The 144,179-nt window shown below is 35.3% G+C and overlaps 1 long non-coding RNA gene across 1 annotated transcript; it reads right to left on the reverse strand.

The window, feature by feature from the left end:
• Positions 1–8,269: 8,269 nt before the first annotated feature.
• LOC128314555 (uncharacterized) lies at positions 8,270–118,300 on the reverse strand. The gene is made up of 3 exons (XR_008296335.1): positions 118,189–118,300; positions 45,056–45,133; positions 8,270–8,358 (listed from the first exon to the last, which is right to left on the reverse strand). It is a non-coding gene; the product is annotated as an uncharacterized LOC128314555 (long non-coding RNA).
• Positions 118,301–144,179: the final 25,879 nt, after the last annotated feature.

Below are 144,179 nucleotides of genomic sequence, written 5' to 3' on the forward strand. Positions count from 1 at the left end.
ATAATTAAGGAGTGCCCTGCTGAGCCAGTCATGGCCTTATCTGCGTTCTCCAATGGATTACGTTCAAATGTAGATTTGTTCCTACCACACTCTCTTCCTCTATGTAAACACACACTCTCTTCCTCTATGTAAACAACAATAATGTACACACCTATATACTTATGGCTTGGAAAGCCCTGAAAATCCCCCAAACAGAGATATTCTAGTTAAAAGTGTTCTGGAAAATACAGGTAAAGACAGGTGACCCAAGCCTAGTGCTCAGCTGAAGTCACTTGCCACGGGCAGTTATTCAGCCTTCCTAACGTGGCTACTGCAGCTTGACATCTAAAATCTTAATTTAAAGCTTAAATGTTCTGCAATATTTTTGCATTAAACATAATTCTAGACACACTTTAACCCTTGAAAATTTAGTGTTCAAATTGAGATGTGCTGTTAGTGTAAAATAAACACCAGATTTTGAAGGCACCTTATGAAAACAAAGAATGTATAATAATGAAAAAAATAGTGAAATAATTCTCATTAATGTGTTTAATATGATCATATATGGAAATGATAATGTTTTGTATATGTTAGGTTGAATATATGTTAGGTTAAATAAAACACATTATTAAAATTAATATCACCCATTTTTTTTTTACTTTTCATCAATGTGGCTAGTATAAAATTTAAATACACATATAATCTTTGCACTATATTTTCACTGGCAGCGTTTCCAAAGGACAAAGTTGACAGAGTTTCCTCTCTTTTGATGTCTGTCCTTACTTTCAGTAAAGTTTACTTTAAACTCCTATCTCTCACCCCATCCTGACCCTTACTTCTCTACATTTTCCTGACTTTGTTCCAGAGACCTGATCATGTAAGAGTAATGACCAAAATCGTGTGATAGCAAAGAGAGACCTTGATCCTACTGCCCCCACCTCCCCCACCAAAAAGGTACATGGAAGTTAATATAGATCAGCCTCATAGCAATGCATCTGTATGTGGAGACAGTGAGGGGTTAAGGCAGAAAGAATATACTTTCTGGACATCATGAATTTTATTTGGAGACATTTCCCAACAAAACACCTTTTTAAATAAGGTTATGACATTAGGTTATTTTACTACCAAATCACATGTTTTAAAAATATCATAGAGTTTTTACTAATTGTTTAAGGGACCTAACTAAATCCTTAGTATTATTTAACTGGGACTATACATTGAATTCTAACAAACCAATTAGTAACAATATTCCAGCATGACTAATAAAACCAATCTGTATTTTAATAATTAATGATCCTTGAAGTACTTTCTTTAAATTTCTTACTTCTAAGTTAAGGTTAGATTTGGACTCTCTTGTTAATATCGAAATTACACTTAAGGAAAGAGTATAACCATCTGGAATTAAATAGTAACTGTCTGAGACAATGTCACATCATTGCATAATATAAAATATTATATAAAATAACCCAACTCATGATTTCCAAATTGTGCTTCATACAGTGCTTTTGGATTCTCCCCAAAATGACAAGCCCCTCGTGAGAAAAGGTCATGGTCTGTATGCATCTGACTCTCAGTTACACCTTAATGAAGAGGTGTAGAGGTGCTCCTCTGTGAAGAGAGAAACAGACCATGGTTGGAAATGTAGGCTTTTAAATCAAATAAATGTGAGTCTATATCCAGGACTTTCCACTTAGTGGATATAAGATCTAAGGCACTTTCCTCATAGGAAAAACATGGATGATAATGTTTACCTCACAGTGTTTTGTGAGTGTTATTTTAGACAACAAATACAAATGTGTATGAAGCACTTAACCCAGCACAGCCAAACATTATCACTTGGTCTAAAGTAACTACCACAGTTCATCTGTTTTATAGATATAGATATTTGATTTCATGCGATTTTAAGAATTCTAAGATGAAATGTTTTGTAACCTCTAATTTGAATCTTCTTTATCTTTATGTTAGATATGATGCTTGAGAAAAATTGCATGCTCAACTTAGAAAGCTTGAAGAGAAACATTAGAATCAGAAAGCATTCTTTCAACTGTGGATGAGTGATAAGACCCGATCAGTCTACAGGCCATGTGGCAGTAGTGTTTGGTCACATTTATTGAGACCACAACCTATCCCACCATTCCTAACCAACACTACCGGTCAACTCAGTGAAACTGCTCCCTCCTTTTTTTTGTCTGCCTCACTTGTTTTTCATTCTGAAAACAGATAACAGGAAAAAAACTATAAATACTATCACAAGTATTAATTCAAGTATTTATACTGGTAAATTCATCTGAGATTTCTAAAAGCAACTTGAGAAACCAGAAGTTTCCTTCACTTACTCACTTGTAAAAATCAGTTTCTTTTTGCTCCCAGGCCATTATCCCATCACTTAATCATCACTCCTGCCCCAATCTTTGAAAATGCTGTGATTGTCACCCGAATACTCCTTTTATTTATGTCCTATTTTTAAAATTTCCTCATTCTTCAAGACCTCTGCAACTTTTTCAAGACAACTTAAATCTTCCATTATCTATAAAGGCTTCTTTAATGTTTAACCTGCTCTCTTCTTTCTATGAATGGTTCTCACAATTTGAGTCAATGCTACCAATATTAAGCCCTTAACTGTTTTCTCCTTGTTTCACCATTATCAATTTGCCTCCCAACTGCGTTCCAAATTCCTTAAAGACACCATTATAAAGTATACTAGATATAAGATAAATGCTTGTCAATTGGTTTCTCAGCACGGCTTCAAGCCAACCTTTAATTTAAGAAACTTTAAGCACTAGTAAAAGACTCTTACACTAATATCTATGGATGTTAAACTAGTGTGTATGCTCTATTTCAAAATCTTAGCATACTCAGACATAAAAATAACAAAAAAACCTTTTCATTTGCTATTATAACCTCCTAGTATCACATGTCTATCTTAAATTTTACCCCAGTTAGTTGCACTCAACCTAAAGATGCACTGGGAAGGCATTTCATCATAAAATATAAAACAGGGGTACATTTTCCAAAAAACCTTTTTGTTCTTTGCAGTTTGTTTTAATCTCAATACACTGACCCACTCATGATGCCAATCAATGTGACAATAGAAATAGTGCTAATAGCTGACTTTGCCACCCTCATTCTTACTTCCTGGTGACTGGCAAAACAATTGTAGATCAATTATTTATATCAACTTACTGACAAGGGATCTTTTGGAGTTCTGGCTTGCCAATTCTCAAGAAACAATAAAAAAATATCCCCAACCCCACCCCCAGATTTTTAGGGAGTTAAGTTCCACTTGCCATCTGCCATTAAGGTACAGCCCTTCTTTTCTGCTTTTGTCTCTACCCCAGGGTGTCATGCTGGACCTGCTGTGCTCCAATGGCCAAGATGCAGAAGACTCCATAAATTTCTGAGGTCCTACTGAGATCAAAGTCAGGACCCTATTTTCTGCAATGTTTGTGATATTCCTGTTGAAATAATTGCATTTATAGTAAAATTAAGTGAATCCCCTCAGGTTTAAGTTATAGTCATTAAAGATGGCGTCTTTGGTTTTGAATAAATCCATAAAAAGGAAAAAGTAACTTCAAAGGGTTTAGAGGAGAAGGAATAAGTGAAGTAATTCTTAGACCTAAGCAGAGTAGAAGAAATCTTTGCTATTTAGCACGGTCTTATCTAGGGACTAAAAACAAACATAAAGGGTAACAAACTTGGCTCATAACTGCCTATTTGGTGAAGTCTGTAAATGTGGCTGGGATGAGGGAGGTGATACCTCTTTATTCTGGACTTACTCTGTTGTACAGTATATTCTCCCCAGTCCTTTTATTAGATAATAAATTCCCTGAATGAAGGACTCTATAGTTTTCATTACACTTTGGAGTTCCTACTATGTGTCAGAAACTATTCCAACTAAATTGTATATCCTATATCAATTTCCACATTTTGGGTTCTCAGTGATATTTTATACTTAAAATATTTCAGTGCAATAGTAGTATCCTCTTGAATATCACTTATTTCATAGTACAGGTACAGGGGTGATGAGAAATCAGATGATTTCAGCAGGGAAAATAAAACAGACCCAATGAAATGATTTGATATCTACTTTTTAATGCCATCTATCCTTTTCTCATAAAACTAGAGGGCAAAAGTTGTTTTTGTTTGTAACATTTCACATTATTTGGATTCTGGATGAGAAAATGAACATTTTATGAATATAATACAACATACCTTCCTTTACTTGTGGAAAATATTTCCACTTTCAGTGCTTTTTATGCCCTTGTCAATGTACTACCTATAAAGCATAGCTATTCACTTAGATATATTATTCTTTGATATCCATAGAGTTTCTGCTTTTATGATCAAAATTGTTTTTTGTCTGAAGAGAGAGAATAAGTAATGCCTTGCTTAAATTGAAAATGAATAACAACTTGTCTAAAGCAACAGGGGTTCAGAGATACTGCTTAAGGAGCATGTCATAATAAAATGTGAATAATTGTGAGAGGTTTCCCAGGAATCAGTGTGCAAGTCTTACTGGTGAACCTGATTCATTTGTAAGTCTTGGGACATCTCAGGTAGGGGTAAGAAAGCATCAGATGTCACAAGTGACGGCTTCAACTAAGATAAGACACCACATAAGGTATTTATAATTATCTAGAGTTCTAACAGTATTTTCATGGGCAAGGAACAAATATGAGATTGAATATTCCCTAAATATCAGACATATTTTCCCCTATATTTTGCTATGCTTTTGTTTCACTATTCAAATTTCCTTCAGAAACTCTACTCAATGTTTAATTGAAGTATCAGATATAATCCTTTTGTCTTCTTATTAGGATAGCTTCCAGAGAGTTCTTTGTGTGAGGAAGTATGACTTTTGTAGTCACTCATAAAGCAATGTGAATTATGTTAATCATCTTGGTTTTCTCTATAGCTAGACCATATCATTTTTCATACAAACTAGGAAAACACTTATAGTCAAAAAGGAGTTATTAATAGTTATTCTAGAATCATAGAACATGGTTGTCCAACTGGGACTATTCAAGGAAAAGTAGGATATATAATTATTTTATCCATAGTTCTGCTGAGCAAAATTCAGTTAAGAAAAGTTTTTACTGGTGAAATGAAACCCAAATAACATTAGAAGGTAAAGTAATTGAGGGACACAGAAGCCCCTTTTTAGAACTAGAAACAAATCTGAGATTTATGACTCTGTAGATGTCCTGAGAAGAAAGGGTTTTGAGAAACAAGGTATGGAGAGGTTAAAACAAAATAAAAGAAAACAAAACAAAACAAACATAAAAAACCCTAAAACAAACAAAAAACAAGAAAGGAACATGGTGAAAAGTTAAAATAAAAGAACCAGGGTGAGATTATAATTGTATGAGATGGCAATAAGGTCAAGGGAAAAAAGGATTATGGTAGTTCTGTCAAACCATAGCAACCCAACCCATGAAGTTCTTAAAGAATATTTTGACAAGGAAAATGTAGCAGCATTTTATCCTTTTCTGAATGTGCCCTTGAAAACCAAATGCAGACCTTCCAGGTAATCTGGACTGAATCACAGTGTGCAAAGTTCTTGTCTAAATTTCTTTCCAAACAAGTTCTTGCAAATAAGTGTAACCAATCCTCTCCACCAGAACACAGGTAAGCAGAGAGAGGGACAATGTGAGCAAAGGAGAGGTCCCCTACCTGCCCACCCATAGTGATGGTGCACAGAAGGGCAGAACCGTCAAGCACACAGCCATCGTAGTGACCACAGTTCTAGCTGCACTACCACACAAGTAAAAGCAGGGAGAGGAGAAACAAGCCTGCCTTGGGTTTACTTACAGTTAAGCAATATGGGAAGAAAACAAAATGTAGAGAACAAGCGCTGGATGAGCATAGTTCCCATGTTCGTTACATTTTAGTACACAGTATCTTCACTATATGATACAAATGAACCTTTTCATTTATTTAGCTAAAGCTAAATTGGAATTTCCTACGTCACTCTATGTTCAGACAGTCAATAATATAATCATTCATAATGAAAGCAGCAGCAAAGTAAGTTACGCAAATCATGATATCTCCATAATTCAACATTTGTCTTGTGCAACTAGTGAGCTAGTAGTATATCACGTTATAAACACATACACATTTAAAACATCTACCTTTATAAACTGGAAAACAGAGGTTTTTGTTCATAAAGTAGTTTTCCAAGGTCAAGAATGTAATAGGTGGTGATACTGGAACTCAAGACACATCATTGACTATAATGGCATATCCTTCCCACATTTCCCAAATGCCATTCTAGATATAACCTATTACTAGAATAGAGTTCAAAATAGCTTGATACCAGAAGTAAGGCATTCTGTTTTCAAATTATTGGATAGCTAATTTAAGCACAGTATGCTTGCACTCTCCAATTTGTCTCTCTGTATCTCTTTGTTTTTCTTTGTGTTTCTCTGTGTGTGTGTGTGTGTGTGTGTGTGTGTGTGTGTGTGTAAAAGGAAGGGTAAGAAATTCCTGTAGTCATTGCCAAGTAAGTAATCATGTTTAATAAAAATACCATGATATGTTTCATTTATCTATAGCCTTTCTCTTTAAAAAAATCAATGTTGTCTCCCTTATATTTGCCAATTATATTTTAATTTTTTTAAATAGATGTAGTTACGACATATTCCTCAAGTGTATGGTAATTTAGCTGCTTGAAACTTCACTATTTATTTCCAATTTTCATAAAGTTTCTTTAAGCCTGGATCACTTGAAAATCTAATTTCTATTACTGGTTGGATTTTGTAATGCAAACGCAATGGAAGACCTGCCATAATATAAGGAATGAGTCTTACAGGAAAAAAAGTTAACTTAGAGAAGTTTAGCTTAAGGCCTCCCTTTTTTCCAATGAAGTAACTGATTGATGTGGTTTTCCCAAGTAAAAGCTCTTTATCTATAAAAAACATTACTATTAAATAATTGTGGTTATGGCCATCTCAAGAACATTACATGATGATATCTAACTATGAGGTTTATTGTGTCCTAGATAAAAGAATAAATAGATAATTTTCTTGAAAGAGGAAAAAAAACATATAAGTCTACAGATGATAGATGATAAAAATTTAGATATATACAATGCTCATATTTCATATTATTTAAGATTCCTGTATTTTACATTCTCTTTATACCCAATTTAGATTTGGGTATAATCTAAAGTTGCCCAATTTAGATAATTCTGAGTCTTTTGATATAAGTTTTAAATGAAAATCACTATAACTTGAACTTTATAGATCTAGAAAACACGATTTATGTTCCTTGTAAAGAGAAATAAAAGCCTTTTTTATTAAGTTGGTCAGGTTCAAAAGTCCTTCTTCTCCCCATTGTGTCTAATGCTGGCCTACCATTAGTCTGTTCAGGAAGGATTGGCAAGCATGGAATTCTTCCCATGGAAGTTTATCACTTGTCATGCTGGACAAGTGTTTGTGCTCTGATGGCCATGGCCAAAGGCCCTGTTGCATTCTGCCATAGCTTTAATTTTATATTACCTTACTGTTTTAACTACCAAAGAAGAAAAATAATGTCACAGCAAGCTTAGAAAACAGATAAGGGAAACTTATTTTTACACCTAAACAAATTTCTTCATTTTTTTCATCCAGCCTTGTTTCATCAACTTACTTTGCACATTTGTGATAATAAAGAATACATTAGTTATGGCCTATGTACTAGCATCTGATCATTGGAAGTAGGAATTGGTACAGGATGTGTCAGCAGTTATCTTTGAACACCTCAATTCCCCCTGATAATGAGTTGACCTTTAGTAAATATATAATCTCTTTCTATGTCCAGGAGACATAACAATCTATTCTCAAGCTATAGGAAATAGACCAATTATTATTCTTTCATTCCCTCTCTGCCTCATCACCACTATGAAAACTTTAACTTACTTACCATGATTTTAATAGAACCTGGTCTGATCTTTAGGACTGAGACCTAAAACCTAGGACATGAATAGTATTTTACTGGTTACAAATATATTTGAACACAAACAGAGTGGGCTTTCTGAAAGCTGCGACATTTAGTACAGATTGTTCTACCATGCATTCCCAGAAAAAAAAATTTTGACCTTCCAAATAGGAGATTACAATGGAAATATCAAACGGGTCCATTGTTCTCTTTTTTTTCATTTGAATATTTTTATTTTACTGACATTAATAGAGCCATAGGGACACACTCCAGTTCTAAAAAGCCAAAAAAATAAATAAATAAATAAATAAATAAATAAATAAATAAATAAATAAATAACATGCAACAAAAGAATGATGCACTTAGGCAGTAGCAATATTCAGACTGGTATTTATTATATTTAATGGAAAAACATCTGGTCTGTATCTTACACAAAAACATATCTTCTTTTCACAAACATGCCTGTGAATAGGGTATAAACAGAAAGCAACGTTTTAGCTTTTATTTTTGATCGATAACTACCTACATTCTATCATCTCCCTGTTACATGGTTAATGTTATTAGGTTGTTATGCTATTTCTTGACTTGCACCCCTTGTATCCTTACCTTTTATTAGCAATCCATTCAATACATACTAATTGCCTCCTGTGTGCTAGGCACCTTTCTACATGTTTGAAGCACAATGGTAAACATAGGACTCTGCATTTATAGACCACTCTTTTGAGTGAGGAAAGGCAAACAATAAACAATACACCCAATTAATATAGATGCTATAAGGAGATGAGTGCTATGGAAAAACACATATAGCAGAGAGTAAGGGGGATCAGGGATGCTGTAGGGAGGAGAGTTTGCAGCATTGAATAGGATGAGTTGGGTAGCTTCTAGGCAGAAAGGACAGACAGAACAAAGGCTCTAAAAGAGGTGTCTGATCTGCTAGGAAACAATAAGCAGAGTGAAGGAGAGAGCGGTATGAGACAAAGTCAGACAGGTCAGGGAGGCTTCCCACATAGGAGCTTATAGACCACAGTGACAACATTACTTTTAATCTCAGAGAACAGGAACACATGTAAAATTGCCAGATTTAGCAAAGAAAAAGGAAGGCACACATTTAAATATCAATTTTGTATAAACAATGAATATATTTTAGTAGAAGTATGTTCTTTGCTATATTGAGGACAAACATATTAAAAATTATCTGAGGGGCACCTGGCTGGCTCAGTTGGTAGAGCATGTGATTCTCGATCTTGGGATTGTAAATTTGTGCCTGATGTTGGATGTAGAGATTACTTAAAAATAAACTCTTAAAATAAATTATCTGAATAATTTTAGTATAAGTATGTTACATACAATATTTGGGACATACTTATTTCTAAAATGTTAATTTGTTATCTGAAATCAAAAAGTAACTGGGTGTTCTGTATTTCATTTGGCAGTCCTAAACAACGTGGGAGTCATAAACAGGAATACGTGGCCTGACATACAAAATGATTGATTTACCTCGAAAATTGTTTTAAATGCTTTATTTAAATAATAGCATACTTAAAATGATCACAGGTACCTAGTGAATGGACTGCAGACACAGGAAGACATGGAGGGTAGCTTTCACAGTGGTCCAGGTGAGAGATCATGGTGCCTGGAACCAGGATGATAGTCAGTGGTAGACAGAAAGTGATGAGAAAAGGTTTTTAAAAAGTAAGAAAAGAAAAGGAAAAAGCAAGACATTTTACTTCTTAAGTGTTAGATAGATGGATGATAGATAGATAGATAGATAGATAGATACAGTTGATATGCGTATGTTTGATTCACTCAGACTAATTGCTATATGATCATTTCTTTAGAATGAAAAATAAAGAAGGGAGGGAGGGAGGGAGGAAGAGAGGGAGGAAAGAGAGGAGAAAGGAAGGAAGCAAGAAGCACCGACTTTTCATTGTAGTTTTCTTTGCAGACTGAATAAGAAAGTAGAAATGCAAACGAGGACAGTGGACTACAAACCAAAACACAAGTTCTTTGTTGCTTGCATGTGTGGGACTTCAGATTAATTACAACTTCTCAGAGCTCTAGTTTTCTCTTTTGTAAGTGTAGATGTACATTTCCACCTTCTTTACCTCACCAGATTGCTGTGAAGACCAGCCGATCCTGGATACATTTGATTGTAATGTGTCATGTAAGTACTAGTTGCTGTAAGTACTGAGGTCACAAGTAAATCATATGGCTAAAACTATATACGTGTGAAACAAAGTAAGATAAAGAAACATCCTGTTTCTAATTTTGAGGGATAAGAACTAAAAAGCATTTATTTCTGGGTAAAAAATTTAAAAACAAAAAATACTAAGAATCCATAATCGTCTTTGGAAAATCATGCACATGTCTCAGTTTTATCTTTCTCCTTTCAAATTCATCTTTCTTCTTTTGACAGAAGCAGGCAAATAGCATATATTAGTACACATTCTTTCAGTGTAATAGGGTTTTCCCCTGAGAAAAGAAAAGTAAACTTCATGAACACTCAATTGCTTGTTATCTCAGAAAATTATTTAGCAACCACAGTGAAATAATCAAAGGGATTAATGAGAAATAAATCAAAGATGCTACAATGGCCTCAAGAAGGACAGGCTTGCCAGTGTGGGAATCCGCATGTGAAATGAAGGGAAGAACTGGAAAAGAAACATAGACAATATCCATCTATTGATCCATCCATCCATTTATTAATAATTACTTCTTGAGCACTTCTTATGTATAAAAGTCTATGATGATGAATGGATAAAGAAATTGTGGTTTATATACACAATGGAATAGTGTGTGGCAATGAGAAAGAATGAAATATGGCCTTTTGTAGCAAAGTGGATGGAACTGGAGAGTGTTATGCTAAGTGAAGTAAGTCATACAGAGAAAGACAGATACCATATGTTTTCACTCTTATGTGCATCCTGAGAAACTTAACAGAAGTCCATGGGGTAGGGGAAGAAAAAAAGAGGTTAGAGAGGGAGGGAACCAAAGCATAAGGGACTCTTAAAAACTGAGAACAAACTGAGGGTTGATGGGGGGTGGGAGGGAAGGGAGGGTGGGTGATGGGTATTGAGGAGGGCACCTTTTGGGATGAGCACTGGATGTTGTATGGAAACCAATTTGACAATAAATTTCATAAAAAAATTCTATGGGATATTCAAAACTAAATAAACTACAACCTACTCTGAAAAGAAATGTGTACCAATAACCAGAATGTGAGGTAGAATGTGATAAGCACTACAAGAGAAATATAAATAACACACTGTAGTACTAGAGAGGAAAAACGAAGACAGGAAGGGTTGGTCAGGAAAGGCTATGGATATGGCAGCAATTGTCAGGTGGTGGCCCAGTTAGAATTCAGGTGGAATAAAGGCATATTTCACTGTGGTTACAATGTAGAGTAAATGGAAGGAATGGAGTAAGCTAAGGTATGCAAGAGAGGTTAATCCAACATTATGGAAAATATTTAGTGTCAGATGAAAGTAGATGGTTTTATACGTTAGCTAAAGTAAGTCATGGAAAGTTTTTGAGCCAACAATATAACCAGAGCCAAGATTAAAAATAATCAATCTGGTAGCATGCATAAGAGGAGCTGGATGCAGGGAGAAAAACTAGAAAACTATTACAATTTTTCCAGTGGAAAGGCTGCAATAAAATATAAAAAAAAATTTGTGAGGTATATGTCAGTTAGGATTGAAAGTAAATGAGTATGATAGGCCATCCAAAATAAGAGTGGCTTATACACGAGGGAAGTTGATCTATTTCTCATTTGAAAGACCATTGGCAGCACGTATAGTTCATAGAGTCTTTAGAGTATTCTAACTGTCTATACCATAAGGTTTCCATCCTCATTTTCCTCAAGATAGTGGCTGAATCTCCACCATCACATCTTCAATACAGGTTTAGACAGGAAAGTACAATGGCAAAGAAGGACCTCCTTCCCTCTTGAGTCCACTCCCTTTAAGCAGCCTAAAACTTCTGCTGACATCTCCTGAGGTGTGAACTTAGTCTTATGGCCACCCTTAGCTGCAGGGATAGCTGGGAAATACAGCCCCGTGGATGCAGGCAGAAACTAAGATTGGGTTTTTAATGTGTATCAGGCTATGTAATTAGTAATTCCTCCCACAAACTGAGACATATATAATTTGACGGCCAATTTAATAGGGAAGGGAGGTTAAATAAAAGCAAGAAAATTAGAAATGTCATCTAAGTTGTAAGACTGAGTGAGCTAATGTCTGTGACTATAAGAAAATAAAATCATTAGAAAGGTTAGTTTGAAGAAGAGAGGATGGGAATTGGATCAGATTAATAGATCCACAAGCATAAAATGATGTTATTTGATGCAGATATTTTAAAACACTGGAATTTATCATATTTTAATTATAACTTAAAGGAATCTGGCATAATGAATATCAGGTGGATATGCTTATTTATTGGAAAGTTGTTACCTGTCTAGTGGGTGTTTTTCTAGGGGGTGGGGAGGTTTCTAGCTCTAAAGTACAATTCAGAAATGCTATGCTATTTTGTAAAATAGTTTTCACCATCTTTTTTGCTTTCCTATCATTACCATTTTTGAAAACACTTAGAAAACTGATGAATTTGACTTTAACCTGATTGCACATTATTAGAATTGTAATCAAAGGACAATGGAGATATTAAATAACTTCATCCATTCATTTAACAAATATTTATGGGCACCTCTCATGTGTCAGGCACTATTATTCTAAGTGCTGAAGATAGGGTAGTGAGTAAAACACACAACGTATTTTCCCTTAGAAGACTGTATTCTAGAAGGATCATGGTAGGAATTTGGAGCAGTTTGACAATCAACAAATATACATACATGAAGAAAGCAGAAAAATGAGCTGAGAAAACAAAGCATAGGAAGCTAGATAGTGAGACAAGATTGATGGGGGACAGAGGGGAGATGAGCCATGTAAACAGCTGGGCAAAAACCCTGCACACAGAGGCAAGAGCAGATGAAAGGTAAAAAGACAGGAAGAAGGAGAAATAGCAGGAGTGAAATCATGTAGTGACTTGTAAAACATGCAGAGGACCTTATTTTATGATGTTTTAAAATTTTTTTACACATTTATTTATTTTTGATGGACAGAGAGAGACAGAACACAGTGGGGGAGGGGCAGAGAGAGAAGGAGGCACAGAATCTGAAGTAAGCTTCAGGCTCTGAGCTGTCAGCACAGGGCCCGATATGGGGGCTTGAACTCACCAACCATGAGATCATGACCTGAGCCGAAGTGGGACGCTTAACCAACTGAGCCACCCAGGTGCCCCTATGATGTTTTAAATGAATCAAGGGAATGAATGGAAAGAGGCATGGACAGAAGGGAAAAAAAAATGGTCAGACAGACTACAGAATCAGATGAAATATTTCAAACTGGTTTGAAAAGATTATTGGTTTGCAGATAATGACTTTGCCTTAGGGAAGAAATCAACTCTTTTAAAATTTGCTTACTTGAAACAACATTATAACTATTCAATTTACTTGCTTTTTTTGGTACTAATTTTTACTAGAGTTGACCAAAAACATCAAATATCAGAACTAAATCTAAAGTGTGTGAATCTGTAATACTTTGAGTAGGCATTGTCTAACATTTCCCTCCCTAGAGGCTGAGCTTGTGATTTCTGTTATCTTCTTAGAGCTATTTTCTACTGAAATGGAACACACAGGTTAAAGTCCTAAACCCACGGTAGGTCTCCATGGTTACAAGAGGACAAGCTGCTTTTGTGTCTCGAAGAGCTGGAATTGTTTTCACCTGAAAACGAATAGCACTCAGGCTATATTTTCACAATGGTATATTCAGTAGTGAATAACACATATTTATTCTAATATAAACAGAAAGCATTTCAATCGCATTAAGGAAGAGATGATGAGTATTAATTAAGGTGGGCACTTATTATTCCAATCCTCACTGACACATGTTCAAGAACATGAACTCAAGAGGTCAACTGTGCAATTGTGAATTCACTGAACGTTACACTCAGAATGAAAATACCTTTCTAGAATTAAAAAAAGAAGTAAGCTTGGGGCAAACGTGTGGCTCAGTCAGGTGAGCATCTGACTCTTGATTTCAGCTCAGATCCCAGGGTCATGGAGTCAAGCCCTGAGTCCAGCTCCGTGCAGAGTGCAGAGCCGGCTTAAGATTCCTTCTTTCTCTCCCTCTGCCACTCTCCCCTGCTCATGCACTCGCGCTCTCTCTCTTTCTCAAATTAAAAAAAAAAAAAAAGGAAGTAAGCTGAAATCAGCCAATAATTAATGGGACACAGTACCTATTTTCCTGAAATTTTATATATTTTATACATAATTTTATATGTATATTTAAAACTTTGTAAATTTTATATATAATCCAACATCATATTGGATTATATATTTTAATTTATATTAATTATATAATTGTATTTTATATATAAATTGTGCATGTATGTATGTGTATTTTCCATGTTTGAATTCTATCCCTTAAATATACTTATGAATTTTCCAAGTATGAAGTTTTACATGTATCCACTTCAAATGAACCTCTTTTCTGTATTCTCAAGATTAAATAATAATGCCTTAATTCAAAAAAGTTTATTTTTCACTACCAAAATATTACAGTAAAATAATTTTGTCAGTTTTGAGGGCAGATACAATTTTGGAAACCCTTCACATTCCTAGTTTGGAATAGGGCTGTTTCATCAATGCTCAGCCTAAGGATAGGCATCTGTGTCTGCAGACAGAGACATACTGGAGCAAGTCAGTGCCTAGAAGTAGGTCGGACCAATAGGTGTTTCTATACGTAAGAAACCAATTAAAAGGACAGGATAATGCATTGAATAATGAATGAATCACAGAATTATAAGACTATAGAAAAAGAACAACATTAAAGTGAAAGAACAGCAGGTGTTGGCTTTCATTTCATAATCTTAAAAAAAGACATTCTGATCATGGATGTAAGATAGTTACTAGGCAGACTGAAAACACAGCACATTTTTTCAATGTTTTTAGGTATATTTACATTTTTTTGAAAAAGACAACAAAATAATAAACAACATTCAGTTTTATGTGTACTTCTGAAAGAAGGAAAAGATATCAGAAATGGAAGCATATGGGTAGATGCGACTTATTCACAGAGTGAGGAGTTTATGGATGATAATTACAGTAGTATGGATCATAATAGAAAATATAGCAGATTATTAAAACTAAACATTTCTAACAATGTGTATAGAGTTCAACACCACAACCAAATGGAATTTATCCAAGGTATAGAAGCCTAATTCAACATTTTAAAATCAATTAAGACAATCCATCACATCAACAGATGGAAAAGCAAAACAAACACAAAACCCACAAAACAAAACAAAACAAAACAAAAAAACATGTCAATAAATGCAGAAGAAGCATTTGACAAAATCTAATACCCATCATGACAAATCCTCTGAGGAAACAAAATAGAGGGAACTTCATCAACTTGATAAAGGTAGTCTATAAAAAACCTACAGTTAATATCGTCCTTAATGGTAAGAAACTAGAAGCTTTCCCATCAGGAATAGGTATAAGGCAAGGATGGCCTCTCTCACAATTTCGTCTCAATATCTTATTGGAAGTCCTTGCTAATGCAACAAGGCAAGAAAATGAAATAACAGGTCTCCAGATTTGGAAGGAATTCTTTTTTTGCAGATGACATGATGGTCTATGTAGAATATCCAAAAGAATTGACCAAAAAAAAAAAATCTGGAATAAGCAATCATAGCAAACAGGATTCAAGGTTAATATATAAAAGTCAATTTTTTTCAATATACCAAAGATGAACAAGTGGAATTTGAAATTAAAAACACAGTTGCATTAGCATTATCACACATTCCACCAAAATGAAACACTTAGGTATAAATCTAACATAATATGTATAAGATCTATATGAGAAAACTACAAAGCTTTGATGAACAAAATCAAAGAAGTAAATAAATGGAGCAATGTTCCCCATTCATGGATAAAAAGACTCAATACTGTCCAGATGTCAATTCTTCCCAACTTGATCTATAGACTCAAAGCAATACCACTCAAAATGCCAACATAGCTAATTTATGGATACTGACAAACTGATTCTAAAGTTTTTATGAAAAAGCAAAAGACAAAAAATAAGCAACAGACTGAAGGAGACTATCAAAGTTGGAGGATTGACACTACCCTACATTAAAACTTAACATAGAGTTATAGTTACCAAGATAGTATGGTATTGGTGAGTGAAATGAAACCAATGAAATAAAATATGAAACATGAAACAAAATAGTACGTCCAGAAATAAACTCCCATAAATACAGTCAACTGATCTTTGACAAATAAGTAAAGGCAATAAAAGGGAGCAAAGATATTCTTTTCAACAACGGTTCTAGAACAACTGAACATGCACATGCAAAATAATAATATTCATAATAATAATCTAGATACAGACATTATACACTTTACAAATATTCAAAATGGATCAGAGACCTACATGGAAAAAGCAAAAATATAAAATTCCTAGAAGATAACATAGGAGAAAAACCTAGATGATGTTGGGTTTAGTGATGCCTTACTAGATACAACACCAAAGACATGATCCATTAATGAAATAATTAATACACTGGGTTTTGTTAAAATTTAAAACTTCTACTCTTTGAAAGACAATACCAACAGACCATAAAACAAGCCACAGACTAGGGCAAAAATACTTGCAAAAGATACATCTGACGAAGCACTGTAATCCAAATATGTTTTGTAATCAAAACATACAAAGAACAATCAAAACAATAAGAAAACAATCCAATTCAAAAATGGACCTTAATAAACATCTCACCAAAGAAGATATGCAGATGACAAATATAATATAAAAAAGAAGCTTCACATCATATGTCATAGGGGAAATGCAAATTAAAACAACAAGATACCACTACAGACTTATTAGAATGGTCAAAATCTGGACACTGACAACACTGAATGTTGACGATTATGTGGAACAACAGGAATTCTTATTCTTTGCTGGTGGGAATGCAAATGGTACACTTTGTTAGACATTTTTATATTTTTAAAATAAGACTAAACATATTTTTGCCACACCATATAATCCAGGAACTGTGTTCTTTGATATTTACCCAAAGAAGTTGAAAACATAGCCACACAAAAACCTGCACACGTTCATAGCCAGTTTACTTATAATTGCCAAACTCAGAAAAACAGGATGTCCTTCAATAGATGAATAAATAAACTGTGGTACAATTTTATTCAGTGCTATAACAACATGAGCTGTCAAGCCATCAAAAGACATGGAGGAATCTTAAACGCATATTTTACCAAGTGAAAGAAGCCAAGCTATAAGGTCTACATGCTATATGATTCCAACTATATGATATTCTGGAAAAGGCAAAACTATGAAGATAATAAAAAGATCAATGGTAGCCAAAGGTGGAGGAGGGAGAGCAATGAATAGGCAGAGCACAGACAAATTTTACATTGAAAATACTCTATATGCTATTATAATAATGAGTATATGTCATACTTTTTCCAAAGCCATAGAATGTACATTACCATGTATAAACCCTTGGGTAAACTATGGACTTTGGGTGATTATGATGTGCTGATATAGGTTCATCCTTGATAAAACACGTACCATTCTGGTATGTGATGTTAGTAATGGGGGAGGCTGTTAATATTGGGGGGACATGGTTATGTGGAAAATCTCTGCACTTTCCTCTCAATTTTGTTGAAACCTAAAACTGATCTTAAAAAATTAAGTCTTAAGAAAAAACTACAGCTAAATAACAGATGTAAAACCTACGTTATCAGTTATAATATTATATGTAAAATGGATTAAATACCATAATTAAAAGGCAGAAATAGGCCAAATGTATTTTTAATTACTCAGCTACATGCTGTCTATAATATATAGTTTTGATTCAAAATGCAAATAGATTGAAATTAAAAGGATATAAAAGCATATACTATGCAAATAGTAACCAAAAAAGAGCTGGAGTACCTATGGTGATATCAAATAGACTTTCAGACCAAACCAAAACTGATATTAGATAAAAGAAAGAATATTTCGTAGTGATAAAAGTTCAATCAAGAGGATGTAACAATTAAAAATATATATATATGCACATACATACATACATACACACACACACCTATGAATAGAGCTACAAAATATATAAAGCAAACCCAGAATTGAAGAGAGAAGCAAATCATTCAACAATTGCTGTTGGATACTATATAACATACTATATTCAATAAGGATAGAACAACTAGGTAGAAGACCAGAAAGAAAATAGAACACTTGACATTAAATCCAACTAAACCTAACAGACATTGATACAACACTCTACCCAATAACAAGGGCACCTGGGTGGCTCAGTTAAGCATCCAACTCTTGATCTCAGCTCAGGTTATGATCTAGAGACTTGTGAGTTCAAGTCTCATGTCAGGCTGTGTGCTAATGACATAGGGCCTTCTTGGGATTCTGTCTCTACCTCTCTCTGCCCCTCCCCTGTTCATGCTTTCCCTCTCTCTCTCTCTCTCTCTCTTTCTGTCTCTCTCTCTCCTCCCTCTCTCTCTCTCTCTCAAAATAAACAAATAAAATAAAAAAGAACACTCTACCCAACAATAACCAAATACACATTATTTTCAATGGCACATAACACAGTCTCTAGGATAGACCATATGTTAGGCATAAAACAAGTCATAATAAATTTAAACGGATATTGGGGCACCTGGGTGACTCAGCACAGAGCCTGCTTCAGATCCTTTGTTTCCCTCTCTCTTTGCCCTTCCTCTGCTCACATGCTGTCTCTCAAATATAAATAAACATTTAAAATAATTAAAAGGATGTAAATCACATAAGTATATGCTCCGACCAAATTTTAAAAAATAAGGTAGGATGGGGATGACTGGGTGGCTCAGTCAGTTAAACATCCGACTCTTGATTTTGGCTCAGATCATGATGTCATGGTTCATGAGATTGAGCCCCACATTGGGTTCTGCACTGGCAACATGGGGTCTGCTTGGGGATTTCTCTCTCTGTCTCAAAAAAATAGACACTTTTAAAAAATAATAACAATAAGAAAGAAATTTGGTAAATTCATAAATATTTAGAAATTAAACACTTTCCTCAATAACTAACTGATCAAATAAGAAGTCACAAGAGAAATAATAAAATACTTGGAGATGAATAAAAATGAAGCAAGAAAACACCATTTTGAAATGTTTGGGATGCAGCTAAAGCAGTGCTTAGCGAAAAATTTATAGCCAAAAATAACTATTTTTTAAAAGGTATAAAAAAACCATAACAATGTACTCTCACCTAGGAAGAGGAGGACAAAATTCAACCCAAAGAAAGCAAATGTAAAGAAATAACAAATGTTACAGTAAACACAAATGAAATAGAAAAGAACACAAATAACCAATGAAACTAAAACTTGGTTTGTCAAAAAGATCAACAAAATTTACTAATCTTTAGTGAGTGTGACTAAGGAAAAGCAAAGATTCAAACTGCTAAACTCAAAAATAAGAGGGTATTACTACCAATCTTATGGAAATAAAAAGTATTAGGAGCCAACAGTATGAAAGTCTGCAGGCTGACAAATCAGATAACCTACATGAAACGGAAATATTTTTGGAAATAAACTACTATAACTTTATTCAGAAATGAAAAATATTAATGGTTCTGTGTTGTAGGGAGTATGGCCGGAGTCGCAAAAGATGATTCCACAAAGTGCAGTTAAGTGAAGGTCCTCATACTCATGGAATGAGGCCCCACTCCAGAATGAAGCTTCTTTTTATTAGGATAATTGTTAAAGACTATGTACATAAAGTCAGCTAAGCAAGTGTGTTAATAAATCTAATGGTTTAGCTTTTCAAGGTTGAATTTCGAGTTAATTGGTTTCTATAACACTTGGAAGAGTCAGGTGTGAAGGAGGATCTGGCCCTGGACAATGTTAATGGCTCTAGGCATTCCTTAGGAGCTGCAGCCCCACTCAGCTGTGTACATATGTCCTAAGGCCTTGCATCTTCTCCAGCCCTTCCCCTCCTTTTTCTTTTCAAATATTTTTTTACTGTTTTATTTATTCTTGAGAGAGACACACACACAGCATGAGTGAGGGAGGGGCAGAGCAAGAAAGGGACACAGAATCCGAAGCAGACTCTGGCTCCGAACTGTCAGCACAGAGCCCAGCGTGGGGCTCGAACTCACGAGCTATGAGATCATGACCTGAGCTGAAGTCAGACACTCAAAAGACTGAGCCACCCAGGTGCCCCTCAGCCCTTCCTCTTTGAAGTCTTTTCCTTTGATGCTTCTCTCCTACATCTCCCACAGTTCTGTAAAAGTAGACAAATTGAACTAATAATCAAAAATCTACCCACAAATAAAAGGCCAAGTTCATATGGCTTCCCTACTATATTCTACCAAACATTTAAGGAATTAACACTAATCTGTCATAAATTCACCCCCCTAAAAAAAACTTGAAAAAGAGTGAATACTTACCCAACTAACTCATTTCATGAGACTAACATTACCAAACCAGGCAAGCACATGGTAAATGAAAGCTTCAGACTAATAGCTATTATGAAATACAAAAATCCTCAACAAATACTACCAAATTTTGAGAGATAGAATACTGTCTCCCTAAAGATGTTCATGTCCTAATCCCTGGGATCTGTATATGTGATTTAGGGGAATTAAGGTAGCGTTGGAATATGGTTATTAATCTGTTGTAGTTAAAAAGGGAGATTATCCTGAATTAGCTGAGTGTGTACAATATAGTCACAAGTGCCTTATCAGCAGAAGGGGAGGAGAAAGAGGAAAAGAGTTAAGAGATATATGAAGATGCCATGATGCTAGCTGTGAAGATGAAGGAAGAGTCCATGAGACAAGGAAGGTAGGCAGCCTCAAAAAGCTGGAAAGGCAAGGAACAGATCCCTCTTCTGCCACAATCACTAGAAGGAATGTAGCATGATCTTAGAACCATAAGACACGTTGCATACTACAGACTTCCACAACTGAAAGACCATAAATTTGTGTTGTTTTAAGCAACTCTTTGTGGTAATTTTTTATAGCATCAGTAGGAAACTAACACACCACACAAATCTAGTGCCATATAAAAGGAATATATAGCATAACCAAGTAGAATTTATCCCAAGAATGCACATTTGAATCAACATAGAAAATCCAATCAAAGCAATGTATCATATGAAGAGAATAAAGGACAATTACCTCAATAAATAAAAACATGTATTTGAATAAAATCTAATACCCTTTCATGACAAAAATAGTAAAACCCTAGGAATACAAAGGAACTTCCTCAACTTGATAAAGGGCAAATAGAAAAAAAAATCCATGGGCAGCATCATAATTAATAGTAAGAAACTGAAGTCTTTCTTCTAAGATCAGGAATAAGACAAGGTATCTCTTTTTACCACTTCTATTCAATATTGTATTGAAGTTTCCACGAAGGTCAATTGTATAAGAAAAAAATAATAAAAGACCTCATAATAGGAGTTAAGATATAAAACTATCTCTATTTGCAAATTACATGATCTTTTATACTAAAGAATCCATAATCAAAGGATTAGGGTTAAAAAACAAGTTGAGAAAGTTTCCAGAGTACATGATTTCAGAATATAAGATTAATGCACAAAAATCAATTGTATTTCTATACCCTAGCAATTAATTTGAAAATAAAATTAAGAAAAATCTATTTTAGGGGCCCCTGGGTGGCTCAGTTGGTTAAACATCTGACTTCAGCTTAGGTTGTGATCTCATGGTTCGTGAATTCAAGCCCCACATTGGGCTCTGTGCTGACAACTCAGAGCCTGGAGCCTGCTTCAGATTCTGTACCTCCGTCTCTCTCTGCCCCTCCTCCACTTGTGCTCTGTCTCTCTCACTCTCTCAAAAATAAAATCAAAACATTAAAAAAATATATTTGAAAAGAAAAATCTATTTTAAAATAGATTCAAAAATATCTCAAAATAAATATAACAAAAAATTTTCAAGACTTGTACACTAAAAATATCATTGAAATAAATTAAAAACCTAAGTAAATGAAAAGACATCCAGTGTTCATGGTTTGGAAGATTTAACATTAATAAGGCAATTATACCCAAATTGATCTACAGATGAAATATAATCCTATCAAAACCCAGTGGCTTTTCATTGCAAAAATTAATAAGAAGATCCTATAATTTATATGGTAATTCAAGAAACTCAAAAGAGCCAAAACAATCTTGAAAAAAAGTTACTAAGATCACACTCCTCTATTTCAACATAATAATCACAAACATGTGGTACATAAGGACAGACCTATAAATCAATGGGATAGAATTGAGAGACCATAAATAAATCCATAGTTATCAGCAATTGACTTTTGACAAGAATGGCAAGACAACTCAATGAAGAAACAAATCTTTAAAATAAATGGTTCTGGGGGCATCTGGGTGGCTCAATCAGTTGTGTGTCTGACTTTGGCTCAGGTCATGATCTCATGATCCGTGGGTTCTAGCCCTGTGTCGGGCTCTGTGATGACGAGCTTAGGGCCTGGAGCCTGCTTCGGATTCTGTGTTACCTCTCTCTCTGTCCCTCCCCTGCTCGTGCTCTGTCTCTCTGTCTCAAAAGTAAACAAACATTAAAAAAATTAAAATAAATGGTTCTGGTACAATATCAAACACCTGTATGAAAGAGCCAAAATTACAGAACTCTTAAAAGAAAAATATGAAATATCTTTCAGGCCTTGGACAATGGTTTCTCAGATATGATGACTAAGCATAAGCAATCAAAGAAAAAAATCTATATAAATTAGACTACCAAAATTATTTTGTATTAATTTTTTAAGTTTATTTATTTTGAGAGAAAGGGAAGGTGCTCAAGCAGGGCAAGGGCAGAGAGAGATAGGGGGAGAGAAAGAATCCCATCCAGGCTCCGTGCTGGCAGTGTGGGTCTAATATCCAGAATATATAAAGAACTATTATAAATCAACAGTAAACATACAAATAACCCAATCAAAAAGTGAACAAAGAATTGAATGTACATTTTTCAAAAAAGATATAAATAGCCAATAAGTACATGAAAAGATGGTTGACATCAGTAGTCATTAGAGAAATGCAAATCAAACCCCCAAGATGATAATACCTCAAACCTACTAATATGATTATATTAAAAACACATGGAAGAATATACCTGGAAACTAATAAGTGTTGATGAGGATGTAGAGAAATTAGAACCTTCAAATAGTCCTGATCAAATTGTAACAAGGTGTAGGTGCTTTAAGAAACAGTTCCTCAAAAAAAAAAAAAAAAATAATCACACAGAGTTACCCAACAATTCCATTCCTAGGTATATCCCTAAGTGAATTGAAATGATATATCCATAAAAATTTTTGTATATGAATATGCATATCAAAATTCTTCATAACAGCCAAAAGTGAGAAAAAAAAATGTCCATCAGCTAATGATTGGATAGACAAATGTGATATATCCTTACAATGAAATATTATTGAACCATAAAGTATTGATTCATACTACCACCTGAATGAACCCTGAAAAAATTATGCTAAGTGAAAGACACCAGACACAAAAAGCCACATACTGTACAATTCTATTTATGTGAAATACCCACAATATGCAAATCCATAGAGACAGAGTAGATCAGTGATTGCCAGGGGTTATGAGAAGAGGAAAATGTAGAGTAACATCTAATGGCTATGAAGTTTCTTATTAAGGTCATTAAGTATTTTGGAGTTAGATACCAGGGATGATTAGACAACTTTGTGACTATATTAAAAAGCACTGAATTTTACATTTTAGAAACATATTATGTAAATTATCTCTCACTGAAAAAAATAATCAGTGGGAGGAGAAGTCTAATTACTACTGACATAACTGTTCTTTCTCATATAATCAGAACATTTTTTAGCTAAGTTGTGCTGGCTAGATTAAATTTCTTTCATTCTTTACACATTTTAAACCAAAATAGACTTACTACCTAGTTCTAATGTTTTTAGTATGGATTTTGATTTTCTTTCCTCCAGAAGAAAAATAGAAATATTCTGCAATACAAATCCCTCTATCTGAGCCAAAATCTACCTTATCTTTTCTATACCAATTTCCATGTTTAAATAATCTCAAACAGAATTTTAAGAATGTTCTATCAAGTTGACATTTTCCTTTAAAATGAGTTTTAAACGAATAAGAAATGTGAAATTTAATTTGTTTAACACAAGACAAATGTAGGTGATTAGCAAACATCCCCAAATACTGTAGGCTCTACATTTAAACGCAGTAACAAGATATACCCTACTTTTCTAACAATAGTATTCAAATACATCAACAAAAAAGTGCTACTAACAAAATGTGAAATAAAAGATAAACCATAAAAGATTAAATGTCAATTCTGTATTTGTTATAATGGACCAAAAACTTGAGCTAATTTTAAATTGCATTACTTAAAAGTATGCATATATATTTACATTGTATTTAAATTGATATGAATCTTGATAATCTGCATAGAGCATCTGTAAATATTCTTTTTAATATGAACTTTTAAAAAACATATTAGTGGGACGCCTGGGTGGCTCAGTCGGTTGGGCGTCCGACTTCAGCTCAGGTCACGATCTTGCCTGAGTTCGAGCCCCGTGTCGGGCTCTGGGCTGATGGCTCAGAGCCTGGAACCTGCTTCCGACTCTGTGTCTCCCTCTCTCTCTGCCCCTCCCCCGTTCATGCTCTGTCTCTCTCTGTCTCAAAAATAAATAAACGTTAAAAAAATAAAAAAAAACATATTAGTTATATGTAATCTACCTTTGCTTTATACTTTCAAAATAAATTTCTTTAAATCAGCAGAATTTTGTTATAACTATTAAGAAGTCAGTGCTCATAATTAATTTCCTAAATCTACTGACTAATATTACCTTTATGGCTACCTCTGAAACATAACAAGGTCAAAACATGCAAGCATTTAACTTTCAAAACACAAAAATACATTTATTTGGCATGGGAGCCATGTGAATTTTACTGTTTTTTAGCTTGTCACTATAATCACTGAGAGTCTAATGCCAACAGGAAATGGATACAATCAAATAAAAAGAGCCTATAATCAGTATTAAATCAGGGCTCCTATTTCAAGACTAGAACAGAAATTATACAAGATGAGCTGAATACCTTATAGGGCCAGAAAGTAAGGAAGTGCTCAAACACACACACACACACACACAAACACACACACACACACACACACACACACACACACACACACCCCTTGCCCCTCACACACAATGATGAGGATAAGTTAAGATATCAAAGGGACACAGAAACTAAATGAAAAAGCTCCAAATGGCCAAAGATGGAACAATCTGTACAAAATACATTAAAATGGTAATTTTATTATAATCCAAAGTATTAAAAAAATCTGTGAGTCCAGCTAATATAAGTAAATTCCTGCATACATATATAAATGGGAAAAAATGGTCAAACCTCTAGTGCAGAAGTTCAAGTAATTTATGTACATGCTCTGATTGAAGAAAGTGGAGCGTAATTCCTCACTCCTTAGTGTGGGCCCCAAAACTGAATAAAGTATGGATTTTAGTTATAATGATATATCAATATTGGTTTATTGTGACAAATGTAGCATACTATTGTCAGATGTTATGTTAACAATAGAAGAAACTGGGTGTTGAACATATGGGAATTCTGTAATGTCTTCACAACTTTTCTACATATCTAAAGCTAATTTAAAATAAAGAATTTATATTTTAAAAAGATAGTCTGTGTAGGTTGGTATTAACTCAAGAAGTTCAGAATAGGGGTGTCCAGGTGGTTCAGTCAGTTAAGCGTCCAACTTCCTCTCAGGTCATGATCTCACGGTTCATGGGTTCAAGCCCTGCATCGGGTTCTGTGCTGACAGCTCAGAGCCTGGAGCCTGTTTCAGATTCTGTGTCTCCCTCTCTCTCTGCCCCTCCCCTGCACGTGCTCTCTCTCTCTCATAAATAAACATTTAAAAAAATTAAAAAAAAGAAAAGAAGACTATAACATCTTTCTCTCATCACTCACAGAGTAAATGACATCTTTCAAGTTATCTGCAAGTGGGTGATGGGTTTTTTTAAATATACTAGAGGGGAAAAATGAGAATTATTCAGACAAGAACCAGAAGAAAAAAATTCTAAGAAAATGAAGATGAAGGTAATAGAAAGAATAATTCAACGAGTTGTTCCAAACAAGAAACACTTCAGGATCAAACACTGTATATTATGATACAGTTTTCATATCTTTAACATTATAAGCTAGTACATTGGAAACTCTGTACTCTATACTTCATAGAAAATTCAATGGGTTTTCAAAGGCATTTTTTATTTGACATTTTCTCCTGATTCATTGAGTTTGAACTTTATCCCTCCTTGACTCTTTCCTCATCAGATTTAGACCAGTGACTCAAAATTTAGCATTCATGCAATTTTCTAGAAATAGGACTTAGATGGGGAGAATGTAGCTTCTTTAAAATTAAGCTTGAAACCTGCTCCCACCACTGATTTTGACTGTGCTGATCCTTGGTGTAATCGTGCTGGAAGATGGTCATGCTGTCTTCAGAGTTCTCCTGACAATCAGGAGTTTATTAAAATCTCCATGAAATTATTTGTCTTATCTCAAGAAAATTTAGTTCTGCTTTCCTGGAAATGGAGAAATAATGAGTAATGGGCTGATATTAACCCCTTAAAGCACAATATCTGTATTGTATTTTTATTTAATTTGATGAAACACTGAAGACAATGAGAAAGACATTTGAGAGAAGGAATTAGTCTTCCTTTTTAAATATATCATCAAGGGTCTCAAAATATAGCTATATAGCTCTTACTCTAAAAAAAAGATTCAATTATACAAGATGAATAAGTTCTAGAGATCTGCTATACAACATTGAGCCTATAGTTAACAATACTGTATTGTGCACTTAAAAATCTGTTAAAAGGGTGCATCTCATTGTTAAGTGTTCTTATCAAAATAAAATAAAATCCTAAATGGGTCTTAAAAAACATTCACCACTAAAATAATCTTGACTCTTTGGGCCTAAAGTAGAAATCTGATAAGGAAGAGTATATAGAATTGGAAGTTACATAAATCTAGAAATTATATACTGTACAATATTGGGTAAGCTACTTAAACTCTTTGAGCTTCCATTTTCTTACATTTAATATGGAAATACTTGTACTTAAAGCATAGAGTTGTTAGGGCTGTTCACTGAGATATGTGGAAAGCATTGTCAGGCACAGAATACAATAGACCCACTTACTTATTCACTTATTATATTTAGAATAACCCTCATAAGTTAAAATCTGTTAAAATGTAAAGTGGCATGAATAAAGACACTTAAAAATGACCATGTCCATTGCATTTCACAGATGTTGATACCAGATTTCAAAGAAGTTAAATAGTGTGCCCTAGGACATAGATTTTGTTGGTGTTGATTTTAGGCCACAAGAAGAAACATAGATAGCCAGGCCAGTGAAATGTACCCTACAGCATATCACCTGGGAATAATGTTTCTGACTATTTTAAAATAACCAAAGGTCCTTCTTAAACTGAAAGATCAGTTTCAGTTTCACATTTCTGGTCAGTATAACTACTTAAATAACTTCTCAGGAAGATGAATACAGAAGGCAAGGAAGCTACCTATTTATGTCTATTTTTAGAATGGCAGATTTCCTTTCTAGTTAACTGCTGTATTATAAGATTTTGTTCTCTTTTTTTTCCATTTTAAAATATCTTGGAAATGCAAATTGACATGTAAGTTCTCTTAAGTTTTACCCAAAAGGTAGGAGGTATAGCTAATCCTTACTAAAGCTGGTGAATATTCATTTTCTCTATCCAGGATATTATAGTGAATCCAACTTGCTGAAATCCCCTTAGGATATGGTCATGATTATATTATTTAGCTGATTCAATAAACAGGAAGAACAATTGCTAAGCTCTCCAGGGAACTGGTGGGGAAAATTATCCCGCAGATGGCACTAGCAATTATTTACTTCACTTGAAATTTCTTCCACTTTTGGACAGAATACTTTTTAATATAATAAATATAAAGATATCTGAAGATTTGGACATTACCTACAAAGACAATTAAATAAATTTCAGCAATTGTGACAACGTTTTTAACCCACCTTGATTCAAATGTCAGCAGAAACTTCCCTTTATCTCCACAGGAGTTTCTTTTCCTATAATAACTGACCAAAGACCATAAGAGATGCATATATTAAACTACTAAAAGAGAGTGGGATAAAGGGTTTCAGACAAAAATGTTATACCAACTCTAGGGCAAGTAGCTGAATACAGAAGTGAACCAGACTTATGAGCTGTGGTCTTATCTAAACCCTCTGCCTTTGGGATCTAGTTCAATCATATGACTTTATTTTTTTAGTCCTATGACTTTAAATATCATATTGTCAGCATACTAATGACTCTCCAATTTGCATCTCCTATCCTAGCCTTTTCACTGAGTTCCAGACTTATACATCAAACTGCCAACCCAATCTCATTTGAATATTTGATATTTCAAAATGAACCTGAAAAGCCAAAAAGGAGCAGTCAAGAGAGTTCTGGGTTTTCTGAAAACAAAACAAAACAAAACATACACACACAGACACACAACACACACACACACACACACACACACACACACACACACACACACACAAAGCCACAACAATAACAACAGCAAACATCTATCCTTCCATAAGTCTTTCTCATCTCAGTAAATAGCTCCATCATCTACTCAGTTAAACCAAAATCCTGGCATGTATTTTTGAGCCCTCTCTTTCTCTCATACCCTATATGCAATTTATTTTCTAATCTGTTCTAATTTTAAAATATATTCCTAATCCATCACTTTGTATCTTCTCTACTGGTATACTCCAGTCCAAGCTATCACCACTGTTGACCTGGACTCATACAACAGTCTTTATATCCACTTTCCTCTTTTAAAATGTTTGCAAAATAGCCAAATGAGGGGCGCCTGAGTGGCTCAGTCGGTTGAGCTTCCGACTTGGGCTCAGGTCATGATCTCACAGCTGGTGAGTTCGAGCTCGCATCGGGCTCTGTGCTGACAGTTCGGCGCCTGGAGCCTGCTTCAGATTCTTTGTCTCCCTCTCTCTCTCTGCCCCTAACCGACTCGCATTCTGTCTCTCTCTCAAAAATAAATAAGCATTAAAAAATTTTTTTAATAGCCAAATGATCCTTAGATTTGGCAAATGATCCTTAGATTTGGTATTTTCCTGTTTAGAAGCCTCCCATGGCTTCATCTCATGGGTAGAACAAAGTCTAATTCTGATAAGAAGGCTGATAAGAGGCCAGTGCCAGTCTCTACTGCCTTATCTCCACAATACTGGCCTTCCTTTTTTTTTTTTAATTTTTAATGTTTATTTTTGAGAGATAGAGAGAGAGCACAAGCAGGGGAGGGGCAGAGATAGCCAAACACAATCTGAAGCAGGCTCCAGGCTCTGATCTGTCAGCACAGATCCCAACATGGGGCTCGAACTCATGAACCATGAGATCATGACCTGAGCTGAAGTCGGATGCTTAACCGACTGAGCCACCCCTGTGCCCCTGCAGTACTGGCCTTCTGTTAAGGAACCTTTGCACTTTCTGCTTCATCCACCCGCATAGCTCTACCCTTAACTCACAATTCTGGCTGCTTTGCATCATTTATGTCTTGGCTTAAATGCTACTTCCAGAGAGTGATTTATAGAATTAACGTCTAACTCTAAATGGAAGCTGAGAAAAAGAAAAAAAAAAGACTAGTGCCTAAGAAGGGAAATGTAAGTTTCCTGGAAGTTCCTCCTCCCCTACTGATGGGTAGAGAAAAAGCGGTTGTAGTAAATTCTGTTGAAGTGTGTCGTTTCTGCTCTTCAAATTCCTTTCAGTGGAAGCTCCTCTAACCCCTTGGCCTTATTCCCAGTGGAATTCAGCTTTGCTGAATCCTCCCTGCTACACATTTTATAGAGATTGCCTCTGCCTTGGAACTGAGTAGGTAAATCTGCCCACATCCCATTAGCTGCAGATATAAGCTATATCTTAATATCTACTTCTTCCCTAGAAAGGGTTCTATTTTGGTCTATATTTGCCTTATTCCAGTTTATATATTTTTTAACTACTTCAATATTCAAGTGGAGAAGAGGAATGGCATCACTCAGACCCTCTTAAACTCCAAAAAAAGCATGTGCTCTTCTAGCACAGATAACTAGAATGTACTATATCTGATTGTGAGCTACAGTCTGAAATAAAGCCTTGGTCTGAGCTGGAACTGAGAACTTCTCGAAAAGCTCTTCTGGGGTGTTTGGGTGGCTCAGTCGATTGAACATCCAACTTCGGCTCAGGTCATGATCTTACAGTTTGTGAGTTCAAGCCCCACATCAGGCTCACTGCTGTCATCAGAGAGCCCACTTGGGATCCTCGGTTCCCCTCTCTCTCTGCCCCTCTCTCACTCGTGCTGTCTCAAAAATAAATAAAACATTTTTTTAAAAAAGGAAAAGTAAAGGTCTTCTACTTTATGGTTATAGGAGTTAATAATGGCCACTTAAAGAGTATTATATATGACTGCAACTTACAGCATATAGGAGGGTTCAGTAATTATTTGTTGAAGTAATGAACAAATGATGTGCTTTCTTTCCCTCTGGTGGCACAAGGTATATGATTCAACACCAGAGTCACACAGTCTATTTGCCCCCAGAGATACAAGCACAGGAGGAAAGCATCCATATCCACATGCAGGAAGAGCATCCAAGGTGAAAAGGATGAAAGACTAATAATAACTGCTCCACCAGACAAAATTTTCACACAATAATGGCAGATGGATTCTTTCAGGAACAGAAACAGTACTTATAGCTGAGTAAGTAAGAGGATATACACAGCAAACCAGCAGTGAAGAAGTATATGAAGACATGGGGAAAATGGCAATTTGAGAGAGATCACCAGGAAATGAAAGATTTATTATTAGTACATCTTCCAAGTCTGGAGAAATACTTCTCCAAATAGCATCCTTTTATGTCACCACACCTGTTGGGTTATATTTTACTAATTCCCCCCTTTTTCCTGGCCTCCCTGAGATTGGAAGTAAAAATTACCCAGTAGTCTAAGAAATCTTTTCTTGAAATTTTATTTAAACTGCACACAATTAGTGAGTCTAAAAAAGGAGAAAATTAAAAGAACTGAAAGGGATTATTCATATTTTTATCCAACTATTTAACTAGCTTCTTGTGTTAAGCAATGATTCCATAAAAGTGGCAAACTCTTACTTTGTTAATTTCCATAAGGACTTTAAAAATTCTCATGACTCTTTCCTGAGCAAAAACTCTAGCGTCTCAGGAGAAGCTTCCAATTCACCTCTGTTTGGCATCACATTATCATGGTTTGTTATCACAGTAGTCAGGATTATCTCTTTGAAGATCAATTTCCTTGTGAGCAATCAGACCAAGGGTAGTCAATCTAATTCAGTCAGCTTAATGACCCAGATAACGGGAATAGTGCTGGTAATTTTGGTGATTAAAATGACACATATAATTCAATTGTGCAAAATTGACATGGCTCAGTGCTTGACTATGAAGTGAACACACATATAAGAACAAAAACCCCTCTGAGTCTGATCAAAGCACTTTAGCAGATCTAGTCCATAGCTGCCCCCTCTTGCCATTGTATCATATGCCAAGGGTCTATCACTTTCACAGCTCTGCTGGACTAATAAATAGAATTTTCCATATTCCTTACATAGCCTTATCTTAGTGAAAAAATACATGTCACCCTACCTCAATCATATAGAGTTTAGAGGTAGAGTTCCAACAATAATATGACTAAAGTAGTCAAAATCACTTATCACTCTAATGGAAAAAGTTCCCTTTGTTTTCAAAATAAACATAATGCCATATGATCTGCAATTTTGGAGAGTATTTTAGAAAAAGGAAATCTGGAACACCTGTTGTTGTCAAGGCTCAGGAAAACTGCCAGTAGCATTTTAAATGGTGCCTTTACCTGTTTCACACAACAGCTGAGTGTCACCATCTGGGCCAGGCTGAAATTTCCATGAGTTCAGCCAAATTGTCATAATAGCTCCCTTTTGCTGGTCCTTCAAACAATGGGCTGATTGGGAAAACTACATTTGACAACAGATCGCCGTCTCAAAATGCATGAAGTCCAAGTGTCATAAAATGATGGAAAGAGTATTAGGCTTACACTGTATAATCATTTCTAGTATAGCACTGTATTAGAATTGGGGATTAAACCAACAGAGCATGTTTGTTTAGAATAGTGATAATTGCCGGGTGCACAGCAGTATAAAACCATTTCTCAAAAAGGAACATTTCATTTTCCTAATGGAAAACTAAGTAAATAAACATGTTGTGAATATTTCTGCAAGTCAGACAATGGAACACTTCAAAGCAAAAACAACATATACTCTCAGATCATAAACTTTTTCTACGACGTGCTTTAGACCATGCAAATGAAATTTAATTGCACTAAAACCATTTTACCCTTAGAGACTGTGGAGATTTTAACTTCAAAATTATTGATTTAAATGAAAACAAAAATCAGAAAACTGACCTATAAAATAGAAAACAGTTTTTAATAAGGTGTAATTTATAGTGAAATGCCAAGATCTAAACTTAGTATCTGCATGCATTTCACAAGTGCATGCATCTATGCATACCACATAGATACTAAAATAAAAATATTTCCATGAACCCATGAAGCTTCCTGCTCATACTGTTCTTAATCTCCACACCACTTAGACTACTACTCTTCCAATTTCTTACACTAGGTTTCTCTATTATAAAATTCATGTATATGGAATTGTTGGGAAGAAAAAAAATTCTCTACCTTTCATGATTCTTTTGGCCCATCTAAGAAATTGGCATGAAGAAAACATTAACAGAAGAAAATCAAATTTAATTACATACATAAGAAAATCCACATTAACTAGAGAAATTCCAAAGACAGTAAAGCAAAATAGGGTACATATGTCATTTTTAACTAAGGAGAAAGGGTAGGAGCCTGGACTCCAAAAGGAAGGAAAGCAACTCATAGAAAGATGAAAGAGTATTGGGCACCTGGGTGGCTCAGCCAGTTAAATGTCCAACTTCAACTCAGGTCATGATCTCCAGGTTTGTGAGTTTGAGCCCCAGACTTGGCTCTCTGCTTTCAGCACAGCAGCCTACTTTGGATTCTCTGTCTCCCTCTCTCTGTGTCCCTTCCCCACTTGGGCATGATCTCTTCTCTCTCTCTCTCTCTCTCTCTCTCTCTCTCTCTCTCTCTCTCTCTCTCTCTCTTTAAAAATAAATAAACTTTAACACAAAAAGAAAAAAGAGTAAATGGTAAGCAAATGTTTGCTGGGTCATACAGAAACAATGGGACATAGACAGGAATTTTATGCTAAGTGAAATAAGTCAGGGAAAGACAAATACCATATGACTTCACTCATACGTGGAATCTAAGAAAAATATACAAATGAGCAAAGGAAGAGAAATCAAAAACAGACTTAATTATAAAGAACAAACTAATGGTGACCAGAGGGGAGGAGAGTGTGGGGTGGGGGATGGGTTAATTAGGAGATAGGATTAAGAGCTTCACTTGTCAGGGCACCTGGGTGGCTCAGTCAGTTTAGTGACTCTTGATTTTGGCTCAGGTCATGATCTCAGGGTGAGACTAGCCCTGTGTCAGGCTCTGTACTGACAGTGAGGAGTCTGCTTGGGATTTTCTCTCCCCCTCACTCTCTGTCCCCCACTCATTCCAGTGCACATGCACTCTCACTCTCTCTGAAAATAAATAAATATATATATATTTTTAAATCAACCTAAAATAATTTAAAGGCCAAAAAACACACATTTTGGGGTGGCAAATTTTGCTCCCTACAGAATTAGGCAGGTTGTACTTTTCTTTGTCTACATTTACTATTTTTAAGTTGTATATATGTCATTGTATGTGTAAGTATTATTTCATTATATAAATATAACACATTAAATTTACATATTTTTCTGGTTGAAAGGCATTTAGGTTATATCCAATTTTTGTCTATTTTCAGTAAAACTGCTATGAACATTACTGATAAGTGTTTTTATGCATATATATATATATATATATATATATATATATATATATGATTTTCTTGGGTAAATACCTAGTAGGGAATTTCTGGGTGATAGCAGAGATTTATATTTAACTTTATAAGCAAATGCAAAACTTTCTCAAAATGGCTGCACCATTTTACACTCCCACTAGCAGTGTATGAAATTCCTGGTTGTTCTACATTCTCACCAGCATTTAATTATATCAGTCTTTTTAATTTTAACCATTCATATCAAATCTCATGTAGCTTAATTAGCATTTCCTAAATAACTGCTATTGGTGAGAACTTATTCATATGCTTATTTGCCCTGTGTATATCTTCCTTTCTGAAATGTCTTTTTAAATTTTTGGCCTTTTTTTATATGAGGTTTGTCTTATCAAATTGTAATAGTAGTTTACATATTTTGAACACAATCCTTTGTCAGATATATACATTGCAAATATTTTCTTTCAGCCAGCTGCTTACCTATTTATTTTTCATGGGTACCTTTGATGAGATATTTTGATAAAATCTTATTTGTAGTCTTTTATGTGATTTTTGATTCCTAAAGAATATTTATCTATTCCAAGATCAGGAAACTATTTTTTTCCTAAAAACTTCATACAGTTTGCTTTTAAACAACACAGGTTTGAATTGTGTGGGTTGACTTATACTCCAGTTTTTTTGAGACAGTATAACACTGTAAATGTATTTGCATTTCGTTATGATTGTCTTAACTTTGATTTTTTTTTCTAGCTTACTTTAAGAATATACTATATAATATCTTTGACATACAAAATATGTGTTAATCAAGGGTTTACAACATCAGTAAGGCTTCTGATTAACAGATGTTATTAGTAGTTAAACTTTTGGGGTATTCAAAAATTATACTGATTTTGACTACATGGAAGGATCAGTACCCCAACTCCTGTATTGTTCAAGAGTCAGCTGTAATTAGAGCTTTTAATCATAGTCATATGATTTATTTTGAATTAACTTCTATGTATGGTACAACGTAGGGTTTGAGGGGTTTTTGGTCCTTCCTTACTTCATGTTTGATAGAATCCATCTAGGCCTGAAGGTTTCTCTGGGGAAATTTTAAGTTATTAATATGATTAACTTTACAAATATGAAACTATTTTAATTTTTTAATTATTTTTATTTCAATATTATTTGTTCATATCATCTGAATTGCCAAATTATTGGCATAAATGGTTCATAATAATCCTTAAGTATTTTTCAACTTTAGGATCTCAGTTTTGCACCCTTTTTTATTTCTAGTATTTGTCTTTTGTGCAGTCTTTTTTTCTTAACCACTTAAACAGGAATTTATCAATTTTATTGATGTTTCCAGAAAAATTATTTCAAATGTCATTGATTTTTCTCAATTGTTTCTTTGTCTAGTTCAGTGATCTCTATCTTTACTATTATTTTATTTTCCTTAGTTTTTATTTTGTTCTTCTTTCTCTAGCTTCTTGAAGTAGAAACTCAGATGACTGAACCACCCAAGCACCCCAGATTATTTTATAAATACCCATTTAGAGGGTCCTATACTCCTACTGATCTTTTTGGCCATATATTTATCAGTAAAGTTAAAATGTATCTCTTGTAACTCATTATCACTTTTAATCAAATCAAACATCTATATCTTTAAACATTTAATCTGTTTACATTTATTATAATTTATTTGATTTCATTTAGTTCTACTATGTTGCTGTTTGCTTTTGATTTGTCCAATATGTTTTCTTCCTTCCTTACTTTCTTTAATCAAACAAATATTTTTTTGCCATAGCATTTTGTTGCCACTATTTCTCATCACCCCCTATTCACTCCATTATAGGATCTGCTGCCCTAAATAATACATAGTGTCCAAACACATGATACTTGGTACCGGATACATAAAATTGGCAAGATTTTTTTTTTTTTAGTCACATTCACTCACAGCCTCAGGGAAGGTAACTACAGCCAGTCATGCAGTGCTACAGGGATTGCATGCAGTTGCATAGCAGCATGGGCTGTGAGAGGCAGGCTTTGTAGTGACAAGAATGTGGGTGACCCTTGGACCTTATGGGAAGATATACTTAGCTTGTTTGAATAATTTTGTGAAAGGGAAGAGAAAAACATACTAGGTTGAAGACCTGCTAAGTTGCAAGGGGTCCAGCTGATGGAGGAACCACCTAGGCAGGGAGATGTTTCTGGGTGGGAGGCATTTTTAGTGAGAGCAGGAGAACTCAAGACTAGGCCTCTGGGGCCTTGTGATACTCAAAGATGTCAAGGAAGTCCATCAAGAATTAATATTATGCCACTTTACATACAATTTAATAACCCTATAATTGTATAGCTCATTTACCACTCTCTTATATACTGTGCTAATTTAAGCATTAATTTTTTGTCTACATGTATTATGAACTTCATAATGCAGTATTACTTTGTTACGCATCTTTATCCTGCACTGGCTTCCATTCCATAGCAACTATTGGTTCCCATGATTTGTCTCTAAGAGTCACTGCATGATTAGGGCAAGCAAAAATTGTGACCCACAATTTTAGTTCTTTACTTTGTATGATGCACTGAAGGTGCTGTGAGGTCATGGTTTTATAGTGCCTGGAGCTTACTCCAATTTGGAGTAGGATTTCTTTAAGAAAAAGAATACAAAATTTTAAATACACTGTCAGGTATGGGTGTGAATATCTATCTAGAGAAAAGAAATCACTGCAAATCATGTTAACAAATCGTCAAATAACAAAATTATCACACACACACACACAAAAGCAGAAAATGTTTAGACACTCTGAATATAGATCAATGATTTTGCTATAATTTGCTTTAGAAAGAACATGACTGAAATTTGGTTTTATTTTATTCTATTCTACTTTATTTTATTTTGTATTTTAGCTTTACAAGTTGCAATTGATACTTTTATTAAGGTTTTTCAGGTTGTAGTCACATTTTGGAAAAATATCATAAATGTTTTAATATGAGGTATAATATTTCTCAGCATTTTAGATTTTCTTAGGTAGTGACATATGCAATCAAAATAGCAAGAAATTTAAATTTTTCTAATGTTTTTTCTAACACATGATTTACTCCCTATGTTTAAATGCATAAACAAATAATAAAAGAGTCCATTCATTACTGCTATTCAAAGTTTATCTCTCTTCCAACTAAATTGCTGGCCTTGGCATTATATGAGCATTTGTAACAACTTGTTTCTGGGGTCAGAACAATTTCTAACAGTTTCATTCCTTGATTTTCTAATCCTTTACTGGATTTGACTAACTTTTACTTAATTCCCTTAAAATTCTTTACCTAAAAAATGTAAATACAAAAGAACTTCTATATATATCCATATCAGAAGCCTATACTTTCTTTCATTTCTTTTTCAAAATTGTTCTAAAAATGTAGCTTGTATTTTAAAGTATACTATCTGAGCTTTATCAAATTTTTCAACATGGAAGACTCAGTCGGTTAAGCATCTGAATTTGGCTCAGGTTATGATCCGTGGTTTGTGAGTTCGAGCACTGAATCAGGTTCTGCACTGACAGAGTCCCTCTCTCTCTCTCTCTCTCTCAAATAAATAAACATTAATTTTTTTTCACTAAATTGTTTGCATTTCATTGATGTGTATTTCATTGATGTATAGGCTGCATCTACCATGTATTTGAAAATATATTTCAGTCTTTAAAGTGTTGTAGCAATGTTTCAAGATTTGAACTGTTTTTAGAATAGGTAGATTATCTAGATTATCTCATTAAACTTATCTTTAAAGAAGGAGTAGGCATGTGTGTAAAATACTTCAAGTGCAAAAGAAAATCTATTATTATAAAATACTAAAACTTGTCAATAACCTCAAGGACTTTGAATGCAGTCTTCTTCTCTGATGAGGACAAGGTAATAGAACACATTAGACATATGCTGCCTACTTGATAATGTTCATAAAAAGTGTACAGCTTTGTCATCACCTTGTAGTCATGTGACTGACCACAACTATTGCTGAAGGACGTTTACAATCATTCCAAACACATTTCATTTGTTGAAATAAAATGCTAACAGATAATTTTCAGTTGGCAAGGAAGTTTAAAATTGCTCACAGGGTTTTGTATTATAATACTAGTGCACAATAGTTACCAACTAATTAGTCACCGTTCATCATATCCAACAAGAACCTACAATAATAGAATACTGTCTAGTGACTGATTTGTTAGATTTACTGCTTCATTTTATCCATGTTTTATAATAATTTTTGTCTAATTCTTCACAAACTATTTTGGATAAATAAGTCACTTTTATTTTCTTACCTTGGAATTTTTTAAGTGTTTGTACAAACTATTGATCATGATCATACTTTTTTCCATTACTTCAAAAATGTTTTTTGAAACAATCCTATTTATAATTGCACCAAAAAATAATAAGATACCTAGGAATAAACCTAATCAAAGAGGTATAAGACCTGTACTCTGAAAACTATAAAACACTGATGAAAGAAACTAAAGATGACACAAAGAAATGGAAAGAGAGTCCATGATCATGGATTAGAAAAACAAATATTGCTAAAACGTGTATACTACCCAAATCAATCTACACATTTAATGCAATCTCTATCAAAATAAACATTTTTCACAGAACTAGAACACACAATCCTAAAATTTGCACGGCACCACGAAAGACCCTGAATAGCCAAAGCAATCTGGAAAAAGTAAAGTAAACCTGGATGAATTACAATTTCAGACTTTAAGTTATATTACAAAGTTGTAGTAATCAAGACATTATGGTACTGGCACAAAAATAGACACATAGATCAATGGAACAGAATAGATAACCCAGAAATTACCTCACATCTACATGATCAATTAATCTCTGACAAACGAGGAAGGAATATCCACTGGGAAAAAGACAGTCTTGTCAGCAAATAATGTTGGGAAAACTTAACACCAACATGCAAAAGAATGAAACTGGACCACACCATACAGAAAAAATAAATTCAAAATGGATTAAAAACCTAAATGTGAGAGCTGAAACCATAGAAATCCTGAAAGGAAACACAAGCAGAAACTTCTCTGACATTAGTCATAGCCACTTTTTTTCCAGATAGGCCTCCTGAGGCAAGGGAAACAAAAGCAAAAGTAAACTACTGGGACTATATCAAAATGAAAAGCTTCTGCATAGCAAAGGAAACCATAAACAAAACTGAAAGCCAACCTATGGAATGGGAGAACATATTTGCAAATGACATACCTGATAAAGGGTTAATATCCAAATTACATAACTCATACAACTCAACACCAAAAAATACTATCTCAATCCTCGTTTGCTCCTTTTTCCTGAACTTCTGCCTAAGTAAGGGTATTTAGATCGACGCCTCTATAGTTAATTCCTGGGTAGGTTACCTCTTCATGTGGGTAGTACTCTACCTCCTTAATTTGAAGAAATTTCTCAAAGTTTCTCACTAATAAATATTCCTGTTCTACCTCTCTAATTCCCAATTGCCTTCTCCCTTATAGTCTCTTAGTTCTTTGGGAAAGGGAGTGAGGAAGAAGTAATTATTGGTTAGATGCCTCAATACCATTTTACTCAGCATCTATCAAAAGAATATACTAAACTTAAAGATGCAGTCATTGGGATTTAATTATGAGGAAAAATAAGAAATCACAAATAACATGAAGCCTGTTTTGTTGAATTTTATATGTTTCTAAATGTTAACTGAAATGTCAATTTTTCAAAATAAGATTACGTGTGTGGGTATCACTGCCAGATATTAAAATATCTTACAATGCTAAGATATTAAGATAAGTTGAGACTACTAAAAAAATTGCAAGAAAAAAAAAACCCAGGTACAGTTCTTATATATGTCATAATTTAGCATTCTTCACAATCACTCTTCAAATGAGGGGAGAAAGAAAATTGTATTCAACAAATAGTGTTTGCATATGACACTAACTAACTGAGGAAAATAGTTTGAGCTCTATATTAACATATCCAATCAAAAGTTAAATTAAAATGATAATTACAAAGAAATTAGCTTAGATCAAGTGAGTATTTACTGTTTTCATATTTGTTAGGATTAACCAACCAAAAAACCAAAAATAGAAATATAGGAAAGGGTTAAATTTTGATTACACAAAGGTGAAAATCATTTTATGTTAACAATATATGAGACAAAATTTAAAGTGAAGTTAAAAACTGGGGAAGATTAACAGTCTATAACAGACAAGTTATTATTTTTAACACAGAATTGATATGAGTCAATGGGAAACAGAAGTATAGTTTAATGGGAAAAATGTAAGAAATTTCATAGGAATAAAAGCAAGTTCCAATTATAAGACAAAAGGACTATTGTGCCTTTTGTTACTAGTCATAGGGAAAAAAAGGTTTAAGAGAGGTTATTCTTTTTGCATTTAAATTTGGTAAATTATTTCATGTCCTCATTTCTTCTATGAATATTTTTGGAGTGTCTGCTATGCACTGGACACTACTAAGTACTGAAATAGTTAAAAATAAAGTTTGCAGGACCTTTGTGGTTCCAATGAAATGCTCTATTAGACTCCAAATAAGAATTTAAATTGATACATTTCTGGAAGGCAATATGGAAATATCTTCAATATTTATATATGATTCAATTCAGCAATTATGTATGTGGGAAAAAACAATTTAGAATATTGCACAACTATATGCACACATCAATGTTTTTCTCAGTTTTGTGTACAATACCTAATGAATTAGTAATGATTAAGAATAGAGAATTAAGAGATGCCTGAGTGGCTCAGTTGGTTAAGTGTCTGACTCTTGATTTCACCTTAGGTCATGATCTCACGGTTGGTGGGATCAAATCCTGAGTGGGGCTTCTGCAGTGAGCATGGACCCTGCCTGGGATTCTCTCTCTCCCTCTTTCTCTGCCCCTCCTTCTCTCTCTTTCTCTCTCTCTCTCTCTTTCTCTCTCTCTCCCTCTCTCTCTCCCTCACACACACACACTCTCTAATTCTCTCGCTCGTTCTCTCTCTCTCAAAATAAATAAACATTTTTTTTAATGTCAAGGAATCATTGGGAGAAACTGGTAGAAGGAACATAGAAGCTCACTGTACTATCTTCACAGTGTCCCGTGAATTTATAATTATTTCAAAATAAAAAGTGAAAACAGTACAGCAAAATATACAAAATCAAAGATAGTTTTTATCAAAGACTATACCTTTGCTTTTCAGCCCCCTCTCCCATTCATCTCCCATGACCAAAGGTAACCACTGTTATGGTTTTGGTGTTCATCTTTCTAGACCTCTTAAAGCAATTTAAAATAAATAGAGATAGATAGACCAGATCACAAAAGTGATCTAGTTATTGCTGTATGCTGAATATGATGTCTCGTCAAAATTCTTAAGTTAAAACCCAATCCCCAATGTGGCTGTATTTGGAGATGGAAACTGTGAGTGGTGGAAAAGTCATGAGGGCAGAGCTTTCATGAATGGAATTAGTGCTCTCCTAAAAGAGAGAAAAGAGAGATCCCCTGCCCCCTTCCACTATGTGACAACACAGTGAGAAAATGGCCATCTATGAATCATGAACTTGGCTTTCACTAGACACAACTGCAGGTGTTTTGATCATGGACTTCCCAGCCTCTTGCACTGTGAGAAATAAATTATTGTTGTTTATAAGCTACCCAGTCTGTGGTATTTTGTTATACAGCCTGGAGATAGAAAAAAAATGGAAAAAAAAAATGATACTAGGCTTAGATTGCTTTTACTTCAGTTTACTATAAACCAGAAAACAAATATGCAAAGACATATGTGGAGATCAAGGATATAAGACAGCAAGTAAATACAGTCTCCTGATACATTCCAGACCCATCTGATGGCAACACTCCTGGAGACCTAAAATTGCCTCACAGTTTGGAATTTAGTTTTCAATGCAGACTCTTAGAAGTGATGATCCACTGATTGAAGCACAGAAAAGAGATATTTTGGGAATCCAACAGTGTAGGCTAGAAGCAGCCATGCCAGCATGTGTGGATCTTCCACCAGTTCTAATAGGAGAGGAAATTCCTTCTGGACCACAATTACACAGGTCATTTTTCTCTTTTGTATTTCATCACTGGATCTTTATCATGTTTTTGTTTACCAAACCATAATAAATACACAGTGTTCTTTGTATGTTCAATTTTTTTTACATAAATTACAAAATTACATCTTCCTGTAATGAGTATTTAAAAGTTGCTTTGATTTTTAACTCAAAATATATGTTAAAGAAATCACAACATTAATACCTATAGGTCTAGTTCGTTCCCTTTAAGTGTTGTGTAGAATTTCAAGGTAGATATATTCCTATCACTTAGTCATTTCCTACAAAAGGATTTTTAATTCATATCCAACAATCTTGATTTGCAATTAATGTTGCAATAAAAAAAGTCTGTATATAGTTTCTTTTTTTCCTCCTTTCCTTTGTTTGTCAAGGATATATATTTAGAAGGGAAATTACCTACTTGAGGTCAGTGCAATTTTTGTTTCAAATAATATTGGCAAATTGCTTTCTACAATGCCTATTTAAATTTACATTCCCTTTTTAGTGTGTGAGAAGCCCTTTTCCCCACAAGTCCACAAAAGACTGCCTTTATCAACTGTTTACACTTTTCTAAGATTAAGGGAATTCTTGTTTTAATCTGCATTTCCCTAATTATCTTCTGTTGTTTGCTTCCTTATGTTTAAAGTTTATTTAGATTTTAGTTTTTTATGATATGAGGTATGAATTAATTTTATATTATTAATGTTTATTTTTTAAATTTATTTTGAGACAGAGAAATAGAGCATGAACAGGGGAGGGGCAGAGAAAGAGGGAATCAGAATCCAAAGCAAGTTCTGTGCTGTCAGAGCACAGCCCAATGTAGGGCTCAATCCCACAAATTGTAAGATCCTGACCTGAGCCAAAATCAAGAGTCTGAGTCTCAACCAACTAAGCCGCCCAGGTGCCCCAAGAAGGCTATTATTATAACATAAAAATATAATAGGATAGGGGTGCCTGGGTGGCCCGGTTGGTAAAGCATCTGACTCTTGATTTTGTCTCAGATCAGGATCTCACAGTTTATGAGTTCAAGCCCTGCTTCAGGCTCTGCACTGACAGTATGGAGCCTGCTTAGAATCCTCTCTCTCACTCTCTCTGTCCCTCCCTTGCTCATGCTCTCTCTCTCTCTCTCTCTCTCACAATAAATAAACTTTAAAAAAATAATATCATTCTTGACATTTATTGAATTGTTTTCTTTCCCATTAGTTTTGGTATTTTTCCTTTATGTGTGTGTATGAATGTGTGTGTATGTGTGTGTCCTACTTGAGCTTAATGAATAAATTATGAAAATATAAATAAAATTATGAGTACAAAAATATATACAAAATATATACACATACACATATATACATATACTTATATCTGGACTTTTTATTCTGTTATTTACTCACTCATAAGCCAAGATTCCATACTATTAATTTCCACAGCTTTACAATCTACTGTTATGTGGTAGAATAAATCACTCTTCTTTGCTCTTTATAAAGTTTCTTTCATTGCTAGTCTTATGCTTCAATATTAATTTTTTAAACTGTTTGTTGACCCTTATAACAATCATAACTGAAACTACCACTTAGATGCATTTAGGGAGAATCAGCATCTTGATCTTGACAATGTTGAGCTTTCCCTTTTGTAAACATAGTAAAGATTTCCATTTATTCAGGTCTTTTTGTGTGCCCTTTACTAACATCTGAAAACTTTCTCCATAATAGTATACTAAAACTGCTAGGATTTTTACGCCACCCATTTGCTGAATTTTGAGGGTTGCTGAAGTTTGAGGGTTGCAACATTTCATCCTGGGTATAATTGAAACAATCATTGCAGAGTGGGAAATCGAAAAAACATTAGCTTGACAAATGACATCTCACATACACAGATATGTCCTGGCTATTAACAGGATTAGATGAGAATAAAGTGAAGGGTTCCTGGGTGACTCAGTCCATTATGCGTCAGACTTCCTCTCATGGTTTGTTAGTTCAAACCCTGCACTGGGTTGTCTGCTGTCAGTGCAGAGCCTACTTGGGATCCTCTGTATTCTCTCTCTGCTCCTCCCCTATTCTCTCTCTCTCAAAAATAAACAGACATTAAAAAAAAGATGGGAATAAAGTGAGAGAATCTAAGTTAACACATGTAGAAGAGTCTTGAAGCATGATGTAAAAGTGGGCTATTCTTAATCTTGTTATGTGAGAGGCATTATTATGCCATGCTTGAGGGAAAAATGGCCTAGGTTAAGTTCTGGCTCCACCACTGACAGCTGAGGGATTTTGGAAGTTCACTGAACTTCTCCACATTTCAGTTCCTTCATATATAATAGGGGTAATAATAATAGTACAAATGTCTAAGGCATAGAGTATTACATGAGTTAACAGGTAAAGAATTTAAAACATCATCTGTTGCATTGAAAATATTAATATTCGTTAGCCGGAAATCTATTTGTAGCCTCTAGAGCAGAGTCTTACATATAATAGAAACTTAAAATGTTTAACTGAAATTCAGTTGGGGTGGGATACTAATACCCAGTTTAATTTCAAGGGAACCAGTAATATTCCCATATAGCCTTTCTTTTTTTTTTTAAGTTTTAATTTTTATTTATTTTGAGAGAGAGATAGAGAGCAAGCAGGGGAGGGGCAGAGAGAGGGAGAGACAAAATCTCAAGCAGGCTTCACATTGTCAAGGCAGAGCCTGACACCAGGCTCCATCTCAAGAACCGTGAGATCAGAACCTGAGCCCAAAATCAAGAGTCCCATGCTTATTCAATTGAGCCACCCAGATGCCCCGCCCATATTGCCTTTCTTATTGAAGATAAATGCATTTTTCCTATAATATAGAGTATAAACTCATTCTAACAACTATTTGTTTATACCTCCATCACATAATTCAATATGGAACCATTATCATATTGCCTCAATCTACATCCGCCACCCTGACCCTTCGTCAAATCAATTCATAAATATCTTTTGTTCTATCTCCAAAATATATGCACAAGATGTCTATTTCACTCTGAACTGCTATCCCACTCCTCTCACCTGGTCAGTGAAATGGGCTCCTGTATCATTTCACCAGGTCCATTCAATCCATTTTCCACACAGTAGGCCAAATTGTTTCTGAAAAATAAAAAGTAGCTCAAATCACTCTTTGTCTTAAATTTTTTCAGTGACATGCCCTCAGATTCTAAATGAAAACAAGATTATTTACCATATACTAAAAGACTTTTCATGCTGGAGTCTTGTCTACTCTCAAATTTTAAATCATTTATAGACAGAGGAAAGAACAAATGCAAAATCTCTGAAGCAGAAACTTTGCTCAGCCTCATTCACATTCTAGTCAACATGTGTTTCCCTACATCTTTAAATAGTGAGACCCTTATCTCATTAGATTCAGCTAAAAAAATAAAACAACAAAACAACAACAACAAAAAAAAACTTTCGAGACCATCCTTAATTGAATACTCTACTGAAAGCAATTTTCCAATACTTACACCAATTGATCTCTGTCATTTATTCTACTCTATTTTAAGCATAACCCTCATTACCTGAAATTACCACATTTCTTATTTGTCTGCTCCATCCCACTAAATCCTACAATCCAAAATTAGAATCACACTAAAATTATAGCAAGGACCTTTTTATCTTGTTCACCATTGTGCCTCCAGCATCTTGAAAACTATCTGGCACATAGTATATATCCAGTAAATATTTGTTGAATAATATATGAACATAGTTTTGATATTAAATAAGAAGCTTCTACCTCATTCTCCTCATTCAACAGATGTAAATTCTATGGGTATAACCTCAATATCTGGAATTTATTGGTTTTTGTCAGTATTTACTTTATAACAGATTTCTCACAACACGGGAAGATACTTTCTCACTGTATGTTTATAGGCTCCATCTGTCTTATAGGGATTTATTTCCAGTAGTGAAAACTGATTTAAGGTCCTAGAAGTGCTAGCTATAACTAAGCCACCTCCTAAAGTTTCTAGATTCATTTCCTATACAAAATCTTTCCATACTTGTATTGCCCAAAGTGCTGGATATGGTTATTCTGATTTCTTTTCTCCCCTGACTCATAAAAATACTTCTATATAAGTAAAAACAGATTTATGTTAAATACCATCTTTATTTGATTGCATATCTTCATATTACTATATAATTACAAAACTCTCAAAGTTAGGTATAAATAGAAAAAAAATTCACAGATAAATGAATGAGTGAATGATTAAGGTAAATTTGCCTCTATGAAAGTAAGCAAACATGATTCAAGAAGTGCTTCACTCTTTGGGTGTTCTGCAAAGGCAAGGAAGTTAAAAAATTAAAATCAAGGTCACAGGTGGCAAACCATTCTGAGAATATTAATGAGCATTTATGCTCTGAGACCTACATTAACAAAAGAAGGGCTAGCTAGTCAGGTAATTAATGCTTGCAACTATTTATTTGTTTTTCCTTATTTGTTTCCTTAACCTAATTTCCACTTTCATCTATGCACACATTCACTTAGGCAACAGAACTTATTGCAGGTCTGCTATAACCCAGATTCTGGGTTGGATGTTCAGGATATAATGGTATACAAAATCAGGGGCACACAGGTGGCTCAGTTGGTTGAGCGTCTGATTCTTGATTTCAGCTCAGACCTTGATCCCAGGGTTGTGGGATCGAGCCCCATGTCAGGCTCTTGGCTTATGATTCTCTTTCCCTCTCCCTTTGTCCCTCTAGCCTACTTGCACACTCTCTAAGAATTAAAAAAAAAAACTTGTTAAAAAATAATAGTAATGGTATATAAAATCAGACAGGTTCCCTACATCTGTGGATCTTGGAGTTCAACCCACAAACTCAATAATTTCTGACTTCCTGCCTCTCCACTTCCCTTTTCTTTGGTGATAGGTAAAATTTCAAAGCATAAATGAGCTTATTTTGAAGCGTAAACTCTCTATAATCAACATGAAAAGAAACAATGCATAATCGGGAAGAAGAGGAAAGTAAGTTTTGAGTTACCCAAGTACAAATATCTCCCCTCTTTATTACTTATCTCTGTTCCATGATGTTCTGATAAAGCCCTTTGAAACTATGAAATTTCTAGCCTCTCAAATACTAATACTACATTTACTTAAATAATATTACATTTACTGAAACTCTACTGAACGCAATTTCCCAATACCTACCCCAATTGATCTCTGTCATTTATTCTACTCTCTTTTAAGATTATTTGTGCAAATCATCCAACAATCCAGAAGTAGGTCCTTTAGAAGTCAATGATGGACTATATTGCATCACTGTGTGCTTTGTACTCTTCCTTCTCTACACACTTTTTCATTCAACTTCTCTGTCATCCTTTTTTGAGTATGGCTACTACAGTTGGGTTTCTCTGCCTAGCTGCAGCTTCAGAGTCACCTATGGCTTACAAAATTTGTACAAGACTTGACTTTCACAGCACTTTTTACTCCAAGGAAGGGAGAAATTGTGATAAAATGGGGGGAGGGATCTATGAACACTTTATTCTCACATGCACCTTTATTTGTATTTCCATAATCCTTATTTGTTCACTTTTCCTGTTTTTATATACTAATAAGCATCCCAGACAACACTTCATTCATTATGATATCCAGAACCTAAAATAGAATAGGTCCGGCATGTAAAATATGCATTAAATCACATTTTATATTTTATTTTATTTTATTTTTCAACGTTTATTTATTTTTGGGACAGAGAGAGACAGAGCATGAACGGGGGAGGGGCAGAGAGAGAGGGAGACACAGAATCGGAAACAGGCTCCAGGCTCTGAGCCATCAGCCCAGAGCCCGACGCGGGGCTCGAACTCACGGACCGCGAGATCGTGACCTGGCTGAAGTCGGACGCTTAACCGACTGCGCCACCCAGGCGCCCCACACATTTTATATTTTAAAAGCCAATAATTTTGTTAATATGTAGAGTCTCAGAATCCTTAGAGAAAATTACACTATACATATATTTTAAGACAATGCTGTCCTGGAAAGCAATATCCAATCAATTAAAGCTACCTGAATTCTTAAAAATCTATATAGATAACTTAAAAGATATAAAGGACAAAAGGAATGGTATAATGGATCACCATATACTCCTCAGCCAGCATCAATATTTGTCAAGTCAGGGCTAATCTTGTTTCATCTATACTGGCGCCAAACTCCACCCTCCAATATTATTTTGAAACAAATCTGAGATATATTATTTCATCAGTAAATGTTCAGTATGTAATGTTCAGTAATTAAATTATATTTAATTAAATAATTCATATAATTAATTATATAATATAATTAAAATCATTAAAAGTAATTTCTTTGTTATCATCAAATATACAGTCCACAACTGTTTCTTGTAGGTTTGTTTAATTGGGATCCAAAAAAAAGCATACATTACAACTACTAAATATCTCAATCTTCTTTTAATCTAGGTCTCTGTCTTATTTTTCCTTACATTTTTATCTTTGTGGTTGAGGAATTCATGTCATTTGTTCTATGGCATTTCCCACAATGTTTGTTTTACTGATTATGCTCTTGAAAACTGTTTAACACGACCCTCATTCATCTGATTCTCCAGTAATGTGATAGTTCCAGAGGCTAAATGAGAGTGTAGTCTATTCAAGAATTTTTTCCCATCATTCTATAAGTAACTAAAAACAAACAAACAAACAAAAAAACAAAACAAAACAAAAAAAACCCTGGAAACAAATCAAATATCCATCATAGGGAATTAGTTGAATAAATTATTTATATCCACAAAGTGCAGTAATGTGTAGTTGAAAAAGAAATGAGGAATTCCTCTAAACATTGCTACGTGGTGATCTCTTTATATATATTGTTACATAAAAGAGCAAAATACAAATGCATGCAATGTGCTGCAATTGATCTTAAATTGTAAGGATACAATTGAAGAACAATGTGTGTGCCTGTTAGTATTAAAAAATGCAAATGAATAAGCCATAACATTTGTTTAAAATGTTTACATATAATGAGAGAAAGAGAATAGGGTAGAGTGAATGTGAAGACAGGAGCTACCTTTCTTTGAATAAACATTGTTTTACAAATTTTCTGTAAGAACAATGTAAATATTCCACCTAATCATAAAACAAAATGAAATTGAATGAAGCAGTCTCTGAAAACCAAGAATAATACAAAACAAGTGAACTTGTATAAACAGTTAGTGGCATAAAGTATAAAGAGAAAAACTATTCCAATTAATTTTAAGATATGGTAATTTAATTGTATATCTTTAGTGGGATATACCCTTCGGTAGGAACTGAAACAATTGGAAAAATAAACTTGAGCTGCTTTTAGTAATTATATATTTGGTGGTAACATTGGTATTGTACTCTGTGAATGCTGTTGGTGTAGGGTGGGAAAAAGCAAATAGAATTTATATTCATAACACTAAAAACACAGTCTTTTGTGGGGCGCTTGGGTGGCTCAGTGGGTTAAGTGTCTGACTTCCGCTCAGGTCATGAACTCCTTCATGAGCTGGAGCCCAGCTGTGCTGATAGCTCAGAGCCTGGAGCCTGCTTAGGATTCAGTGTCTCTGTCTCTCTCTGCCCCTTCCCTCTTCGTGCTCTGGTCTCTCTCTCAAAATAAAATAAATGTTAAAACATTTTTTTAAAAAAACACAGTATTTTGTCTTAGAAGAAATTAGATACACTTTAAATGAGTAGGTCGAATAAAAATCCTCTTATCCTAAATCAGAAATCAGATTTATATATTATAAAGCAGAAGATACATGTATATGTATACAAATACACACCACATATGTGTGTTTACTGAAAATGCCTAGAAACATGGCCACTCAGTCACAATGAGTATGAGTATACAGATTTTTACCATTAAGTATGATTTCTTACTAAAATTTAGAACTGAATTTCCTAGGAGAAATGGCATCTGATAAAGATATACACTAAATTAGACTGGCATATCTTGTCATACCAGAAATTGAGGAAGCCATCAAAGACTATTAGGGTCTAGCAAAGGACCCACTGTCCAGACAGAAACATTTGGGGACCAATAATAAATGCAATGAGTTAAAACACATTAAATATATCTAATTACATTAGTTCATGACGGTATTAAAAAAAATACTTAGTAGTCAAATTCAAAAGATGTTAGGAAACCAAATCAGTATTGTGAAAACTAGAAAATGAAGTGAAACAATCATTTATCCTGCCTTTCCCCCGGAAAGAATACATAAGGATAATCAAAATTTGATGAGGGCAAGTTTCTGTTCATAAAAGTAATCCAACTAATAAATGAAGAAGGAATGATATAATTAGAATTCCATGATTTTGCAGTGCCTGATGAATTAACAAATCAAGGCATTGATCACTTGCTGCTAACATCATTAAGAGAAGAATGTGGCATTATGTGCCCTCTGATGGAAGTTCCCAAGGCCATCTATGAAGCAGTCTTGCCAAAATAAAAAAAAAAGGAACCCTTAGCTATTTGATTTTTAAAATTTTTTAAGAATGTTTATTCATGTTTGAGAGACAGAGGGAGACAGAGCATGAGCGGGGGAGGAGTAGAGAGAGAGAGAGAGAGAATGCAAAGCAAGCTCCACACTCTAAGCGGTCACCACAGAGCCCTACACGGGGATTGAACTAAAGAACAGTGAGATCATGACTTGAGTCAACTGATCATGACCTCAGTCAACCGACTTAACCACTCAAGCACCCCAAATCTTAACCATGTGAAAATTTCTAATGACAATATTCAAAGCAGCTCAAACTTTATTAACATCTTTAGGTCCTCATGTATATATATATATATATATATATATATATATGTATATATATATATATACACATATATATGTATATATATGTATATATATATACATATATATATATACATATATATATTAGGGATATGACAATATCTGGCAACTTGTTGGGCCTCAAAGAAAACTGAATAACTAAATAAATTTATTGAAGATATTCACTTGGATTTGGAAAGGTGTTGAAAATGCTCTCTCAAAACTCTGTTAAAAAATATTCATAAAAATTTGTTTTCTAATGAATATTGAACACATGATAATTAAGAGGAGAAAGACAAAGCCAATATTATTTAAGCATATAGCCTTTTTTCAAGATAAGACATCTTTCTTATATAAAAGAAATAGTAAGCTGTTACAATGCCTGTGATTCACTATTTAATTCAGCTTTGCCAGCTTCTCTCAAAAATAATCTAAATGAAAGGCATTTCCAAAGGGAATTTTTGCAGGTCAAGGTCCGAAAGTCAGCATGGGCCACATAACCCCATGCAGAGGAGAATGAATGTGCTGGGGAGGTGACAAGTTCTTTGTTCACAGGGGAAGAAAAAAAGCCGTGTCATGCATATCCTTGCAAAAGCCATCCTGCTGGGCAGTAGCTTGCAATGATAACTCTCTTTGTCCACCCTCTTGGACACATATGGCTCTGATACACATAATGCCATTTCTATGCAGTCTGTTGTATTGATTTTTTTGTGATGATGTTACAAACTATGCCTCAGGCATTTTCTAAAAGGCTATCCAAAGTATACAGTCGTGCGTACGCGGGTGCGCGCACGTGCACGCACACACACACACACACACACACTTGTGTACACACACTTAGATTTACTCCCTCCCATTTTATATGTAAGAAGCCAATGTCTAAACCAGCTTTGTTAAGTTTGAAGCCAAAGCAAAAATATGATTCTACTTGTACAAAAGAGGCATATTTAAGAAAGGAATGATTGTGCTAACAATATATTGCTTTTAAGTAAAATTTATTAAAGTGTTATTAATCTAATGCTTAATTGCTGAACGATATTACCAGACATTTGTATGATATAATTGCCTTACCATTAACTCAATAGTTTATGTGTTAAGGAACATATAACATGCCAACAACTAAATTTACATCTTAGGGAAAATTACTTAGCCTCTCTAAACTTCCATTTTATCTGGGGAATCCAAGAAAATTGAAAGAAATTATTTCCAAGATACTTTCAATTCTAGAAGGTTCTGAGTATATGATGACCTTTTAACATGCTATTTCCAATACCGCAGGCAATGCTTACCTGTGCAATGTGTCTAATTTTGTCTTTATTCATATGCATATTTAAGATCCTGATTATAGGGGCACCTGGGCGGCTCAGTCAGTTAAGCTCTTGATTTCAGCTCAGGTCATGGTCTTCCAGTTGTGAGATCAAGCCCCATGTTTGGCTCCATGCTGGGTATGGAGCCTGCTTGAGATTCTCTCTCTCCCTCTCTTTCTCTCTGCCTCTTCCTTGTTTGTGCACACTCTCTCTCAAAAAATAAAATAAAATAAAATAATAAAATAAAATAAAATATCACAATTACAAACATGTTTTTAACATGTTTCTGCACAAAGACCATGCCTACCATTACTCATAGCATTAAAAAAAAAATCAGAAAACACAGATCCTTCCCTGAAAGTTCATAGAAGGGTGGTTATGCAGATAAAAGTAGATAATATTCAATGTTCTAATGCAGTATTGCTACCACACTGGTAAAGATAAAATATTCTGTCACATCAGGAAAAAATTCATGTGAATGGTGACATTTCATCTGAATCTTTAAAGATGGAACATTCTGGTAGAATGCCTCCTATGTTTCCAAATAAGTGTCATAGTTCCCTAAGAGTGAGTACTGTATCTTATTAGTTTTTATTTCCCAATGTTGTTTCTTATTCTAAGATAAAATGTTTTTGCATTCAGTTGAGAACAGAGAAATTCTAAATCATAGAACAATATCTGAAAGAGGCTAAAATAATAGAACAATCTCCAGATGCTAAGAATAAAATATTTTAAACCCTCAAAAGAGGTTACTATAGCTTGAAATAATTTCTCAAATTTCAAGAACCTCTCAACTTAAGCTGAAAATATCACTGGTAGCCAGTTCTGGTAATAAATCATCTTGTTAATCAGTATATTTTTGCTACTTAATTATAGCCTAATTAATTTCTTTAACAATGATTAAGTCTATTTCTTATCTGATTCTTTATGGATACAGAAGAAAACAAACAAAAACAAAAACTGGCCACCCTATGGATGACAATGTTTTATACAAACAGAATAACAATAAATCTTAAAATGAATATATTGTTGGATATGGATGTAAGGCACAATCTCAAGAATACCAGAAATATATAAAATTTGTTTTTTCTATAACATATCTTAATTTCTAAAGTGAGCTCCTATTCTCCTTATATTTAGAACCTGAAATTGCTACTTTTGTAGTTAAAATACATTAAATGTTTTAACTAATAAAAACTTATTCATATAGAGTTTTCTTTCAATCTGATCTTTTCTCCACTCTTCTTCCTTCCAAACTCTGAGAGAAATAAATAAATAAATAAATAAATAAATAAATAAATAAATAAATAAATAAATAAAACAGCAAGCTTGTCACAGCTCAATAGCCAGAGAGAATAGTTGCTTTAAAAAGTATTCCAAAACACTTGGGGCGCCTGGGTGGCGCAGTCGGTTAAGCATCCGACTTCAGCCAGGTCACGATCTCGCCGTCCGTGAGTTTGAGCCCCGCGTCAGGCTCTGGGCTGATGGCTGGGAGCCTGGAGCCTGTTTCCGATTCTGTGTCTCCCTCTCTCTCTGCCCCTCCCCCGTTCATGCTCTGTCTCTCTCTGTCCCAAAAATAAATAAACGTTGAAAAAAAAAAAGTATTTCAAAACACTTAAAAAGCAGGGGTCCCCAAATCGACAATAAATAGTCTGCAAATTTTGAAAGTGTTTCAGTCATTTTTCCCAATTACTACCACCATATGATACTCAGCTATTCACAGTGTGAGGTAAGATTGAAAGTGTCTTTATTATTCCAGAGGGCCTGGAGATATCATATGGCACAGGAGACCATAACTGAGCAGCAGCAGTTGAAGCCAGACCTCATCCCCAAGGAGATTTTTACCAGACAATGTGAGCATGACTGTAAGCTAGAAGCCACGGGAAAGGGCAGACGGTGCTGTACCACCAGGCCCACCTTTGTACCCCACTGGCCAGTGGACCCTGTTCTTCCTGTGTTGTGTTGTGAGGTTCTTGCTGCATTAACAATGGGCAATTTACTTTCAGTTTTTCTCCTACCTTAGTCTTTCTTTAGTGGGAAAAAAACAAATCTTCTTTGAAACTATGGGCTTGAGAGTACTAAGTGACCCTCCCAAGGAGTGACTGTAACTGAGTATCACATATGCAACCAGAGGCAACAAACCCCAGGAAGAATCAAAGTCAGTAATACCTACAATTTCACAGAGCCTTTGTGAGAGGGTTGATGATTAAATGAATAGAAGGGCTATTATTTCTATTATTGATAGAGCTGCTAAGGGTCATGTCCATTAAGCAGGTGCAAAAGAGAAAGGGGAAAAAAGTTCCATTAGGCTTAGAATTTAATTCATGGTTGTAATTTTGGCCATATGTTGATTTAATATCATATAATAACATATAAATGAATGTTTAAACAATTTATTTTATTTCTGTTATTCATATACATCTTCAAATATAGATTTTTTAAGCATAAGACAGAGAAAGTTTCTGATTCACTGCAAATTTATTTCCTAATGTGTTGGATTATTTCTTTGCATGTTTGAGACATGCTCAAGTTTATGCTCATAATATATATGTGTATATATATGTATATATACACGTGTATATATGTATATATACACGTGTATATATGTATATATACACGTGTATATATGTATATATACACGTGTATATATGTATATATACACGTGTATATATGTATATATACATATATACATATATATATATATATATATATGCACATACATATATACACACACACCTTGGAATAGACTGGCAGTTACAACTTCATAAAAGTGAAGCATTTTAATATTTAATAGCACAATCCATTTAATGGGACCTAAGATAGGCCTGTTTATCGATGCATTCTTTTTAGGAAACCAAAAGGTAGTAAGTAAGCTTCATAAGATGTACACATCCATACCTATGCTATTTCTTGATGACTGAACTAACCTCAACAGTGGTTCTCAAACTTTAGCACACTTCAGAGTCATTTGGAGGGCTTGTGAAAACACAGATTCCTGGGCCTTACCTCCAATTAACTAGGTCTGTGGGACACTTGATAATCTGTATTTCAACAAATGCCTGGTGTTGCTAATGCTAATGGTCCAGGGGCCACACTTCTGAGATGCATTTAATTAGATAACAGGAAATATGTTGGTCGAAATCTCTATACAGAAATAATTAAATGTAGAGAGTCTTGATAAACCTTGGCATAGGATGAGATAAAGAAACTCATCTGAACAAAGTGTAGCCTCAGAGGGAGCTAATGTTAATTTTTTTTAAATAAATAGATATGATTTAACTGATGTAGGAGGTTTAGAAAATAGAACTGGTGAGTTGCTATCAATATGGTAATGTAGCATCAGCTATGTGTGACAGTAGCTGAAATACAATCAGAATAGGTACCATATCAGTGCACTGTGTCAAACCAGACATAGTTGGAAGCTTACCACATATAATTTGATGGTGTAAAATAAGGAAATGTCATTATTATGAGCAAACAGTCTGTATATAATACTCTGAAAATGTTGAATTTCAATGCACATTCCAGTTTTCACATAGGTTACATGAGATCATAACTACCACACTGATTCCAACCTGATGTCTCCATATCCAGTTAGGTTTCCTGCTCTAGCCTCCCAACTGGTCCCCTGCTTATGTGCTGCCCACACGCCCTTCTGCCTATTCTCACTTCCACAGCCAGGATGAGTTGGTTGTTTTGTTTTGTTTTGTTTTGTTTTATGTAAGATCAAGCCACTCTTCTTAAATTCCTCTACTTCATTCAGGGCACTAGTTACCTGAGGCTGTTGGCTGCTACCCAAACTGGGTAACTTGATACAACAAAGGTTATTCTGTCACAATCCTAGAGGCTAAAAGTCTGAAATCAAGTAATCAGGAGGGGCATTCTTTCTCTAAAGTCTCCAGGGGAAGATCATTCTTTGTTTCATCCTAGCTGTGGTGACACACCAATCTCTGGTGTTCTAGGTCAGGCAACCGCATCATTCCAAACTCTGCCTCCATCTTTACATGGCTTTCTTTACTGTGTGTCTCTGCCCAAATTTCCCTCTTTATAAGGACATTAGTTATTAGATTAGCACCCATCTTCTCCAATCTACTGTGACCTTAGCTTAACATGATTATATTTATAAAGATCCTATTTCCAGATTAAGTCATATACATAGGCAGTGGGGTTACCACCTTAATTTATTTGGTGGCAGTGGAGGAGAGGAGGCACAATTCAACCGGAAACACAATTTTCAAAGTAAATCCAAAGTCCTTACAATGGCATACAAGTCTCAATCTTTTGTTCTTCTAAGTGTTATCTACAGACCAATAGTAACAGCATCACCTGAATGGAAGTTTGTATGGAATGTAAACTCTCTATGCATCTTAAATCAGAATCTTCATTTTAATATGCCACCCAGGTGATTTACATGCAAATTAAAATTTGAGAAGTACTACCCCTCAAAATGACCTACATACTTTTCTGTTCTCATCATCAACTACTCTCCCCCACATCTCTCCATTACTGTGCTTCATTCATAATGGTCTTTTAGTTGTTTCTGAAATGTCTAGACAACTCCTCCAGATGTTCCCATAAATTATTCCTTCACCCGCTTCAGATCTTTATGCAAATACCACCTCGGTGTAACTTTGCCGAGATACTCTAAGTGAATACCTTCATCAACTCTATCCCTCTTTCTTTCTTTATTTTTTACCATAGAATTTCTAATCATTTTACTTACTTTGCTTACTATTTCTTCTATCAACTCAAATATAAGGCCCTTGGGCACAAGAATATGAGCTGTTATGTACACTTTAGGTTCCCAGAATAGTCCAGGACACTCAATAGAGGCCACTCGATAAATATGTGTCAAATAAATTGGCCCAGAAGTTCCTTAATTTATTTGCCCATAAATATTATTTACCTCTTGTTATTTGAAATCAACTGTATTCTATGCTTCATGTAATGCTTTTAAAAAAGATATAGAAGACTATATATATATATATATATTATAATTATATAATTATATATATGTATATACGTCTATAAATTAGAAGGTAAAAAATTATAATTTACCAAAACATTTGTGAATCAGTTTGTTCTTATGCTTCACCAACTCTTACAGTAAAGCATACTTTAGCCCTAGTATATACTGTGAGAATAAAGGTTCTTGGTTATCCTAAATGTATTCCTTTGGAGCTTCACAGGATGTTCCCTTGTTCTATGATACAGAAACATGGTGAACAAGGTACATGAGCATCATATCATGTCTTTCTGATAGTCTATTCCTTTACATTTTCTTTCCACTTTAATCTTTTCAAAATGCAGATTCCTAATTTCTTTAGTTGGCCCCAATACAACATATTCCCTATGCTAATACTTTACATCTCCAGGACTTATTTCATAAATAAAAGTTTGTACCTCTTAATCCTCTTTATCTATTTTACCTGTGCCCTCACCTACCTGCCCTTTGGCAATCACCAGTTTTTTCTCTATATTTAAGAGTCTATTTTTTAAATTTCTATTTCCTTTGCTTGCTTTTTAGATCCCACATATTAGTGCAATCATATGGTATTTGTCTTTCTCTGTCTGACTTATTTCACTTAGCATAATACCCTCTAGGTCCATCCATGTTTGTTTTAAATATCAACATCTCATTCTTTTCTATGGCTGAGTAATTAATATTTGTGTGTGTGTATCACATATTCTTTTAACTAGAATCTCACAAATAAAGTTTTCCAAGCATGGCAAAGAAGAAAGAATGTTTGACACCATCCCTCTTCACTTTCCATCGAAGAATGGTGTTCCATTAGCTTTGTGCTTAATTTTTTTTTTCCTAGAAAAGAAAATGGAGTCTCTACTCTCAAAAAATGTACAGTCTAATTGAGAAGATATGACTTCAGAGTAGGACGTTTCTTCGTTTCAATTTTGATTATCTTACCTTTAGATATTTGAAAAGACAAAAATGCTGAATTCTTTTGGACTACAATCAGTTATGACTAAAAAATAGAATAAATGTATATTAGTTAAAAATTTCCTACTGAATAAATGTTTAAAATGAGTATTAATATAAATTAATATAATAGTAGTATAGCATTATAGTGTAATATAAATAAATAAAATAGCATAAATATAATTGGTATAAATTAATATAAATTAAATAAATTAGTATACATTTTAAAAAGCAACTAAGCCAATAAAGTTTGGGTCCCTGCCTCTACTGATTAGATGAGTAAAAAAAAAAAATAAATGAGAATTAATTCCTTATTGGTGACATAGTAATTTGTGACAGTATTGGCTTGGAAGAACCTAAGTAGAAGCTAAATGATTTAAGAAGACTAAGACCTTTTCAAGGTATAGAGAATATCCTCCTTGTTCAGAAAATGCTTTGAGATATGGCTATCCATTTCTTCTCTCTTTTTGAACAAGTTTCCCATTTGAGACTTTAAAAACCAAATGTCACAGAAAGAACTAGGCAACCCAGTTTTTAAGCTTCAACTTTATGCTCTAAACAGTATTTGGCACATACACATGCTATCTGATTTAATCATAGCAATGCTATAAAATATAAATCATACTATGATCTCAATTTTACAGATGAGAAAACCTAGTTGAATAATAGTATGCTCAAATTCATACAACTAAAAATGAAGAAAGCATCAATTTGATTTCAGGACTTTTCACTTTTTTTCTCTTCTTATGCTTTTTACTTTAAAATAGCTTGACTAATAAGAAGTTGAAAAAATAGTAAAGACAATTACCATGTTATCTTCAACTAGCTTCCCCCAATAATCATAATACTCACATATTCATAACACATTGTCAAAACCAGGAAACTGACATTGGTACAATACTCTTAAGTCAGGTTCAAACTCTATTCAGATTTCAAAGATTTTTACATTTACATCAATGTGTCTCACATGTGTGTGTGTGTGTGTGTGTGGTATATTATGGTTCTATGGAGTATAAATTCATGTAACCATCACTGCAATCAGTATATAAACTTTTCTATCACCACAAAGAAAGCACCACATATTCTCATATTATCCCTTAATAGTCAACCCTAGTCCTGGGTAACCACTGATCTGTTCTGCATATAGAATTCTTACCTATAATTCAGGATTTTCGGAAACCAAAGCCCATGAGATTGTTAAATGACTGGGAATTTTTTTTCCTGAAGTATTATTTGCATTCTTTGCTGGTTTGCGTTCTTCATAAATGGTATACTGTGCACATATTCAAATGTGCATATACGTGTACAGGCGAGCTAAAGACTGAGTATGGATATAAATGTGCACAAAAGTGAAAAATATTATATACTATCATTGATATAACCTTATTTACAATTCTCTTACAAAACTAGTGGTAGTTTATATTTTATTGAAAATATCTGAATTACTGTCATTACTAGATGGAACTGTTTATAATTTTATACATATGCCTGAATTTCACACTCTGTTTTATAGCTTTAAATGGTGTTAAAGGGGCATTTTTACATTTAAACATATCTAACTGAAGGAAAAGGTACAAGTCATATCATAAATAAAATATAATCCAGGACTGTTGTTTTTCCATTTTGAACATCACCCACCATTAGTCTTTAATAATACACAGACTCTGTGTAAAATAATGATTTTCAAGAGGCAGAAAAAGAGAAAGATACATTCTAAGCAGAGTTTTAAAAAGTCACAGTCTTTTTCGTTATTCTCTTTTTTGTCCCGATCCCAGGTACTCTCCGCCACTCTGTGATGCACTTCTCTGTGATACAACATCCCAGCAGGGCACAGTCAGGGTGCCTCCAACTGCTCCTCCCTAGAGATGGTAGTAGATCTGCCTGGCTTCCTATCAAATTTGCAAGTCCTCTTTAGTCCTTGAAGGGCAATGCATAATGCATTCCATACTAATTATCTGATGAGGGTCACTAGATTAATATTTTATCACACCAGGTAAAGTATCCTTAGACCTAATAATACAAAAATTCCCAATTATGTTACTCCTTTGTATTAAATTCTGGGGATGGTTTGAAGACTATGTCACAGAATGTAAATGTTAAGGACAGAAAATGGCACTTGTTCCCAATTTTAATTGAACTGTCCCTAAGACCACACTGCCACTCATCATTCCAGAGTGCTTTTCAGGTTAAAAAAACACATGCATTTATTAAAATAGAACCTTGCTATAACTCTATGTGACATGCAGAACCAATGTTATATTCATAGTTTACAGATGAAGCAGTTAGGTTCAGTAGTATTAAAAGATTTGTCCCAGGTCACTGGTTTATTAAATAACAGACTAAGATCAGAACCAAGTTATTCTTGTATAAGACTGTAAAGAAAAGTGCTCAACCAATTGAATTTTAAAATTTTCTTACAATCCCAATAACTATAATTGACCATCCCATAATTTCTTTAGTAACAATCTGATATGACTAGACGGATGTGACAAAATCAACACTGTTTATTGATTATATCTGATAATATTTGGGGATTTTTTTAATGTTTGCTTGTTTTACCATTTTGCTACTTCAAGTTTTATCATGATAAAAAATACACTGATTTATGAGTTCTCTTGATATGCTCATTAAATGAAATACAGCATCTTCTTCCATGTTATTAACTAAAGAAACACTTTTTTAATAATTATCTTTATTACTATATAAATATGTCCTTTCTAGGCACTGGGATTACAAGAGTGAGCAAAATACTGCCCCTATTCTCATGGCATTTATGTTATAGTGGAAGGAGGCAATGTATAAATACACACATAATTTGAGAATATCTGTGTAATATATCTGTCAGCAATAAGTACCAGGAAAAGAAATAAAGCTAGGCAAAAGGATAGAGAGTGATGGGAGATGGCCCATTTTAAGTGGAACGGTCCATGAAGACCTCTCTGAGGTGGTGACATTTAAACAGAGACCAGAATGACATGAGAAACTAAATATGTGAATATCTGAATAAGATCTTTCAGGCTTAAGCAACAATAAACAAACAAAAATTAAAGTGGAAGCTAATGTTTGGTATGTTTAAGGAAGAACAAAAAGGCCAATCAAGTAGGATCAGACTAAATGAATGGAAAAGAGAGAGAAAATGAAGAAAGAGAAATAGCTGAGTCTCATGTTGTACTTATCTGTGTCATTGTGGGTGTTAGAATTTTTCTCTAATGTGATGAGAATCAATTAGAAGAGCTGTGTGTGTTGAGAGGACAAGTAAGTTGGGAGATAATTCAGACATTTTAAAGTTGTAAAGGGTTTCCCCATTATTTGAGTAGAGAATTGTATTCATTTTCCAGTGTGACCAAAACAAAGTTCCACAGACTGGGTAGCTGAAAAAACAGAAATTGCATTTTTTTACAGTTCTGTAAGCTAGATGTCCAAGATCAAGGTGTCTGCATGGTATGTTTCTACTGAGGTTCTCTCCACATCTCATTGGCTGTCTTCTCCTTGTGTCATCACATCATCTTACTTCTGTACGTTTGGTGACCAAATTTTCTTTTCCTATGAGGACATCAGTCAGGTTGAGTTAGGACCCACCCAAATCACCTCATTTTAACTTAATCACTTCTTTAAAGACCCTATCTCTAAATATAGTCATATTTTGAGGTACTACAGGTCAGAGCTCCAAGATAAGAATTTTTGGAGAACACCACTCAACCCATAACAGGAATAAAATGCAATGCAGCAAGGGTGAAAACAGGGAGGTCATTTAGAAGGCTATTGCATTATTCAAAAGTAAAATGATACTACTTGGATTTTTTGAGATCATAATTCTTATGAATTAGTCATTATATAAATTATATAAAGAACAGAATTAAGGGGCTCACCAAGATTATTTCATGAAATCCCTCTAACAACCTTTTAGGCCTGCTACTGTTTCCCCTATGTTGGCTGTATAAAGTCCCCTGTGTGCCCTCATAAAGTCACACAGCTAGCAATTCAGGAGCTAGTATTCAAATGTAGATGTGTCTGATTTCAAAGATCATAGTCTATCCTCTCTAGAATGCTTCATAAAAGTTGATTTATGAATTTAATAATATATGTATAGAAATTATCTTAATTGGAAGGTCTTTGAGCATAGAATTAAGAGAGTGGCAGATTACATATATTTTCCTAAAGAGATAATGTGTATTTACCTTGCTTTTGTACAGAACACATATTAGTTGTAAGTAGCCTTGAATGGAGGCTTTTTGTTCAATAGTCATTTATTTAGTCTCTATTACTTATTGGGTTCCATAATAAATTCTGTGAGGAGTCAGGAGAAATGGCTCTTTGCTTTGAAGGAATCTCCTATCATGTTGAGAAGAAAGATAATATGCACATAAAATATGGTATTTTCTGGGTATCCTTGACAAATAGTGCCAGAGGAATTCAAAAGAGGAAAATTACTCCAGACTTTGGAAGAGCAAAAATGGATGAGGCTTAACCTCCAAGAATCTGTAAAAATCCAATCAATAAATGCAATGTTTAAGAAGTTCAAATTACAAAAGTAGACAATCTTATTGGGGCACCTGGTTTTCTCAGTCGGTTAACCATCCAACTCCTTATTTAGGCTCAGATCATGATATCATGGTCTCGTGACTTAGCCCCACATGGACTCTGCACTGACAGCATGGAGTCTGCTTAAGATTCTCCCCCCTCTCTCTGCTCCTCCCCTTCTCTCTCTCTCTCTCTCTCAAAATAAAAAAAACTTAAAAAAAAAGTAGACAATCTTATTTTTTTTTCTGTTCAGATAAGGAAACATCTTTTGTGAAGTCCTGTGTAAAAAATTTACCCGAGAAATGTTTAGGCAATAAGGATTGTTGCAAAGAGCATCCTGTGTTTTGCCTACCTAGCAGTTCTCATATTTCTATTTTGTTGTTGCTGATGTTGTTGAACACCTGCATCACTGTTAATTGGCAAGCATCATGAAAGCAGGACAGCTCATATATGTTTTCATTCTCTTTTTACTTCTCCAGCACACTGAAAATATTGCGGGCAAGAAGTGAGTAGATAGGGTTCAAAGACAAAAAGTAGCAAGAATCGTAACCAAATAAGACATTTGTACAAAATATAAGAAGGGGGTAATTTTTTCAAGCCACCTAAAATGAAAATATGGGCTGATACTGTACATACTATTTTTTAAACTTTTTGTTTTGTTTTGTGGCTTAACCAAAAATGATGAATGACTTCCCATATTAATAAATAGCACTGAAATTAAAGCATCATCATAATCACTCCATAAATACTTTATTATGTGATTCTATCATAATTCATTTGATGAATTCCCTATTGTTGAACATTTAGGTTCTGATTATTTCTTTTTACAAGAAATGCTACATTATTCATTTTTGTATGCCTTTTTAAGATATATAATCTCTCAGTCAAAAGACATGAATAAGTTTAGGGTCTTTGGGAAATACTGCCAGAATTCTTTCCAGAAAGTATACAGTAAAACATCCTTGCATTTCAGGAAACAAGGATAAGTTCTATATTCTGAGACTTCCTCCACTTTCTGGTTTGCAGGATTTTTGTTGTTGTTTGGTTGGTTTGGGTTTTGTTTTTACTTTTTAATAGGTTGCAGTATTATTTAGTATTCAGTGGTCATAGATATTTGAAGAATAATTTCTCTCTTTGAAAGTATTCCTTCAACATCTACAAACAAATACCAGTGTGTTCTCTCTCTGCAGGAAAATATAAAGCACAGGGAAATTAAATGCTGCACAAATTCTGAAACTATGAAAATGTAACAATAGAGAAAACAAGTACAAAGTTTTTAAGCTATCCAATGACTTTAGCAGCTGGTGGATCCTACCATGCCTATTTTTGCACAGAATGAAAAAGACACAGCAGGTTCCTTAGGAACATCAAACTGAGAAAATTGACTACAGCTTTAATAGCCTTAAAAGAATTTTTTGGCAGAATGAATAAGTATGCATAATTGTGAAAAATACCCCAATCTGTAGAAAAAAATAGATATAAAAAGAGGCTAAACAAGAATGTTGCTGCCTGTTCTTTCCACAACAATCTTCCACCTGTCCTTGACTGCAGGATTTAGGGAACCAAGATCTAGAGCTATAAAATAGGAAGTTGGAGAGTTTAGGATGGAGGAGTCTAGGGCTGTGTAAAAACTACGAAGGACTTAGACCCAGAAAAACTTGAGTGACATACAATTATGGGTGGGCTGTGAAGTCTGAAAGCCTGGTCTCAAATCCCAACTCAGCTACTTACTTATTCTGTGTCCAATAGCAAATAATGCCTCTCCTCTCTGGTTTCCACATTCTAAAGAGAATATCACATGATTGCCTAGTTTACTTAGTGCCTGGCTCATATGGCCTTTTAATTAACCATTATTTTATAATATAACTCGATGTGTAAACTTAGGCAAGTCACTTCACTTTTTGTCTCAATTCCTCGAACTAGAAAATGAATCACTTAGACAATGTGATATCACATAGATTTGAAGGTCTATGAGGATAACAACAACAAAAGGCACTGGATGCTACTATCAGAGTTAGTTTGGGAATGAATGGAAGCCAGCAAAGTGAATATAAATGAAGAACTAATGCAAAGTAGGGGGAAAAGGGAGAGAAGAGAAATTAGAAAAAGTTGTCTTTATAAATAGAGGACATTTCATCTCTACATTTATCGCTTCATACTATCATTACATAAAAATTATAGATATATTGTGTAAGAATAAGCTATTACAAAATAATCATTTGTTCATTGCAACAATGGTTGTTTTCCCCCAACTTTCTTTCTTCCAGTATAAACAGTTCTAATAGATGTCATTTCCAAACATTTAACTGTTCTCATGGCTCTTTTCTCTTAGGTACAGAATACTGTAATTTCATAAAAGAATTTTGTCCACCCTAAGTACAAAACTATGATTCACTTGAAATTTAACAAATGGCTCTGTATTGCCGACTTTTAGACAAATTATAATTTCAATTTCAAATAAATATTTAACTTTGAGTTTTAGTTTCAAGGAATCCCTGAAAAGCACATTTTTTTTTTTGCGTATGTTACATAGGCATGCTCTTGGGAGATGATTCATAGCATTCGGAATATTCTCTAGAGCAACTAAAAATGTTAAGAATCATTGACAGACCGAATTATTTCTTGCAAACGTGACCATAGTTATTTACTATCATCAGAGACTGTCCAGTGCCTATCAGAGTACAACCTAAATAAATATTATGGAATCAATTAATAAACTAAATAAATGACTGTGTAATATTACTTGGCAATGAGGTCTTTCTTGATCATCCTGTATAAACTAAATCCCCAGATTCCCCATACTCTATTTTTCTCCAAAGCACTCAGTCATCTGAGATATATATGTCTAGATATAGATATAGATATAGATATAGATAGATATATATAGATAGATAGATAGATAGAGAGAGAGAATATAATAAATACACACATATATATGCCATATGATATACTATACACACACACACATACGCACACATACATATGCCATCTCTCATACCATATAGTATACACTCAATAAAATTTTGATCTATATGGATATTTAATCAAGTAATTCACTTGACCTTGATTTCTTCTTCAAATTACAAGATTTGGAAGTTGGAATTTCCCTTTTACACATCCATTTCCTTTTAACCTTTATTTTTAATGTCTGTCAGCTACAAACTTAATGAATATACTCTCTGTCCAGGTCAATAATGAAAATCTTTCAGCAGAACTGGGGTAAAGGTCTATCATGCAACTTCTAGTTTGATCTTGATACGTATAATAGATTCTTTGATATCAAAAATCTCTAATTTTTTTTTAAACAGACTCGAGGGGCACCTGGGTGGCTTAGTCAGTTAATCGTCCTACTTTGGTTCAGGTCATGATCTCATGGCTTGTGAGTTCGAGCCCCACATTGGGCTCCGTGCTGACAGCTCAGAGGCTAGAGCCTGCTTTGGATTCTGTCTCCCTCTCTCTCTGCCCTTCCCCTGTTCACTCTCTCTCTCTCTCTCTCAAAAATAAATGAAAATTATTTTTTTAATAATAAAATTTTTAAAATGGTGATGAAAAATTAATGAGAATATGTGTGTGAATTTATGAGCTCCAGTTATTATTTTCTATTATACTGTACACATTTGGACTTGGAAAATCAACATTTTATTATTCAACTAGAGTACAACAAAAACCACAATACTTAAAATTCCAAAAATGTAATTTGCCAATATTTAGATCATATTTATTGCTTTCCCCATTAAAAATTAAATTAAGATATAAAACATTATATATTGTGATTACCCAACATAATTACTGGATATAGAAACTAATAAAAAATACAGAGGATCTTATAATATTCAGCTTACTTCAAGTCTTACATTCAAACAATTGACTAGATAATTCATCAAATATGTACATCAATTTCTCCTCTGTAATGACATTATGGTAATAGTTTACATGCATAATAGCTTATGCTTAATCTTATAAAATATACTTTACTCTTTAAATTTTTTTTAATGTTTAGACAGCATGAGCAGGAGAGGGGCAGAGAGAGAAGGGGAGACACAAAATCTGAAGCAGTCTCCAGGCTCTGAGCTGAAAGCACAGAGCCCAATGCGGGGCTCGAACTCATGAACCGTGAGATCATAACCTGAGCCAAAGTGGGATGCTTAACTGACTGAGCCACCCAGGCATCCCATATAAAGTATACGTTAATATCCTAATTTTAGGGATGAAAAAACTAAAACAGAGTAAATTAACTTGCTCAAAGTGACAGTTCCTGCTGAAGTAGAGAGTCAAACCTGTGTCTGTAAGAAATTGAAGTCCATGTTTAACCATGAGGCTCTTCTACCCTCTAGTTTTTTCTTGCTGTTTGCTACTTGGGGCTTTTGTTTCTTGCCTTCAAGTAACTTCCATTCAGGCAACATCAATTTGACTTAGGCTCTATTCCTGGGTTCTACCTTCCCTCTAGAAACAAGTCTAAAGTTTCTCAACAGTCTGGCCATGGAACATTCCTGGTACAGATGTTCTTAAATTAAAAAGTATATATATGTATTCCCACAATTTACTCGTCTTTTACTCAGCAATTCATAATTCAGGCATCATACAATCTAGCAGATAAAAAGGAGATCTGAAGAAGTGTACAAGAGATTTTTATAGACCAAGATGAGTAGGAACAAGGAGGTTATACTGGGCATTTGCTGATTGGTTAAAGCAAGGTAAATTTCCTTCTATGAAGCAAAGGGAAATCTTGGAGCCAGCTGAGCAGGCAATCCCTGATTGGTTGACCCAGGCCTCTCCTTTCTGGTAGAGGAGAGCACAGAAACTTAGTTAAGTTTTGGTTTCACTTAGCATGAGGGACTCCATCTTGAACCTAATCTGGTTACTTAACACCTATGACATGGCTTTGTCTCTCTATAACAATGACTCTTTTCAAGAAAAATATCTGTTACTCTAGGATAGCATTGGATGAAACTTCTACAATGGACACTATATTAGCAGCTAGCACCTGCCATAACAAAATACCACAGATTGAACAAGTTGAGAACAGAAATTTATTTCCTCACAGTTCTTAGAGGTTAAAGTCTAAAATCAGGTGCCAACATGGTTGGGTTCTGGTAAGAGCTCTGTTCTTGGCTTGTAGATGGTCAGGCTGCCTTCTCCCAGTGTCCACACATTGTAGAGACAGAGCAACCTCTCTGGTATCTCTTCTGATAAGGATCCTCTCAGATCAAGATCCCAGCCCTACAACCTCATTTAACCTTGACTATTTCCAGAAGGTCCCTATCTCCAAATACATGGGGGTTTAGAGCTTTAACATATGAATTTTGGAGGGACACAATTCTGTCTACAGAAGATAGACATTTATTTATTCTTTATGACAATTAGTGTCAGTTTTTCACTACATTTTCATTCGTTTCCAGGTCAAACTTTCCAATGTAAGGAATGCTAGTAATTCTTAATGAAAAACAAATAGAACTACCGGTATTGATAAAGGTAGCACCATCTGCTCTAAAGGATAAAACTTTGTAGTTGCCAATCTAAAATCTTAAATGGTCCACAGTGATTCCCACATTCTGTTATTCATACTCTTAAATACTGTCCACCCACACTGCATCAGGGTTCATCTGCCATACAGCATGTGGCAAATTGATGGTGTATCACTTCTGAGAACAGATTATAAAAGACCATGGCTTCCTCCTTCCATTTAAAATTTTTCAGTCTCTCTCTCTGCCTGTCTCTCTCTCCTTCCTTTCCTCCCTCCTGCCTCTTTCTATTATTATTCTTATGGAACTCAGCGAGCATATAAAGAAGCTATTCAAGTAGCCTATGGAGGGGCCATGTGAGAAACAGAAGACTCCAGCAAACAGCCAGTAAGAAACTGAGGCCTGCCAAAACCATGTATGTGAGAGCTCAGAAGTAGATTCTCTAGCTCTAGCTGAGTCTTGAAATGACTGCAGCCCCAGGTGATAACTTGATTTCAATTTCATGAGGTCTAGCATTAGCACCACTCAGCTAAGCTGCTCCCAAATTCTTACCTTTAGAAACTATGTGACGAAAAATGTTTGCTTTGAACTGCTAAGTTGTGGGATAATTTTTTAATGCAGAAAGAGATAACTCGTATCACCACAAACTCTCCAATTCTCAAAATAGGAGCTTATTGTACACTTACGAGATATCCTAAACAGATGTTATTAATAAGCAGGTACCTCTTTCTTCCAAGTGCTGATTTAGTGATGAAGCAGGTTCTACCTGGTGGATCGACCATCTCCAGGTCCATTCAGTTCATTTGTATGAGGTGAGTGCAAAGGTAAAGACATGGAGGACTGCAAGTGGCACGTTTGTGATGTGCCAAACCGTATTGCATATCACTTCCTCCCAAATTCCATTAGCTAAAACTGAGACACAGGGCCTCACCTAAAAAAGATGGTCACAAAGAAATAAGCCTATCTGTGTATCCAGTAAGAAGAAATACTGGCTTACATGATCAACAGGCAATCTCCCATAAAACCGTGGCTCTGACATTGGCCTCTCTGTTGAAGCCCAGACCTGCGTATCAAACTGCCTGCTTATTGGACAAGTCCACTTGGAATACAGTCTCTCAACCTCTATGTTATTAACATTTGGAAGCAAATAATTCTTTTCCAAGGGGATATCCTGTACATCACAGGACTTTTAGCAGCCCCTAATCACCAGATAGCTGCCACTAACCCTAAGCCCCCAGTTGGGACTAACAAAAATGTCTACAGACATTGACAAATGATGCCTGGGAGTGAAAATGATCAGTTTAATGTTCAGAGATATTGTTGAAACTTTCTAACAATAAACTTATCATCTCTAACAACACACTCACTTTTCCTTCTGATCTCCCTAATCCAGGAGATGGCAGAAAATCAACCTAGTGTTTCAACACCAAACGGATATTTATGCTTGATTCTGTTGTCTCTCTCAAGCCTGGTATGAAAACAATCATGAAATTCTTCCAGTTCTTCTTTAATATGTCTCAAATTATTGCTATTCTTTTCATTATCAATTCCAATATACTAGCCCATAACTCTGCTTATTAAAGGTCTTCAGACTAATCTTCCTGCCTTTGTTCTCCTCTTTCTCTAACCCCAATAATCAATTATCAGAGAAAACGTCTTTAAAATGAAAACCTAGGGAGGGTATTGGAAGATGGAGGTGTAGGAGAATGCTGGGCTCACCTCATCCTGCAGATCTTAGATTAGATCTGACCCACATCTGCATAAATAACCCAGAAAAATGCCAGAAGACTAGCAGAACAGACTCTCTGGAGCCAAGCATAGCAAGAGTCCCATGGAAGAGGGTAGGAAGGGCAGAGAGGCAGTGCGTGCTACATGGACTGGCGGGAGGGAGCCAGGGCTGTGGAGGGGCAGCCTGCCCAACAAGGCAGAGTCCCTGAAGTCTGGCTTGCAAAGGTGTTGGCGCTGGATTCCGTGAGTTCTGACAGCGAGCGGACTTAACTTCTAGAATGTTAAAAGTCAACAGCTCTGCTCTCAGAGAGCGGGGAGGGCAAGAGGACACTAGGAGGGAGAGTTGTTGAGCCCTGGAAGACAGAGCTCAGCTTGGCAGGGAAACAAAGGGGCTGGCAAGCACCATCTCCCTCTCCCATCCCCCAGCCGAAATTCCACAGGGAACCCGTTCCCTTCATTGAACTTGCTTGCACTGCGCAAAACACCCAACACTGTGCTTCTGTGGATCCATCCCTCCGATGGGTCAGCCTCCCTCCTGGTGCTTCAGGGCCCCTCCTGCAGGGGACCACCACCTGCAAAGGGAGCTAAGCCTGCCCCTCCCACCCCTGTGCACCTTGCAGATCCACCCATGCTAATACACCAGATCCCATCAAAGCAGCACCACAAGCCTGGCAGTGAGCAAGTAGCCAGGCAGGGGCCACACCACTCCACCATGAGTCCCGCCCCTGGGAGAGGGGAAGATAAGGTACACACCAGTCTGACTGTGGCCCCAGTGGTGGGCTTGGGGCTGACATCTGGTCTGACTGCGGCCCCGCCCACAAGGTACTCCGGACAGCATAGGGGAAATGCCCTGCAATTTGGAACCACCACAGGGACTACCCAAAATGACAAAACGGAAGAATTCTACTCAAAAGAAACTCCAGGAAGTACCACAGCTAACCAATTGATCAAAAACGATTTAAGCAATATAACGGAACAAGAATTTAGAATAGTAGTCATAAAATTAATCTCTGGGCTTGAGAAAGCATACAGGACAGCAGAGAATCTATTGGTACAGAGATCAAGGGACTAAGAAATAGTCATGAGGACCTAAAAATTGCTATAAATGAGGTGCAAAGTAAAATGTAGGCAGCCATAGCACGGATTGAAGAGGCAGAGGAGAGAATAGGTGAAGTAGAAGATAAAATTATGGAAAAATAGGAAGCTGAGAAAAAAAGAGATAAAAAAGTCCAGGAGTATGAAGGGAGAATTAGAGAACAAAGTGATGTAATCAAATGGAACAATATCCATATCAAAGGAATTCCAGAAGATGAAAAGAGAGAGAAAGGGGCTGAAGGTGTACTTGAACAAATCATAGCTGAGAATTTCCCTGATCTGAGGAAGGAAACAGGCATTGAAATCCAAGAGGCACAGAGAATTCCCTTCAGACATCACTTGAATCGATCTTCTGCATGACGTATCATAGTGAAACTGGCAAAATACAAGGATAAAGAGAAAATTCTGAAAGCAGCTAGGGATAAACAGGCTCTAACCTACAAACGGAGGCCCATAAAAGTAGTGGCAGACCTATCTACTGAAACCTGGCAGGCCAGAAAGGAATGGCAGGAAATCTTCAATGTGATGAACAAAAAAAATATGCAGCTGAGAATCCTTTATCCAGCATGTCTGTCATTCAAATAGAAGGAGAGATAAAGATTTTCTCAAACAAACAAAAACTGAAGGAATTCATCACCACTAAACCAGCCCTAAAAGAGATCCTAAGGGGGACTCTGTGAGTGAAATGTTGCAAGGACCACAAAGGACCAGAGACACCACTACAAGCATGAAACCTACAGACATCACAATGACTCTCAACCCATATCTTTCTATAATACCACTGAATGTAAATGGACTAAATGCACCAACCAAAAGACATAGGGTATCAGAATGGATAAAAAAACAAGACCCATCTATTTTCTGTCTACAAGAGACTCATTTTAGACCTGAGGACACCTTCAGATTGAAAGTGAGGGGATGGAGAACAATTTATCATGCTACTGGAAGTCAAAAGAGAGCTGGAGTAGCCATACTTATATCAGACAAACTAGACTTTAAATTAAAGGCTGTAACAAGAGATGAAGAAGGGCATTATGTAATAATTACAGGGTCATTCCATCAGGAAGAGCTAACAATTATATATGTCTATGTGCCGAATACAGGAGCCCCCAAATATATAAAACAATTAAGCACAAACATAAGCAACCTTATTGATAAGAATGTGGTAATTGCAGGGGACTGTAATACCCCACTTACAACAATGGATAGATCATCTAGACACACAGTCAATAAAGAAACAAGGGCCCTGAATGACACATCAGATCAGATGGACTGACAGATACATTTAGAACTCTGCATCCCAAAGCAACAGAATATACTTTCTTCTCGAGTGCACATGGAACATTCTCCAAGATAGATCACATACTGGGTCACAAAACAGCCCTTCATAAGTATAAAAGAATTGAGATCATACCATGCACACTTTCAGACCACAATGCTATGAAATCAACTAGTGCTTGAAATCAACCACAGAAAAACGTCTGGAAAACCTCCAAAAGCATGGAGGTTAAATAACACCCTACTGAAGAATGAATGGGTCAGCCAGGCAATTAGAGAAGAAATTAAAAAAATATATATGGAAACAAACAAAAATGAAAATACAACAATCCAAACACTTTGGGATGCAGCAAAGGCAGTACTCAGAGGAAAATACATTGCAATCCAGGCCTATCTCCAGAAACAAGAAAAATCCAAAATGCAAAATCTAACAGCACAACTAAAGGAACTAGAAGCAGAACAGCAAAGAAACTCCAAAACCAACAGAAGAAGAGAAATAATAAAGATCAGAACAGAAATAAACAATATAGAATCTGAAAAAAGTGTGGAGCAGATCAATGAAACCAAGAGTTGGTTTTTTGAAAAAAATAAACAAAATTGATAAACCTCTAGCCAGGCTTCTCAAACAGATAAAACCATGAATGAAAATGGAATTATTACAACCAATCCCTCAGAAATACAAGCAATTATCAGGGAATACTATGAAAAATTATATAGCAACAAACTGGACAACCTGGAAGAAATGGACAAATTCGTAAGCACCCACACAATTCTGAAACTCAAACAGGAAGAAATAGAAAACTTGAACAGACCCATAACCAGTGAAGAAATTGAATCAGTTATCAAAAATCTCCCAACAAATAAGAGTCCAGGACCAGATGGCTTCCCAGAGGAGTTCTACCAGACGTTTAAAGCAGAGATAATACCTATCCTTCTCAAGCTGTTCCAAAAAATAGAAAGGGAAGGAAAAATTCCAGATGCATTCTATGAAGCCAGCATTACTTTGATTCCCAAACCAGACAGAGACCCAGCAAATAAAGAGAACTACAGGCCAATATCCCTGATGAATATGGATGAAAAAATTCTCAACAAGATACTAGCAAATTGAATTCAACAGCATATAAAAAGAATTATTCACTATGATCAAGTGGGATTCATTCCTGGGCTACAGGTCTGGTTCAACATTCACAAACCAACCAATGTGATACATCACATTAATAAAAGAAGAGAAAAGAACCATATGATCCTGTCAATTGATGCAGAAAAGGCCTTTGACAAAATCCAGCACCCTTTCTTAATAAAAACCCTTGAGAAAGTCAGGATAGAAGGAACATACTTAAACATCATAAAAGTCATTTATGAAAAGCCCACAGCTAATTCTTCCTCAGTAGGGAAAACCTGAGAGCTTTCCCCTGAGATCAGGAACACCACAGAGATGTCCACTCTCACTATTGTTGTTTAACATAGTATTGGAAGTTCTAGCATCAGCAATCGGACAACAAAAGGAAATCAAAGGCATCAAAATTGGCAAAGATGAAGCCAAGCTTTCACTTTTTGCAGATGACATGATATTATATAAGGAAAATCTGATAGACTCCACCAAAGTCTGCTAGAACTGATACATGAATTAGCAAAGTCGCAGGATACAAAATCAATGTACAGAAATCAGCTGCATTCTTATACACTAATAATGTAGCAACAGAAAGACAAATAAAGACACTGATCCCATTCACAATTGCACCAAGAAGCATAAAATACCTAGGAATAAACCTAACCAAAGATGTAAAAGATCTGTATGCTGAAAACTATAGAAAGCTTATAAAGGAAATTGAAGAAGATACAAAGAAATGGAAAAACATTCCGTGCTCATGGATTGGAAGAATAAATATTGTTAAAATGTCAATACTACCCAAAGCAATGTACACATTCAATGCAATCCCAATCAAAATTGCACCAGCATTCTTCTTGAAGCTAGAACAAGCAATCCTAAAATTTGTATGGAATCACAAAAGACCCCAAGTAGCCAAAGTAATGTTGAAAACGAAAACCAAAGCAAGAGGCATCACAATCCCAGACTTTAGCCTCTACTACAAAGCTGTAATCATCAAGACAGCATGATATTGGCACAAAAACAGACACATAGACAAATGGCACAGAATAGAGACTCCAGAATTGGACCCACAAACGTATGGCCAACTAATCTTTGACAAAGCAGGAAAGAACATGCAATGGAAAAAAGACAGTCTCTTTAACAAATGGTGCTGGGAGAACTGGACAGCAACATGCAGAAGGATGAAAGTAGACCACTTTCTTAAACCATTCCCAAAAATAAACTTAAAATGGATAAAGGACCTGAATGTGAGACAGGAAACCATCAAAACCCTAGAGGAGAAAGCAGGAAAAAACCTCTCTGACTTCAGCCGCAGAAATTTCTTACTTGACACATCTCCAAAGGCAAGGGAATTAAAAGCAAAAAGGAACTATTGGGACCTCATGAAGATAAAAAGCTTCTTCCCTGCAAAGGAAACAATCAATAAAACTAAAAGGCAACCAACGGAATGGGAAAAGATATTTGCAAATGACATATCGGACAAAGGGCTAATATCCAAAATCTATAAAGAGCTCACCAAACTCCACAGCAAAAAACAAATAATCCAGTGAAGAAATGGGCAGAAAACATGAATAGACACTTCTCTAAAGAAGACATCCGGATGGTCAACAGGCACATGAAAAGATGCTCAACATCACTCTTCATCAGGGAAATACAAATCAAAACCACATTGAGATACCACCTCACACCAGTCAGAGTGGCTAAAATGAAGAAATCAGGAGACTATAGATGCTGGAGAGGATGTGGAGAAACGAGAACCCTCTTGCACTGTTGGTGGGAATGCAAACTGGTGCAGCCACTCTGGAAAACAGTGTGGAGGTTCCTCAAAAAATTAAAAATAGATCTACCTTATGACCCAGCAATAGCACTGCTAGGAATTTACCCAAGGGATACAGGAATACTGATGCATAGGGGCACTTGTACCCCAATGTTTATAGCAGCACTTTCAACAAGAGCCAAATTATGGAAAGAGCCTAAATGTCCATCAACTGATGAATGGATAAAGAAGTTGTGGTTTATATACACAAATGGAATACTATGTGGCAATGAGAAAGAATGAAATACGGCCTTTTGTAGCAACATGGATGGAATTGGAGTGTTATGCTAAGTGAAATAAGTCATACAGAGAAAGACAGAGACCATACGTTTTCACTCCTATGTGGATCCTGAGAAACTTAACAAAAGACCATGGGGGAGGGGAAGGAAAAAAAAAGTTAGAGAGGGAGGGAGCCAAAACATAAGAGACTCTTAAAAACTGAGAATAAACTGAGAGTTGATGGGTGTGGGGGAGAGGGGAAAGTGGGTGATGGGCATTGAGGAGGGCACCTGTTGGGATGAGCACTGGGTGTTGTATGGAAACCAGTTTGACAATAAATTTCATATTAAAAAATCAAAAAACCTAGGGTAGCTTTACAATAAATGATTTAAAACTTCAGCAATTTTAATTTCATTTTCTGCCAAAATCCCACCCAGGAAAACACACACACACACACACACACACACACACACACACACACACGAAAATGTAGGGGAAAGTAATATTTGATGAAATAAATGAACTAAAATCACAAATCATATAATATGAATAACTGCCAAAGATAGTAAAGTTTATAAAATATAAACTTATAAAGTATAGGGCTCTTACATTCCTATAAGACAAAGTTTTCAGGGAAAAGATTATTCTAAAGTAAGAGAAGCTGCCTAGTAGGCTCTAAATTTATTCCACCTGGGGGCGCCTGGGTAGTTAAGCTCCTGACTTCAGCTCAGGTCATGATCTCACAGTTTGTGGGTTCAAGCCCTGCATAGGGCTCTGTGCTAACAGTTTAGAGCCTATACCCTGCTTCAGATTCTCTCTTTCTCTCTCTCTCTCTCTCTCTCTCTCTCTCTCTCTCTCTCTCTCTCTCTCTCTCCCCCTCTCTCCCCCTCCCTCTCTCTCTCTCTCTATTTCTGCCTCTCCCCTGCTCGCACTCTGCCTCTCTTTCAAAAATAAATAAATAATTTGAAAAAATTTTAGTCAGTAAATAATAAATAAATAAATAAATAAATAAATAAATAAATAAATAAATGTATTCAACCTGGAACTTGGAGTTAATGAGAGAAAGTTAATGATGAGGGAGCCTAAGGCAAGCTGACAGGCAGCAAACATCTCCCCTCCACACCCCTGCCCCAGGTGGGATATGTGTGATACTCCTAGGGCACTCCTGGCTGCCCAGGAACTAAGAAAAGGGTAAAAACAAATGGTTAACTGATAGGGATCATAGTCTTCAGGACCTAAGTTTCCATCACCCTTCTATCGTGATGTAGGAAACAAAGGCAGAAGGAAATGGCAGAATAAAACTAAATTTCCTTATAACCTGCAGCCCATTGGCAAATACTTGAGGCAGGCAGAATAAAACGTTTCTCCAGGAACTCCTTACTGTCTTAATGTTAATGCTTTGCTAGACTGAAAAACAACCTTAGCTTGACAATAGCTAGGCCTCCAGGATCCTTTGAGTCTTCTTTAGCATGTAAAAATCTCACTAGAAACTTCTCCTGGACTTTCCCTCCCTCAACCCTATAGTATATAAACAGTCTCTCCTCTTGGTCCCAGGGTAGCTCTTTCTGCCCACTGGGTCCTGTCCTCCTGCTACACCACAGACGTCTTCAAGAATTCTTTCTTGGTCATTGGCTCTGGACCCCACGAACCTCACTGTCACCCCCCAAAAATCTCATCAGTTAACAAGCTAATGATAGAATTCTATTTTTCAAGAGACAAATAGGGGCACCTGGGTGGCTCAGTTGGTTAAGCGTCAGACTTTGGCTCAGGCCCTGATCTCATGGTTCAGAGGTTCAAGCCCCACATCAGGCTCTGTGCTGACAAGCTCGTAGCCTGGAGCCTGCTTCAGATTCTGTGTCCCATCTCTCTCTGCCCCTCTCCCACTTGCACTCTATATCTCTCTAAAATAAATGTTAAAAAATTTAAAAAGAGACAAAATATTAGATGTACAAACCACATCTCTTTACAGGTGGGCCACAGGAAAAGCTGGAGACATTTCTATCATTACCCAGTTTTATATTACTGAATGTTCCGGGTAAACTGTCATTATACTCTAAAGGGATGGTCATTATTTTTCCCCTTCCTACAAAGTTACAAACAGGACCTCAGGAAGAACAGGGGCTGCCTCTAGAAGTCTCCCTGTTTTGGGTTCCCAGACCCAATTCCACTGTATGGGAGGGAATGGTTCCACCCACATCAACAAGCAATGCTCTGGGCACCAGCTGCGTGTCCTACAATTCAAATCAGTTCTGACACTATCCACCTGGAGATGCCATTCGATTCCACAGGTTAAGGGCTCAGTTGTACCAGGCTGCCTTCTTACCCTTACTTCAGATGCCAGTCATAATTCCTTTTGACCAACTGGCTATAAATCAGAGGCTCACACAACCCTCTCCTTTGAGTTCAATTAATTTGCTAGGGCGGTTCACAAAACTCAAAAACATTTTATTTACTGATCACTGGTTTATTGTAAAAGGATATAACTCAGGAATAGCCAAATGAAAGAGATGCAAGGTACTAGAAAAGTACACAGAGATTCTCTCAGGAATGCCACTCTCTAAGCACCTCCACAAGTTCACAAACCCAAAAGTTCTGGAACCCCTGTTCTTTTGGGTTTATATGAGGCTTCATTATGTGAGCATGATTAATTAAATCATTGGCCATTGGAGATAGATTCAACCTTTAGTTCCTCTCCCACACAGGATACCTGAAGGTGGGACTGAAAGTTCCAAGCCTCTGAACTAGTGGTTGGTTCCCCTGGCACCAATGCATCCTTAGGAGCAGTCCAAAGTCAGCTGATTAACATGGCAAAAGACACCCTTAGGGTTTTCTCCACTTAGGAAATTCCAAGAGTTTTAGGGGCTGGGCACTGGACAAGAGGAGGACAAAGACCAAATGTATATTTGGTCCCTGAACTAAGTTTAATATCATGGCATGGCAGAAAGACTGCACTGATTTTAAAAATTTGCAGTTAGACTATCCTTGGCCAGCAGGTTATCTTTGTGTCAGAAAGAGGAACAATTCTAAGTCAAAACAAGCTCTGTACTTCCCAATTTTTGTCATCTAAAGAGAAAGATATACCAGGAGAGAGATGAAAAAGAAAGGGAAAAAAAAGCAATACCCTATATAGCTTCATTCTGAACCAGTCGGACTTTCAACTAACGGAGCTGAATCAAGTCAAAAAGGGCCAAGTATTGATGAACAGGTTACCATAGATCACAGAAGGAAGCTCAAGCTGTCTGTGAAAACTGTTCATTCTCCAGGCATATCTTACATTATTTATAGAAGAATAAATTATCTGATCCCAGAAGGACAACCTCAATTCAAATACAAGCAGTAATTTAGAAACATCTTTGTAAAATTACCCTACTAAAAAGAGAAAAATCGCAAATGAAAGGCAGCTGAGGACATTGAGAAAAAAAATTGTATGTAACTAATGAACATTGTGACTATTATTTTTTAAACTAAAACACGACATGGAAGAAAACAGGACATTTATAAAAATAATAACTTAAGGTTAATCTGCAAGATATCAACAAAGAAATTATACAACAAAAAGAGTTAACAGTGAGTTAGTTATTAAGCAAGAAAAAAAAGTTTGGAGTAGGAGAACTCATAAAAATAAAGGTAAAACATGTATTTATAGATATTCTGGATTTACATGTGGCCTTTACAGAATGATGGTCTCACTTTTTCCATGTCTAGTGATTGTCACCAAGAGAACATCCCAAGACAACAAGCTGAAGCTGCATGGTCTTTTTTAACCCACTCTTCACAGTTACACAACATCATTTCCATTGCATACTACTGGTTAAGAGCAATATAGAAGTTTGCCCAGATTCAAGGGGAGCAGACATAGATGGCAAGTTAGAAAGGTCAGATTGTAGAAAAGCATGTGGGATGAAAGACTGTCCTTGGAAAATACAATCTGCAAGTGCAAGATACACAGAGGCCACCTAGAATTAAGTTTTTCCATACACAGATCTCCATCAGTTAAGTTTTACAAAGAGAGAGAAAAGTAATCCTTAAAACAAGTCACGTTAGGGGCGTCTGGGTGGCTCAGTCGGTTAAGCTGCCGACTTCGGCTCAGGTCACGATCTCGCAGTCCGTGAGTTCGAGCCCTGCGTCGGGCTCTGTGCTGACAGCTCAGAGCCTGGAGCCTGTTTCAGATTCTGTGTCTCCCTCTCTCTCTGACCCTCCCCTGTTCATGCTCTGTCTCTCCCTGTCTCAAAAATAAATAAAACGTTAAAAAATTAAAAAAAAAAGTCATGTTAGTGGAGATCAGCTAGAAAAGCTTCTACTACAAATTCATCACTCCATTTTTCAGAACAAAGAAAATTCAAAGAAAAATATTTAAAATTAGTAAGTTGAGTAAAAGAGGTATAAGATTTCCTTTAAGATATAAATATACTACCATCAGTAGAGCTAGAAAGAGTAAGATCAGACAGTAAAAGTTAAGGAATAATAATATTAATATAATCAGATGGTTAATATTGGGGAAGCTGGAAGGAAATAAGAGCACACACATTACCTTATTCTAGAATGTGAAGTCAACAGATCATCTCTAAAATAACTACATTAAAATCAATTATTCTCCATACCACACAAACTATGTAAGAAAATTCCCTGAAATACTGAAATGAAATATAATACTTCTTTTAATTTTTTTTACATTTTTATTTATTTTTGAGAGACAGGGCACAAGTGGGGGAGGGGCAGAGAGAGAATGAGACACAGAATCCGAAGCAGGCTCCAGTCTCTGAGCTGTCAGCACAGAGCCTGATGAGGGGCTCAAACTCACAAACTGTGAGATCATGACCTGAGCCAAAGTTGGACATTTAACTGACTGAGCCACCCAAGTGCCTCGAAATATCACACTTCTATCTGTAGTTGTCTGTATCTAAAATATGAGATAAGTTTATTTTTCATGCATTTAATATAAATTGAGACAAGTCCTTGAAACCGGTAGAGTAACCTCCCTCTAGGTGCTCAGCTGCCTTGATGATAACACTTTCCTGGGAGCAAAGGAGAACCTTAGCTTAACATTATCCCAACCTCAAGGATCCTGTAAGTCTACTTCTTTTACCTCAACTGCCCCAAGATATACGCTGGCAATCATACTCCAAGCTTATGACTTCCAGATATACATCTGAGGGGTCTCATGACAGGTTTTATTAAATGGTAATAAATGGCATTTCCCTAGCAACAGCTAGCCCCTCAAGGTCTTGGAAACCTTGGTTCCAAAATTAGAGACTTCCTCTCTCCCTGCCCCCCTCCCAACCTGAGGGTATATGAGATACTGGTCAAGACCCCAGGGAAGCTCTTCCTGCCCAAGGGTCCCATCACCATGCTTTAATAAAAATCACCTTTCTGCACCAAAGACATATTCAAGAATTCTTTCTTGGCTGTTGGCTCCAGACCTCACAAACCCTCCATCACCCTAAAACTTCATCATAAATATTGAGAATTTCACATATAAGAAGTGTAAAACAGTTTTTATATGTATTTAGACAGTTTCCTATCTTTTTTTCTTACTAATAATGGACATGATCAAAAAGTTTGAGGATTACTGATAAATAGCTATGAAGAAATCACTTGAAGATTATAAAACTTTACATAAAAAGCAAACATATGCATATGCATATACACCAGGTCAAAAAGAACAAAGCCATTTCTTAAAGGCACAAAATAAAGAGAAAGTAAAAGAAAAACAATCCATAGGCATAAGTAGAACCTTTCTTGTCATATCAAGAGGTAAAAAAATTCTCTAAAAATGACTCAAAACAAAACCCAGTATAAACTATACTACAAAAAAGTTTGAAATGAGAACCAAGGCTTAGTTACCAAGTAAGACTGAATTCATACTAAATATCAGTATATTGATTATTTTAGTGGCCACTTTATAATTTTAAATAATTTAAGCCACACAAAAATATGCCATAAACCTTTATGCATCAAAAATACAAGCATGAAAATTTATAAATCTAAACTGCAAAAAATACTAAATATAAAAAATACTAATAATGAACCATTCAAAAATACTGTGAATCAACTATTACTGAAAACATTGTCAAAAAATTTACAAAATATCTAAAGCATTAAATGCTTAAGAAATATAAGCATAGAAAATTTCTGCATAGACAGTTTTAATCAGAGGATAATATAATTAAGTAATTTACAAACAAAGAATAAAAATAAAATGAGTTAAGTAAATTCCAAACTTGGAGAAAAACATTGCTAAATAAGCCAAGGGAAAGCAGAACAAAAGAATCAGTGGATCATAAAGGAGAAATTAATATTCTTTAGATTGTAAAAAAAGTAAACAAATCCAAGGACTGATTTTTATGAGAAAAAAATCAACAAAGTAAGTACAATTAAACTAGAGTTGAATAAATGAGCATCAGAAAAACTAATCATGAAAAAAATGTTAAAATTCATAAAGCATGGAAAAGTCAGATATAAATCAATTTTAAAATCAATTATTTAAATTAACCACCATTATAAAATTTGAAAATATGAAATTATTATTTTCCAGTTAATATGAATTAACTAAGGTTACCTGACATTAAGAAACAATTCTCAAGTTCTATACTAGAGAATCTAGAAATTTGAGAATATCAAGTAGCTCTCCCTTAAGCAAGCTCCAGTCTTAAATAGTTGCATAGTTTCCTTGTACTTTGAAGAAAGAGAAAATATTATTTCTCTCTAAATTGATTCAGAACATAAAGAGAAGTCAGCCCACCAATCAATTATGGTATCAGCATAATACCGATCCCAGCCTGACAAAGGTTACACTCTGAAAAATAAGCAGGCTAATTTCATGATTAAAAAATAAATATTAAGGGCGCCTGGGTGGCTTAGCCGGTTAAGTGTCTGACTTTGGCTCAGTTCATGATCTAGTGGTTTGTGGGTTCCAGCCCCACATCCAGCTCTGTGCTGTTAGCTCAGAGCCTGGAGCCTGTTTCAGAATCTGTGTCTCCCTCTCTCTCTGCCCCTCCCTCACTTATGTTCTCTCTCTCTCTCTCTCTCTCTCTCTCTCTCTCTCTCTCTCTCTCAAAAATAAACATTAAAAAAATTAAAATATATATATATTAAAAATCTGAAATAAAATTTGAGCAAATTGACTCAATACATAAAATAGGAAGGCAAATAGTTCAGTGTTAGGAATCCATTAATAGAACTTGCAATGTTTGGTTAAAAAATGAAAACCATACATTGATCTCCTTAGTTACCTTAGACATGGCGGTTATATGTACAATAATAAGGGAATGATTACAGACATTATTATAAAGCCATAGAGGGAAAGGTCTGCAGTTTTGAAAAAGATTAAGCTGAGGTTGGAGGTATTCCAAATGTTGCATTATATGCTGTTAAGTAGTTTGAGGACGGGAGCTTGGTACAGAAGAACATGTGTAGTACAATTACTAGTAATACCAAACATTTATTCTAAACAGCAATTCCTGAAAAGAGAAATAATCCCTTCACATGGAAAATTAGAGTACGTAAAAATAAAATACTTACGTGCAGGAAAAAAAATTACTATTCAGTTAAAAGAAAAAAAAATCTGTGGAAAAATTTTATAACACATGATACAAAAAAAAAGTTTGATATATATATATATATACATATATATATATATATATATATATATATATATATATATATATATATGAGTTCTTTCAAGCACTAAGAAAAAGTTGAAAGTATTCAATTTTTTAAAATGGTCAGGGTACATAAAGAGTGGTCACAGAAAAAAAAATATGGTTTATAATCTGATGAAGAGGTGCACAACCTTGCTCAAAATAAAAATACGGAAAGACAAAAGAAGTCAGAATATTAGAGTTTAAATTCTTGACAATACACAAAATTAGTGAGGGTGTAAAACATTCAGTAGTTGAATAAAATTGATACAAGCTCTTGAAAGAGCAAATGAAAAAAAAAGGCATTCAAAATTAAATATACAAACACTTTTAAAGTTTCATTTCTAGTAACACAGTTTACAGAGAAACCAACATATGTGTGTGGAGGCGTGTTACTAGAAATACCTACCCAAAGTGGCCTTTGCTGACTGCACCAAAACTTGGTTCACCATCCCTACTGTTAATTGTTCGATGTCTCCCTTGGCCTTCCTTTATTAAGGGATTCAGTTCTCTGTGTCACATTTAACAGATTCTCTCACCATCTTTCCTTCTACTTTCAACTTACTTGAAGGCAAGAATTGTTTCTAAGTAATTGCACATCCTTTTGTAGTGTCTAGCAAAAATTAAGTGCTTAAAGAATAACGTGGGTAAGAAATTAAGAAAATGTGTTACTAAGTCACTGGTAAGGAAACCTTATGTGCCACTTTTAATATCAAAAAAATTCTCACACTCTCACCTGGCTCTATTTTGGAATAAATACTACGCAGATGCTGCATTTCAATTTCTGCATTTCTTCATTTCTTTCTTTTTGTTCTTCGCACATCTCTAGTGAGAAAACAGCTCTAAAATGCTAGCAAGTATTGGGCTTGTCCTACACAGAAATAACAACACTGGAAACAACACTCTCCTTGCTTCTTACTCCTAGTTGTTGTAATTTAATAGGTGCCCTTTCTCCAAATTTCCATGTTACTTGACATTATGTAAGATTTCTGATTACTAAAAACCAAGGAAGAGGTGATAGTACAGAGGGCTATCTTCCACAAGGGAGATTAAAGAGAAAGTTTGGCAGGGTCCCCTCCCTAAGAAGGAAAAAAACAAAAACAAAAACAAAAACAACCTCAAGGCAACCTGGCTACGTGCTTACATGACAACATCCCTCATGATCTTGTAACATGAGACCACTTAGCCTGCATGTTTGTTACCATATATGGGAGACAAAGAAATAGAAAATGTATAAAAATTCATGCCACGTGGCATTTGGGGCTCAGTTCTTTGGGTACGAACCCAACTGAGCAGTGCTGGCAGGAATAAAGTTGCTTCCTGGAAAGAAAAGTCTGGGTGTCGTGACTCTGTGAGAATCCTGCTACCAAAATGCTCAGGAAGTGATTGCCTGAGGACAGAAGAAGCAGGAGGCAGGCTTCAGGTGTGGGAACGTGACAGAATGAGACACCTGGGTGCACTCAGTAATGGTACTGAGTAATAGGAATTTGGGGAATAGATACACATGTAAATCTGGAGATGGACACAAACTGTAGGAAGTTAATGGAAGAGTGAAAGTGCCGAAATTAGTGATAGTGATAATTATTAGGATGGAATGTCAGGTAGACCTAGCACTTTTGTTTTTGTTTTTGTTTTTGTTTTCCTTCTTAGGGAGGGGACCCTGCCAAACTTTCTCTTTAATCTCCCTTGTGGAAGATAGCCCTCTGTACTATCACCTCTTCCTTGGTTTTTAGTAATCAGAAATCTTACATAATGTCAAGTAACATGGAAATTTGGAGAAAGGGCACCTATTAAATTACAACAACTAGGAGTAAGAAGCAAGGAGAGTGTTGTTTCCAGTGTTGTTATTTCTGTGTAGGACAAGCCCAATACTTTCTAACATTTTATAATCATACATATCTGATTAAAAGGTTACTTAATCAGGAAGAAAATATATTCTCCCCCATTCTTGGCCAAAAGCTTCAGTTTATATAATGGTTTTGTTCACTTGGTCCTTATGGTTATCACAGCTAATTGCTTGAGCATCTCACGGATCTTCTTTGAATCTCTGTGAGACACCAGCTCTTTTGAGCTGTAAACTTTAGGCCATTTGTTTTTGAAAGTGCTCAATGCAGAATGCATTGGTGGTGGTATAGTATACTTCGAAATATAAAGCATAAGACGAGGTACATAAACAACACAGTATCTAAAACACCTCTTTCTATTTTGTTGTTATTACCTGCACTACCCAAAGCCTTGGGAGGAAGAAACTTAGAAAGTTATTAAAATAGGTCAGCTTTATAACACTCACGAATGTCTCTATGAATCAGGCTTACTAGTGAACAATCTGGTTTTCTTAGATTGACGGTATCTTGTGCCAATAAAATCTCCCCAAATATCCAGGCCAAAGCTCCTAGTCTTCTGTTAAACTTCCCATGACTCATAAAAAGTCATGGTTATGTTAAAAGGAGCAAGAGATTGCATTATCACTAATATATGTAAGACAAAGTTTAGATGATGTATTTTGAGGCTAACCATAAAGGCCTTAATATTCCCCTCAGCTTGACTTAACTTTAGACCAGTTTCTTCCTGACCATATATAGGTCTCTGACATCCTTTCTTATAGAATTTACTCTAGACAAATTATAATTGTGGAGGTGCCTGGGTGGCTCAGTCAGTTGAGTGTCCAGCTCTTGATTTCAGCTCAGTCATGATCCCAGGATTGCGAGATCAAGCTCCCTCAGTATGGAGCCTGCTTAGGATTCTCTCTCTCTCTCTCTCTCTCTCTCTCTCTGTCTCTCTCTGTCTCTCTCTCTCTCTCTCCCTCTGCCTTTGCCACTCTCCCAGCTCATGCTTTCTCTCAAAAAAAAGTTACAATTGTGAATTATTTCTCTGTCCCTTTGAAAAAAAAGTATGCAAATTTTTTTCTCTCCTCTTGCTAGTTTTAAGATCCAGAGAATATCTTTAGCAAGTACCTGGGACCCATCTCTTTGAAATGTAAACGTCAGAGGAGATAGTACCCTTACCTTGGTCTCTGTGGAAGGGTAGGGGCAAACTTCCATGGTGGCAAGTAGGGAACACAGATGGCCTAATCAAAGAAAAACATTTGTGAAGTCAGGAATAACTAATTGGGCTGGATATATCCCATTGATCAACCTCTAGCCTAAAGTCCTCCAATACTTCTTCCACTAGCTCACCCCAGTACTTAAAGAACACCCCACCTTTTTTTTGAGGGGAGTTGGTTTGTCTCTCTCTCCTATTGAATATGGCTATGTGAATGATACAGTTTTTGCCAAGTGTTGGTAATATTTCAAAATTATTTTATACTTCCAAAAAATTCGGAGTTTATAAGTGATTCATTCATCCAGCTTGTGGTAGCCAGAAATAACTAATGGCATGACTCTGTAGATAGCATAAGATATCTAGAGCAACTGCTATGTAAAGAGATGGAGTAAGATACTATGGAAACATGGACCATGAAGATTTTGTATATCAACAGATGTCTAAAAATAAGAATAAAAATATCAGCGAAAATCAGAAAGCTGCTTTAGTTCTGACTTGTAAAGAGTATGATATTTAAAATTAGAATTTAGACTACTTGGCAGCAATTTGTAAACTAATATGCTGTATCTTATAGAAGAAAAATGCTCTGAAATATAGAAAAGAATAAGATTAACAAAATAAAAATTTGAACTACAATCTTATCACTATTAATTTAAAAATGGAGAAGCCTTGACATTTAGAATGGGGTCCCTCTACCTAGTCCCTTTTGCTTTTTAACTGTTTGATGCAATTTTTAGTATATATTCATTTTATTACTTAACATTTTGAAAATCAAGTAAATATATTTTCTTGTTTCTTTCTCTGTTTTAGATTTTTTTTTCTAATTTCAGTGTAGTTAACATACACTGTTATATTAATTTCAGGTATACAATATAATGATTCAGCAGTTCTATACATTATGCAGTGCTCATCAAGATAAGTGTACTCTTAATTCTCTTCACATATTTCACCTATCCCCCACCCATCTCCCCGCTGATAACTCTCTGTTCTCTATAGTTGAGTGTGTACATAAACACTTCTTTTTAACTTTGTGCATTGTTTTTTAATTCCACAAATGAGTGATATCATATGGTATTTGTCTTTCTCTGACTGGCTTATTTTGCTTAGCATTATACTCTCTAGATCCATCTACGTTGTTGCAAATGGCAAGATTTCATTCTTTTTATGGCTGAATAATATCCCATTTATATCACTTCTTCTTTATTCACTCATCTATCAATGGACATTTGGACAGTTTCCATAGTTTGGCTATTGGAAATAATGTTACAATAAACATAGAGGTACATACATATATGCTTTTGAATTAGTGTTTTCATACTATTTGTGTAAATACCCACTAGCGCAATGACTGCATAATAGGGTAGTTCAATTTTTGAATTTTTGAGGAGACTCCATACTGCCTACCACAATGGTGGTACCAGTTTTCAGTCGCACCAATGGTGTACAAGTCTTCCTTTTTCTCCACATCCTCACCGACACTTGTTTCTTGTGTTTTTGATTTTAGCCATTCTGACAGGTGTGAGGTGATATCTCATTGTGATTTTGATTTCCATTTCCCTTGCTAGTAAGTGATGAGCATATTCTCATGTGCCTATTGGCCATATGCATGCCTTCTTTGGAAAAATGTTCATTTCTTCTGCCCATTTTAAAATGGGATTATTCTTTTTTTTAGGTGTTGAGTTGTATAAATTCTTTATGTATTTTGGATACTAATCCTTTATCAGATATGTGATTTGCAGGTATCCTCTCACATTCAGTAGGTTGTCTTTTAGTTTTGTTGGTTGTTTCTTTTGCTATGCAGAAGCTCTTTATTTTAATGTAGTTCCAAAATTTTATTTTTATTTCCCTTGCCTCAGGAGAATATCTAGAAGGATATTGCTATGACCAATGTCAAAGAAATTACTAGTTGTGCTCTCTGTTAGGATTTTTATGATTTCAGGTCTCACATTTAGGTCTTTAATCCATTTTGAGTTTCATTTTTTGTATGATGAAGGAAAGTGGTCCAGTTTCATTCTTTTGCAAGTTGCTATCCAGTTTTCCCAATACCATTTGTTGAAGAGATTGTATTTTTCCCATTGCATACTCTTGCTGCCTTTGTCAAAGATTAATTGCCTATTTAATTGTGCGTTTATTTCTGGGCTTTCTATTCTGTTCCAATGATCTATGTGTCCATTTTTTTTACAAGTACCATACTGTTTTTTCCTAGGTATTTCATAATTTTTGGAGCAAGTGTAAATGGGATTGTTTTCTCATTTTTTCTTTCTTCTGCTTCATTATTAATGTATATAAATGCAATAAATTTACATTGAAACCAGGAGCTCATTCTTTGAAAAGATTAATTAATAACCCCCTGGCCAGATTCATCCAAAAAAAGAAAGAAAAACTCAAGTAAGCACAAATGAAAGAGTAGAAATAACTGATACCACAGAAATACAAATGATTGCAAGAGAATATAATGAAAAATTATATGCCAACAAATTGGACAACCTAGAAGAAATGGATAAATTTCTAAAAAAAAATATATATATATATAACCTACCAAAACTGAAGTTAAAGAAATAGAAAATTTGAACAGACTGATTATCAGCAATGACAGTGAATCAGTAATCAAAAAACTCCTAACAAACAAAAGTCTAGGACCAGACAGCTTCACAGTGGAATTCTACCACATATTTAATATGGAATAAGCACTTACTTGTATCCTAAATCCTAGCCTCCTTGATGGAAACAAAAGCCTGACTAATAGTTACAGTAAACCATTCTTCATGTGCTGAAATATTTGTGATGTGTTTCATAACTTTAAGCACCAAACAACATTTCCTCCCACAAAATACAAGAAAATATCTAGCATATAAAGCCTGAAGATTAAAGAAAAGCTAAAAAAAATCGTCATGTACATGAAGAAAAAAAATCAGTTTTTTCTTTCAAATAATACATGTTTTTTTTTATATAACATATCTTTCCTCATTAAAAATTTTTATAGCTGTTACTATATGATATTATTTTGGCTTTCATACCACACAATGCTCAAATTAAATTTCAAATTCTTTCAAGAACTTTATGAATCATGGACCTTTTGGTTTGTTTATTCCAGTTGGCAATTTTAATGTAATTCAAGCACTAGCTAGGACACAGCAGAAACTATTTTGAACGCTTTTAGAAAGGATTTTCTCCATGTTTAAGCAGGGTCAGTCAGACCATTTGAAGATAAATATATACAGAGGTGTGTGGGTATACCTCTCCAAATAGCCTGCAACATCTGTTCAAATAACACATTTTTCACTTTCATTACTCCAGTCACACACTCTAATTGTGTGTTACAGATGCTGCAAGTTTTTTAGTAACACTATTCTGCTAGCTTGTTTGAAAGTATCACTGTATAATGCATTGCTACTCTGAATTCCTTTTTTTAAATATGAAATTTATTGTGAAATTGGTTTCCATACAACACCCAGTGCTCATCCCAACAGGTGCCCTCAATACCCAACACCCACCTTCCCCTCCCTCCCACCCCCCATCAACCCTCTGATTGTTCTCAGTTTTTAAGAGTCTCTTATGGTTTGGCTATCTCCTTCTGTAACTTTTTTTTCCTTCCCCTCCCCCATAGTCTCCTGTTAAGTTTCTCAGGATCCTACTCTGAATTCTTAATGTTTGCTTTGGTGTAAAAGGCATGGTTACCAGAATGTCTCCTGCTTGGTATCTTATTTTATTGAAGAGAAGTTTTAAAATCAACTGGACAATACTTACAAATAACATATTACATAATCTTGAAAGAACACACTTATATTTTACCTGAATGAAATAATCTTTTCAAGTTTACATACATCTATATTTTATGTATGTCCCATTGTTTTTTCTTTCCCATTATTTACCAAACCAAGAATTTATGCAAAATGCCTTTCCACTTGAATACCTTTACATTATGATGATATTATATCTGAGAAAATCCACTACATTATGTCTTGATAAATGTGATGTTTTAATTACCTTGGGTCTTGTGAATACATTAATAAAAGACAAACTGTCTAAAGCATCTGTATTTACTCACAACAATTGTTATTCTAACTCAGGTGCTTGCTCTGATCTCAGTCACTGAAGATAATAAAAAGTCAGTGTCATTACAATAGGATAATTGGGCAAGTTGATGAGATGTTTAATTGGGCATAGCCAAGCTGATGTGGACAGGTGTGAAAGATGGAAAAAGTGAAATTCAGGAGAGAGGGCGTGGTAGTACAGAATGAGGATTGCTGAGAACCAATTCTTGAAGACAAGATGAGAAGAATCAATATCATGGGCAGCTGATTTGTTTGTGGAAGGACAGATGGATGTAGAAAGAAGAAAGTACAGAATTCAGCTCCAAAAGGCTGTCAGAAGCAAGCACTGTCAGAGTTCTAGAAAACTGGGCTGTAATTCACCACAGGATTCTAGACTCCAAGCCAAACCCAAATTGTATAAAGTAGACCTCAGACTTTTTCATGTTGATTTGGCAAAAGTGGTATAAAAACAAGTGAGGAGACATTGTAACACTTAGTACTTAAAGAGATCTAGGGCTTACTCTGTAATTACCAGCTCAATAACAACACAATGAAATCCGACCTCAGTTGAAAGGCTCAAGCGATTTTCCAGTTGTGTCGAAAAGCTGGCTGAAACCATCAGGAGAGTCATAAAATGTGTATAAGTTCCTCCCAACTCAATCATCAGGAATTGAAATTGAGTATGTCAAGAGTAATTGTTGGAAACTGGCAAATGCTACAAATCAAAACTTTCTTTTCCCAAACTACCTATTGTTAATCATTTACCAATATGCCATGTTATTTATGAATGTTTAACTCTCCCTGTTAGAATTAGCTCAAGACCCAGCATTTATAATGAGTCTATCTGTGATTTCTATGGTGAGGGGCTGAAATGAGAGATGCAATTTTTATTTTCCTTTACTTGTGTTTTGTCTCACCAAAATCGACAAAGAAATCCACAAAATAATCACTTGAGTGTCACATGTGTAATAAAAACAAAGCAGTTACAGAACAATTAGAAAAATAATTTAAATCTTGTTGGGCACCTGGGTGGCTCAGTTGGTTGAGCATCCGACTTCAGCTCAGGTCATGATCTCACAGTTCCTGAGTTCTAGTCCTGCATCGGGCTCTGTGCTGACAGCTCAGAGCCTGGAACCTGCTTCAGATTCTGTGTCTCCCTCTCTCTCTGCCCCTCCCCTGCTTGTACTCTCTCTCTCTCTCTCTCTCTATCTCTCTCTCTCAAAAATAAATAAACATTAAAAAATTTTTAAAAAATGGAATTTAAATCTTGTTTTTGTTACTGTTTGGTAAAAATAGCATGTATCTTGTTAAATTACCAGACGGTTTGTTTAGAAATGTAATCAAGGTAATTTCATTTACTGCATCTTAAAGATCAACAATTCAGGAGCCAAATCATGTTTTTCTTAAAAAAATACATTTGAAGAAAACATGTAGTTAATAATTTTAACCTACTATTTCTAAATGTTGTCAATGAAAAGTATTCTACTAAATTATCTGATACTAATTTTTTTTAATGTTTATTTATTTTTGAGACAGAGAGAGACAGAGCATGAACAGGGGAGGGTCAGAGAGAGAGGGAGACACAGAATCTGAAACAGGCTCCAGGCTCTGAGCTGTCAGCACAGAGCCCGAAGCAGGGCTCGAACTCACGGACTGTGAGATCATGACCTGAGCCAAAGTCGGATGCTTAACCAACTGAACCACCCAGACACCCCAGATTCTCTGATATTAAAAACAAACAAACAAACAAAAGATGTGTATGGTCAAATATATTTGGGAAATAGAATGTATATTGTTTTAAATATTGGTGCAGTTATAGACAATCTCAAAATCTCAAAACACAGATACAAAAACAAGTGGATTTTCTTCTAATGTCAGTTCATTGCTAGGTAGCTATAGCTCTCCTCCATGTCTTCATCATTCAGATACTTTGGATTAGAGAGCAATCCCTATATGGGACACACTGGGCTGGTGACAGAGTAAAAAGAGAAACAGATGATGTGTCTTAAACTTTTGTTCATAAATAGTGCGTGTCCACTGACTTTTCACCAAAACCAGGTCAATGCAGTGGGAATCAAAGTCCTCTTAAAGGACGCATACATAATTGGAACAATAACACTATCTAATTCATGTACTACACTATTTTCTCGTCTTTGGTATTCACATGCTTTGTTGATGTTTTAAAGCCTTTAAAATCAACTTCCAATTCTAGTCGAGGTAAGCTGCCATTTATCAGACGTTGCCACTGTTTCTAATACATAATTATGATTCTAGATCATTATTATATGCATACAGGGTTAGAATTTCCATATATACATAAATAATCATGTTGCCCATCTCATTCACAAGAGATGATTTCTTTTCTTTCCATTAGGGAAAAAAAGAGAAACCTTTTCAAGGAAACCTGAAGTCAGCTAGTCCTACCAGGCCTCACTTCACTGTGACATTTAATTGATAGCCCCAAATCTATTTCCTGTAGACTTTTTCTGGCCCCATAAAGCTTGAGTTACACTGCTCTGTGCTTCTTTGGTTTTGATGCATTTTCCCATTGTTCCCCTCTCAAAAAATTTTCCCCTGACTACGTTAGTACTTGTCTCACAATAACAAAAAGCCTCTATCTTTAACTTATTGACCGATATCCTTTCTGCCTCCTCTTCACTCATTGTACTTGTAGACACTTCTCCTTGAGGTTGTCTGTTCACACTTCTTGCTATTCCCTCCTGCTAAGCAGCCCAATGTCAAGTATCATAAGGGATCAAGGTTGGGAAAATTATATCCAGACTCCTTGCCAATAAGGTTCTGGTTTAGACTCCACTAATGAGAAATATTTATACAAGATTTGGAAGCTAGAAGAGCAATTGGATTCAGATGACTGGATAGGAAACATATCCAGTGGAACTGGTATTTCCTTCTGTTAAATTTCTAATTCAGGTCTGCAGGCAGGGACAATTATTAGCAGTGGTTTCTTCAGTTTTTTCCCTGTAGTAATTTCTTGAATGAACAGAATAGCATACCTATTTTTCTAAGCCTCTGTCTGTATGAAACCCCTTACTGGAAATATCTAGAGTGTCCTTCTTTCCCTGGAGGGCTGCTGATAGAGAAAATATGACTCCCCTTATAAAACTTCCCTAGTAAGGACTGTCTTCTCATTCTCTCATATTCCACTTTTTTTTTTCAGAGCCCAGAAGAAGGGAAACTTTAAGATAGTAATTCACTTCATGGCTCATTTGGACCATGACTGCTTCATCTTCCACCATTCCTCTTCTGCATTTATTTTATTTACCTTCTTATCCCTCCAATTTATTCATCAAAGACCTTGGCTTCTACCTTAATGTTTTCCTTTTTACTCCAGTACCTACCATCATCTTCACTGAACTTAATGACCAGGTGACAGAGTTATCTGACTTTTGAGCCTTTGATTTTCTGTTTTTCCAGAATTCCAATTATCGCATGCACGCTCCATTCTCCCAATCACTATGATCTCAACATGCTGGAATATGTTACCACCTCCCAACTCTTCTGCTTCTGAAATCTTAAAGAGCTTGCTCTGCTCAAAACACCATATTTATCTAGCTTATGCTTTTAGCACCACTCTATTTCCATCAAAATTTAGCTCTAAATCAAAGGATTCATGATTTCACTGGCTAATCCAGGTAATGAACACAGTAATGAAAAAACAGTCATCCATACTACTAGTCAGTCATTTAGGCTACTGAAATGTCACAATTGTCAACATTAACCCAGGACAGCACATTTTCTTCCTACCCTTAGTATTTTTCTGGTATTTTCTTCCATCTCTTCTTCACTCTTGCCTTTATTAACTGATATATAATAGCTAAGTTGATATGTTCTCCCAAACTGACATCTAACAAACCCTGGCCTCTGAATTCCAAAGCTGTTGAACTCCACTATCATTTCTAAGCACATCATAGGAAATAGTTCCACTTTATTTACACAGAAATCTGATGACACTCAATTCTTTATTTTAATTCCAAGTAGATATCCTAGGATTTTAGCCAGTTTCTGCAAATAAATAGCAGAGGGACAATTTTAAATGCCTCTCAACTTTACTTTCCTCTCCTATACAGTGAAAATGATGTTAGGGTTAGGTGGGGTTTTTTATGATGATGATTATGATGATGATGATGATGATCTATAGCCACCTCTGGGTTTATTTTAATCAATTATTATTTATTGTGTACCAAGACTATGATTGTAGCACAAATATTTTATAGTAATTATGTTACATTATCAGCAATTCTTTATTGTACAATTCAATAGCAGAAAAATATAAATCAATGAAATATGCCAGAGTTTTTTGTAGATGGAAGAAAAATACTTTTGTGCTATTCACTGGACTCAAAGAGTGTAGTTTCCTTTCATGCACAAATTTTTAAGTTACAGGAAAAATATGAGGCATCCCTTCACCAGAAATCTCCAAAGACCCACTTGCCCAAGTTTCTTTGGTATAAAAACACAAGATATTTCCTCCTGGTCCCATGGGCTTATCTTTTCTATAATTTCTTTGAATTCCTTCAACATAACCCAGACCCCCAGTCCTGCTTTCTATTTATCTCATATTTCTTTCTTTTTTCTTTTAAAAAATTAATGTTTATTTTTTTTTGAGAGAGACAGAAAGAGAGCAAGTGGGGGAGGGGCAGAGAGAGAGGGAGACAGAGAATCCCAAGCAGACTCCGTGCTGTCTGCACAGAGCCCATTGTGGGGCTCAAACTCACAGGTTGTAAGATCATAATATGAGTGAAAACCAAGAGTGCTTAACTGAATTAAACACCCAGGTGCTCCTATCTTATATTTCTTTCTAGTGGATAACCCCCTCCTATATTATTTGAAACTTTCAGCAGAGAGAAATATAAATCCATAACTACTCTCTGTTATACCATTCTACTTAATATTTATTATCCTAGTGATTACTTTTTCTTTTACCCTTTTTTTAGGGTATGAACATATTCATGGATTTTGTTCTTTTCCTGATATTCTTGTAGTATTCTTGACAGCTTAAAGCAATTGCAAACTTACAGTCCACAATTCATTTGAGATTCACACCTGATTAGTTAAATGTAACAAGAATCATTTGCTGAGAAAATGGCAGGACTCGAAAAGACAAAAAATCTTTGCTAAGAATTTTACAGTGGCTCCCAGCCATGCGTAGTAGCACCTCGCCCCCTCCAGACCATGCTCCACATAGCAGACATTTGAATATGTATGGATTCATAGTTGGTTATGACTAGGACTGGGACAGAGAGCTACTTACTGGCATTTAGTGTTTGGAAGACAGGGATGCTAAGCTTCCTAAAATGTTAAACACAGTCCTGCAAAATTGAGAATCACTTTTCTCAAAAATGTCACTTTGAAGACTAATGCCAAATATTCGTAGCAATGGCCGAAGAAGTTAGGAAATTTAAGCCAATGAATAATGGGCAGGATTGAATTGCTTTACTAGTTCTCTATGACTAGATCTTATGTAATTTCATTACCTGTTTGAAGTGTGGTGAATTTTTCCAACATCAAACTCTTTGGGGTATATTCAAGCATGTTTGTAAAAACTCAGAATTCCAAGAATTCTTCCACTTAGATAACAAACCAAAACAACTGATATTTCTTAAATCCCTGTCTACCCTTATTGCAAATAATTTATAGTTGGCTATAAATCCATATAACACTAGCCACAATTATGTCTCAGTGATCTTGTCAGCTGTTGTCATCCAAAACTCTAAATGCTGACACATCTCTGGTTACTAATTTTCAAGTGGTGTTTTATTATTTAAAGGGAGTTAATATATTCATGGGTAATAAAGGTGCTTGAGATAAGACATTTCATCTGACCAAATGAATGCACATGTCAATGAGTGTTTGAACCTGGAACAGATGCCTGGAGACTGCAGGAATGACAAGACAGACAGTTTCTATGGCAACCATGTCGATGCTCTATGTAGAAGGGTCCACATTTCAAAGATAATGTTAATTCTGCTTAGGACCAGTAAGTCAATGATATTAACCACATTTTTGTCTCTCTTCAGCTAATTGCTTTGTGGCTTGCATTAATCATAGGTCTGTCAGTAAATATAATTACTTTGCATTAAGACCATAACTTAATTAGAATTTGAGAAGGATTAAAATGCAACAATAGGTTTACAAACTTGTGACTGAGGTGTCTCAAATGGGGACGTTGAGATCAAACCTTGGAAGGGAGTATAAAGAGAGCTAATGTAACCCTCAGGGTCTTCTCTCTGAACCCTGGCCAGCCAAGGGAGAGTCAATCATAAAGACTCTTCATATTTTTCTCCAGGCTGGATGTTATTAATATTGATAATATGGCAATTTTCTGAACAGTTAAAGCTGGAATTTGCATTTAATTAAAAGTATAAAACTGAATAAGGTTGCTCTCTATCAAGTTTGGGAGCAAACTCTGCTACAAGTAGGTAAGAGACGAGTTATGAATACCAGTCATTCATTTGGGTATTTGGCAAGTTTTTCCTCTATGCCCTTATAGAAAATGGGTGTTGAGATAAAGGCAAAAAATCAGCCACCAAACTCTACTAATTTATAGCACACCCAAATATCCTTCACTTACTCTGATCATTTTCTTCAATATGTAATTCAATTCCACAGTTTATAATAAACAGATCTGGTTTGACTTGGTTTATAACCTATTTAAAGTAGTTCTTTCAGCAATTTGTAATAATAAATATGTCAAGTTTCTCTAGGCTCTTGCATGCCTTTTCATAAAGTTAAGCATAGGATTTATTAAACCTTTTACTGAAGGGAAAGGGTGGGAAGAGGCAAAATACTCTATCTGCAGCCAGCAAGCTCTGTGTTTAAGCAAGCCTTTTAGTAAGTAACTATATATTTATTGGCCACATCCTCTGCAACTAACACAATGCCAAGAATATTGTAAACAATTCAGGTACTTGTCCTAATGGAACTTACAGACTGAAAAGTCAGTATTCAGAACCCTTCACTTTTATAGTAATAGTAACTCTATAAAAATAAAAACAGATACTTTAGCTTTTTCACTAGTACTGGGAAAACTAATATGAAAAATGCCTATAAAACTTTCCATAGACTAGTACTCAGAATCTAGAATCTATGATAATATTATGGCTGAAGTACAAATATGAATAAAGAAACCATAATCCTCTGTGGTTGAAAGAATCATAGTGGTGTCAGGAGGCCCCTGTGGGCCATTTATGGGTAAACAAAGGACTGCTTCTCTGGCTGAGAACATCTCAATACAATGCCTTTCTTGCCTTTTCTCAGGTACTTAGGAACATAACCTGTCCCATCCTCCTGATATCAATATCACTCTTTAGAACAGGAATTCTTTTCTTTAGCTTTCCTTTTTCTGCTTCTCTACACAGGGTCATACTTGTTGCTAAAAGTTGTATTGCTATTTGTCACAAGGAAATAAAAGATAACAATAATAAACATCAAGTAATTCACACAGCTTAAGAAACATTACTAAATTCTTATAGAAAGAATCCCAAGTGAACAGTTGGTTTTTTTTGTTCTTGTTTTGTTTTGTTTTGTTTTTTAATTTCCTTGCCATGATAGTTACAGAAAGCCTTTTTTGATTTCTATGTTCTACTTTTCTTCTTGGGTGAGCAGAAGGAGGGTGTTTCCTCTCCTCCTCCACCATCGTAGTGTTTCTGATCTTGTCCTGAATTTAACATACAAACTGAAATCAAAACAAGCTTTAATTGTCCCTGTTGCTTCAGCTGGACAATTTTATGACACGTTCAGGATTGAACACTCATTCCTCTATGCATGTAATTTACATAACCATATAAATTAGATTTCACAATTTTATGGTAAAATCCAAATTTCAAAATGGTACAATACAAAGTTGACCTATTGGAAATAGTATCATCATTATCACCAGACAATAGAGTTGTTCCACAATATTTTGCATGTTTATTAATTTACCAAATTTGAGCAGCTGGGACAGAAATTTGTCTATTATCTGAAAAAGATATTAAGAGATAGCTAGATGAGAACAGCTAGAATGCCTAGAGGGCATATAAGTAAAAACAAAACACACATACACACATAAAAATTGGGGTAGGAGCTTGCTACAGATAGAGTGATCCAATTAGTTAGGTGGAGTCAATCATTTAGAGGATAAAGCCACTAATATTGGCTAGTTTCAATAAAAGGCTAAATGGCAGATCTAGCAGATGAGTGACAAGGTGACTAATAAGGTGTCTAAGATGATAACAAAGACCAGGCAAAGAACACTTAGCACATTCTAATTGCATAGCAAGACTCTAGTTAAAGAATGGTCATGAGAAACAGAACATTGGTTGTATAATGGGTAGTTGATGACAGGGACTGCAAAGTGGGAGAAACTAGATGATCATTCATAGAAGAAATTGGTGAGAATAAAGAAAAGACATAATTTATAAAGGTCTGGGATTGCAAAAAAAAAAAATGAGTGGGTGGAAATATAAGAAATCAAAGGACTTTAGTTAAAGTGCCTTCCCACAACATACATATTAATTACCAAAAAATTGACAAATTTTATGAAGCAATTAGCAGATGCTAATTTAACCAAGTAACCAACATTCACATTAGCATTAAGACAAATTAGCATAATATGTATAGTACAAAATAACTAACCTGTATCTTAAAAAATGTCAGGGAAAAGGAGGAACCAAAAAAAATTATATGAGATTAAAGGAGACTAAAGAGATATGACTGATGGAAACAATGCATGATCCAGGACTTTCTTTTGCTCTAAAGACTGTAATTGAGACAATTGGAAAAGTCTGAAATGCTATTATTTTTCTATGATAATCATGGTTTTTATTTTTTGCCTCAATTATGCAAGATGATGCACATGTTTTAAGAACACACTGAAGATTTAGGGGTCAAGAGCATCATGTATGCAACTTAGTCTCAATTTATACAAAAATAAGGTATTTAGAGAGAGAAGATTGGAGCAAACATAGTAAAATGTAAAAATTTGGATGCTCTGCATATAAAGAATTCCTTTGTACTATTACAGAATTTTTTTGTAAGTCTGAAAATATGTCACAGTAGGAATTTTTAAAAGATATACAAGGCAAGTTTTCAAAGCAGGTACTCACTCATAGGGAGGTAAAACAAAATTTTACTTACTCAAACTAGAAAGAAAGTCAAGTCTTGAGAACAAAGATTTTTTTTTACTGATAGAAACACAACTAGAATTCAGTTAAGCAAACACCACCACCACCAACAACAACAAAAGCTTTGGAGGGATACTAGAAAAAAAAAACCACGGAATCAATGGAAAGGCTGCAGAAACCAGGGATGTTCTGGTAATCTTAGGACCTAAACCCAGCAAATGTTTCTATAAATTCATTTCTCAAACCCTCAGCATATCTCTGAGCATCTGCCACTTATCTAAGACAACTTTCTCCTTTCATTATATGTATTTATTCCAGGGACAGACACTGATTTAGTTGCTATTAGTCACTCAGTGGACCAATCACTTTAGATGGGAAAATAAGCATCACAGTTTATAATCTATGTCACATATCCAACCATGGGGGTTGGCGTACTGGGGGTACAACCGCTATGCAGTACTGCGATTGGTAGCTCCACAAATCATATAGCTACATTGGGTAAAGGAACAGTTTCCTAAAAGTTGGGAGCGAGGTATACATAGTGTTACAACAAGCATTATGGTTTCAGTGAGAATTTATTCCAACCCCACATTTGAGAGTGGGCCCTAATTTTTTCAACCTAATGTATCAGATAGCATGCCTTGAAAAAAAAAAAACAAAAAACCAAAATGTGGTAAGGACTAACAGGTCATACAATCAAAACAAATATGATAAAATGGAAATGCTTCTGAGGCTCTGAGAATTCTGAGAATACTCTCCTCCATTGAACTCAAACCTGAAAGATCATAATTGGAGCTGCTGCTGTTGTCTTGCCACCACATCTAGCCCAAGAGTAAAACCCATGCACTGATGAGAGGTGACCATGAGAGGAAGAAAAACTGGATCTTTATGAAGTTTGACTTCAAAGAGACTACACTTGAAGTCAATTCTACTAAAGTTTTTACTTGGAAGAGCCAATAAACTTCTTTGCTTATATCCATTTGGATTTGGTTTTCTGTCACTTGTGTCAGAAATATCCTGATACAAGTATAGTGTTGACAAAAGAAGAGGGGAAGACAGAAACAAATGCTTGGCACTCCCTCCCAACACACACACACACACACACACACACACACACACACACACACACATATCAATGAAGCATTTTTATCACTAGAAGTGAAAAACAAGATCAAGTCAAAATCAAAAGTAAGCTTATCCTGATGGTGAATCAATGTAACTTAATCATTCTTTGGATCCACTTGACAGATCAAGATTGATCTTAATATCTGGGTTGGGGCCATTTTTATAAGTGAGGAGAAGAAAGCAGATGGACTTTGAGAACAGGGAACCAAACATGGGACAGCAATAATTTCCACTTGCTACCTGAATAATTACTGTGGTCCTAAATTTATATGAACCAAATAAACTTATGTAGAAGACTCTCACTAGATGTATTTTTTTCTCAACCTATTAGCACCCATAAATTAGTACAAGAATTCAAATCAGGTCTCAAGGAGCATACTGAGAGATAAAGTTCAAAATTTATCTTCCTTTCCATCATCTTAATACCATCCAAATTAATGATTTAAATAGTTACCAGATATTGGTCATTCACTGATTTTGAAGTGTAAAAATAAAATATTTGGGACACCTAACTATGTAAAGCAATTATTAATTAAACTAAAGGGAGAAATAGCAATACAATAATAGTTGGGAACTTTAATACCCCACTTATATCATTGGATAGTTCATTGAAACAGAAAATCAATAAGGAAACATTGTCCTTAAATGACACGTTAGACCAGGTGACTTAAAAGATACCCATAGAACATTCAATCCAAAAGTAATGAATACACATTCTTTTCAAGTGCACATAGAACACTCCAGGAGAGATAATATGTTAGGCAATAAAACAAGTCTTAACAAATTTAAGAAAACTGAAATCATATCCTCTTTTACACACACAATGATATGATATGAAACTAGAAATCAATCACAAAATAAACACTGGAAAATTTTTAAAAAATAAGTGGAGATTAAATATCATGTATCTGAACAACCAGTCAACAAAGAAATCAAAAGAGAAAATATACCTGGACACAAATGAAAATACAGCATACTAAAATTTATGGAATGCAGCAATGGCAGATCTAAAAGGGAAGTTCATAGTGATAAATGCCTACCCTCAAGAAATAAGAAAAATCTCAAAAAAATAACCTAACTTCACACCTCAAGAAACTAGAACAAGAGGAACAAATCCCACAGTTAACAGCAGAAAATAACAAAGATCAGAACAGAAATAAATGAAATAAAGACTCAAAAGATAATAGAAAAGATATTCCATATGAGAAAGCTGAAAGCTTTTTCTCTAATTCAGGAACAAGACAAGGACACCCATTCTCCCCATTTTATTCAACATAGAACTGCAAATCTCAGTCAGAACAATTTAGGCAAGAAAAAGAAACAAATGTCCAAATTGGAAACGAAAAAATAAAACTGTTCCTATTTGCAGATGATGTGACACTATATATATAAAAAAAAAGATTCCACCAAAAAAAATCTTAGAATACATGAGTTCATTAAATCTGCAGAATACAAAAGCAATATACAGAAATCCCATTTTCAATTACATCAAAAGAATAAAATATGTAGGAATAAATTTAATCATGGGGGGGGGTAACAAACCCATACACTAAAAACTAAGATACTGGTAAAAGAAATCGAAGATGACACAAATAAATGGAATGAAGATGACACAAATAAATGCTTATGGACTGGAAGAATATCGTTAAAGTGTGCACACTACCCAAGGCAATCTAATGATTCAGTGAAATCCCTATCAAAATCCCAATGTCATTTTTCACAGAAATACAAAAACAATCCTAAAATTTGTTTGGAACCATGAAGGACCCTGAATAGCCAATGCAATCTTAAGAAAGAGGAACGAAGCTGGAGGCATCGTGCTTCCTAATTTAAAACTATATTATAAGGCTGTAGTAATCAAACAGTATGGTATCAACACAAAAATAAACACATAGATAAACAGAACAGGATAGCCTAAAAATAAACCCACACACATATATGGTCAATTATTTATGACAGAAGAGCCAAGAATATATGATAGAGAAAGGACAGTCTCTTCAATATATGGTGCTGGGAAAACTAGACCACCATATGCAAAAGAATGAAAATTGGACCACTATCTTACACCATGCCCCAAAATTAACTCAAAATGAATTGCAGGTTTGAAAATAAGACATGAAACCATTAAACTCCTAGGAGAAAACATAAGCAGTAAGCCGCTTGACATGGGTCTTGGCAATAACTTTTTAGATTTGTTACCAAAAGCAAAGGCCACAACAGCGAAAATAAACAAGCGGGACTACATCAAACCAGAAAGCCTATGCACAGTCTAGGAAACCGCCAAAAAAATGAAAGCGCAACCTATGGAATGGAATAATTGCAAATCATACATCTGATAAGGGGCAACTATCCAAAATGTATAAAAATTCATACAACTCAATAGCCAAAAACAAAGTTAATTAAAAAATGGTCAGATAAATTGAATAGACATTTGTCCAAAGAAGATACATATGACCAGTAGGCACAAGAAAAGATGCTCAGCATCACTAATCATCAGGGAAATGCAAAGCAAAACCAAAAAAAGTATTACCTCACACCTGTTAGAATGGCTATTATCAAAAGGAGAAGAAATAATGAGTTCTGGTGAGGATATGGAGAGAAAGAAACTCGTGTGCAATGTTGGTCTAGCCACTATAGAAAACCATATGGAGTTTCCTCAAAAATTAAAAGTTGAACAGATGATCCAGAAATTCAAATTCTGGGTACTTATCCAAAGAAAATGAAAACACTAACTCAAAAAGATATATGCATTCCCAATGTTCATTGCACCTTTATTTATAATCATGAAGATATGGGAACAATGTAAACATCCATTGACAATGAATAAAGAAAATGTGGTGCGCGCGCGCGCGCACACACACACACACACACACACGTAGGAATATTATTCATCCATTAAAAAGACTGAAATTTTACCATTTGTGACAATATGGCTGGACTTGGAGGGTATTATAATAAGTGAAATAAGACAGATAAGTACAAATATAATATGATTTCACCAAAGGTTGAATCTAAAACTGACAAAAACAAGCTCATAAATATAGAGAACAGATTGGTTGTTGCCAGAGGTGGGGTGGAAAGTGGGCAAAATGGGTGAAGGGAGTCGAAAGGTGAAAACTTTCAATTATAAAATAAATGTCATGGGGATGTAATGTACAGCATGGTGACTATTATCAATACTGTATTGCATGTTTGAAAGTTGCTAAAAAGTAAATCCAAAAAGTTCTTATCACAAGAAAAGAAAAATCTGTATGTATGATGACAGATAGTGACTAGACTTAACTGTAGTGATGATATCACACTATATACAAACGCCAAATCATTATGTTGTACACTTAAAACTAATATAATGATGTCAATTATACTTCAATAAAAAAAAAGATCTTAAGACAGACATTTTTAAAAATTTTTTTTAACATTTTTATTTATTTTTGACACAGAGAGAGAGCATGAACGGGGGAGGGGCAGAGAGAGATGGAGACACAGAATGGGAAGCAGGCTCCAGGCTCTGAGCCATCAGCCCAGAGCCCGACGCGGGGTTTGAACTCACAGACCGCAAGATCGTGACCTGAGCCGAAATCGGACGCTCAACCGACTGAACCACCCAGGAGCCCCAAGACCGACATTTTTAAAATAATAACTGATTTATTTCATCGCTCTAAGCTGGTTGCTTAATATCTCTATTTCTACTTCTATCTGCAAACAATGTTAATTATACTTTCCTAACTCCCATAAGAGCTATGATAATTATGTTGGTAAAGCACTTGGGTTTCCATGGGTAAGGGGGATGGTGTAAGGGCAATGTATCATCATCATTATTATCATTGCCCTGAGCAGCTGCTCATTAATGACTGCATTTGAGTAAAAACCCATGAAAGGTTTAATTGATACGAGACAGAAGTTGGTCAACCTTAGCCATATTCACTGCCAAGTTTAAGTCCAAAGAGAAAAACTTCTCTCTAATCATATCATCTCAAATGTCATCAAAAAAAGGAATATAGTGGTTTTACAGTGTTTTAACAATTCCACATTCATTCATTTAATAAACAGATATTCAATGTCTGTTGTGTGCCAGGCACTGTTCTGGATGCTGAGCAAACAGTGAAGAAAAAAAAAAGCCTTTGTAGAACTTACATTCTAGAGTTTAAAATTTGCTATTGCTTTTCTTCTGATCCAAATCCTATTTATCTTCTAAGTTCTTTAACAAGCACTCTGCCTCTAATGTCATGTTTTACAGTGCATCCCAAACCATTTGTATTTTTCCTTCTGTTGGAAAATATGTCCTAAATATTTATTTTTCTGCATAGTGGATTTCTGCCCACTATGTAAAACTTTCATGTTTGCATGCTATTTTTACCCCTAAATGCATTAAATCTTTCCAATTGTGTAAGGCACCTAGCCCAAAAGTGAATTAATAGTGCACTCATAAATAATTTCCTAATTAAACATGTAATACCTATTAATATATCTTTCATTTACTAACTAGTAAATGAAGAGTCATCTAATTCAGTGGGAGTTTAGAAATGATCCCCAACACATAGATCTAATTTGGTACATGGCTGAGCAAGACCAGGGTTTGACAAAAAGGTCAAATTTAGAAAAAAAATATATTTCCTGGCTCTGCTCATTTACTGTCCACCTGTTATTACAGGATTTCCCACTTTAAGCAAGACATTCCCTGCCAAAATCACGGCAGTCATCCTGCAGTGTATTTTCTGGATATCATGACCATGTCAATTAGCAACCACAGGGCATTCAAGAATTATTTGTTCTACTTTAGCCCTTTTTAATACTGTCAGCTGCTGAGGCCCTGTCTCCAAAGCTACATGAAGACATTTCATTTCTTCCTAAGTTGAGCTATTTTTTTTTCTCCTAAGCACTCTCAGTGCTACTTCTGCTGGGCAGCTCTGTAGAAGCATACTCCAGAGACATCAACAACAAAGAAATGTATAACTCTATTCAATATTAGGTTTTCACACTCAGGTTGTGTGTTCAATAAAAAGAGGGAAAAAAAGAATGGATATTTCCTTTAAGAACATCAAGGAAATACTGATTTGAATTCCTTAGTCTTAAGAACTTTTTAAGTAAAATATCTCCATCAGTTTCTGGATCTCTTGGTTGATTCCCACCCACCCACCCACCCACCCCCCTTTTTTTTTCCTTCTCTCCTAATCCCTCTCTCTGTTCTCTACATGAGACTCTAGTGGCTAGATGAGAAACAGATCTGATAAATAAACACCATAATGTGAATAGACTCAATTGGGACCTCTAAACATGTGTTATAAGTCTAAGCTTATCTAATTATTTTAAGGTAGAACCATCTTATCAAAAGCTGCTCCACACAAATAGTTTTCTTGCATCATTCTCATTATCTAACCTGAAGTGAGCACATTTTAGTCTTAGGCTGAATGGGTCACAGACCTTAACACAATGACTTTTCTGTCCCTTATTTAGGGTCAATGGACCATAAAAGTACAAATCAAATAGTCGCTCTATCATCACTTCACTACATTGATTTTTCAAATATTTGAAGGCTGTGAAAAAGAAAGTAAATTTTAAAATTTAAATCTGTGCCTTTAATTAATGGAAACTATAAAAATGTCAGTTTAAACTAGTTGCATACTAACTAAAAAGGAAGTTGAGATTAAAATTATGTAAATTAGAAATAATGGTGGGTTTTGGGTGAAGATAGTTGACATTAAAGGCATAAATGGCCAGTTACTGCTCTTGTCAATTAAATTATCATATCCCCAAATTCTACCTATAAACTTTCTGAAAGCACTGTCCTTAGGGACAGCTGCAAAATGAGAATCTAATGCCACTCAATACCCTTATTGTGGTACTCTGTTAAACACTGCAACTACAAACGTTATAGTCTTGGGATGTAAACAAACTTCTACTCTCTCCATCAAGTTTCACATTCCTTCCTTTCTCACATATGAATCTTGATGTCTTGCCACATTCCTAACAGTTTACATGGAGAAAAGAAGTCAAGAATAAAGAAGAAGCAGGATGACTACTTTTGAACTCAGCAATGCCAACTTCTTGGACATACGAGTTCAATTCTCTGTACATTTTCTTATCTGTGGAATGGAATAATCATCTCCAGAGTTGTGAGTAATGAAGTAATGAAGTAATGAATAATGAAGATGCTAATGTAAAATGCTTTAAAAAATGGAAGATAAATACTAAGCACCAAGTAAATATTATTTATCATGATGATGATTATCAACATCACCACCATCATATCTTCATTATTACACATCAGGCTCTGACCCCCTCTGTACATGCATAGATGAATGAAGAAAAAGAAAGGCCCACTCTGAATATCTTTGCCTACTCAGCCACATCAAGCAAAAGTGAGAAACCAGATCTCCCACTTGGGTATGGTATCTACACCAATGTGGCCCATCAACGGTTAGGAACTTAAACTGACCAAACATATGCCCTTCTTTATTTTTTTTTTAAAATTTTTAACATGTATTTATTTATTTTGAGAGGGAGAGTGTGCAGGGAGGGGCAGAGAGAGAGAGGGAGAGAGAGAATTCCATGCTGGCTCTGCACTGTCAACACAGGACCCAACATGGGGCTCAAACTTACGAACCATAAGATCAAAACCTGAGCTGAAATCAAGATTTGGATGCTTACCCCACTGAGCCACCCAGGCACCCCTGTCCTTCTCCTTTAAGGAAAATACACAACCTAGTTAAGCTGAGGGGTGTCTGAGTATGAAGAGGGACTAGGGAATAACCCTTGTCCATAAATGAGAGCTGTCAAATAATGACATGGGATGCCTTGAAAATATCGAATCAGAAATTGGAAAGGCAACTAAAACAGATATGCCTGAAGTGGTAGGTCACTGAATTTAATGTTCTTAAGCGGACAAGCTGGAGAGGCAGGACATACAGAGAGTGGAGGGTTAGGGCTAGGTACAAGTGAGGAGAGGAAATGGCAAGGCTGTGCTCAGGAATGAAACTTCAGTGTGAGAGTCACATACATCTTTGTATATGGGCAGGAGCTTAGGTGTGTCAGATGATGCACGCCCTGTTTCCTCTGAGTGTCTATATGTATATACATTCATAGTGTGTGTGTCTGTGCTATAAGGAATAAGAATACAGAGGGGCACTGGGTGGCTCAGTACAGTTAAGCGTCTGACTCTTGATTTCAACTCAGGTCTTGATCTCACGGTTTGTGCGTTCAATCCCCACATACGGCTCCATGCTGACAATGTCTGTTTGAGATTCTCTCTGTCTCTCTCTTGTCTCTCTCTCTCTCTCGTTGCCCCTTCCCCATTCTCTCTCTCCCTCTGTCTCTTTCCCTCTCTCCCCAAATCAATAAACTTAAAAAAAGGAATAAGAATATAGAGAAAAGGGTCTGATATGTCTAATGATAGATATTCAACACAGGCACTGACTAAACATTTGCTGGTCAACCTACAAATTGTTATTTTTAGCAATAAACTTTCAGGCTTTCAAAAGGCCTTAATATTTCACAATCATTGTCATATTTCATTGCTAAGCATTTAGGACACTATTCCAAGGACTAAACTGATCATATCTGCACTACTGTTAGTCACCCACAAGATTGTACAGCCCAGTAGAAAATAAACTAAATAGTTTTTATGAATCAAAACAGAAAAGTTCAGATTCCTCTGTCTTTACAGAGTTGCATCTCTGAGATGGGAATGGCTGCTCTACAGACTCTTGTAGACTGAAACCATTTGCATCACTGCTCATATGAATAACGAGGCCCAAGAAATTAAAACAAGTTTACTGTTCTGGTCCAGCCCTGCAACCAGTGTTCCCAGTGAAGCAAAATCAGATTAATCACCTAACATCCCTTTGAAGAACACTCAAAGTAACTGTGCCTAAGGCAATGTTCTAGCAGGATCATGGTGGGACATCCAAATTCTGTGTCCTTCCAGACAAGGCAAAACAGACTATTCAAGTAATAAAAGAACCCATCGCCAAAGAGCAGACTTCTCTGAAATGGGCTACAAGTAACAAAAAAATGAGCCATTTTATTTTCTTTGCATTGGACTGCTCTTATTTTTCATTCCAGTCTCTTTGGGATTGTGATATTCCTTTGTGAAGTCCCTTTGGAATTTTCACTTGGAAAAGTGATTACATGATGTGTGTATGTATGTATTCCTAGGGCAGTCATAACCCATTTAGTGATTCTTTTTTTTTTTTTTTTGAGAGAGAGAGAACACAAGCAAGACGGAGAAGCAAAGTGAGTGAGTGAGAGAGAGAGAGAGAGAGAGAGAGAATCTTAAGAAGGATCCATACTCAGTGTGAGCCCAATGTGGGGCTCAATCCCATGACCCTGGGAACATGACCTGAGCAGAAATCAAGAGTCAGACACTCAACCAACTGAACCACCCAGGTGCTCCTAGTGACTTACACTTTTTAATGTGTATTTTAGAGAGAGAGAGAGAGAGAGAGAGAGAGAGAGAATGTGTGTGAGCAGGGAAGGGGGAGGGGAGAGAGAGAGAAAGACACAGAATCTGAAGCAAGCTCCAGGCTCAGAGCTGTCAGCACAGAGTCTGACGCAGGGCTTAAACTAGAGAATCAGGATGTCATGACCTGAGCCGAAGTCAAACACTCAACTAACTGAGCCACCCAGGTGCCCATAGTGACATATTTTGAAAGACAATAATTTTCTTTTACTGTTTAACAGGAGGATGCCCTTTTCTTTGGTTTCTGACCTCTGCCTTGCTAAGTGAAATGTGACGTTTGGTCACATTGAGAAAGAACTATTTGTCATTATATTTTTGGGTAGCAGTTATATAGCAGTACTTAATTAATAGGCTAAGAATTAATTAATTAACTTAAATCAATTAACTTAATTAACTTAATTAATTAAATTAATTAATATTAAGTATTTTTCTTAATACTCCATATTTTTTTAACAAAGGTGTTTGGAAATAAGACCTAAGAAAAAAATATTCACAATATTTATCCCAGGATATATATATATATTTTTTTTAATTTTAGAAAGAGAGAGCATGAGTGGGGGAGAGGGGCAGAGGAAGAGAGAGAAAGAATCTCAAGCAGGCTCCATGCCCAGCACAGAGTCTGACATAGGGCTGAATCCCACAACCCTGGGATCATGACCTGAGTGGAAATCAAGAGTCAGATGCTCAACCTACTGAACCACCTAGGTATCCTTCCAGGATATAAAATATTTAATTATGAAGAGTATCACCAAGAACTGATATCTAGTAGGACAATAGAAACAAACTATATGATATTATCACAATCTATGGCTAAAGATTATTTTCTTCTAGTATACAATGTCAAAAACCTTTGATTTTCAACCTGCTGCTTATTGAGACAACTTAATACCCCCTACTTGATCTAGTGGAGACTTCTCTCTGCTTCAAAAATGTGCATTACATTTTTTAAGTAAAATTAAAATAAGTTTCTTTAAAAGATCTTTAAAGAATTTGAAAATATCTTCAGGGAAAGAGACAATTTGGAAGACAGGGATGCTACTCAGTTTCAAAAAAGAAAAAAAAAGGACAAGAAAAGGCAAAATGTGTTTTTTTCCCCCTCAAGCTTGCCACTTTTTTCAATGTTCACTCTTTTCTCTTACTTTCAGTAACTGGACTACCATCTTTTACCTCTTAGAGAAACAGATAATAACAATTATTTTAGCTACTTAGCTATTCTTTCTTATAAGGCTTTAACTCACATAAAATAATGTGCTTTTTATAATGATTTTAAAGGTCAAAAACTAAGACTAAAACAAACAAATTTAGAAGATCACATGTTTTGATTATCCCCTCATAATTTTTAGACAATTGCCAAGACAATTTAACATACAAATTGCATGTGGACACTCAGATTATTCCTCGTATTCTGCAACTGGATAAAGGCCAGTTCATGGTAATTAGCCTTCCATGCAGATATGTTTACCACCCAACCAGATTATGGAATTAGTTTTATATATTTTGTTATAATCCTAGTTGTAGGTAATATGGTTTAGTATATGTAACAGGTGAGTGGTGGTAACCATGATAGAAAACTGCAAGATAAAAATAGCTCAAAGTGGAATAAATAAAATCTTGAATAAATACAACTACAGTCCATATAATTGTTGAGTGTCATAAAAGGTCACAACAGGAACCCATAGAGGTGTTTATAGAAGAGACACTTAAAATCTATGATAATCTAGTTTTCCTATACTTTATTTTCTAACGTACCAACTTCAGGATTTTGTCACATCTAAGAGAACTTACTAAATATGTATTAAATCAAAGGATTTCTTTTTCTAGAGTAAGTTTAGCTTTCAAAAGGAATTATTAAATTGATACCTTAAATGGAAAACATTATCATGAACCATAAACACAAAGTAAAGTAAATACAGTAAATATTAAGCAATGGTATTATTTTTTTCCACTTTATTTACTTAAGTCAAGGTCCATCACTAATAATTACACTCATATTATATTGTGTTGACTTCACATTATAAAATTTGAGACATGTTTTTATTGTATTATATTGATTCTTAACTGTTAACCACTAGATAATCCTGAGCAAATTTCTCAATCCTTAGAACTGCTTCTGAAACTTGCTTGGTTATATCTAAGTACTCACCATTAACCATTTCTCCTTCTGTAAAGCGATAGTGCAGGTTCCCTACTGATGAACTATGGACTAAATGTTTATGTCTCTCCCCAAATTCATATGTTGAAGCCCTAATCTGGATGAGGTTCCCATGATGTGATTAATACATGTATAAGAAGCAACAGAGATCTGATTTTGTTTTTTAAGTAGAGTCTGTAGACAGGATACTGTCAGAAAACCAAAACAGCTACCCTTTATTTTTCCCAAAGGATCTCCTTCATCTTATTTAAGATTTATTTAGGCAAATATGTACCTGCCTCAAATAAGCAGGTCAACTTTTAATTATTAGAGGGGCACATTATTCCCACCCACACTAATGTTGCTATATGAAAATCTATTCTATCCACCAGGGAATGGACATATTTTTCAAAGGAAATCTTTATAAAAAGTATCTATGCAACTGTGGCACCTATCTTTTACTGAAGAAAAATTCAGAAGATATAACAATTCTATCTTTTTTTGGGTATGCGTGGAAGAAAATGCAAGCAATGATTCTCAACTAATACCCTATTACAACATTCACTTATTGAAAATGACACAGTAAACACTTTCTATATGTCAGGAAGTACACTACAGGCAGAGGTCAGGTTATTGATACACAACGTTAAATGTAAGTGATGTTTTACCACGCAGAGCAATGGAAGGATTCAATTGTCGTTTGTGGAAAATAGGGTATGTCACTTTTGTTTCATCTAAAGAGCCCATGTGTTATGTTTAAAAATAAATAAATAAAATGCATCATTGGCAAACCCTTCGGCACTGCTAACTCTGGGAAAAAAAAGTAAAAGAAAAAGCAGCAGCTAAAAGAAATGGAGCATAAAGTGAAGAAAGATCTTTGGAAATTTCAGTTCACAAAAAGTTTTCATGGTATGTAATTTATTCATGGCTCCTGCTGGATTTAGTTAATAGCATCTGCCTATTTTCTTGGTTGTGGTAGTCATCTCCTAAAATGTCTCAGTTCATATCCCAAGACAGGAGACCTTGCTGCGCAACTACAAAGTTATCCCTCCAAAACAAAATTCTGTTCACCGAGCGGCTATGAAACAGGCAGGCAGATGTGTCTGAGGCTAGCAAACTTCAGGGACTGCTTTTCTATTGCTGAAATTCACTAGGCTCTTGAGATTCATTGCAGTGTTCCTCATCTACTCAATTTCTTTCATTTTAAGTCTTTGTTTATTTAGAATACATGTGAAAAGGAAAGCCAGAACAATTATTTGATTGCTATATAAAGAGAGAAAAAGCTTCACACAATGTATAATAGGAAAAATTCAACACCCACTTAGAGTTTGTGAACTTATTATATATTAAGTGTTTAAAACAGTATATACTGTAATGATGCTGAGGCACTTTGGAAACATTATATCTATACTAACTATATAAATACTTTATTTGTATAACATTTTTGAAGGGTTTCCAGGGTCATGATTTTATTTAGTCCTTGCAGCAACCCTAGTGAAACAACTCAAGTTCTTACTGAATTTGCAGTAAGAGGTATTTTTATTCATAATTTTTAGTAGAAATAATAAAATCTCAGTAATATACTTAGTTGGTAGGTAGTGAGCCTTAACTGAACCCAAGTTGCTTAAATTCAGTCTTGTCTTCTATTACATTACAAACTGGACTCTTCTTGCAACATGATATAACCATGAGCAAAAACTGGAGAAGGTGGGTGAGCCACGTCATCTAGAAGTCTCTCATTAACTGATCTCAGGTATGTCAATTGTGTCCACTGTGTAGATGATCTATGAGCGAGCAGGGCCACTCAGATAGGAAATGGGAGCCCTAGCTATAAAGTAGTAGAAAGCTACCTGACACAATCTTGAAGGTTCTGTGTAAAGTGAGCAAACATCATTGACGCCACATGGTGCCTATAGAAACCATGTCCTAGATCACTCAATAAGAGTTCTGAACAAAATATGCTCACTCATCCCAAATGAGAACCATCGTTGGAATTTATTATTGAATATGGTTACCAAAGATAAATCACTCAGAGCAGACTGTGCACAGAATGTTTAGAAGACCAAAGGTTAAAAAAAAATACTAAGGAGCAGTGCAGGAAGCATCTGCCCCATCACACACGATACCTAGAGAGCACCTGTCTGTAGTCAGTAGGAAGGTGTCTTCCTCACTCATAGAAGGCCTGGGCATCAAAAACAGACATGTAGGGACAGATGGGCCAACTCAATAGGCTTTTAAGGATGGTTATAGTCTTGGGGTCCAATACTCAGGATTAGATTATAAAGTAGGAACTGGGGAGAACCGAGACTTTTATCGAATTAAAAAAAATTGGCTTAGTAACTACCTAGCTCTAGGAGTTTATTTCTTTAGGCTTTAAACCAATTCAGAAATCTTCTAACTACAGCTCTTTTTATGGTTGCAACAATACTCACATTACATTCACAACTTTAGTGGCTTGACTCTTATTTTAGAATAAAAATGTACAATTGCTTAAATGTCAACGTTGGTATCTATATTAGAGGAAAAGGACTCCAAAATATATAGTGACTCAATCATAATGTAAGTTTAGTTTTTTCTCACATTAACCAACCAAAAAGTGTTCCTGGTCAACATTCTTTTTACCCATTAATTCGGGCTCCTTCCATTTAAAACTTCTGTTTTCTCCAGGGCCCCACTAATGTTTGCATTTAACCAGTGAAGAGGAAAGAAAGTAAAGAGAAGGCATATTAGTTTCATAGAAGTCTTGAGCTGGAAATGCATACATCTCTTCTACTCATAATCTTATAGCTAGAAGCTAGTCACATGGCCACACCTCACAATAAATGAGATTGGGAAATATTACCTGTGTTCCCAGTGAGAGACAAAGACTGTGGATTTAGGTACATATGTAGAAATTTTTGCCAAAGTATTTTTTTACAGTTACACATATGGATGGCCAGTGATCTCTAAAAGTTGTAGTAGCAATGACGAAAGGTTGGAGTACGTCTAAAACAAGGGATACCCAAACAAGCTTGAAGTGTAATATAGTTAAGTACCAACCAATTCAACAGAGCTAAGCAGTATGCTAATGCCTAAAAAACAGCCATAGCCTGAACTTTTATTTATTCTAATATATAAATATTTGTCCCTGTTCCCTTGTATGCTGTTTCAACATTTACAGATAGAAACATTTATGGATAAATTTTCTCCCAGTCACATACATGACACCTTTCTTTAATGTGATATAAGGAATAAAGACATCACAGCTTGGATAGTGGAAAGATGTACATCTAGAAATTAACTAGAACTATGCAGTTTTCCAGAATTAATAGACCGACACTGATGTCATAATTTGTCAAGGGTCAAAAATAAAGGAAGATTTAAATGACACCCATCAAGGACACACATCTCCAAATGGCAGGCAGGGTAGTGAGGTGGAGAAGGAAAGCTACATGTTCAGGACAGTTCCTCTTATCATCTATAATAATTCTGTACCCATTGAGGTTGATATGGTGTTTGGATGGAGCTAAATGTGAGGTTGTTAAAGTAAGTAGGATTTAATCTCTATAAAATTACAACTTTGAAGTAAATTTGATTTGCATTTGACATTGTCATGATATTAGCAAACATCTGAAGGTCAGTAACATTTACTAAAATTCTGCAAGGCAACTGATCTTGATCTTTTCAAGGGCTTCAAAGCTGGAAACGGCAACAGTATCAATAAGATATAAAATTTCAAAAATCCAGGGGTGAAATGCATGTGGTTTAAGCAGAGAATGGAAAATCAGGGGGTAAGAGCCTGCTGAGAATGTCAGCCTCCCATTGCAATTACACACATTTGATCACTGGTCTCTAGGATGTACATCTCTCCAGTCAGGAAGGCTAGCCCAATACTCATAGCCAGAGAAACAACCCATCCCAAATTTAGAAATCTCACTTTCAACACAAAAAAGGGTATGAAAGAGATTGGGTCATTAACAATACCAAGTTCTTTATATGTACCCCATTTCCTATTAAGGCTATACCCCTATTAAGACTATGATAAACAACATAAAGGTAAGTTATTTTCATTTTAACATTCCCCTACTTCATCTTCAAATATAAAGCATATATGTTAAAAGTAAGAAATTTGGGAGCACCTGAGTGGCTCAATCAATTAAGCATATAACTCTTCATTTTGGCTCAGGTCATGATTTCACAGTTCATGAGATCAAGCCCCATGTTGGGCTCTGTGCTGACAGCACAGAGCCTGTTTGGGTTTGTCTCCCTCTCTGCCCCTCCCTCTTTCACACACTCTCAAAAATAAACTTTTTTTTTAAGTAAGAAATTTTATGTCTGTTGCAGGGCATTAGACAATATAACTAGGGTGGTGGACAGGGGTGATTGGACATTATATCATTCCTGGAAAACAGAGACACCTTGAGGTGTTCTCTTTGAACCATTTGAGTTAGATTCAATAGTTAAGTTTATCAGTGTGAGTTATTTTTTTCAGATTTATCTCACCTTAATTTTTGTGTAGACTTTTCTAGACAGTTTTAGAGAAATTGGACTTTTGCCTGGGTTACTCTCAGAAAATGTTTATATATATATATATATATATATATATATATATATATATATATATATATATAATACATATATATTATATAATATATAATATATATAATATATAATATATATAATATATAATACATATATATTATAGATATAATATATAACATATATATATAGGAGTATATGGAGTATACTGGAGTATATGGGCTCAAACAGTTATGTAATTGGAATCTAGATCATTTCATTCTAAAATATTCAAAAGAGGGGCACGTGGGTGGTTCAACTCATGATCCCAGGGTTCTCAAATTGAGCCCCATGTCAGGATCTGTGCTGAGCGTGGAGCCTGATGAAGATTCTCCTCCTCCTGGGGGGCCTGGGTGGTTCAGTCTGTTGCGTGTCTGATTTTGGTTCAAGTCATGATCTCACAGTTCACAGGTTCAAGCCCCACATTGGGTCTGTGCTGACAGCTCAGAGCCTGGAGCCTGCTTCAGATTCTGTCTCTGTCTCTTTCTGCCCCTCCCCCACTCATGCTCTGTCTCTGTCTCTCAAAAATAAACATTAAAAAATATTTAATAAAAGATTCTCCCTTTCTCTCAAAAATAAAAAAAAATAAGTAAATACATACATAGAAAATAAAATAAAAGAATAAAAGAGGCAAAGTATCAATCTAATAAAATTGGATTTAACAACACAACTGAACTTTTGCTATATTTAAAAAAGTAATATTAAAAAACATTCTGCTTTTTTCAAAATATTTCTCTAATTTTTCTTTAATTTTTATTTTTACTTTCCTAGAATATCTACTCATATGTAAAGCAGGTAAGTGAAAATCCCAAGATTTTGACATTACAGAATTGTAATATTTTAATAAAATTCATTGCTGCAAAACAATTGAGATTTCTACATTCTTTAGTAAACAGTGAGCTTAATATTCTGAAATGTCATTTTCATTCTTCATGTTTTAGGGCATTAAGTGTATACAGAGCTGTGTTGTGTGAGTTTGATGGACATTACAGATAATCGCATTATGGACAATATCTTCAGCCTTTTTATTTACATTATGTAAAACAAATATTATAATTTTTTTATCTACTTTTTGTAGCATAATTCTAGACCAAAGCAATAAAAATGTTACTTGCTTTTTGATTATTTAATCTTCTCTAAAATCCTTAGGCTATATGAAGAGAAGTATAAATTATTTAAATGTAAGTAAGGAGAATTTGTTAACTAAAATATAAATTCAAGATGGTAAAATAGCAGGCCTTGTAAGCAGATATTGACTGATAAATTAAAAAAATACAAAATGTCAATATGTTAAAAACTTGGCTTAAATAGAAGCTGAAAAAACAAACAAAAAACCTTGGTTTTAAATTTTAAGTCAATTTCCATTTGGCTTAAATAGCATTTTATTGGTGAAAAATAAACTCTTGACTCTTAGAGATATTTTTATCATGTAGTAAAAACATCAGTGCTTGAATAAAAGCTTGCATTAATACTGTAACATTTTTCTTCTTGACTTTCAACTCATTGGAGCATGAACATCTTTTTGGCTATATAATTGGGTTTTTGTATGAAAAACAAAGTTTTTGAACTGGCACTAGCGTACAAATTTAATTAAAGACACAGTTCCTGTAATGATCAGAACATCTGTGTCATGGCCAAATAGTTCTTACTGCTTACATTTCTAAGACCTTTATTGAGAATCGACATAAGCTTCATTTAGCTCCTGATATTGGACAGCTCTTTGCAATTTCTAAATCTACTGAAGCAATTTGGTGACTGCCTACACAGAGTCCATGTAAAGTTAATTATAACAAGTAACTAGAAATTTTAAAAGTCTATTTTAACAAGTTAGAGATAATGAAAATAAATTCAAGGCAGAGAAAATTTAGTTAAAATAAACTTCTTTAGAGAAGCTGTACATACTTAAAACCCAATGTCCCTTAAAATTATTACTGGAGACCCATAAGGTTTTATATTAAGATTATTTCTTCCTTCTTTCACCTTTATAATAGAAGAGGGAGAGAGAGAGAAGAAAAAGGTGTTAACATGTGAATATAGACAAGAACATCTATTTGATAAATGAAACACATTCCTATACTCCCACAAAAAAAATTAAGTAACGGTTAAACTTCTTTGGGGGGAAAAATGTAATGTAGGATTTTGCTTTGGAGGAGAAAAAAAAAGGTGTGTTTAGAGGAGGGACATAGAAAGACAGTCACCAAACGTCTAAGGAGAGAAATCAGCTAAAGAACCAGGTATAATCTTATATACTCCGTATTTTGAAGTTTTTGCAATGCCTGTAAATTCTGCTTTCAGTTTTAAAATGATACTTTCAATAGATAGTAGATAAAAGCAGATATCTTTAGAAATAATAAAACCTAAAAAGGCAGTCATTAAATGGGTAACTGAGAAAGTGTAAGGACATATAAGTATGACACATGTCTATCAACATCACTGAGCCATGACCTAAACAACTGGAGTGTAAAATACTTGGCCAAGCGCTAAAACACAAGTCAAGTGTCCTCACAGCAACTATGGAAGAGGGAACAAAGCATAAAATAATATTTATCCATCTAGAACTATCCAATTCATAGAGACACCATAGAAAATAATTCGGTAAACAACCTGAAATAAAAGAACTTGAAAATCCAAAACCTACTTCTGAAAATATTGACACCATGTGTCTTTTTTTCTCCCACTGTAGTATAAATTTTATGAGGGCACAAATTCCTATCTGCTTTCTTCTTTGACATATTCTTAGCCCAGAAAAGAGTGCCTGGTACTAAGAAGATGAACAAATGAATGAATGAACAAATGAATGAATTGGATACATGTGGCACAAAAAGCTCATTTGTCCTTACGGTGGCCAGGATGAAGTATTTCTCTATCTGTTCTTGATCTGATGCCATGACCAAAGAACTTTCCATCAGTGAGCCTTTCTCCCGAGCAAAAAGTGGTATTTATGGTCACTGGAAAGTTATATCCTCCATCACTACTTATATAGTTGTCATATTATTCAATTACTGAATAATTCAAAATATGTCCTTTCTAACCCCAGGGAAGCATCCCGGGTGTTGGTATTTGACCACTCTCCGCACATCAGCAAAGCCAAGATTTCTAAGCTAGAACCTCACTGAGGAGGAAGAGCTATGATAATCAGAGAATTTAAAGAACTCATGTGAACTGATTATTGTGGAAAACCCTGCAATTTGTTTATTTCACATTCTGTATCCAAATGAAATACGATAAACATACTATAAGTACTATAAATAGGCAAAGGTCTTGCAAGTCCTCAAATACACCAGGTTCACCTTGCCTCAAGGCTCCACATTTACTGTTTCCCCAGCCTGGAATACTTTGCCGTGCCCCCAGAGTTTCAATAGTTCACATCCTTGCTTTCTCCAAATGATAATCCTGTTAAGTCTTGTTCCAATTTCACCTGCTCATTGAAGATTTCCCTTGACATCCTCCTTATTAAAGAAACACCACATACTCTCTCCCTATTCAAATTGCCCTGTCATATTTTTCTCCACAGGTATAATCACCATATAATATATTTTATATTTTCATTATTTATTTTGCTTATTGTCTACCTCCCCCACTAGAACATTGTTTTCATGAGGGCTGGGATTCTTGTCTACTTTGTACTTTGCCGTATCCCTAGTATCTAGAGCAATACCTAGCACAGAGCAAGCACTCAGCAATATTACTGAATGAATGAATGAGTGAATGAATAAGGGTTGTCCCATAAGATCCTGATTGTCCTAAAATACAATAACTGCATCCCTTGTCTAGATTTGTAAAGACAAGCCCAAAGCCCTGGACTACAGAAAGACCTACTAAAGTTACTGTCACTTTGTGAAGCATCTCTGGGATGCCAGTGGCCTTATGTGAATGTTTCTCATTTTCTTAACTGTATCAAATTATATGGTACTTAACTGGTTCCTACATGTTTCAGTTGCTTTTATTATTTTTAAATTTTTTATGTTTATTTATTTTTGAGAGAGAGGCACATAGTGAGTGGGGAAAGGCCAGAGAGGGACGGAAACACAGAATCTTAAGTAGGCTCCAGGTTCTGAGCTGTCAGCACAGAGCCCAACGTGGGGCTCGAACTCATGAACTGCAAGATCATGACCTGAGCCAAAGTCAGAGGCTTAACCAACTGAGCTATGCAGGCGGCCCCTGTTTAAGTTGCTTTTAAAATGTTAGTTTACTGTTAGTCTTGATAAGTAATGAGAATATGGGTACATTTCTTAATGTTGTGAATACCTATTTCCATATATGTAAAATGTGATATAGGAAGTGTTTTTGAAGCTCAAATAATATAGACAAAAATATATCAGAATTACCATAAAATGTATCATTTGATATAGTTATTTTAACACATTTATTGGAGTGAATTTTCATAAATTCTATTCAAATAGTTCTCACATGCAATCTTCCATTCATTCAATAAGTATTTATTGCATACTTGCTACATATCAAAATATCCTAGGGATAGAGCACTGAAGAAAATGAATATTCCATGACCTTTTAAGGTTTACATTCTAGTGTGTATATATGGGAAATGAGGAGACAGACAAGAAGAAAACATCTACCATATGTATTTGTTTTCTATTGCTGCTATAACAAATGATCACAAATGTAGTGGCTGAAAACAACACCAATTCATTACCTTATCATTCTTATGGTTAAAATTTCAACACTGATCTCCCAAGGCTAAGACCAAGGTGTTAGCTGAGCTTCATTCCTTTCTAGAAGTTCTAGGAATCAGTTTCCTTGTCTTTCCCTACTTCTAGAACCTTCTCACATGGAACCCTTCCTCAATCTTCAAAGCCAACAATGTTCTGATCATCTTTTCATAGTCCTATCTCCTTCTGACTACAGCAAAGAAAGGTTCTCTTTGCTCTTAAGGACCCATGGTATTAGACAGTGTTTACTCAATCCAACATAATCTCAACTCAAGGTCCTTAATGTAATCACATCAGCAAAGTCCCTTTTGCCATGTAAGGTAACATGTCCACAGATTGTGAGGATTAGGACATGGACATCTCTAGGGACATGATTCCACCAACCTCACCTCATCAGCAAATGAAGAGGGCTATGAAGAAAAATAAAGCAAAGTGAAAGTAGCTTGAGAACAATGGGGCCATATTGTTTTGTTTTGTTTTGTCTTTCCTCTCTCTGTCTCTCTCATGGGATCATCTGAAGTGCCAGACTAGCACTTTTGATTTATTTTAAATTTATTTTAAATATAACAGAAAACATGATAAAACTTTATCAAAATCTCAAGTATAGACTTGTGGCAATCAGTGCCTATAGCTCCATCACCTACCTTTAGCTAAAACCTGTACCTTTTCCTGTAGACTCGCCACGGTGACCATTCTACAATGGAACTCCAACACACTTTTGTCATCTTCAGGTCATCACCACCTTTTCATCACAAAGCAGTCTCCTGCACACTTAGGGAGCAATCTGCTGTGGTGGCCACCTGTCAGAAAAACAAAGTCTCTGCAATACTTACCGGCCATTTATTCAGATCTTCTTCAAAACACAGCAACAAACCCTTTCCAAATCAGCATGAGGCATTGGAAAAACTCCTTAATTACTGTTGCTAGACATTACCATGTTTCTCCCTTTTTCCTTCATTGTTTGCTCTCTTATTTAGAATATTGTCATGTGTCTTTGGTTTCTAATGATCTTTCACCCCTTAACCCAAGCACTCTACAGTTTTGCTCTCTAATATAGTAAACCTGTTTTACACTATTAATAGCTAGAGTTATATCACATATGACTGGTCACCATTAGGGAATTAGGAGGTATCACCAATGTAATTCCCAAGATAGCTGAAGCTTAATTCCTCATGTACCTAATGTTTTTAATCAATAATTTAATTTAAAAAGTATAAAATGCAGTACATATTTTCTGTAAATAGAAAATATTGAAAATACTTACCTTTGTCTTGAATTAAGAACATTATTGCAGCCATTAATTACCACATTATGCTGTAATGGAATGGGGTTTCCCCCCCTTCTCTATAGTTTAACTTATTTGCTGATAGGTTATTACCTACCTGAGTTTTATAATCTGATTTCTAATCTGGCATCTGAATGAATATACAAATGTATCAAATAGTTTGAAAGCCCCAAGAAAATAAACAGAAAAACAGCCTTAGAGCTCTCATACATAGTGTATGAACTTGAATGTACCTAGCTTTCTACTGTGAAAAGTGGAGTTTTATTATTTCATATTAGTTTTCTTATTAAAATGTAGCTTCCTAGCTTCTACATTTACTCCTCTTGCAGCATTAACCTGAACTGATTATTTTGTTATTGGAATGCATACTATGTGAATAAATGAACTCACCCACACTGCTGCTTTCCTACAGGGATACAAAAATAGTCTGCCCAGAAGAAAAGCTCCCTCTACCAAAAATGGAGTTAGTGGTCATGGGGTGGAGGGACTAAGGAATTGGCAGATTTGGGAAAGAACTGAAGAGCACAGACCATGTGATAAGGACCAGTATGGAAAAACTAAACTGAATTTAACTGATCCTAAATTCTAAATGTTTGGATCAGTCTCCCTAAATTGTTTAATCATTTCAAGATCAATTACAGAAATAATGGCAATTTAGAAGTTAAATTTAAAAAAAATTTCAAAGGAAAAATGGCAACTGACATGAAACTTCCTTCAAACCTTTGCAATACAATGTGCCAAGTTGGCAACATGATTTACAACGTGTTAAGTGAGCTGTGGGATGTTGAAGTTCTGTAAACTACTCCGTCTAGGTGTTGTCTTATCCCTGGCCCATCTACCACTTAGCCCCACTTTCTGGAATGCTTCTTACTTCCCTTTACTCAATAGCCAGCATAAGCCCCACTCGTGTTTGCCGTAGCGTATTTTTTCTAAGAAACCTCACTGATTCATCACCCTGCTCTTATCACAGTATGATTGTCTAGCCATTTGTCTGTATTCCCTTCTGGAATGTGAGCTCCATAAGGGCAGGCATAGTATCGTTTCTTTGTTGTTATAGAATGAATAAGCAGTCACTCAGCAACTGGCACCCACTAAATTCTCAAACATAGTTTTTGACAAAATGAACAGTGTGATAAATGTCTATTTTCTTACTCAAAATTGGACTTGGCCTTAAGATGAGCTACAGACCTCTCAGCAAGAAAAGGAGATTTTTTGAAAGCTATGGAATCTGTTTTGAGAAGTCTCTCTGACCATGTTTCCAAGATTTTTATTCCTATCATAATTTCCAATGTCAAGAAAAATTTTGAGACTTTGAAATGAGTAAAACATGAGCTTTTTTTTTATCATCTTTGAGCTACTTTATAGATTTTTATATATTTTATATACAAAAAATACATATTTATAGAATTTTATATATTAAATATATATAATATATAAAAACATATAAAATATATTTACATATTTTAGTTGAGCTATCTAAATAATTTTTTAATGCATTCAACATTCCTGATGGCCTAGAATGTGTGTGTTATTTAAGTTCCTTTGAACTGAGGGTCTGGTTCAAGATAGCAATGTAGGAAGACCTTGAACTCATCTCCTCCATAGACACATCAGATTTTACCTATTTATAGAACAATTCCTCCCAAAGAACTGAGGGCTAACTGAACAGCTACCAAACAACCAAAGATGGAGAAGACTGCAAGAACAGCAATACACAGACACAGTAACAAGAGAACCCCCAATCCTCAATGCTGAGAATGGAAGGGATGGTAGTGAGGGACCGGGAATGGATCCTTCTCTCCTTGGGCACAGAAAAAAAAGCCATGGTTTAAAAGAGCAACTAGCATGGGGCACCTGGGTGGCTCAGTGAGTTAAGCTTCCGACTTTGGCTCGGGTCATAATCTCCCAGTTCCTGAGTTTGAGCCCCGCGTCGGGATCTGTGCTGACAGCTAGGAGTCTGGAGCCTGCTTCGGATTCTGTCTCCCTCTTTCTCTGCCCCTCCCCCACTCATTCTCTCCCTCCCTCCCTCCCTCCCTCTCTCTCTCAAAAATAAACATTAATTTTTTTTATTGCCTTAAAAAATAAATAAATAAATAAATAAATGCGAGTGGCATATAAAAAAGACAACACTAGTAACTGCCAGGCATTAGAGGAGCTGTGGGAAAGTTCTCCAGGTCAGAGGGACTGGAGAATTATGTGGTTTACTTTCCTACCCCACCTTAAAAAGCCTAGGTTGCCGCAGGGTCTGGACACTATGTAATGGGTGAGTCCTGTCATCTTAGTGAGCTCATGACTTCAGTGAGCTCATGTGCACAAGCCCACGCCAGCCTTACTTGTGCTGGGGCACAGAAAAAGAAGCCAGGATTTAAAAGGGCCAAGGAGCTGTAGGAACATTCTCTCCCATCCACTGAAAAACCCAAATAGGAACGGGGTCTAGGTGCCATAAGGGGCAGGTTCTAACGCCACAATTAGTGGGTTGCAGTATCATAACTGGTGGGTAAGACAGTTACAGAAAGCTTGCAACCTCAGCAAGGCCAGGGTCCCCAATGCCACCAGGCCTCTCCGTACTGGGACACGGAAGTAAAGCTACAGTTTAAAAGGGATGGGAAACTGCTGAACACTCTGCCCCTCTTCACCTTAAAAGTCCAAATGGGAAGAGGGTCTGGACACTTAAGGGGCAGGTCCAGTAGTCGTAACTGGTGAGTCCAGTGATCACAGGGAGCTTACAACCTCATCAAGCCCAGTAGCCTCAAGCATGGTGGGGCACAGAAAAAACAAAAACAAAAACAAAAACAAAAAATAATGGTTTAAAATGGCTGAAAAACTGCAGAGTTTTCTCTCCACCCTCCACCTTAAAAGCCCAGAAGGGAGCAGAGTCGGTTCACAGTGAACATGTGACCTCAGCAAGCCCCAGATCCATAAGCCCATCTCAGCAACAATATGGTACTAGGGCATGGAAAACAAGCCATGGTTTTGTGGGTTTCTTTTGCTTTTATTTTTATTACTTTTTAAAAAGTAAATTCTTATATTCCACTTAGTTAACGTGCAGTGTAGTATTAGTTTCAGGTGTACAATATAGTGATTTAATACTTCCATACAATACCTGATGCTCATCACAAGTGCACTGCGAGCCTGTAACTTGGTTCCCCCCCTCTTTTTTTCATTTGCTCATTTGTTTTGTTTCTTAAATTCCACATATGAGTGAAATCCTATGCTGTTTGTCTTTCTCTGACTAACTTATTTTGCTTGGCGTTATACTCTCTAGCTCCAAACATGTCATTGTAAAAGGCAAGATTTCATTCTTTATAGCTGAGTAATATTCCATCATTATACACACACACACACACACACACACACACACACACACATCACCTTTTCTTTATCTATTCATCAGTGAATGGACACTAGGGCCTTTCCATAATTTGGCTAATGTAGATAGTGCTGCTGTAAACATCAGGGTGCACGTATCCCTTTAAAATAGTACTTTTGTATTCTTTGGGTAAATACATAATAGTGCAATTGTTGCATCATAGGGTGGTTCTATTTTTAACTTTCTGAGGAACCTCCATGCTGTTTTCTACAGTAGCTGCAACAGTTTACATTGCCACCAACAGTGTAAGAGGGTTCCACTTTTTCTACATCCTTGTCAATACCTGTTGCTTTTTGTGGTCTTGATTTTAGCAATTCTGACAGGTGTAAGGTGATATCACATTGTAGTTTTGATTTGTATTTCCCTAATCAGGGATGTTGAACATCTTTTCATGTGTTTGTTGGCCATCTGTATGTCTTCTTTGGAAAAATGTCTTCTGCCCATTTTTTAAATTGAATTATTCATTATTCAAGTGTTGAGTTTTATAAGTTCCTTATATATTTTGGATACTAACCCTTTCTCAGATATGTCATTTGCAAATATCTTCTCCCATTCTGTAGCTTGCCTTTCAGTTTTGCTGATTGTTTCCTTTGTTGTGCAAAAGCTTTTTATCTTGATGAGGTCCCAATAGGTCATTTTTGCTCTTGTCTCTCTAACCTCAGGAGACATAGAAAGAAGTTGCTACAGTAGGTGTCAGAGAGGTTACTGCTGACTTTCTCCAGGATATTTATGGTTTCAGGTCTCACATTTAGGTCTTTAACCCATTTTGAATTTATTTTTGTGAATGGTGTAAGAAAGTCGGCCAGTTTATTCTTCTGCATGTTGCAGTCCAATTTTCCCAACACCATTTGTTGTAGAGACTGTCTTTTTCTCATTGGATATTCTTTCCTGATTTGTCAAAGATGAATAGTTCATATAGTTGTTTGTTCATTTCTGGGTTTTCTATCCTATTCTATTAATCTGTATGTCTACTTTTGTGCCAGTACCACATCGTTTGATCACTACAGTTTTGTAATATAACTTGAAGTCCAGAATTATGATGTGTCCAGCTTAGTTTTGCTTTTTCAATATTGCTATGGCTATTTGGGGTCTTTTGTGGTTCACAGAAATTTAAGGATTGCTTGCTCTATCTCCGTGAAAAGTGCTGGTGGTATTGTAATAGTGATTGCATTAAATGTGTATATTATTTGGGTTGGTATAGATATTTTAGCAATATTTGTTCCAGTCCATGAGCAAGGAATATTTTTTCCATTTCTTTGTCTCATTTCTTTCATCAGTTTCTTTCATCAGTGATTTATAGTTTTTGGAGTATAGGCCTTTCACCTCTTTGGTTAGGTTTATTCCTAGGTAATTTTATTATTTTTGGAGCAATTTTAAATAGGATTTATTCCTTGATTTCTCTTTCTGCTGTTTCATTATTGGTATATAGACATACATATTTCTGGACATTGATTTTGTCCCCTGAGACTTTACTGAATTCATTTTTCAGTTCTAGCAATTTTTGGTGAAGTCTTTTGGGTTTTCTATACAGAGTATCATGTCATCTGCAAATAGTGAAAGTTTTACTTCTTGCTGATTCAGATGGCTTTTACTTCTTTTTGTCTCATTGTTGCAGCTGAGACTTCTAGTACTATGTTAAATAATAATATTTGGTATTTCCTTCATTTTCTACTTTTTAGAATACTTTGAGAAGAATGTATATTAACTCTTCTTTAAATGTTTGGTAGAATTTGTCTGTGAAGCCATCTGACCCTGGACTCTTGTTTGTTGGGACTTTTTTGATTACTGATTCAATTTCTTTGTGGTTATTGGCCTGTTCAAGTTTTCCATTTCTTCTTGTTTCAGTTTTGGTGTTTATATGTTTCCAGGAATTTGCCCATTTCTTCCAGATTGTCCAATTTGTTGGCATATAGCTTTTCATAATATTCTCTTATAATTGTATTTCTGTGGTGTTGGTTCTTATTTCTGCTCTCTCATTTGTGATTTCATTTATTTGGATCCTTTGTCTTTTCTTTTTGATAAGTTTGGCTAGAGGTTTATTGATTTTATTAATTTTTTCAAAGAACAAACTCCTGGGTTCATTGATCTGTTTTAGTGTGTGGTTTTGTTTGTTTGTTGCTGTTGTTTTAGTTTCTGTATATTTAATTCTGCTCTAATATTTATATTGGGTTTACTTTTAGTTTGTTGTTTTTTTCCTGGCTTCTTTAGGTGTAAGGTTAAAGATTAGGTTGTTTGATATTTTTCCTGCTTCTTGAGTAGGTCTGTATTGCTATATGCATCCCTCTTAGGACTGCTTTTGCAACGTCCTGAAGGTTTTTTACCATAATATTTTCATTTTCATTGGCTTCCATGTTTTTTTTCCATATCTTCTTTGATTTCCTGATTGGCCCACTTATTGTTTAGTAGCATATAGTTTAACCTCCATATATTTGTGACTTTTCCAGATTTCTTCTTGTGGTTGACTTCTAGTTTCATAGTTTTGTGGTCAGAAAAGGTACATGGTAGGATTTTAATCTTTTTGTATTTGTTGAGGCCTGTTTTGTGACCTAGTATGTGATCTATTCTGGAGAATGTTCTATGTGTACTTGTGAAGAATGTGTATTCTTCTGTTTAGGATGCAATGTTCTGAATATATCTGTTAAGTCCATCTGTTCCACTATGTCATTCAAAGCCATTGTTTCCTTAGTGATTTTTCTGTTTAGAGGATCTCTCCATTGATGTAAGAGCAGTGTTGAAGTCCCCTACTATTATTGTGTTATTATCAGTTAGTTCCTTTATGTATGTTAATTGTTTTAGATATTTGACTGCTCACATGTTGGGTGCATAAATATTTACAATTGTTAGATCTTCTTGTTGGATTCCCCCCTTTATGATTATGTAATTTCCTTCATCTCTTGTTAGAGTCTTTGTTTGAAAGTCTAGTTTGTCCAATATACGTATTGCTACTCCAGCTTTCTTCTGACATCCATTTGCATGAAAAAAATATTTCTCTACCTCCTCACTTTCAATTTACAGGTGACTTTAGATCTAAAATGAGACTCTTGTAGGCAGCATATAGATGGGTCTGTTTTTTTAATCCATTCTGACACTCAATGTCTTTTGGCTGGAACATTTAGTCCATTTATATCTGAAGTAATTATTGACAGATACATATTCACTGCCATATTATCACTTGTTTTGTTGTTGTTTCTGGATATCTTCTTTGATACTTTCCTTCTAAGGTCAAGAACAGGACAAGAGGCCCACAAGAGGGCCTCTCTCAAGAGGCCCTATGTTTTTATTCAACATAGGACTGGAAGTCCTAGCCACAGCAATAAGACAAGAAAAAGTTATGAGAGGCAACCATACTGGCAAAGAAGTTTAATTGTAATTATTTGCAGATAACAAGATACTATACATAGAAAAATCCTCAAGACTCAAAAAACTGTTAGAGGTGATAAATTCAGTAACATTGAAAGAGACAAAATTAATACTCAGAAATAAGTAGCAATTCTTATACTAACAACCAAATTGCAGAAAGAGAATTTTAAAAACAATACCACTTACAACTTCACCAAAAAGAATAAAATATCTAGGAATAAATTTAACCAAATAGGTGAAAGACCTATACTCTGAAAACTATAAGACACTGATGAAAGAAACTGAAGATTACCCAAAGAAATGGAAAGATATTCTATACTCATGGAATGGAGAAATTAATATTGTAAAAATGCCCATATTACCCGAGCAAATACAGATTCAATGCAATCCCTATCAAAATACCAATAGCATTTTTCACAAATCTAGAATACTAAAATTTATATGGAATCACAGAAGACCCTGGAGGTCTCACAATTCCATATTTCAAGGTATACTACAAAGTCATAGTAATCAAAATAACATGGTATTGACACAAAAATAGACACATGAATCAATGAAAACAGAATACAAACCCAGAAATAAACCCATATTTATAGGGTCAATTAATCTATAACAAAGGAAGCAAGAATATACAATGGAAGAAAAGAAAGTATTTTCAATAAATGATGTTGGGAAAATCGGACAGCTATATGTAAAAAAAAATGAAATTGGACTACTTTCTAATCTGATACATAAAAATAAAGTCAAAATAGATTAAAGACCTAAACATGAGACCTGAAACCATAAAAATCCTAGAAGAGAACATAGGCAGTAATGTCTCTGACATTGGCCATAGCAATATTTCTGGGTATTTTTCCTAAGGCAAGGGAAACAAAAGCAATAATAAACTATTAGGATTATATCAAAATAAAAACCTTTTGTGAAACAAAGGAAATAATCAAGAAAACAAAAAGAGAACCTACTGGATGAGAGGAGATATTTGCAAATGATGTCTGAGAAAAAGTTTATATCCAAAATAATAAAGAACTTATACAAGTCAACACCAAAGGGGTACCTGGGAGGCTCAGTCAGGTAAGTGACTGATTCTTGATTTCAGCCCAGGTCATGATCTCACAGTCATGAGATTAAGCCCCACATTGGGCTCCACACTGAATGTGCAGCCTGCTTAAGATTCTCTCTCTCACTCTGCCTCTGCCCCTTTCCCACTCACACTCACTCTCAAAAAAAAAAATTAAGTTTAAATTTTAATTAATTAATTAATAAGAAAACACTACAAAAAACAGATAATCTGACCAATAAATGGGAAGAGGAACTGATTAGACATTTTTCCAATGAAGACATGCAGATTGCCAACAAACACATGCAAAAATGCTCAACATGACTCATCATCAGGGAAATGCAAATCAAAGCCACAATGAGATGTCACCTCACACCTGTCAGAATGGCTAAAATCAAGAGGATATGAAACAAGTGCTGGTGAGGATGTAGAGAAAAAGGAACTCTCATGAACTGCTGGTGGGAATGTACATTGGTGCAGCCATCGTGGAAGTTCCTCAAAAAATTAAAAATATAAATATCATAAGATCTAATAGTTCCACTATTGGATATTTACCCAGGGAAAATGAAAACACTAACTTGAAAAGACATATGTATCCCTATGTTTATTACCACATTATTTACAAGAGCCAACACATGGAAGTAATCCTAGTGTCCATCAATAACAAAAATATAAAGAAGATGTAGTGTGTATGTATATACATATATACACACACACACAATAGACTATAACACACCCATGAAAAGGATGAGATGGTGACATTTGAGACAACATGAATGGACCTAAAGGGTCTAGGTGAAATAAGTCAGACAAAGAAAGATAAATACCATATGATCCCACTCATAAATAGAATCATAAATAAATACACAGAATCAGAACTATAAATACAGAAAAGTGATGGTTTCCAGAGGGGACAGAGATGGGGGGTTGGGCAAAATGAGTGAAGGGAAGAGGGAGATACAGGCTTTCAGTTATGAAATAAGTAAGTCATGGGAATAAAAAGAAGAGTCTAAGGAATAGTCAATGACACTGTAATGCAATATAACAAGACAGATGATAGCTACATTTGTGAACATAATGTATAAACATGTATAATTATATAAATCGGTAAGTTTTACACCTGAAACTAATGTAATATTATGTGACAGTGACAACACACATGCACACACACACACACACACACACACAGAAAAAAAATCCTTTGAATTACTAAGTCTGTAATTAATAAACTTGACATACTTATTTTATATTTATATGAGCTTGATGATTTTATTATTTAAAAACTTATCCCCTCTTTTCCTCAAAGATTTATAATAAAACTTCCATATTTTCTGACTGGAAGTTTTTATATACAAACTGCAATAACCATTTTGATGGTTTTGATGGTTCTCTTTTAAAATCGTCTTTTAACATCTGTAAAGAAATAAACTTTTAACTCTTTAAGACAATCTAATCAACTTCAACCAACTCATAGGCCAAAAAATTATAAATGTATCATAAAACAACTTTTTATGGGTGTCACATAATGCTGATAAAAAAGAAAACAAGACAAAAATAAACAAAATACAACCATGAAACTGACAAGACAAGCCTCTCCTATCATTCTCGGCTTATTCCTCATAGCAGTGATATAATCACCTTCCTTAACAGACACCACCAGGTGAGGCACACGTTTCTTAGTGACAAAAATGGTATTTAATGTTTCATCTTTTAATGTTTATTTATTTTGAGAGAGAGAGAGAGAGAGACAAAGGATGAGCACAGGAGGGACAGAGAGAGAGGGAGAGAGAGAATCCTAAGCAGGCTCCTCACTCATGATGATGAGATCACAACCTGCACCAAAATCAAGAATTGGATGCTTAACCAACTGATCCACCCAGGCGCCCCTAATGTTTCATTTTTAAAATGAACATTAATAACACAGTTTCATAAAAATAAATGAAAGTGAAGATGTATGGCAACATCAGTTTACAACTTCCTTCTGTTTAATATTACTGCATATTTTAAATTGAAGAGTGTTTTACTCATCATCATGAAATGTTTAATTTATATGAAACTTCATTGAAAAGAGTACCTCTGGGGAAGCAACAATTTATTCTGGGCTATGTACACATATTTTGAATAAAGTATTCAGTTCACAGAGGACTTTGTTGCAAGCATAATTCACAATTGAGCTTAAAATGATCCAGCTCTATTCTAAATAAATAAATTACATACACTTCTCAGGTAACACAAATGGAATTATTCCCAGCCCCTGATTGATCTCCAATCCCTATCAATTCTATTATCATATATTATTTGAATACACTTTCCAACTGATTTCAACTGGTCACTTCCTATTCAAGAACCTCCTTGTCCTTGCCCAGATCACAGCGGTAATCTCTGATCTGGCCTCCCTAGCTGTCTGTTCATCATGCTTTGCAATCCAGCCGGGGAGAGATCACTTCATTTGACTCAGCAGTTTCTACATTTTCTTGTTATTCCTGACCTTTTTTTTTTTCTCTGCCATTAGAAAACACAATTTGGCCATGTTAATACTGTATTTAAAATGTTAAAGTGACCGCTCCCATCACTATGCCCAACTTACCTTATATCCTACATATTCTGTTTACATGGGTCTATTTGCAGCTCTCTCAAGTTTTCATAAACTCTGTATTTACTCTGCAACACCTCACATTCTTTCCTGTTCTGAGTAATTCCAACTCAACTTCTTTGTGAAATCTCCCATGATAACTGTCTGATATAGATCCATTTTCTGACTTTCCAAAGAGGTGTATGTATATGTGGCCCCTCACTATTTCATAAACTTGAAGAACTAGGGTTGGGTTTATTTCTAATATTCTGATCCATTTACCTGGATACTACTAACAAAATAACAACTTAAAAATTCTTATGAATGTGCTTTTAGTAAATGTGAACTTTTTAGGCAGCAAAATTAAAGTCTCCAGTTGTGGCCATCCAAACACAAGAACGCTGAATAAACACTTTAGGGTGTTTTGGGGAAATAAACACAAACAATGTCAGAAGTAGAAAATGGGGAAAATAGTGGTCCTATTCTTGCAAACATTTTATTATCCTAGGTGGAAATTTGGGGAAATTATGCCAAATCACTAAAATTGTATTATATCCAAGAAATATTTAATTCTTACCATCTATCAGATATTCAGGGTTCAAGGATCATTAAGATACCTCCCTGTAATTTTCCTTCAAAAATACTAAATTGAACCATGTGAAACTGCCATTTTAGCAAGTTAAAAATACTTGAGGGCTGACAATTTCATGTGGTTCATCAAGCCAATATTACAGAAAATAGGTTCAGAACTTAAAATATCAGAAGTAGAATGAGTCTAGTCCTTGAATAGAATAAGAAGAGCATTAAGAACAGAGAAAAGGAAAAACAATCCTAACTTAGGGTGGGAATTGGGAAAAGCCACAAATAAGCAGAAGGACTCAAGTTAGATCATGAAGCATTGGCACCATTTCAACATGAAAATTTTGGAAAAGGCATTTCAGTTACAGGGTACATTTGAACTCTTCTTTTTTTAAATGAAAACTGGCAAGTCTCACTAAGGCTGTTGTGGATGAGAGAATGGAAATATATTTAAAATAGCATAACTAAAGAAAGCTGTATCATTTACCATACAGCCTCACAAAAAGTCAAAGAAAAAAAGTACACCTGGGTCTGATGGGAACTGGAACTATGAATTGAAATAGAGGCTTCTCTCTCCACATCTTGTGTATCTATTGTTCCAGTTTAACCATATCCTGGGTTCAAATCCCAGCTTAACATCTCTATAGCTGTGTGATCTGAGTAAGGTAAGCCATTTACTTTCTTTCTGTCTCTCTTTCCTCATCTTAAAAATACGGGGAGGAGGCGTGGGTTAGCTGGTTAAGCATCGACTCTTCATTTCAGCTCAGGTCATGATCTAGGGGTTCGTGAGTTTGAGCCCCAGTGTTGGGCTCTGTGCTGAAGCCTGCTTGGGATTCTCTCTCTGTCCCTCCCTTGCTTGTGCGCTCTCTCTCTCTCTCTCTCTCTCTCTCTCTCTCAAAATAAATAAACATGAAATAAATATTTTTAAAAAGTATTGCAGATGATTGTAACTTTGGGACTAGTTTAGGATGGCTTATGAAGTGTGTAAAAATGAGTACACAAATTAATGCCCAATTCTGACTATAACTATACTGGTAAGGAATTTCGATTTCATCCCAAAGGTAATAGGGAAGCTTCAAAGACTTTAAGTGTTTTAAGAAGACAACTTTTAAAGAATGTGGAGATAGAAATAAATGGTGCAGAGATAGAAGGATATGACTAGGAAGAACACAGGATATGAATCTAATGTGTGATTTGACCACACAGTCTGCATAGGTAAGTCAGAAATCATGGGGGAACCAAGTTCTATCACTTCATTTCTGTATAAACATGGGTTACCCATAAGTAAGTCTCAAAGATATTCCTCATCTCTAAAAGGTTATGTGTCCACTTCACCTGGGTTACTATAAAGATCAAATTGGACCACATCAATAAGAAACCTATTTATATGATCTATACTTTACATACATACGTATGGAATTTTAAAACTCTAAAGTATAACTTAAAGACATTTATTAATACCATGTATTATGTAAAACTGGCTTCCCAATAACATCAGTTCCCAAGGATAGTGTTCTGTACTGTATTCAAATGTAGTAGTAGCCCAACCATCACTTGTATTTCTACACTTTAAACTTAGACCCAGGAGACTTGTTGCACAAGTACCAGCTGAAAACACATGTTCCCACTTCTCAACAAAACTTTTCACTTTCTCTCTTCCATCATTGTAGTGGTACATTTAGATTCTCAAAAACACAGATGATTGAGCCTGGCAGTGTAAAAAGAAATATTTAACAGAAAGAGTTCCATGTGATTGATCTGCTGTGACAGTTAAATAAATTAATTTATAAATATTCAGAGTTCAGCTTTTGATAAATCCAAAATATGCCCTATTACATGTAGGATTTCTCCTCTTTCTGCACATCTTTAAACTCCTCAAATAGGACTGGCTGTAAACTCACGTTAAGAAACATTCTAGTGACAATATTAAGTCACTCCATTTAGTTCTATTACTGAGTTTTCATGTCCTCATTTCATTCTTTCCATTCTTTGGCATTTTCTTGAAGATAGTACCTCCAAGATGAGCATCTTTTTTTTCACATTTTTTTCTCCTTTGTCAACATCATTCTAAAGCAAATTGTTTTTAGAAAATATAAGCATTAAAACAAAACAAAACAAAACAAAACATTTCCTGGGGTGCCTGGGTGGTTCAGTCGGTTGAGTGACCAACTTCAGCTCAGGTTATGATCTCCTGGTTTGTGGGATTAAGCCCCATGTTAGGCTTTGTGCTGTCCGCCCAAACCTTCTTTGGATTCTCTGTCTCCGTCTCTCTCTGCCCCTCCCCTGCTTGTGCATGTGCACATTCTCTCTCTCTCTCTCTCTCTCTCTCACTCACTCTCTCTTCTCTCTAAAATAAACATCATTTTTTAAATTTTCTAATATTATCTTTCTAAAAATTAAATCAACTTTAGTATGTGTTTGCTCTAATATTTTATAAAAGATTTGATTACTGGAAGTCAGTGTTCAGGCAACCCACGGTTGATATTTAAATCAAGATAAGGCTGCAAAAGTCTAGCTGGTTTGAAAATATTGGAAAGAATAACTTACTCTTTCAGAGTAAGTGCACCCGTCCCCTAGTGATTGTTGGATACTAATGAAACAGAGATGCTTGCTTCACTAGAAAATGCCCCCAGATAGCAGTCTCAGAATGGGAATAATGCTTCACCTGTTACTCTCAAGGTGACATATAGCAAATGTCTGAGTGACAAGTTACAGATGGCTGGCCATCTTTCCTCAAGGGAAAATAACTTGCCCCTCTGTAGGGGCAGTTTATGATTTAGAAAAATCCCTGTGGGTCAAGCCAAGGTTGCACTTCACATGAGGCAATATCTTCTTATTGCCTTCTCCTCATCTGTCGTGCTTGGCTTCTTTCACATGTAAGCCTTTCGTGAAGAGCACAGCGCCAGTCAATTTCATGCACAAAATCCCTGTCTCAGGCTCTGCTTTGAGGGAACTCAACCTGACTCTTCACTCACAGGATACCTAAAGGATATCTCCTTAACATGTAAAGAAGATACCAAAGGTATATAAGAATTTATATTTCATTTGAAAGTTCCTGGAAGTAATAGGCCTTTGTTAAAATTTCATTCAATAATTATTTATGGAACTATATAAAGTACAGAGTTCTTAAAAGTAAAATCTCCATTAATAATGCCCATTATTTATCTGTTCCTAGATTCACCCCACAGCAAAATGGTAAGAAAAAGTTATTTCAATGTTTAGCTTATACAGAAATGGAACAAGCATGAATTTATTATTCATGGAACCCCTATGAGACCTCAACCTCACCATAATGCAAGTGATCTTAAAGGATTAGTAGTAATTTGGGACCATGCAGCTATTATAAAATTCTGAGTTCAAATTAAAATTTTACTACAATGATTTAATGCATCTTCAGGTCAGGAGAAGAGCGTAGTCAGACTTAGAAGTTATTCTTTTTATCAAGTCAATACTACCATTCTCCCTAATCCTGAATATTTGACAACAGTTGATAAACCATGGTTTCCAATCAGTAACTCATAAATGCGTTTTGTCTAGTGTTTTAAGACTTTGAGATTCCCTGAAAACAACAGAAAAGCTTTATGGTTTTCTCCCTGAAAAAAAATGTTTATTTGATAAGTTTAATAAATAAGTGGTTTTAACACATTCATTTTTGAACCCAATGCAGAATCTATTTTTCTGTCTCAAGAAGACACTCACAACCTAGAGGGTACCTTGAGGTTAGTGACCCAGTTAAAAGTGGCCACAAACCATGTTCTTTGCTTTAGCAAAGAACTCTTTAGAGTTGAAATAAGTGGAAATATTTAATCTAGGGAAAAAAAATAACCTGAACATGAATAATAATATTAATAATTATCACTATTATTATTATGTAACACATATTGCTTATATCCAATCTGTTTTTGATTCTATGCTTCTTTGATGCAGTCTAAAATTAATATAGCCATTTTGGTGATATATATACACATATGTACACATACATATGTACATTCACTCATTTAATTCTTAAATTACCCCATATGGTAAATATTATCCTTATTACTTGTTACTTTATTATTTTTGTTCTTTTACAAAGAACTTACAAACTAAGGTATACAGCTAAGGAATGGAAGAATTTGAACTAAGACACTCTGGTTCAGAGTATCTTTTACATTGCTCTGTCTTTCATAGTAAAGCTGTTTAAAATAGCTGCAGTTCTGTCATGTCAAAAGCATAGTAGATTTTAATAAGAGAACAGCTTATGCCAGCTCATTTTAGTTCTTTAACTAAACAGAACCCAAAGAAAGAGGAACAGTGACCTATAGGGGCCAGCCTGTTTTTTGACTGAGAAAGCAGATCAGTAATTTAGGGCAAGGTTGATCAATCTTCACGCAATTGACATTTGGGACTGGATAATTCTTTGTTGTTGAGGCCCCTGTGCACTTCAGGACATTTAGCAAAATCTCTGGCCTCTAGCCCCTATATGCCAGTAGCAACTCTTCAGTTGTGATAATCAAAAATAACATCTTCTGCAGGTCAAAAATCCCCCTGGGCTGAGGACAAGGACAGAGATTTTTTTTCCCTCTATACAAGAGAAAAATTACCAGAATAGAAGATTTGAGGTCAAAGCAAAAGACTAAAAAAGACAAAAACATATTGAAAAGGGAGAGGCAGTATGTAGCCAGCAACCCAATAAGTAAAAAGTACCAACTGTAACTGATACACCCCAGAAGCAAAAAAAAAAAAAAAAAAAAAAAAAAAAAAAAAAAAAGTTTTGAAAGGAAAGGCACTATCTCCAATTCCAATGTCTCATTTCCCTCTTCCAGTCATTTCCATCTAAGAATGACAATGACCCAAACTATTTTTCCAGCTTATTAAGGTATAATTCACAAATTAAAATTATATATACTTAGGGTATATAGTGTGATGATTTAATAATATACACGTACACTGTGAAATCTCCAAACAACTTTTAAGAGTGGAACCTGTCACAAAAAATAAAGGTTCTGAATGCCATATACCCATTTATAGAGCAAAATGAGGCTTATCACACCATCTCCCTCATTCTCCACCAAAGACAGCAGATACATAAAAGTGCTGCTTCTCCATGCTGTGGGCATGACAGGTATCATTAGTTGATGGCAGAGCTGTCTTGCCAAGCTTAGATACAGCCTCAGATTCCCCCTCAACACTCTATTCAAAGTAGAATCAATCACTAATCAGAGTTGACATGTGAGATAAAATCGATTTTTCATACCTGTTATAGAGGCTGTATTTCCCTTAACAGACTAAGACAAAAATAGCCATTTTGGCAATCACAGAAAACTACTAACTCACAGTGAGTATCTTTTTACAAAATATATAAACACTCTTTCATCTATGTTGCTAAGAAGTTGTACTGGGCATTATGGAATCTTATCTCACCAGAGAAGCTGTGTTTACTTGCATTTAAACCTATCAAGACATTTGAATCAAGTTCCCATACAATAGATTTCAGTTTCATTTCTAGCTTCAAGTCATCTACAAATTTGATTAGAATTTTTTTTATCTCTTCATCAAATAACAAAAATTTTCAATGCAACAGATTCTTGTTGCTCCAGAAACCTCACAATTTTATAGTTACCCACCTTCAGATACTATTGATTCTATATGTAATCAACAACCATCTGCTGAGAGGAACTCTTACCAGTTTTTCAAATGATTATGAACTATCCAAGTATAGCTGCCAGCCTATTATTTGATATCATAAATCCTTGTCAAAAGCTTCACTGATGTCCAGATATATTGTCTCTGCTACATTTCCCTAATCTACTCTCAACAACAGAAGAAAGGTTAATATAACATGACTCATTTTTAATGAGTATTTTCTAATGAATCTAGTGCTTTACTTCTTCTCAAGGCTCTCAAACTGTAGGTTTATAATACAAAGAGGAATCATGGTGTAAAAGTATGTCAAAAGGGATCTACCAGCCCCTGAATTCTAAATAAAATGTCTCTGAAATTCCATTCTAAACCTTACACAAGAACCCCCCCCCACCCCCGCTTACTCTCTTTGGATTTCTTGGAAGCTAACATTACTGGGAGATCCCTCTGATTTCTGGGTTTATGCATCAATATCATCAGTTTATGAAGTATCCAGCCATCTCATAAAGACTAACATAAATTAGAAATTGAGGATTCCAAGAGCTTCCTGTTGAAATGACCCATGACCTCCTTAACACCAGCGGTTTCTTAGATCACATCACCCAACAGTGTACTCCTATTGTGGTACTACAAAATCCTTTGGAATTATCATCTCCCTCTTATATTCCCCACCTCCCTCTTCCTCTTCCCTCTTCCTTCACAGAAAAAGATTTTTTCTCTCTCTCAAATGAACTGTAACTATTTGCTTTGGCTCTTGCCCTCAACATATCCATTATCTTCTATAAAAGCATTTTTTAAATGTAAAAATAGAAATACCAAGAAGAGGATAATGTGAATAAAATAAACTTGATGTCAATAAAAAGCAATGCAAGTCCAGTGACATACAGCTGACACCCTGCTTCAGTGTTAGGATGCTAACAGGAACCGACTGGGACCACAGTGAGCTGAAAAGGGCATGTCCAGTCTAAGGGGGAAAGCTGTAATACTTAGCTACAAAAAGTGTTTGACATATGGGGACACTGATCTGGCCTTTTGTGGAATCTGGAATCCAAAGTTTGTGTAAAATCTCTTAAGTTTAAAATATTAGTTTAGTTTAATATATATCATTCATGTCATTATATCTGCAGGCTGTCTGGGGGTAACCAGTGGGCAATCACTGTTCTAAACAAAAATGTGTCCTCCTAAGTTAATTCTGGTGCCAGCTATTAAGCAAATACAATTTTCACAAACACCCACATTATCTACGTTTTAAATGCCAGAGCAAGCAGTTCACAGAGAGATAGCTAGTAATTTGTGTATTTCAAACAATATGAAAATGGCCATAGGATTCCCAATTCATTTAATTCAGCTTATTTTTTAGGAATGTAATTTTAAGTTTTCTTTGAAGGTACAGATCAATTATTAGCATTGTTATCACAAAGATGCACTAGCCTGGGCATGAAGCAATGAGGCACACTGACCACTCCTTGACATTTTTCACTGTCACTTCTCTCAGTATTAAACGTTATTGTCATGCATCTGTTGTGGATTTTTGCCCATCAGGATTGCTGCTTAAAAACTGAATAGCTTTTAGCTGTAGTGTTGTGATACAGTAGCCTAATATGCAATTACCTGTTTCACTATCACATAGAAGTACAGCTTTTCAAATACACAAAGACTAAAAGATGCTCTTCTATAGTACTTTTCAAAAAATCCTTTTATCACTCCTTCTGTTGTTCTGTGCTTTACCACACGTCCCTTGCCTCTCAGTACTCAATGTGTCCAGTGTCTTCTCCCCTATTTAGTTATCATACGATTTATGGAATGAAAGGAGTTAGCACTCACTTCATGGTAGTTCTCTGCACACTATTTTGATCTTGCTAGAAGACAGCACTATATGACTTTAATAAATGGGCACATTATGTAACTGGAGTGAACATTTTTTAAAACTTCCGTATAATTTATAATAGCTCCCATCACAGGTCAAGTCGAGGCCAACACTGAACAACTCTTGATATCCCTCCATCTAAAAAAAAATAATCACACTAAAGATGAATTTGTACAACCACCATTACTTTTTACCTGAGAGTGAAAATGGAAGAAACTTCACAAATACATCTGAATCCTCAGGAGAAAAAAAAAAAAAAAAAAAAAAAAAAAAGAGCTTCATATCCTAAAATTCCTTCCAGACATACTATTTTTATCCTCTCTTCCTCTCTAAAATATCTTTTGCATTTTTAAGTACACTGATTATTTTTGGAGCTAATAATAATTATAATCATCATAATGACAAAAGTCTTAGGCAGTAAATGAAAGATAAAATTAACTACTGAGTTTCTGGAAAGGGAGTTGATTGTTTCTAGCTAGGGATTAAGAAAAGATTTGTTATTAATAACAATGTTTAACACAGCTATGAACATTTTCATGCCTACCTGCACAGTGCCAAGAGGAAAAGGCAAGCCAAAGGAAAATCCAGTAATGAGGCTAAATTTAATTAAAGTCTCTTATGTTTGTTAACATTTTTCCAGGTTTCCACAGAAATTTCTGTGGGTGTGATAATATCAAATACATTACAGAAAAACATTTTAGTTTTCTCTTAGCTGAGTAATATGGTCATTAATTTAAAGACATGAAAATCAGGTATGGTGATTCTAAGTCAGCCTCACTCGAGGCCTTTAGAAATCCTATTTTCTGAGCCCCTTTGTCAATCTCCTTTTGTCAGATAAATGTCCTAGTCGAACACCTGGGGATCCCATCTAGTGTCTGCGTCCTTATTTTGCATGGTACCTGACAAGAGAATGAATTCTGATTGCTGTTGGACTACAAAAAGGAGCTCTAGTGGTTTTGGAGGTTAATATGCCAGAGAAAAGCCCACAGCTATTTAAGCAGAAGTTATTAGTGCTGTAGCGTAATGGTCTGTCAGGATCTGTCTGGTTCTAGCCTCCACCCATCTGTTCAGAGTGTACATCCAACCCCATCGAGGCCATCCTGAGCCTCTCCCAAAGACAGTTAGACGGAGATGGTCAGTATTCCAATAACTCTTCACCCTTAAGCATAGTAGTTGTGGAGATGTGATTAAAAATAGCTGTTTTCTTTCCTTATCCAAGGACTGAATCCTTGTTCATGTGTTAAGACCCTTCTCTACTACCAAATTTCCCAGACATAGACAAATTTCCTGGAATCTTATCTATTATGTGCTGCCAAATGCTTCTCCTGCCATAGTCCACTAACCAGCCAAGAAAGCCACCTGTCTGTCTGGCTGTCCCTGGACTTTCTTAGTGATGACAATTGACCTATCTGCACTTCTCATCAAGAAGCCCTTGGTGGATGTGATTCCCAGGCTGGCTCATCTCACAACGAATAACAGAGTCTAGACACTACCACCTAAGAAAATTCTGGCATTAAATTTCTAAGATGGAGTTGAAAAACCATGATGATTTAGAAGTCTTGCCTCTCAGACAAGACTAAATTTGTGTTTGGCTGACTTAGCAACAACTAAAGAAAAGTCAGTGCTTAGTCCATAATTGATTTTTAAATGTATACACCTTGTTCATAATCTTGTTATAAAGTAACAAGGCTTTCCTTATAAGGTAGTATGACCAGCATTTTGAGAAATGTTTACGTCTATTTTGAATAAAAGACTATCCATTAGGGTGGCTTATCTGCCTTTTTTTTTACAGTCTATAAATATTCTCACAAAATAAAAAATGCATGGATGAGTTCCATGAATACAATTAACAAATTGCAGAGGGTTTTGGAAATACACATATACAGGCTTCCTGAAAATGTCAATATCGGGTCATAGGCAAGAAAATAAACTCTTGTCCTATACTGCCACCAGGTGGATCATTTAAATAAGAGAGTCTAACCACAGCAATTTTGATTCCTTATTAGCCTGCTTCAAAATTTGGATGACCTCACATACCAGTGTGCCTGAAGACAAACCAGTTTACATTCTTGTCACAGCATAACCAATAATAGAACCACTTTTGATTCTCAAAAGATTCCTACTTCAGACGATAATTCATAAATTGGAAAAATAGAGATTTATTCTAAAAGATACATATCTAGTCCTTGTCGACTCATCTAATCTCCCTTGTTCATTATATTCCAGGCAAACTGGCCATTATATTCCTCAAAGATGCCAAGCTTTGCCCCCTGCTGTTTCATCTTTTGGAACTCTTTCTCTTTTCTTCCAGAATGAAATAGGGTTGCTTCCACTTGTCATCCAAGTCTCAGCTCAAATATGTGACTTTCCTCTCTACACTCCAACTCTGCTGCTAGTATCTGCCTTGAATGCAGCAAGACTAATCTCATTTGGCCTTTTATCCCTGTTCATGGCTGTCACTTCAAGAAGCCCCAGATTCCAGGGTACCCATCATCTCTCACACTCTAATCTTCATAGGCGATTAGGGCTACTCTTCTACCATGAGTCAAAGTGGGCCTGAAATGGTTCCCATTTATGTCTGTTGTCTTGGCATATGCATCAATGGTGTCCCTTATACTTTAAAAACTATCTTTTTTAGAAAAATAATTTACATGTTCACCCTGCCTCTTCTGTATCTTTCTCTTATCTCAGCTCAACTCCAAAATCTTCCCATTGTACCTTCTGGGGTACAAAGATCCTCTATATTCATTCTCAACATCCTCTCTCGAGATTCCCTTTATATTCTTTCTGAAACTGAAATATGTTCCTTCCTAAGGACTCTGCTTTCCTATAGCTAGTAGGATAACCCTTACCACCCCCAGCACACACAGCCTTTGTACTAGTGGGTTTGAAGGCAACATGCTTGTCTTCCTTAGTCCTCATTCCTACTTTCAAAACATTCAGAACATTCTTGATTCCTCTAACCTAATAATATAAGAGCTTTGAATCACATGCCATCAGGTGATAACTCAATGTTGCTGTCATTTACCACTCTAGATTTGCCAAATTTCTCAATAATTATAAATCCTAGCTACCAACCTTGTCCTAGAAATACTTTGACACTTTACCACCAAGAATTCAGTGAGAGTGTTGCATGTTACCTCAAAAGAATCTTTTGTGAGTTATTGTCTTTTGCCTGGGCTATTAAAATAGCTTCCAATCCTGTCTTCATACTTTCACCTCTGTTCACAAAGTTTCTCCTCAATACCGTAGATGGAATACTCCTTGTGAAACAGAATTTAGATCATTTCCTTTGAGCAAAACCATGCAACAGTTCCCATTTCCTAAGAGAAAAATAAATCCTTAAAACAGTTTATAAAGCCCTTAGCCTTTTAGCATACCCCTCATTCATTGCACTCTAGCCACTGACCTCAATCATGTCATAAGAACAGACCTCACACAATCACAAACTCTCTTCCCAAGTGGCTGTTTCCTCAAACATAATGTATTTCACAACTGTCTGCGAAACAACTCACTATGACTTTGAAGAATTGGCCTAAATCCACTTTTCAGTATGCTCTCCTCGATCACCCATTAAAAATTGTAACAACAAGGGTGCCTGGGTGTTTCAGTCAGTTAACCATCCAATTTTGGCTCAGGTCATGATCTCACCGCCCAGAGTTCAAGCCCTGTGTTGGGCTCTGTGCTGACAGCTCAGAGCCTGGACCCTGCTTCTGAGTCTGTGTCTCCTTCTCTCTCTGCCCCTCCCCCCTTCGCACTCTGTTTCTCTCTCTCAAAAATAAATAGACTTAAAAAATTATAACCAACAAATCCAATGCAATCTCCATCAAAATACCAATGATATTTTCCATAGAACTAGAAAAAAAAATCCTAAAACTTGGATGGTACTACAAAAGATCTCAAGTAGCCAAAGCAATCTTGAAAAAGAACAAAGTTGGAGGTACCGGTCTCCCTGATTTCAAACTATGCTAAAAGGCTATAGTAACCAAGCATTATGGTACTGGCATGAAAACAGACACATATATCAATGGAATAGAATAGCCTAGAATTAAGCTCATGCATAGATGTTCAACAAAGCAGGCAAGAATATACAATGAACAAAAGACATTCTCTTCAATAAATGGTGTTGGGAAAACTGGACAGCTACATGCAAAAGAATGATATTGGACCTCTATCTTACACCACATAAAAAATAAATTCAAAAATAGATTAAAGACTTGAAAACTAAAACCATAAAACTACTAGAATACAAAAAAATAGGCAGTAAGTTCTTTGACATTGGTCTTAGCACTGTGTGTTTGGAACAGTCCTGTCAGGAAAGAGCAACAAAAGCTAAAATAAACAATGAGAGTACAACAAACTAAAACGCTTTGGTACAGTGAGGAAACCAACACATTGAAAAGGCAACCTACTGACTTG

This window comes from Acinonyx jubatus, chromosome B1 (genome assembly GCF_027475565.1).
Source record: "Acinonyx jubatus isolate Ajub_Pintada_27869175 chromosome B1, VMU_Ajub_asm_v1.0, whole genome shotgun sequence".
Lineage (NCBI taxonomy): Eukaryota > Metazoa > Chordata > Mammalia > Carnivora > Felidae > Acinonyx > Acinonyx jubatus.